This window comes from Aulonocara stuartgranti, assembly GCF_965226115.1.
Source record: "Aulonocara stuartgranti genome assembly, chromosome: 3".
NCBI classification, from domain to species: domain Eukaryota; kingdom Metazoa; phylum Chordata; class Actinopteri; order Cichliformes; family Cichlidae; genus Aulonocara; species Aulonocara stuartgranti.
This window is the reverse complement of record NC_138941.1, coordinates 37558619-37699103: the sequence shown is the minus strand read 5'-3', so window position 1 is coordinate 37699103 and position 140485 is coordinate 37558619. Positions and strand designations below refer to the sequence as shown.

Sequence of the window (140485 nt, the reverse complement as noted above, 5' to 3'; positions counted from 1 at the left end):
TGTCGTCTTTTAGTTGCGTCTGCCGGTCTTAAAGGATTAAGGGGTATCACCTTTGCTCAAGGAATAAATAGCACTAGACTCTCACTTGCGTAGGTGGGCCGTATATATATACTTGGAGTTACCTTTCCCAATTATTCTTAGCGCTCTCTGATGTGAGCTTTGTTCTCTCCTCCCAGCCAGTGTTTGTTTTGACTGTCCCAGGGGTAAAAAGAGACTGAGCTTTGACGAGCGACCAGTGTCCTATGTCACACTTTGGCACCAGCACAAGTTCACCTGATCTATATTCAGATCTATGCGTACGCACTTGGAGCATACAAATAGAAACAGGAGATTACTGTTATTCCGTGGGCAGGATGAGGAGATTGTTTTTGTTTCCCAGATAATCTGAGTAAAAGGAGAACAGCTGGGCCCTAAACAAGAGCACACTCTTCTATCCTGACACGCAGCCCGCATCGCTCGGCAGGGAGAATATTTCACGCCGTATTTGATTCGTCTTCTGAGGTTGACATGATGATAAACTGATGATAAGCTTTTTAAAGCCGCAGTCCTGGAGAGATGCTTGAGAGACCATGACAACCAAGTGTTTTATAATCCTAATATTGCTGTCCTTTCTCCCCCTCTCCCTCTCTCTGTCCATCTCGCTCTTTTTCTTTCATTTCAGGTGGCCTTTAGCGCCTAGAGCACCACATCTCTAAAGAAGCGAGAAAACCAGACACTGAGTGAAAGGAATGTTTTTTGCTCTCACCGAGAGCTGTTTTTCTCACTCTCCCTCACAATCTCTCATCCCATCTGTTGGAGCATTTATGCCAAGGCTGTTTCATAACCACAAATTCATGTCTTGTCTGCAGCGCTTTGAGTGACACTTTTTTTTCCCCGAGATAATTACTGTTCTGTTTGTTTAGAAAGGCAGCTTTGTAGCAGCCTGCACCTTTTTTTTTTCTTCCTGAAAATTCTCAAAGAGGGGTCTACAGCGCACCCCCCCCCACACACACACCCAAAAAACCAAACCAAACAATGATATGCTCTCTGTTTGATTTGTTAAACTAACAGCCAACAACTATGATTCACATGTGCATACGTAGTAGTCCCACTTAAAGCAAAGTTCAATTTTTTTTTGTTTCGCCTTGGCTGACTCCCTCAATCAAGCTGTACCAGCCTCATCCTACTCTAGTATGAGTTATGACAACTCTAAATCAATGCCTAGCAGCAGCAGTCGGGGGCGATTGGCAGGGGCCAACGGGAAAGACCCCGAAGCGGATTCACAGGGGTTAAATGTGCACGAAATCTGCAGCAGTGGTCAGCTTGGTGCCAGTGTCACCCACAAGGACCAGGAGAGCGGAGGGGGAGGAGGTTCATCCCCCAGCGACGGATCTCAGTCTGGAGGTTCGTCCAGAGATCAGAGGTGTCCGACTTCAGACGATATGGATGGAATCTCAAGCGGAAACGACTCCGGGGAGAGGGAGAGCGAGGGCGGGATGGAGAGGGAGAGCAGGTCTCGCGGACATCAGTCCGCACGCAGCTCCCACAGCTCTTCAAATGGCAAGGACTCTGGCATGATACTGGAGACTACAGAGAGCAACAAGAGGTAAGAGAAGTCACCCACAGCTCATTTTTTGTGTGTGTGTGTTCAGGGTGAAATCAGTATGATCTTAGTCAGATTACAATGAATGAAATGAGTGGCTGCACCAAGGCCAGGCCTAAAGAGTCTAAGAGTAAAAGCTGGAAATGAGTAGAGAAAGATTAAGATGGTAGATAGCTGGATGCTTTTATTATAAGACAGATGTCAGCATTAGTAATGCTGATGATTACTACTCTGGTTTAACTGAGCATGTACGGTGGCTGGCGAGGACCAACGTTGTGTGGCATGCAGAAAGGATGTTTCAGCTTTTATTGCACCTGTTTTCAATGTAAGTGCTTTAAAATCAGAAATGTAATTGTATTATTCATGTTTGCCATAAAAGTGCCACAACATTAAAACTGCCTGCCTAATATTGCTCAGGTGCCCCTTTCGAATAATGGCATGGACACAGGACCCCCGAGGGTGTCCTGTGGCGTCGGCTTGTGGCAGAGTGTGGGTTGCAGAGTCGAGCCTCGGAGGATCGAGCTTGTTCCGGGGCATCCCACTGTTGCCTTATTGGACTGCTGTCTGGGGAGTTTGGAGGCTGGGTGCACACTTTGGGCTCTTTGTTACGGTAGTCGAACTGGCTGTGAGCAATTTTTGCGGTGTTGCAGGGCGCATTGTCCTGCCGGGAGAGACGGCTGCCATTGGGAGTTTCGTTGCCATGGGGGGGTGCGCCCTGGAATAGGTGAAGTTGTCGAGAAACCTCTTCTCTGCTTATACCCATTTTCATCTGAAAAGCTTCTTCTAGCTGTCAGAGTGGACACCAGTAGCCGAAACTACCTATTTAAAATAGTTTCTTTGGATTTTTTTTAAATTTATTGACACTTATGTCTGCCTGGTCGGCAGCAGCAGTGTTCACGCACTCACCTCTCACTTTCTGAATAATCATTGTCTGAAACTGTCCTCCTTACCCAGCTCCAACTCCCAGAGCCTGTCACCTCCCAGCGGGTCCCTGGTCTACAGCCTGCCATCGTCCAGCTCGGAGCACGACCCCCCCTCCACCTCCGGTTGCAGCAGCAACCAGTCAGCCAGGGTCCAGACGCAGAAGGAGCTCATGAAGGCCATCAAAGAGCTCAAGCTCCGACTGCCAGCTGAGCGCAAGGCCAAGGGCCACTTCAGCACTCTGAATGCACTCAAATATGCTCTGCAGTGTGTCAAACAAGTCCGAGGTGAGGGTCTTTTTTTTTTTCTTTTCTAAGAAGGTGGCTGTTCTTATGTGGGAGGCAAAACACAGATGATGAATTTTAGGCCCATCTTAACTGAGAAATGTTCAATGTTTCCAGCTAACAAGGAGTACTATCACCAGTGGAGTGTGGAGGAGTGTCACGGCTGCAGTCTGGACTTGTCCGCCTTCACGATTGAGGAGCTGGATAATATCACCTCAGAGTACACCCTCAAAAACACTGTGAGTTTAAATTCGTATCCACTTCTTCCTGCATCTTAAAACTACTCTTAAAGGCTTTTAAAGGAGTGGGGCTAGTACACTATTACTGTTGTTAATGAGCCATGGGCATTATTGTTTTATGACTTTCGGTACCTCAGAGTTTAACACGTAACTCAGAGGAAAGGAGGGTTGCCTCCTGGTTACTGTCAGAGCATTTGATAAATCTACGCTATCCAGAAACTGAAGAAGCATCTGAATGTCCTTCAAGGCACACTACTGATTTTAAACTGAGATTTAGAGGTTCAGTCGACCCTCAATGAAACTACTACACAGGCGGTTTGGGGTACTGGGGCAGATGTTTAGATTTGTGCTGATGTTTGAGGACAACCAGTACATACAGGCATGAAATTTCACAGGATTAGTAGCCCAGAGCTAAATGAATTTGAAGATGGGTGTGGCCTTCAGCTTTGTGCTTGTGTTCAAAAATATCCATTTTCACAGTTTTTTTCCTGAAACAGGAATTGAAATGCGCCCCAATGAAAGATCCCAGATTGTTGGAGAAGATGGCTCATTAAATTCCTTCTGTTTTCTCCAGGACACATTCTCCATGGCAGTATCATTCTTGTCAGGGAAGGTTGTGTACATATCGCCCCAGGGCTCATCCGTGCTGCGTTGTAAGCCTGAGTGTCTCCAAGGAACCATATTCTCTGACCTTTTGGCTCCGCAAGATGTCAGCACCTTCTACAGCAGCACGGCACCCTGCCGCCTGCCCCAATGGGCCTCCTGCATCGGCTCTGGTGAGCACACGCTGACTGAAAGCGCGAGCAAGTTTAGCTATGTTTCCTTATGTTTCCTGTGCTGACTGACTCCGGTCTCCTCCAGCATCTCCTCCAGTTGACTGCACCCAGGAGAAGTCCATGTTCTGTCGGCTCAGTGCTGACCGGCCGCAGGGCGGCGAGATGCGCTACTACCCATTTCGCCTCACGCCCTACCAGCTCACCATCAGAGACTCGGATGCTGCTGAGCCACAGCCCTGCTGCCTGCTGATCGCAGAGAGGGTCCACTCTGGATATGAAGGTATTTGATACGATCCCCTGTTGTCTGTAATAAACAAGTGTTTGTGTATATATGAGTTAAAATTACACCATCATCAATTTGACACTGAGAGTCACACAAGCTAAAGAGATGTAACATAGCATTTTAATTATATCGACACTTTTTACACTGTTCTTTCCTTACTGTTTGGACTGATTATGTGAGGTGATGTATGAATATGATTCTTGTAACCAGGCAGGCCCCACCTGTTTGAGTAGAGTAGCAGAACGCAGGGCAGCTTTTGGTATCAGAGTCGCTTCAGGTCTGACATGTGACAGGTTACTAGTTTGGTTTCAGAGCGCGTGTTTGTTTTGGTGAGACAGGATGAGTGGGCGGTGCGTTGGTGTTAACTCTGTGGCAGGATGTTTCAGTGGAAAACAAAGCAAGCGAGCCTGGGGTTATCAGAAAAGAGCGAGAGAGTCTAGTTTGTGTAGTTGCACTCTAACAGGTGCAAAGTCTGCTTCCACTATAGCTCTGGAGGAAATATAATGAAAGAGACTGGAATACCATATTCCTTTGAATATGGATAATGTAGACAGTTGATACTGCATGACTGTCAGAACAGTGTCAGACACAAAGTCTGTTTCACCCTCCAAACATGCTCCTCATCTGTTCTGTTTGTGTCCTCTGTGCCCATCAGCTCCTCGCATCCCACCCGACAAGAGGATCTTCACCACCAGTCACACTCCCAGCTGCCTCTTCCAGGAAGTTGATGAAAGGTCAGTTATCTTTGCTCTGACCCCATGCTTACTGCTGTGTCGCCTTCTGGTAATCGGTGTTTTAAGCTTAAGGCGTGCGATCGACTCATCGTTTCACTGTGGATTTGGAGACGGTTGTTAAAAATAAACAGCTATAACATGTTTTGCGATTTCACTTCTCTGAATGTTAAGGTGTGTGTAAAATGATAACTCTCAGTGTGGAAATGTGATGTGTTTGCAGGGCAGTGCCACTGTTGGGTTACCTCCCTCAGGACTTGGTCGGGACACCGATCCTGCTCTGCATCCACCCTGAGGACAGGCCCATTATGGTGGCTATACATGAGAAGAGTAAGCCTATTTAAGCCTTTCTTCAAAATGTAATCACGACCAAATTCACACAGGGCTAATGTAAAAAACACACTTTAGCTCGAATAACAGGCTTGTTAGCAGAAGACTAATTAATTGGGAACCTGTGCAGTAGGAGAGAAACGTGGACGTTAATCTGCTGATGTAACGACAGCTGCTGTTAAAATGTATAAAACCTAAGCAACCAGGTTCTCTGTGCACTGTGTGTGTCAGAGCTGCAGGTGGTGTGCACATAGACACACAAAGGCAGCTACAGGGGACAGGGTGACGCCTACATTAATCCAGCAGAGGCAATAATGATCATTTATTATGTGATCTTTCTCTCTTCTTTTACTTCTGGAAAAAATAAGGGTCCTCATTTTGACGTTCTAGTTTTGTGGCTGTTGCCGCCTGTATCTGGGGATGTTTTTGGTAGGAGCTTATGTCACACAGAAGCGTAAGGGCTGTGTAAACCGTTCATGGCTTTCATATGTTTTATTTTGTTCTTTCACAACTCAGGAAACTCACATGTGTGCTTTGTCATCTCTCTTCAGTCTTTCAGTTTGCTGGGCAGCCGGTCGACTACTCGCCCCTGCGGATGTGCGCCCGCAGCGGGGAGTATGTCACCATGGACACCAGCTGGTCTTCCTTTGTTAACCCCTGGAGTAGAAAGGTGGCGTTCATCGTGGGGCGGCACAAAGTCAGAACGTAAGCGTTTTCTGTCTCACTTCACCAAAAGTTTTATGTAATTGTTCAAACTTTGTGCGTCGGTCATCTGTCCTTAAAGCTCATTAGATGCACGTTTAATACTGCCTTTAGTGACTAAACAAGGATCTTCTTAAAAAGTGGCACTTTTAGAAGACCTAAAAAAAACCACAGATAAAGAGTTTGTTTCTATTATAAACAAACTCTCCTTGTCTCCAGGAGCCCGCTGAATGAAGACGTGTTCACCGCGCCGCAGGACTGTGAGAATCGGGTCACCACGCCCGACATCGTCCACCTGAGCGAGCAGATCCACAGACTCCTGGTGCAGCCGGTGCACAGCAGCAGCTCTCAGGGCTACAGCTCTCTTGGGTCCAGCGGCTCACGGGGCTCCCACCGCTCCAACCAACAGCACCTCAGTGCCTCGGCCGCCTCGTCCAGCGACAGCAACAGTCCCGTTGTAGATGAGGCCGCAGGTGCATTCCACAAACCTGTGAGTCTGAGAAAGAAGTGCTTTTGTGTTGTTGTTTTTTTTAGTTATATAACCACAGTACAACCAGCTTTGCAATCAGTTGAGTTTAATCCTCTGATTGCAAAGAGGCACATCATAGACACACGAGAAGAGCCAGAGTATAAAATTCATTCATTCTAGCTCGTTACCTGATCCAGTCTGTCTGGCAGGTTTTTTTGGATAAAGGTTGCCTTGTGATTGAAAGTGGCTGCCGAGAGGTTGGTCACTGCAGCTGCTGAAACTGCAGTTGTCACCAGGCAACCACCAGTGTTTTGTTTCCTAGCTGCAAGGGGGTTGCTGTCCTTTTACTGTAGTGTGGCTAAATGATAAAATATCTGGATTCAGACATTAGATGACTAAAGGGGCTGCATAGAGGGTTAGACTAATAAGGATTCTTTTTAACTATGAATCATGTAAGGCTACTCAAACAAAAAAAGAAATCCATCTGAAAATGCGCACAACATGTCCCGCTTTGTGAAATGCTTTCTCACAAGATTGTTTATCCCCTTGTTTTTGATACAGCCGCATTTTCCTGGGTACTGTTGCATCACATTTAGACTGTAGTGTTACGCACGAACAATATGACAGGTTGGCAGAAGATTCAGTGCAGTGTCATTCTCTCGTTGGTTAGCTGTGATGTTTCTGGTCTTCATTTTTCTCTAGATGACGTTTCAGCAGATTTGCAAAGACGTCCATATGGTGAAAACAAACGGGCAGCAGGTTTTCATCGAGTCTCGTAACCGCCCACTTCCGAGGAAAAACACCAGCACGGGTAAGAGGCTGGAGTTGTATTTGAACTCAGAATGTCACGGGAGAGTAAATAGTTTGGTTTTTTTTAATAGTTTTAGTATTCCAGGAAAGAAAAAGGCATAAAAGAAAGTTTTTAATAATAACAATAATGTCCAAAAGCCTTCACAGAGGACGATTTTAATTTCTTGAACCTGTTTGTATCTGATCCAGTCACGGCGGCCGTCAGAGCGATCAACAGCGATCCAGTCAGAAGTTTGATAGCAGACATGACAAACCCATCCAAAAGTTTGGTCCCTGCACCGCTTGTACCCAAGGAACCATCTACGAGCTACTCCTACCAGCAGATCAACTGTCTGGACAGCGTCATTAGGTTTGTACACAAACCTGAAGTCGTTTCTGTGTCGACATTTGCCCTTTGACCTCCCACTTACCCAGCGATTTCTCACACAGGTACTTGGACAGCTGTAACATTCCCAATACAGTCAAAAGGAAGTGTGGTTCCTACTCCTGCACTGCCTCCTCAGCATCTGATGACGACAAACAGGAGCCCAACGGCAACAGCAAAGGTATTTCACTATGATCTGGAATTGATTAAGTTGTTAGGTAGGTAATGATGCAGCTAACTAGGTAGAAGACAACAAACCTGGTTGATGTTGTGTCTGTGCGACTAAATTTCTGACCGTATTGTCTCTCCAGGTGGTTCAGTTAACCTCGTAGGTGAACCACCTCCTCTGCCTCCTCTGACCATGGCCACAAAGGCAGAAAGTGTAGCCTCAGTTACGTCTCAGTGTAGCTTCAGCAGCACCATCGTCCATGTTGGAGACAAGAAGCCTCCCGAGTCAGGTGGGCCTCGTTAACACTCACGCTCTCCTTCCTGGAAGTTGCAGGACGAGTTCCTTGCACACCCTGAATGGAGTTCTTTTTTTTGTTTTTCATGTTTAACAGTGGCGTTCAAGTTGTGCTTTTTATGTGTTTGTTTTGCAATTAAACTCGCTTTTGTTGCAGGCATACTACCCGGAACATTTCTGGTTTGATGTGATGTGTTTCATTCTTCTCCTGTGCACACTGTTTTACATATTGTAATTGTTTTTTTTTCAGTGAATGTTAAACTTTAATGACACAACAGCTCTAGCAAACACGAGGCTTCAGCTAACAAACTCGTGTTTATCTGCAGCTGTAGATTGTATAAGATATATACGTGTATGTATGTATACCTGAATCTTTTGGTCCTACCTGCCTAATGACAGCACTGAATTGTGTCAGTTAATTGCAAAAAGAGTGATCTTTATTTCTTCTTTATATCGTTACATCCCGCCTTCTTGTCCTCTTCTCCTCTTCTTCTCTTCTCACAGACATCGTCATGGAGGAAGCTCCTACAACTCCCACACCGGCTGCACAGACTCCTCTCGACACCACCCCGACTCCTCCCGCAAGCAGCTTAGAGCTTCCCGCTAACATCGCGCCTCCTCCACCTCCTCCTCCGCCACCTCCTCCTCTCCCTCAAGCCAGCCAGCCTGATAGGGACAGCCGGAGAAGCGGAAGTGTAGGAGCCGGAGCAGCGGGAGGTGGAGGTAGCAGGCTGGGTCTTACCAAGGAGGTGCTGTCCGCCCACACTCAGCAGGAGGAGCAGGCCTTCCTCGACCGCTTCAAGGACCTCAGCAAGCTGCGCGTTGTCGATCAGACGGTGTCTTCAACTGTGCACTGCCACGCCGCAGCTGTCAACCCCCTGTCACGAGGTAGGAGCACACTGTCACAGTCTTAGAAATGGTTTTGTATTGAATAGCTGTTTTGCAAAGTGAAGAAGTATATTTGAACTTCATCTTTGGGAACCTGTATCACCTTCGATACACTAACGTCTGTGAAACTGTTGGTGTGAAAGCTTCAGAATATTTTATGTGAAGCACCAAACTGATTGTAGGGCGTCTTCTATCTTTTGCAGGGGTGCGTTGTTCCCGTGACTACCCAGCTGCAGGAGGTAGCAGTGGTCACAGACGCGGCCGTGGCGGTAAGAGACTCAAGCACCAGGAGTCTTCTGACCAGCACAGCTCTCTGGGCCTGAGCGGGGGTCGTCAGGACCTCAGAAGCAGCACTGCTCCCATGCCCCTCAACATGCCTCTCGGCCCTCCAACAACCTCATCCTCCTGGCCTTCTGTAGGTTCCCAGGCTAGCATGCCACCCGCTGCTTTTCCCCCTGGTATGCTTCCAATCTACCCCATCTACCCACCTCTTACTCAGCCCTTACCCGTCCCAGATCCATCACGTTTCCCCCCCACCCAGATGGTTCCTCCCATGATGGCCTTCGTTCTGCCCAACTACATGTTCCCGCAGATGGGAGTGCCCATGTGTCAGCCAGGCTCCACCCCTGGACCATTTTACAATCCCAACTTCGGTTACCAAGGGGTCCCCACAGCCGCTGTCCCCACAGCCGCTGTCCCCACAGCCGCTGTCCCCATTACAGTTTCCAACCCCATGCCCACACCAGGCACATGTGCCCTGTCTCGCAGCAGCACGCCACAGTCTTACACTCAGACGCCAGCTGATCGCGAAGGCGCGGAGTCACCCCTCTTCCAATCCCGATGCTCCTCCCCTCTCAACTTGCTTCAGCTGGAAGAGTCGCCGAGCAACCGGTTAGAGGTCGCCACGGCACTAGCAGCATCTCAGCAGGCATCGCCTTCGGTGCAGGGTGGGGCAGCCAGGGGGCAAAGTTCCACCAATCAGAGGAGCTCAGATGACACCTCCAAGGAAAATGAGAATGTAAGTGTTCAGGATAGGATGTCTGACCTAAAAATGTAGCAATTGCTCACAAAAGACTTAAAAAAAAATTAACATTAATGTTTTCCCCATTAGGGTGAAGCTAATGAGTCCAACAACGATGCCATGTCCACCTCCAGCGACCTGCTGGACTTGCTGCTCCAAGAAGACTCGCGCTCAGGCACCGGATCAGCTGCCTCTGGTTCAGGGTCTTCGGGAACAAGATCCTCGGGTTCGGGCTCCGGTTCCAACGGCTGCAGCTCCTCTGGCACCAGCGGCACCAGTCAGTAGATTTAAATCATTAGTGCCATTTAAAAAAAAAAATAAAAAAAACATCTTGTTCTCGGCTGTTGATGGAATTCTTTTTAGTTTAATGGTTTCTATCAGGGACGCAGAGTTCTGGGGCACTCTGACATTTAATTTAGTTGATCGTGATATGACTGTTATTAGTAAAGTGAGATGATACCAGATGAAATAAATCAGATGAACTCTAAAAGTTGCAGTAAAAAAAAAAATGTTTTGATTGAGATTGTCTCTAATTAACACTGTGATGGTCTTTAATTCTCAAGTACAGACTGAAAACTCTTCTAAACTTTTTGTGTTTTTCCCATCTAGTCAGCAGCCAGGGCAGCCACACCAGCAAGTACTTCGGCAGCATCGACTCATCGGAGAATGACCATTCCCGCAAACAGCCAGCAGGGGGCAGCAGCAGCGCGGGAGGAGACGGTGGAGAGGAGCAGTTCATCAAGTGTGTGCTGCAGGACCCCATCTGGCTGCTGATGGCCAACACAGACGACAAGGTCATGATGACCTATCAGCTGCCTGTCAGGTACAGCACTGGGAAAAATAACATACACGACTTTGATTCACTCATTCAGCTCTCAGATGACAAACTGGTTTAGCAAAAGTGAGGATTGTTTTGTTTCTCAAGACATGAAGTATAAGTGGGACCGATCTAGTCATACTGTAGAGAAATACAAGCAGCTGTTAGTCCAGAAAGGCAGCAGCTTAATACTTGTCCACTTTATTTGTCTTCGTCAACAGGGACTTGGAGACGGTTCTGCGAGAGGATCGTGAGTCCTTGAGGAACATGCAGAAACACCAGCCACGCTTCACAGAGGAGCAGAAGAGGGAGCTGAGCCAGGTCCATCCCTGGATCCGCACCGGACGCCTGCCGCGAGCCATCAACATCTCCGTGAGTACAACAGATCCACCCTGTACCATGTCAACGTGCGATGTACGATCTGTTTTGTGGCAGAAAATACAGGAAGTCGCTTCTCTCTGTGTTTTCAGGGCTGTACCGGCTGCAAGTCTCCCCCCGCTGTGCCCCCCGCCGCCCCATTCGACGTGGAGATCCACGACATGGAGCTGTGCAGCGTGCTCAAGGCCGAGGAGGAGAGCGCCGGCGAGGTGATGAAAAGCCTCACAGAGGCGGCTCACCCTGAGGACGAAGAAGAGGAGGAAGGAGTTGAAGATAAAGGAACAGAAAAACAGGACAGCAGCCAAGACATGGCGGCAGAGGAGGAGGGAGCGAGGTCAGACACTGTGGAAGGAAAAAGTGAGACTTAGCCACTGGAGTCTGACGGGACTCACCTCGCAGGTGGCCCAAAATGAAAAGCACTAGCGCCAATCATGAGCTTCATCATGAGACAATATGCGCCGTCCAGGACTTCCTGTGCTCAAAGCATCATTACAGAGGCTGTAATCCAATGAGCTTGCGCTGGGATGCTGAGGTGCGTACTGATGCAGACGACTGCCGTTTATTGTCGGACAGCAGGTCAGGCGGGACACGTTGATTCTTTGAGTCTGATTTCGATGTCAGCGGTCCAGGCACCCACTGGAACTGATAATTAAATGCCTTGGACACCACCGGACACGCACACTCAGTTTTAGAGAGTGAATTTGTCCTGTTTTCTTTCTTTTTGTCTATTTTTTTTTTATTTTATTTTAATTGTCCTTGTAGTTCATGTTATATTTATTTAAGTTGTAAAATAATCAAAGGAGACTAAGGTTAAAAAGTGCACCTTTACATAAAGATGGATGTGCTTCACTTGTGTTTTCATCTCTCCTGCCCAGAGTTCTCAATCCTCACTTTTTCTTCTTCTTCTTTTCTTCTTTTGTATGAATTGTGACCCCAAATAATTAAACTACTTTCACCTGATAGAGGAAAATGTACAGTGAGAACCAAGTAATTTTGTAAGCATTGTGTATATTTTTATAATTTGATGCACTGCAGATGGAGAACACCCAAAAGAGGGTGTGTACTGTAAAAAAAAAAACAACAAAAAATGTGTTTAAAAAGCTATTTGTTATACGATAGATCGCACTTTTTGGAAATGGAGACAGTGTTTGTGACTCGGCAGTCGAGTTGCTTTACTTGTGGACGAGCGTGGAAATCAGCGGGAGTCTGACCCACACCTTTTAAAAGGCTTCTCATCTGCCAGGCATTAGTTTGAGCACGACAACAGTGAACAAACACTACAGACAGCGTTTCCCAAATTATCAACCCCCCTACGGACCCTGCAGCGCTTCTGTGTTGCTCGTGGTGGTGAGAAGATTTGGAAAAAGGTGGATGTAACTCTTAAAAAGTCCTCCTCAGAGTTCGAAGAGTGTTTTACTATCTTCTCTATTCCACTCTGTCCCTTTTCCCTGTCTCTTCTCTGTGGCACTGTTCTGGTCATGTGATATCCTTTGCTTCATGGCGTCAGTGGTGTCTGCAACAGTTTAATATTTTTGAAGTTCTTTGTATAAAAAAAAAAGACAATAAAATGACTTTAAATGGGTTTAAATGCGAAGTCAGATTTTTCTTCTTTTCCACCTCATGATTACATCTCTTTGCAGTCTATTTTTGTTGTCAGTTGGCGTGGATACACAGAAGCGTCCAGAGCGAGCTGGAAGCAGAGAGTGGATCGGGGCAGCTGCTTTCTTACCCGACCGCAGTCTCCTGCTGTTCTGCTGTGGTTTCTACCCAAAGTGGTCACCGCAGCTTAAAAAAGACAAAAGGCACGTCCTCGTTCAGACAGGCTCAAAGTGGTGAAGCTGACTTCAGTGCATATTATGATTATAACAATGGCAGCAATGATTGTAATGTGCGTGGGTCTGCTGGCAGACCGGCTGGTATTAATAACACAGCTGAAGATGCTCCATCTTTTATTATGCAACAATAAAAATGAGTCTTACTGTTGTAATAAAACATTTTACTGTAGAGTTCAGCATAACTCACGTTTTTAATAATTGCTTTTACGAGCCCTGTATGATTTTTATTCTGGTTCCTGCAGTTTTTTAAGCTTTCCTGTGCTTACACTGGATCGTTTTGTGAGGCGAGGTTAATTCTGTGGAAAGAATTTAATCTTTTTAATGAACCGTCACCTAAATTGTGCTTGTGTGCCCATGATCTTTAAAAACAGCAGTCAGGATCCACGCTGGCAGCTGTGAGATCGCAGCAGTACAGAAGTAAATGCTAAATTTGCATGCTAATGTGTGAGCCAAAAGAGGGACTACCATTATATTGAGATTTAAACACCGCAATACAAGTGCTGTTACAAGAAATTTTATTATATGTGGGAAATAGAAACCAATTAATGATAACAAGAAGAAAAATCCACCAGTCCTGATAAGATTAAGCTAGCAAACAAGAGGACAGACAGAAGCTGCACCACAGTTTGGGCCATGATTAGAATTACCACTCCCCCTGACCAAGTGATCACACTCAAACATCAATACACTCAACTGCATTAAAGTTACCCCAAGGGTGCACACCGGCTGCCATCAGAAAATCCTGTGAAAGACACACCAAGAGAAAGCTACATCCTCCAAGCTCCTCCTTCTTATTCCTCTTTCGGCCGATCACCAACTATCTGCATATCCTCCCTCCTTCGCTACATCCATAAATCCTCTGTGGTCTTTTCCTCCTGCGTGGCACCTCCATCTTCAACATCTGCTTCACCCTGTCTGCAGTTTCCTCTTCACCTTTCCTTTGCACTGTCTATTGCGTTGTATGGTTAACCTTATGTATTCAAACTCGTCTACTTTTACTACATCTATTACTTGCATGTTCACCTTTCCACCTGTTTCCCTCTCATTCACACACATGTAATCTGCCTTGCTTCTCCAGTGCACACCTCCATCTCTCCAGGCTGTCCTCCACCTGCTTTCCACTCTTGCTACAGATCACAGAGTCATCTGCAAACATCACGGTCCTTTGCTAGTCCGCATTTCACGAGCTTGTACAACCAACTTTTCATTTCTTTATCAGTCTCTCACATGGTTATGGAGGAATTTTGGGAATCCTTTACAGCCCATTGAGGTTTATTCACAGTTGTTTTAAAGTCCCACCACAGCGTTTCGGTCGAGCTGAATTCTTGACTAAAAGTCCAACATGTAAACCTGATGGTTCCAGATGAAGATGGCGAACAAAAGCACGGCTTGTAGCCGGCAGCGCTGTGAAGTGGTCATTATACATGCTACAACACAGGCCCTCTGTAAGCACACGCCTACAGAAACTTACCTTCTGCATATACTTCATTAGTCTACCTGTTAATGAGCAACACAAGCACACTGTACAGATCCACTCTGGCTGTGAATCAGTGTAAACAACACTTTTTACTGCTAGTCACCTGCATTAACCAACTTCATTCACGCACCCTTGCCTTTCTTCGCCTTCCCTCCGTAACACCCCACCATCCAACCATCACTTCCCCTCCTCTCCCTGCCTCCCCTCCCCTTCCCAAAACCTTACCCCTCTCCACGCCTCTGCGCTGCTTCTCCCTCCTTCTTTCCCTTCTGCACTCTCGTCTTTCCCAATCCGGGAGGACAGCAGGATGGAGGACTGGGTGTGGACCCCCATGTGCCTTCTTGTCATTTTGTCCTTGGGATGGACTGATGCTCAGACTAATGACACTAACGCAAGGTAAGGTGTGCGCAGCAAAGTTATTCTGTATGTATGAGCTGTCAATGTGCCCTTTGTGAACCAATTTTCTTTTCAGTATGTGCACATGTGGCAAGCAATTTTCAAGCCCACATCAGTCTGGATTAACTACTGTGCATGTGTGAGACTGTTTCCTCTCCTGGTCGCAGTATTGTGATTACCGAAAGTTCGGTAGAAATAGAAGGGTGTAGCGTTAGAAAGATGTGGTCGGCATCCCATAAACACACAGACAGGCAGGCGGACACATAATGACAGCGTGCTGTAATTTATTGTGATTAAATCTGGGTAGATGTACCAGCAGCAGTGCTCTCGTGTCATATAGTTTGTTTTTCTTGTTGCAGCTGAGAAGTAAATCTTCCTGAAATTCTTTGTTTGTGCAGAGTTCCACACAAACAAGGTGTAAATTGAACATGAGAGACAAACAAATGCCTGTGGCCTGCTAAGCTCCTGAGGGTCAGAAGGGAGGGGACTCCAAAACTGGAATATTTTGGCCAAGTGTGGCCTTAGAGTACCACAAGAGACACACCATGCATGCCTGGAGAACTTGAGAGACAGAAAAACAGCTCTGTAATGTAAGGGATTGTAAATTTTGCCTCACTGGCTGCTATGGAGTAAAATTTAAACCTAATTTCCAGCTGCAGAGTTTCTGGAGGAAAACCAGATGCCAGATCAGCCAACATCTAAATTAACGAGTCTGGGCCTGGCCCGCACGGCAAAATTAAAAGTTGAAGCTGGCGCTGCTTTGATGTGTGTTTATCCGAGTGCGAAAGAGTGGGTGTGTGTGCCACCAAACCGTGTGTGATTGGGCTGCTGTGCGGCGGTGTTTGCAAAGCGAACGCGTACAGTTTTCTTGCGGTGCAGTCAGAGTGTGGCGATAACACATATACTGTGTATTAACAGTCCTGGCTTGGTTTGGCCAACTTCTATGAAAAAAAAAACATACCATGAGAGTTTACTGGGAACTTTCCCAGCCTTGGAGAACAGAGAAAGACTGTGTTTTTCACATCTAAACGTGTGTGTGTGTGCAGGTTTTTGCCTCAATGCTCTTCAGTATAGCTGCATAAGCAAAAGCAGCATTTCCTGAAGCCCACGGCACATGAAGTGAAGGGCAGGATTTCTTTTTCTCTTTCTCTTTCAGGCCAGTCTTCCACTGTGGAGGCCACCTGGTCATAGACTCCGGCATCGTGGCCAGTGAAGGTTTTCCCAGCTTGTACAAACCCAACAGCAAATGCACCTGGTACATCACTGTGAGTCACTGAAAGTAGCTGTGATGTTTCAGTCTGGGACACGGGGATAGCGAAACAGTGGTAGCACCTATGTAGATGACTAAATGTTTTGAACTGAAGCCAAATCATTGTAGTGCCAAAAGGATGTGATTGCTGTGTGGCACTAGAAAACTAAAGAAAATGTGATTTAGAAAAAAATAGAAAAACATTTAATGAAAGCAAGGTCAGGTTGACTACAGTGCTCTCAGATCAGTATACAATCTGTGCTGCCTCCTGAGCCACAGCCGCCCCAAAAATGATCAAACCACCAACAACAGGCTCATATTAAGTTGCCTTCATCATCCTACTATAAACCAGCTTGGCCCAAACTGGACCGTACCATCTCCTCATAGCTACAGGGGGAGCCAGACTGTTAGAAAGTGCTTCAACAGCACAGAAACAAGAAGCAAAACATTAATTTACAGTTCCTCTGTGAGTCCTGACAACTATTGGTTCATCCACATGTAAATAAACATGTTTCAAGAACTCCATTCCATTTACTGAAATTCAATTCAGCTTTATTTAAATGGCTCCAAGGCTCAAGGAGCTTTCTGTAGTAAAGTAAAGACAGCAGCACGGAGAAAACCCCAACGATCAGACGACCCCCTATGACAGCGGTGTCGATCTCCAGGCCTCGGGGCCGGTGTCCTGCAGGTTTCAGATGTGTCCTTGATCCAACACAGCTGATTTAAATGACTAAATTTCCTCCTCAACATGTCTTGAAGTTGTCCAGATGTCTGGTAATGAACTAATCATTTGATTCAGGTGTGCTGACCCTGGGTGTTATCTAAAACCTGCAGTTCGGCACCCCTGCCCTATGAGCAAGCATTTGGCAACAGTGGGAAGGAAAAACTCCCTTTAAACAGGAAAAAAAACCTCCAGCAGGACAAGGCTCAAGGAGGAGCAGCCATCTGCTGTGACTGGTTGGGGGTGAGGGGAGGAAACAGGAAATAGTGAAATGGGACTTTTTGGGGAGAAGAAAAAACAAACACTGCAGTGTTTCCTTTTGTGTTGATAATTCAAGTAACACCTGTGCTATTCCTTTTTTTTTTTTTGTCATTTTAACTGTGAAATATATTATTTATTTTTATTTAATCGGCAGGTCCCTCGAGGATAACATCTACTTTTCAGATCTGGCCAACAAGCCACATTATTACAATGTTACAAATTCAGATATAACATCAAACCACATGAAACAAAATAAAACAAGTCAGAGTCAAAATAATACAAATACGAGCTCGGGGTTGTGAATAACAGTTGCATAGATGATCATTTTCAATGAAAGGACATTTTCAAATCTGGTTATTTTATTTTGGTAATCTATTTTCTTCTGGATCTATTTCCTTCAAAAACACATCTGTAGTTTTTACTCATTATTGATATGCTTCACTTTCAGCATTTTCTTGCTGTTTTCAGAGTAACACAAGCAGTATCAATGTTGAAGAAATAATCTGCCTTACATAACAAAAAACCAGGTTGTTCCTGTGTGTGGGTCATACGGAGTCTGTTGTCCCCTCCAGGTCCCCGAGGATCATGTGGTCATGCTGTCTTTCCGCCTCTTTGACTTAGAGGCTGACCCCATCTGCCGCTATGACTACCTGGACGTCTACAACGGTCACTCCCGCCTAGTGCAGAAGTTAGGTCGATTCTGCGGGACCTTCAGGCCCGGTGCCCTCATCTCCACCTCCAACACCATGATGCTGGAGATGGTGACGGATGAAGCCACTGGTGGAAGAGGATTTCTGGCTTCTTTCAATGCAGGGAAGCCACATATGGAAGGTGAGGACAAGTAATCCTGCAAATATTTTACTGGGGCTCCAGGACACAGTTTTGTTATTCTCCTGCAAACACAGGGCAGCCTCATGCTTTTATTGTATCACCTGGCTTTTGTCTCACCTTAACATATTGTAGCACACTCTTATTTTTTAACTCCATCTTCTTTTTCATATTTCCACAGAGAACCAGTTCTGTGGAGGACGACTGACCAAATCACAGGGCTCCGTAAAGACGCCCAACTGGCCCAACTCCAATTACCCAGCAGGCATCAGCTGCTCGTGGCACATCTCCGTAGAGCCGAGCAATGTAAGCTGATCACACTACACTTCATACAGATTGAGAGCGGTTCACATCCGAATTTCTGTTATTATTATTATTAGATTCCTAATGATCGAGTAGCATTAAAGACCTGCTCGCTTATATTAAAGAAAGCTGAATTTATCATTTTATTTATTTATAGCATATCAGTGCCTTAATATTAGTTTATCTGTCAAATTATTGTGACATGTTTAAGTGAATATTTTTACCATTTTACCGTATTTTTTTCCCCGTTATTTATACAAAGAAATTAAACCGCAGATATCCAAATATTAAGTTATGTGTAATAATGAGAAATGACACAGAAAAAAATATCAAAAACGCTTACTGAAATGTATTTAATGCTTCATACAAAAGCCTTTGATGACACCTTCAAGACGCCTCCTTTATGGAGAAACTATAGTCACATGCATTGCTCAGGCATGATTTTGGCTCATTTTTCCACACAAACAGTCTTCAAATCCTGAAGACACCTTTATGAACTCTGAGCATCAGAGCTTTCCATAGATTTTCAGTTAGATTCAGGTCAGGTGGTTGGCTGGGTCATTCTACCAGCTTTATTTTAATCTGTGAAACCAGCTGAGTTTCCTTGGATGTGTTGGGCTCATCGTCTTGCTGAGATGTCAAACCCTCGTGTCGTCTTCATCATCCTGTTAGATTTTTATCAGGTATGTGAAGGGTTCCCGCGCCATACGCTGAAAAACAGCCCTACATCAGGATGTTGCCACCTCCAAACTTCACTGGAACCTTCAGTAGTTTAGAAATTCTTCTGTAACCAATGCCATCGGTATGTTTTGCATAATAAGGCTGCGACGGTCTTAAGAAAGCTCATTGATTTTACCCTTCATTAGATGTTTCTTGTTGACACCTTGGTAATGAGACACCTTTTTATTGGGACTGAACCACCTGATATTAATTTGCAATAAGTGGAAGGATTGCTTTCTGATTACTGAAGATTTCAGCTGGTGTCCTTACTTTTTGTACCTCCTTTTCTTCATGCGTTCAATACTTTTTCTCTTTGTCATTATTACACATAACTTAATTCATGGACTATGGTTTGATTTCTTTGCATGTGTGGATTTGATAGGTTGTTACCGACATCGGGTCAATTTCATGTCAATAGCACCTTTAGAATAATATTTACTTAGAAAACTGCTGATGTGTTCAATACTTATTTTACCCGCTGTACATATATCTAGAATGAAGCATCAACATGTTGAAAAAAAAAAGTCAGATATCTACTGTTCCCCATATGGCCCACATATCTCTTTTGGTTATGTCACCCTAATTAACATATTAATTTGAATTCTGACATTTTCTACAGCCATGCCTAAAAGTGGCATTCTTCACATTCATATGCATTTGAAAAGACTGTAAAATATGTTGATTTTTGTGGCTATTCTGAACTTGTAAGTTAAATACCACAAATTAGGCCGTCTACAGATAGTTATTGACAAGAACACAAATTAGAAAACGAAGTGACATAAGTGGAAAGTAACATCCAGCGGAAATAAGGACACATGTAGGACTGGTTCACTAGCTAGGCTAGCTAGCATAAATTTTCCCGGTGGAAAAATTTGACAGCATGATGTTGCACTGAGGAACAAATGCTAAGGAATATACGCTGTACATAGCCTTCCAACTAGCGTAAAAAAAGAGAGTAATTAATCCACCTTATAGGGTTTATTTTCCAAGGGTTAAAATGTTGTACCTGGCAGCTAAAAGCACCTAATTGTTAGCAAACACCAAACATGTATTACCTACTCACGCAGGAAAGTGCCCAGTCAAATAGTTTAGATTGAATGATTTATAAATACTCTAGTTTCTCAGTGGGTGCTTCAGTCAGTTTAATAATAAAATCCAAAGGTGTTTTCTGTATCTTCAACACTTTAAAATACTTTTATAGTTAACTCTATAAAAACGAATAATATAGCCAATATTTCCAATCAAAGAACAAATAGATTCTTGTGGATCTAATCTACATAACCAGTGAAGCTGACAATGCACCAGGAATGCAATAACCTCAAAACAAAAAAATTTGCACATGATTGTTAACAAGAACTGGGCTTAAATCTTTGTGAAATATACAATTAGAAAATATGCACGGGCGCTGAGGTATCATTTTAATTTGTATTTCTATAATTTACGTGCACCAAATATTAGTCAAAATCAAATTTCAATTGACTGCATGTGCAGTTGAGTATGTTAAATGCCTTGTGTTGGAAATAAATGGCAGTAAAGGGGCCCATCACAAGGAAATGTACTTTCCTTGTAGGATACTTAATGCAGTTATCGTGTATGAGTGTGACAGCGGCCTTGTGCCGAAGTTAAAATGAAAGACCTCTTTGAGTCCCTGCAGGCGTGATCATGTGTGCCAAGAGATTGAACTAAAAGAAGGAGGGAAGGAAGCAAGGGCAAGAGAGGGAGTAAATGCACCTCTGTGTTTCAGAACTCCACCACCACCTCCTGATGGCTGCACTGTACACGGCTCATGAAAATTAGTCAGAAGTAAACATGTGCTAGCGCCATGCCCTGCCAAGACTTTCATAGCTTTCTGTTTCCACCTATTTTCCAGGTGATTGAGGTACAGTTTGAGAAACTGGATCTGGAGCCTGACATGTATTGTCGTTATGACTATGTGGCCTTATTTAATGGGGGAGAAACGGATGACTCGAGGAGGATAGGGAAATTCTGCGGAGACAAGCCACCAGGGTGAGATACTGTTCAGATATAAGCTACTTTGAATTAAGCTAAATACATGTATACATACCTTACAGCAGAGCTTTGCTGACGTGTTTATACTGTCACGTCCCGTTTCTTCCACGTGTCTGTTGCTTTATCCTTTCTTTCTACTTTCCCTGTTCCTTTCATAGCACTATAGTGACAAATGGGAACGAGCTGCTTCTCCAGTTTGTGTCTGACCTCAGCGTGACCTCAGATGGATTCATGGCCCACTACTCCAGCGTGCCTCGTGGGTCCCGCACACCCACTGCAGGAGGAGACTTTATCCACAGACCTCAGATAACCTCCACGACAAAAATACCCACCAAACCAACCCCCAAACCAGTTCCCAAACTCAGACCAAGCCCCAAGCCCAAACCCACCCCCAAACCAGTTCCCAAACTCAGACCAAGCCCCAAGCCCAAACCCACCCCCAAACCAGTTCCCAAACTCAGACCAAGCCCCAAGCCCAAACCCACCCCCAAACCAGTTCCCAAACTCAGACCAAGCCCCAAGCCCAAACCCACCCCCAAACCACCCAAAAGGCAACCAGGAAGGCCACCGCTAGTAAAGAAACCTCCACTAAACAGACCCACTACTACTAACATCAAACCCACATCTAAACCTAAACCTACACCTAAGCCTAAACCTAAACCTGAAATTAAACCAACACTAAAGCCTAAACCTAAACCTGGAGTTAAAACTACACCAAAGCCCAAACCTACACCTAAACCCAAGGTCATTAAACCAACTCTTAAACCAAGAGTCAAGGTTAAACCCACACCTAAGCCCAGTATAAAACCCAAAGTGAAACCAGTGAAGCCAACCACTAAGGCAGGAGTTAAACCAACAGTCAAACCTAAGATGAAACCCACAGCATCATCTCAACCAGGAGTAACCAAAGCAGTGACCAAGAAACCCAATGTGAGCAAGAAACGTAAGTACAATAAAATGAGTGTTGAATTTTTAACCTGCTTTTTACCCCCATGTATGTATTTGTGTTTACTTGTACTAGAAAGTGTTTGTTGCCGCATGTTTTTCCTACAGCTTTACCACTGAACCCACTGTGTACACAACCCTGTAAGCGGACTGGAACCCTCCAAACCAGCTTCTGCCCTCATGACTTTGGTGAGCTACAAAACAAGCTGCAGTCTGGGCTTTGCATAACTCCTCTCCATCTATTTTCACACCTTTACACCTACAAAATGTCACTTGGTTCTACACATTTTCTCCCCATTGAAACATGCCTTTTTTGTGATTCTAGCCCACTCTACAACTAAGTGCTTTCTAACATTCAGACACATTTATACTCAGACGAATGCATCTGAGAGCAACTTATGGTTAGTGTCTTTCCCAGTCTTTGGCATGAAGACTGGGGCACCCAGAGGTCAAACCACCAATCTTCAAATTAGTAGCGACCACTTTAGGGTGGCTTTTTAGCAATGGATATTTCACTCATAAGCAGATTCCTCAGATAATCACTCAGAAAGTCTTAAATTTTTGACCAAAGTTTAAAGAAGTCTAAACACCTTGCAATGATAACTTTTAAAAAATCTTAAATTGTTTCCCTTAGTGACCACATCTTTCTTTTTTCTTTATTTTAGTGATTACGGGTAAGGTTACGTTTATAGATCCTGGTCCAAGGGGCTCAGCAACCATCGAGGTGTCACTGATCAAGGCGTATAAGACAGGAAGCCTCACCGTCACCAAATCAGGACCCGCCAAAACAGTCACACTGACTTCTACCTGCAAGAAATGCCCAGGACTAATCAAAGGTAAAAAATGAGACAGTTTTCTTGCTCTCCATCTTACAGAAATATTGCCACATAATACAGTTAGAGCAGGTTTTCAAACGTCTGTAAATACTGTGTACAAACTGGAATTTCTTAATGATGGCTTTCTATGTTTCGGGTACTACCAGTGCTAAAATCCAGTTCAATGTCAAACTGTATGCAGATGATATGATTTTGTATTTAACCAATAAAAGTCAGCGATTAAAGGCAATAATGTAGATAATAAAACCATATAGAGGTGTCATATTGCAGCATATATCATTGGTGCCTCTGGGATTATTGTAAATAAATAACCACTACATAAAGAATAGGAGTAAAACAGAGTTCTGGATTGGTATGTTATTTAACAGGAATTGTTCATTTTCAGTGTTGTTCCTTTAAATGTTTCCCTTTAAAAATCACAAGCTGCTCTGATGTAAATGATAACAACTTGCTCTGTATTTCTTCATTGTCTCTTGTCCAGGCCGTAACTACGTGTTGATGGGAAAAGTGGACACAGAGGGCAATGGCCATTTGAGCCCCTCCAGCTTCACCCTCCTCTTTAAGCCCGTTCATTCAAAAGCACTGGATGTCCTTTCTCGCAAATCATGCTGACATCGTGGCCTAAACCACCAATCAAACTGACAGCCTTGACTCTTTAGAAAATGTAACATTGCATAAAGAGTGAAAATATTATAAACAATATCCTGCAGAATTTTTTTCATATTACAATATGGTTGTGAGAAGGAGTTACATTTTAAACATACGATATTAACATATTACTTTTGTATTTTCTATGTAAATTATAAAGTTTCTGTGTTAAAAGATACATAATAAACACAGTTTGGGGGTAATTTTAGTCTCGACTATCCATTACTTTCCCTGGTACACTGAAGTGCTATACAACATAAAGATCTTAGAGACCATAAAACAAATATGACATTTATCACCAGCAGCAACATGACACATGATTGTGAGGGACTGTTGTCCTACATGATGACCTCCTGAAAAGCTTGCAATGGCCTTCATATATCAACCACGCTGTCACAGATGCCACTTTAGTGCGAAGGCAGCAAATCGAACAAAGTGCTGGTCTTCAGTGATTTTGGTCCATATTAACATCACACAGTTGCTGCAGCTTTTTCAGTTGCTCATTCATGATGAAATATTTTGTTCTATCACATCCTGAAGCTGTTTTATAGTAATGAGATCTGGTGATTGTGGAGGCCATTTGAATACAACAAACTCATTGTCATGTTCAAGAAACCGGTTTGAGATGATCCCATGAACTTTGCAAAACATGGTTTGTCATCCTGCTGAAAACAGTCATCAGAAGATGGGACCACTGTGACCATAAAGGGACATGATCAGCAACAACACTCAGGTAGGCTGTGGCTTTTAAATGATGCTCATTAGTACTAAGTGACCCAAATTGTGCCAATATCCCCCACATCATTAAACCACAACCACTAACATTAACTGTTAATATAAGGCAGGGTGTATCAGTGCTTTCATCTTGTTTATGTCAAATTTTGAACATATCTTCCAAATGTTGCAGCAGAAATCGCGACACATTAGACCATTTGACAATTCAATTTTGTAGCCTCAATTTTTGCTTCCACTGCTTCAAGGTTTGACATGTCGTGTGTTCAGAGATGCTCTTCTACATAGCGTGGTTGTTAACAAGCGGTTGTTTGAATTACTTCTGCCTTCCTATCAGCTCAAAGGAAGGCATTCTCCTGGCATAAACGAGTCATTTTCACCTAGAAAACTGCTGCTCACAGGATATTTTCTGTCCATCTGACCATAGAGATGTGTGAAAATCTCAGTAGATGAGCATTTAAAAAAAAAAGAAAAAAAAAAAGACTCAGACCAGTTGTCACGTTAATGGGTCTGTTGACCCAGCGTTTTAAGTTTTAGTTTATTTATGTTGATGTTTATGTTTAAGTTTTTTAGGTTAGCTAAGTTCATTTGTTTATCAGATTCCCTTTGTGTTTTTCTACCCCTAAATTTAAGTTTCCCTCACCCTTTATGTGTTTCATGTCTTATGTTGTCAAGTTCGTATTGCCATGTCTGCGTCTCATGTTTCCTGTTTTATTTTGAAGGTCTGTGTCCTGTGTCAGTGTAGTCGGCTTTGCTTCCTTCATCTCGTAATGTCAGCTTAGTGTTAGCAGTTTCCCCATGTGTTTCCACTTCCCCTAATCACCCTTGTGTGTATTTAGTCTGTGTGTTTCTTTTTGCTCATTGTCAGGTCGTCTGTTGTCCTTTCTGCTATGTTTCCAGGGTCCAGGTACCTTTGTGTCCATGTCGGGTTTCATGTTTTGATTTTTTTTAAGTTTATCTTTAGTTTCCACAGTTTAGATTATCGTTTAGCTTCATATTCATCAGTTTTGTTTTGTAATATTTTACCTGCCTTAATAAACGGCTCGCTTTATGTTAACATTCAAGTTTTATTCCACGTCCATTTGTGTCTGCATTTTGGGTCCTCTTCGTCACTCTATACACTCTGCCTGTGCCAGACTGTGACACCAGCCCATTTAGCAGTAAAAAGCATTCAAAGTCCCTTAAATTACTTTTCTTCTCCATTCTGATGCCAGATTTGAAATTCTGTAGATCAGCTTGACCACGACAACATGCTGAAATGCACAGAGTGGCTGAAGTGATCGAACGATTGCATATTTGTATTAATGAAAAGTTGAACATGTCTACCTAATAAACTGGTGATCAAAGTAGGAAAACCTGAGATACAGTGCCATCCATAATGTTTAGGACACCATTTTTGTAGTTTTGCCTCTGTACACCATCAAACAATCAATATTTGACTGAAGTACAGATTTTTAGCTTTAAGGGGTTTCACAAAAACTTTGTAGGATTTAGTTAAGAATTACAACCATTTCACATCCCCCATCTTCAGAGATTGTCACAGTGGGTTTTTTTAAATTGGGCTTCCACACTAGCTGTCTTACTGTGTAATATATTTTGTTATTAAGATTGGATTATGAGGTATTTCAGGGTATATTTTCTGTCAACATCTTTGAAAAACAATTTCACAACTCATTTTTGTACTTTTTGCTTCTTTATTCTCATATTTGCAAAAAGAGGATGAAGTGCTGGGATTTTCTGAGATAAAGTACGCAGGTCTAAAAAACTGAAAGCATTTTAGGTGATTCAGGAGTGGAAGTGAAAAAGCTACAGTTATGATGGACAGCCTCCTTAAGCTTCCCGTCATGATATATACAGAAAACATTTACATTAAACAAGTTTATTCAGCTTCTGCACCTTCTCTGGTAACTTTCCCTGGGCACATGTGAAACAGCCTGAACTTTATAAAACGAAAAGCCTGTTTTTGTTTTCCTCTCATTTTTAATGACTCTTCTCTGAGGTGTTTTTGTGTTTGTTTTAGCCGCATGAGATTTGAGTTTCTTCAAAATGCATAATTCCTGTTTTCAGTTCTCAGTCTGACGTGGTTGTGCTGATCCATGTTTCAGTGTAAAAATGTACTGGACAAAAAATAAAAAATACAGTAGGCTTTTTTCCACAATATTATTTTCTCATTATGAAACAGAACAAACCCACCATGGATTGGAAACTTCTAAATGAACACTGTTTCAGAGGGATTTCTTTAGAATACAATACTGTGCAAAAACTTAGAGCAACCCCTGATTTCTTTATATTTTGGAAATAGGTGGAGTGATTTTTAACTGTACAATCATATGATGGAAATGGTCAAAGGAGCTTGCAAAGAAAAGCGTCTGGACTTCTTTAAGTTGCTTGAAGACGTTTCACCTCTCATCCGAGAAGCTTCTTCAGTTCTAAGGTCAAATGGTGGAGAGTCCCAGATATAAACCTAGTGGGAGTTTCCCCCCACAGAGGGACAAAAGGACCCCCTGATGATCCTCTAATCGCCTGAGCCAAGGTGTGAAACTGGGTGTGGGTCCCAATCAGCCAGAGTTTCGGGTGAGTTCATTGTGAAACCTGGCCCCACCTTATCATGCAAATTTCTGAGGTCAGATGGCCCAGGATGTGAGTGGGCGTTAAGGCGTCTGGGAAGGGATCTCAAAACTGGATTATAGATGGCAGAGAGTTGGTGTCGTAAACCCCCGCCTCTGTTCAAAGATGGTCGCTCACAGTGGACATAGATGGCTTCTTTCACTCCTCTTTCAAACCATCCAGAGGAGTGAAAGAAGCCATCTATGTCCACTGTGAGCGACCATCTTTGAACAGAGGCGGGGGTTTACGACACCAACTCTGGTGTCGTAAACTGATTGGGACCCTGATTGGGATCCACACCCAGTTTCACACCTTGGCTCAGGCGATTAGAGGATCATCAGGGGGTCCTTTTGTCCCTTTGTGGGGGGTTACTCCCACTAGGTTTATATCTGGGACTCTCCACCATTTGACCTTAGAACTGAAGAAGCTTCTCGGATGAGAGGTGAAACATCTTCAAGTAACTTACACGAGTCCAGACGCTTTTCTTTGCAAACTCCTTTGACTACGATGACCTGGATGACTGAGAACCTTCAGACATATGATGGAAATGCAGTATATAAAGAAAAAAGTGTTTCTACAGTTACTAACAAGCTTGGAAGTCCATATTTGCTGTGACTGCGTTTAATCCTTAATCACAAATATGACAAACTTTCTTGTCATTTCTGTAAGAAATCTTCAGGAATAGATCTCCAGACATCTTGAAGGACATTCAAAGCTCTTCTTTGGATGTTTCTGCCTTCTGTTCTGTTCTCTGTCAAACTGATCTCACACTGCTTCAATAATGTTGAGATGTGTGCAGATGCACTCTCACCTGCCTGCTGCCACTCCTGAGCCGCCGCTGCACTGGTGGCACTGATCCCATAGCTGACGATCCTGGTGCTTGCTGGACTTTCTTGGGTGACCTGAAGCCTTTTTCACAACAATTAAACCTGTTTCCTAAAAGTTCTTGATGATCCGACAAAAGGTTAATTTAGGTGAAATCTCAGTTGCAACAACCTCCTTGCCTGTCAAACCCTTTTTATGCAACGCAATGATGAATAAGAAGAATGATTTCAAGAATCCCCTTTTAACACATCCAGTGTGCTATTCCAACTCAATCAGCATGACATAATGATCTCTAGCCTTGTGCTCATCAACCTTCTTTCCTGTGCTACCGAGAAGATTATTGAAGCGGTCTACTTTTATGCCAGCGATGAAATGCAGTGGAAGTGGGTTTTTTGGGATTAAGTTCATTTTCATGACAGAGATGAATTTTGCAATTCATCTAATCACTCTTCATAACATTCGAGAGTATATGCAAATTGCCATCATAAAAACTGAAGCAGCATTTGGCCACGACTCCACTGCTCAAGACCACTTTAAAAAAAAAAAAAAAACAAAAACAAAAAAAAACTCTGGTTGCTTGGAAGCCAAATATGAAGAAACGATGGGTGGCTAAAGACTTTTGCACATGAACATTCAGAAAGTAAACAAGCATTTTGATACACAACCAATTTACCCTCTGACTAAACAGCTCTATCCAATAAATATTCTGTTTTGAGCTATTTTAAATATTCTTGTTCATTATTTTGCCTAACATTATATATATTATTAAAAACATCCAGTCAAATGTTTAGATAACAGAAATCTGCCGTGAAAATAATAATAATAAAAAAAAGATTAAACATTTTCCACTAAACTTTGTATTTTACCTGTAAATTGTGACATTTCTCTGAAAAGAAAAAAGTGTGTTGTGTTATTAAAAGCTCTAAACATATATAAGACACATATCAAAGCCAAATTCCAACATGTTCAAAGCTTCATTTTTTATTTATTAGTTTTCTTTTCATCCACGCAGCAGACTCCGAGTGTTATCATCAGCCTCTCGTTGCTTACGACAGCAATAGGACAAGAGGAGCACACCTAACAGGATGTAGGTCAGGTTGGTGCTCCAAAATGCAAACAGGTAGAGCGTCTTGTTGCAGTATGGATCGGCTTTTGTTGTGTTTTTATTGTAGTTCGGTTCGTAAATGGAGTAGATCATCACATTACCTGGAGAAATATTAAACAAAAGAGACTCAAAGGTGCTTGCTCACTAAGAAAATAGTGCTGTAATGCATTAATTCTCATGCCACGAAAAAAATCAATTTGCTCCACAACATTAACAGCTTCTCAAATGTGCTAACTCATTATTTTTTGCTTTGGTGTTTAAAGCTGCACAAATCCATTTCTGGCCCCATGAGAGGGGCTGAAAACCCCTCTTTATTTCTCTGTTGTGAATGATCTATTTTAACTTTTAAATCAGTGAACCAGTTATTAAATGTCAGTCAACGGATCTGTGCAGAGCTGAAGTTTTCACGTACTTGAAATAAAATAAGGAAATAGCTCCTCTTTAAATTTCTTTTGAATAAGCATGTCTTACACTTCCAGTAAACAAAGGGAAACGATAATATAAGACTCAACAATTAATTTTTATTCTTTGTCAGAGACACGAGTCTAAAACCTCTATGTCACGTATCCATTCATGCAATCAATATGAGTACTACTGTACTATCATGGGGACATTCAGGACTTTCTGTTGATACCACATTTGTGTGGGTTGTGCTAACAGAGCACATGGACTTTGCAGCTTCCACATTTCATGGCCACAGCTGTCATGATTCTATTGCAGAAACTGTCTTTATCAGTTCAGTTTCAACTGTACTGAAATTACCTTCAATTTTTTTTTTTTTTTTTTTTAAATTTACATAACACGAAACATGAAAACAACACAGCCGCCACAAACATGTGGTCCTCTGATTACATCTCACAGAAAACAGACAACCAGGTTTTAGGAAATAAAAATTCAGAGCACACAAACCAGAGGGAGGCGCTCATTTCTGAAGGTATCATTAAAACTGAAACCATTCTTCAGCATATATGTGGTCACAGCATTGCTACCTCAGGCTACCTAAGATATGAATTTACTGGTTTAAGCAGATTCTTGAAGATTAGGCTCTCTAGAAAGCCTAAACTCTTTTAAACAGAATGCAACAAGGCTGCCTCGGTCTGTAAGACCACGGAAAGATCATTGATTTAACAGGCTGGTGTGCTGCAATATATCGTTACGTTACACCCTTCTGTGATCAAACAAGACCTGATGCATCACACGTCTAAAGATGATAAGGAACAAATAAATAATAATAAATTTAAAAAAAATGATGGAACATGTTTCTTTCAAACACAATACTTACATTACCTTCAAAAATCTAAATCTCAAAATATGTTTTTCTGGCTCTCAGGAGGTTAATCTTATTTTCCCCACATGCACTGATAGATGGTTCCTTAACAATCGTATTATTAGCTCTAGTTTTTATTTTAGATTTGCAACATCAGCTACTCTTTTGCTCTTTTGTTTTGCTACTCATCTAACTTGGTTGGGAAATAAACAAAAAAAACAAAATAAAATCTGCTTTGCTTGTGCAGGCTGTCTGTAATATTTCTAAAATCAGCTGACTTTTGCTGTTAAGAAACTGGATTCAGCTCTCAAAGCTCACCTGTGATGAACCAGCAAACATAGAAGATGATGGCCACAGAGCACAGAACGATGTTGCAACAGTTGTAGCACCAGCTCAGTGCCAACAAGATGGGTACGAGTATGAAAAAACACATATAGACGGGGATGAAGGGCTGCCTCGGACAGTCGGTGCTGTACACCAATCCTACAGGGCACAAGAATAAAGATGAGTGTCTTTATTAAACACCTTTGATTATTTGATTTTTCAAACTTTGTTTCCAGCATATAAATTAAATTCAAACATCAGTAGATTCATCTCTCACTTACCAACTACCCCTTGAGCAATGAATATGATATCGAAAATCACCAAGGTACAATCTGAAGGAAGGCAGTGATACTTTTAGTCATAAATGACACCATGCAGCAGCTGCAGATGTGCAAAAATGTTTAAAATTACTCTCTTACTTAATATTACTGCCCAAGGCCGGCAGATGTGTTGTGACCTGTTGCTGTCTGGCATTATGCCTGGAAAGAAATCAAACATACGAAGACACAAAGAGAGCCACATGATATTCCTCCACCAGTCGTCTCTATTTCTCAGTTACGTAGCAAAAGAAAAGATTTGTTGAAGGACCAGCTCACCAAAGAAAAGTTTCATTTAAAACTTATTTATCACTGCAAGATCTAAACGCGTGTCAGTATAGTCAGGGAATGAAACTTAAATTATGTGAAAGAATTAAAGTGAGATTTTTTTGCAGGCCTACCTGTTTGTGTGTCACCGGACTCCTTTGGAAACATGACAAGGACTGTTGTTAAAACTTGGTGACATTTAATGTGGCTATGTGGGCAAGAGCGTATTGTCAAACTTCCTTTTACAGCGTTTTCACGTTAGTGTATGCCTCTTTGTGTTCCCTTTCCATTATTGTTATATAAATTTCACAGATTTTAGAGTTATTGGGTTTTTTGGTGTATGGGTTTCCATAAGCTTCACGTTGGATAGAAGAGCTCACAGAAACATTTGCTTACATTATCACAAAGCTTCTGATAATTATTCCTTATTTATAGTTTTCCTTTTGCTGTGTGTTTCTCAGCAGAAATGAAATCGTTTGCTTTCCCAAATCGCACTTTCTGTTTTCAGTTCCCAGGCCGATGTTCTGTGTTTTTTTAAAATATTGGTTTAGTATGTGAAATAAAAATATTTTTCCCCGATGCAACAATTAACAGGAAGTGAAAAAGATGCAGTAAGCTATTAAACTGGACGTCTTTTTAAATCATCTATTTTGAAATGTAAAAAACAAACAAAGCCAAAACGCCACAGATATTGAAAAATTAACACACTAGAACAGGGGTCGGCAACTCCAGTGTCCCTGCAGGTTTTAGATGTGTCTTTGAACCAACACAGCTGATTTAAATGGCTAAATTAGCTCCTGCAGTTCTCCAGAGGCCTGGTAACGAACTAATCATGTGATTCCGGTGTATTGACCCAAGGTGAGATCTAAAACCTGCAGGACACCGGCCCTCAGGGCCTGGAAATGCCCACCCCTGCACTAGAACATGGAGTGTATGTAAATAGCCTTAATAGTAGTCTAAACTATAAAAAGATGGCAAACGGTAGTTTGTAAAATAATTCAGTTGAATATTTTATTGAACAATTAATTATTAAATCAGAATATGGTCATCTGTGTCAAGGTTTGACTGAACAGACTCAAACGCAGGACTCAGAAGTGCAAGTTTAGTTAGTTTACTTACAGTGAGGGGAACATTGTGCTATTATAAGTCTTTCAGCAGTTCTTAGGCAGCAATTTTGTTTTTCTGATCTTTAGCGTTTCCCAAAAAAAGACTCCTCTCTCCACTATGCAAAACACTCTCTCACAGGGGCTCACAGGGTGGGCCGTCTTAAACAGAGGAAAGGATACATTGGAAATCTTTGTCATGATAACAGGGAATGAGACTTACAGACAAGCGAGGCGAATACTACTGCAGTCAGACCACACTCAAATGAAGACTGAAGGTCAGGTCTCAGCTTAAATAGTAGTCTGCTGATTGCCAGATGATTCACAGGTGCTTGATTGCTTCAGGTGCCTCAGGGAGAGGGTGGACATCCCAGGAGGATCCTGGCCTTGCAAGGTAAGTGAACACATACACAGTAACCCCGCCTTAACAGGAGCCTCCCGGGGACCCTCCGGGTTTATGTGGATGACTATGATAGAAGTCCCAGAGCATGGTCTTATCCAGAACTACCGACTGAGGGATCCAGGAATGCTCTACTGGACATACACCTCTCAGTGCACCAGATACTGAAGAGCCCTCCCACAATGTCTGACATCCATGATGCGTCTCACCGAGTAGGATATGGGATATGGGACAAAAAGGCTTGGGCCACGGTTGGGGAATTGGTGATGCTAAAGGGCTTGACCAAGTACTCGAAGTGGCCCTGATGGGTGTTAAATCTTTCCACTGTCCCCCCCTCTCGTATCAGAACCAGGTGATAGGCGTCACGGAGATCCAGTTTTGTGAACACGGCTGCTACTTGTAGTAGCTCGAAAACAAAATTGTGAAAAGGCAAAGGGACTGGAGGACCATGGCGGTGTCCAAATTCAGGGGTTGTATCCTTTGAAGGCTGCAATTTCAGGCCGATTAAGTCACAGCAAAATGGCTAGGACTTTCCAAATTCTCTATATCAGTCATCCACCAAGGACATAGCTGCTACTGTTTTCGTTGCTAGACAACAGGACCCTTCAATTAAACAGTCGCACGTCCGGTCTTCACGGCCTTCGAAGGACTCGGTCTTACATTGTGTACTTAAATAGAAGTACAAAGACTACTGTTAAAAAAATACTCCAGTAGAAGTTGAAGTACTGTAAAGAGTAGCTCTTTGGAGGATGTTTCTATTTTTTGGTGAAAAGCTAACTGAACTTTGTGCTTTATCAACATAATGATAAATAATATCAGTAGATAGGAATAAAAACTTTAGTCTATTTTTTTTATTCTAATCTTCTCAGCTTGAATCTGATAAAGGGGATGAAGGAAAATTAAAAATATATTTGTATTTTCTGTTGCCTCCAGTTTAGAGGACTTTGCCTCTGAACAGAAAAATGTGTACAGTCAGGGGTTTGGTGGATTTAGCAGGTGGGGAAAACTGGTTTTAATCGATCAGTGTGGGGAAAAAAAAAATCATAACTCACATTAATTTGTACTGAGAGCTCGAGTAGATTTGCAGGCTGTGATCAGCTGACCTGCTGCTCTTTGAGGATGTAAACACCTGAATTATACCAGATGTTTCATGAGTTGTCCTGGCTGATTTCCATCCTCTACACTGCCAGTAAACTGTTTATGCCATCTTTTTTCTACATGGTATGAAGGTGGAATTCATTGAATGAATTCAAGGAACTTCAGCTAAAATTCAAAAGAATCTCTGCTGAATCTCAGTTGACGTGACTTCACTCTGAGCATGAAACCACAGCCACTATGTACCTGACACTTAAAAAACGTCACTCCCTTTATCCTCGCTCCTCCTCAGTAGGGTTAGCTAGATGCTTAAATACTGCAACTTACAGATACCAGCCGTCATTCCTTTGTGGTGGCAAAAACAAAACAAAACAAACAACAAAAACACGCAGTCCCACTTTTAACCCCTGACTTTGGTCTTCCATGTGTTTCTGTTCAGGCTCAAATTAAAGGCTCAAAGGCTTCAATTCCTCTTTCACTCCCTGATTTGTAGTTAGATACTAAGTTGTTCCCGCACAGAGCTCAGAGATCTGCAGAAAAGGTAAGACAGATATTTTATACTAACGAGCAGCTTGAAAGAGTCAGTAATCTTTGAACTCATGACACTTTGGTATAAGTGTTATCAGGAAGACGTGCAGCTGCAATGATGGATACATTATTAATATTATTATTATTATACTTCAACTGCAGTAACAAAATAAGCGGACTTAATGATGCATGTCACTTAGGCTGGATGCTAAATAAAAATATCCATCACCGTAGAAGTGACAGCTTACATCTGTTTTACTTTCTGTGTTTGAAACAGTGTTCTTCTGGTATTTAATATGTTATATAATTTTGATATAGCATTTTACATTTCTGGCTTCCTCAAAATGCTGTATCATTTTCAAAATGCTGCTTTCAGTTTGCGTGAGTTGTGTTTTTAAGCAAGTCACATCAGGCCTCTCCACGCCATCTTGTGGAGAGGCCTGAGGTTACTTCACCTGCTCTGCCTATTTCTGAAGTGATCGGCCATGAATTTGAATTTTGGCATCAAAGTTCAGACCTACGTGCACAATTACAGCAGGTTTTATTACTGCAAAATGCATTTTTAAATAGTCAAAAACTTCAATTTAGTTTTATTTATATACTGCAAAATCACAGTCACAGCTTTCTCAAAATGCTCATGTGGCCATTAAGTTCTGCATAGTGACGTATCTATTGTTCAGTTGTACTCTTAAAGTATAAAACACATACTAACATCTGTATTTCACTGGCAGCTCATTCAGTTATTATAAGGTTATAAGCACCACATAGACTTTATCAGACACCAGTTTTAAAGATGCAAAGAACACATGCATGGCCTTTATATATATATATATATATATATATATATATATATATATATATATATATATATATATGTACATTCTTAGTAGTTTCTTGCACAGTGAACTTTTTTTTTGTCTGTATTGCACATAAATAAAATGTGCCTCTGGTCTGAGGTCTTCATAGTGCTTTACATGAAGCTAAAGATCCTGTTATCTGTATCTGTATTTGTGATTTATCTCCTCCAGCCATGGCTGTCCGACAGCAGCCCACCCAGGTGATGACAACTGCCAGTGCTGGGCAGTGGACCACCGGCCTTTGTGAATGTTGTGTTGATATGGAGACCTGTAAGTCAACCGAGCTATTTCTGCAAACAGCAGCGATTAGTGCATCAACCGTCTCCTTAGACTTTGCTTCAGGCCTTCTTTGCAATCATTTAGCAGAGAGTCTAAAGTCAGCAAATATTCAAGAATTTCTAAAAGCATTGAGACTATCTCACCAGAATGTCCAGGTAGTAGTATTATAGAGCAACAAAGTTTAAGTTGCTTTAATGGGAACAGGAATTTAAATGTTAAAACTGACCTAATCTGGTCTCTTTGTGGTTTCACTCGGGGAAATCTGAAATAGCTCCCCCTGGAGGATGCCAAAAACATCACAATGGTACACCAGTGCAAAATTTAAAGTGGATCAAACTCAGTGGAGACCTTCATGTCACAGTGTCACACAGGGACATACGTAACTGTGCTCTTCAACATGTTTTTTTTAATGGATTATTATATCTCTGTATGTATGTTTTAAGATCTTCTTTCCTTTTTTACAATCAGGTAAAATGTTTGAAAAAAAAAAGAGCATTAAAAGATTTAAACAACATATCAATTTTTTCCCCCAAAGTGACTTTTTAAAATCAAAGACAATAAAACAAAAGATACAAGATTTTTCATTTGATGTGATCACATTCATGAGACATTAGAAAACTTCTTGTAAAATCTACTAGCGTTAACATTCATAATGCCACACACATAAATGCTGTGGTGGAGGTGTTTCTGCAGGTAGACAAGCAAAAGAAGAAATGCTGCCCTGCTTCCTTGGTACTCTCACAGAGGAGCATTAAAGGACAATTTGACTGACTGGAAACTGGAACAAAAGCATGCAGTCAAAATATGAAGAAATAGCCACTGAAACTTTCATAATGTACAATGAGCCATGCAAAACATGATGTAGACATGAGAAGAGGAAGATGGGCAACAAACAGACAAACTGACAGCACGGAGAAGGAGAAGTGCTAAACAATGAACTCTCCATGTCTTTATAAAACAGATTGAAATAGTAAAAATCTATGTTGTTTGCATTGTGATTTAAAACATAGTTATTATATATGAAACGTGGACATTTTATATATAATAACTCTGTACGTGTTTCTCGTCAAAGGTTGCTGTGGCTTTTGGTGTTTCCCCTGCATGCAGTGTGATGCAGCCAGTAAACATGGATGGTGCTGCGCACTGCCACTGCTGGATGTTTGTGGTGTGGTGTCCTGCTTACTCCGTGGGTCCATCAGAGAGCGCCACAACATTGTTGTAAGACTGCTTTCAGATGGAGGACACTGTTACAAACTACATTTAAAAGATAGATGAGGTCACTGGAGGAGGTGCAGTTTTAAGACTTCCTAAAAGTCCTGGAGGTTTCTGCTTGGAGTAATAAGTTATGATATTTTCAGAATATAGTAAAAGTCCTGAGATCGGTCTTTATTATTGAATGTGTGTATTTCAGATGTGGTTCTAAAACGAACTTCATTGCATAAAATGTGGGAAGGAACCTGCACATGTGGCTGCAACTCTCAGATATTTGGTTACCAGCTCCACACAGCATTTTTAAAGGACATGTTACTCTCAGTGCTGACGCCAGCCTGTTGTAACAGTTAGCTGTAGCAGGTTCCTGCCAGCATCAAAAAGCTGATAGTTAGTGAATATAGTGGAGCTTTTAGCAGATAAGGAGAAAGAGACTGCCGTCATTCATTTACGTCTTTATTGTTAGTAAAAACAGATGAATGTTGAATGTTGTGATGTGAAATTTACTGTCTGGAAATCACAGGAAAACCTCCTCTGCATGTTTCTGTTACTATTCATGTTGGTTTGAGTTCAGAATAATCAGTGCCGTATCTACACAGTGGCAACCACGACAGCACAATAATATTTGTTTTTATATAGCGCCAAATCACAACAGCAGTGGCCTGAAAGTGCTTTATATTGTAAGGTCAGGAAGCTGAAATACTGCAGAGACCCCGTAACTCCTGCTGCTTCATCCTCTCTTTCTGCTTCTTCTCCTCCATCCTGCAGGGCTCGTTCTGTGATGACTGCTGTAAAGTGTGCTGGTGTTACCCGTGCGTTTGGTGCCAGATGCATCGTGAGCTGAAGATCAGGCAGTAATAGCAGCCCGCCACCTCGTACTGCTGCCAGCACGTCTGTGGATGCAAACATTTCGGCTGTGTGTTGAGGGCCTATGTCACTGCTGAAGAAAAATGCTTTAAATTTGTTGTCATATTAATGTGTCGAATCCTATTTGACTTTTTCAGGCCAATAAAATCCTTTAATTTTATACAACATCATGTGTGAGATTAATTGTCCTAGTGTTCAGATATAAACTAGTCGTATTCACTAATATATGCAGATGAAGTAATTGTTTGTAATAGTGGAACCTGTCGGGCTGAAACTGTGTTTTTCTGTTGTGCTTAATTCATTATAACATTGCATCATATAATGCTGCTGTATTAGAGCATTACTACTTCATTTAGATTTATTTGACCTAAAACATTTGAAAGAAAATCCACTGCTTCTGTAACGGTACTTTATCACCTTATATTATTTTTCCCTTAGAAAATTTGTTAGAAAAATAAAAGTGCGCCATGCAAAATAAATAAAAATATCTAGCAATGAAACCAAGAGTACCCGAAATCATAAACATTTGAGTTCTTTGTCTAGTAAATCTTTGAGATTGGGTTCTTCTTATTCTGATGTGCCTAAAGCTTTGCAGCATATCGTTGCTTCCAGTTGCCTGAGGCCTCTCTTCTTGCTACACTGATGTAAGCAAACGGTGGACCAGTACACTGACACTGTAGATGTAGTCCCATTCGATACCTGATCTTTGTTTACTCTTGCTTCCTGGGTGAAAATGTGTAGCGAAGAATCGCTGCAATAGTACTTATTGGCCACTACATGCCCCCTTAATGCCTCTACATCACAGAACTCATGGCTAAACAACAAATCTGAGATTCATATTTTTTGACCAGATCATGCATGTACACAACAACGAAGCCTTGACTGCCTTAGTAAAGGTAAACACTGAAAGGTAAACACTCTTATTTTTGCCTACCTTATTTAATTACTAAATACTACAAACTGTTCTATTCACTTCATTTACACAAAGTTGTGTCCAAGGCGAAAATATGAAGAGTTCAAGAAGTTATTGGGTATCCAGATTTTTACAGACCCAAAATGGGACCTAAAATTCCCAAACTGTAAAACAATGCTTAACCTTTCACATGAGGCATACTGAGCGTCAGCTGAACAATATGAAACTGAGGCTACAATTTGATATTCTGGTGTGACGAGTCTCGATTTCTGCCAAAACATTCAGATGTTAGGTTCAGAGTTTGCTGTAAACATTATGAAAATATGGATCCATCAACAGTTCAGGCTGGTGATGGTGTGAAGATGCTGGTGATATTTTTTTTGGCACACTTTGGGTCCCTTAGTACTAACTAGCATGCTAGTAGTTAGGACTAGCATCATTTAAACACCAGAGCCTAACTGACCATTGTTATGAGATGTCAGAGGCTAACCTCCACTGAGGAAGTGTCGATAGAAATATAACACAGAATTCAACAACAAGTATAACTGTATTTGAATTTGCTGAAGCTAATCTTTGTAGGAGCAAAGATATATTTTATTCGATGTAACAAACATACATATTTTGTTCGATGTAGTGAATAAGCAGAAAAGTACAAAATGTGTTGATTCTGAATACTGAAGTGTCATCTGAGTTCTGAGTTAGGCAACCGGATGAGCCATGGGGCATCTGCAGGGTTAGGGGGGTTACTGTATTTATAAGTAAATATTAGGAGGTATTTCAGGGTTTAAAGCATGTGATTTCTTGGCCAGCATCATCTGCCTGATTCCAAGTACAAATTTCGTAAGTCATGCCATGTACGCAGTTTGCAGATTTCTTGCTTCCTCATTTTCATGTTGCCGATGTGCATGTTACACAGATGTTACAACAGACAGTTTCTCATCATATTGTGTATTAGAAACATTCAGGTTACTATAGACAAGTTTATTGAGCTTTTACCCTCTTTGATAATTATTCCTTACATTTTTGTGGTATTTTGTTGTTATGAATTCTGAACAAGTTAGTACATTTCAAACAGGCATTTGGGATCAAACATTTTTTAGAGATTCAGAACAGTTCCCTTTTTGAGGTTTGGTTTCTCTTTTTTTTGTTTTTCTCAGCATCTTAAGATCCTCTTTTCCAAAACTCAAACTCAAAAGAAACATAAATAATAAAACAGAATACAATTTTAGATTTTTTGTAGAGCAAGTCCAAGTGGAACTGATAAGGAGGATCGGCAGGCAGACTAACAATTCCAAGGAAATGATCTACTGGTGCGCAATTCCCATCCCTAGACAGGACTATTTATACACATCCAGTACCTCACTACAACACCTGCCTTACTTCACATAAAAAACTTCTAAAGTATGTAAGCAGATACAAGTGACCATAATATTTTTTACTGCAGTAATGCATTGCTCCTTTTATTAATGTTTTGGTGACGGTTCACAGAGAGGCAAAAACAAAATGGTCTTCTCTGATAAATGAACCATTCATGATGCCATGGTAGAAGCAGCAGACAGAGAGGTCTTCACTGACACATGTGCTTTCATCGCAGTTAACCTTTAATGATATGATTTACGTTCGTTTTGATTAGCTCAAAACTAGACGAAAACTATTTTTTTTGTTTGGGAGTTCTCCCTCTACATTTTTACATCTCTCTTGATCTATAAAGGCCTGACCGGAGGACAGGAGACAGTTGCCATGGTGAAGTGGGAAGAGTGGTCTTCTTATTACAGAGAGAAGTTTGTGCCATAAAGGGCGAAAGATAAACCAAGTGCAGTTCTATTATAATGCATAATAGAACTGTTTACTGCCTGGGTGTTGTGCTCTTTGTTCGTTTAGGTTTGCTAAATGAAGTAAGAGACACGGTGCTGTTAGTAACTCTCACCTTTAACTGTCTAATAAATTTTAAGAAACGTGTACTTTGAGTTTATGTTGTCTTCTCTCATAAAGAACCTGACAATACTTCAGATACTGTTATCTTCTGCCAAGACATCAGCTGCCTTGTCCTTCCATACCTGAGAATAGAAGCTAACTGTTGTGTTGAGCTTCTTCTTTAATCACTTACATGTAAAATCTACAAATGTGATGACTTGGTCCTCACGTTTCACTAGCTTTACACCAGATGTGTGCGCTGTGTGTACTCATTCCTGGAGCTGTCAGTAAAAATCGAACATGGTGACCTATTCTGAGTTTATACTTACACGGTTACACCGTGCAACAGATTGCAACTACCTGAGATTTCGTTAGTTTTATTGAGTTTTGGTCTCACCTTCTAATTCATTGTGATACCCGTGCAACCCATGCAGGACATACACTAGTTATGTACTTTACTGTCTGGGCCAAAAACATAAAAAACCAGCTTTGACAGCACGACACTGCCTGTGAAATCAACTAAAGACCCAAGCTAGCTCGTTAGCAGCTAAAAATGGCATCTTGTTAATTTAATTAAACTGACAACAACTGTCTTGTTTCTTCAGACTTTAATCATCTTCAATAAATATCCTTACAAATGTGACACTGTTTAAGGGGAACTAACAGCAATATTTATAACAGCAAGATTTATTCCCAGGAAGCATTTTTACGGCAAAGAAATAATCAACCAAACACAAATTTACTCATCTTCATGTAAATATCCAGCAGCTCCATTTAAAAAAGCAGACATCCCTCCAGCCATAACAGTAAATAAGTGAAATAAATTGTGGTAAAAATACAGATAAAAATACATTTGAGCTAAGTCATCTTGTTTCCTTTCCCAGAAGAATTTGACTCCTGAAATGTCAAGAGAAAAACCTGAGGTAGTGACCAGTTTATAAAATACTACATCATCTCTTGGACATTTACATTTTTTGGTTGATGGTGTAGTATTCAGTCCATAAGAATGCATTAATATGCAGGGTTGGTTCTTCTCCAATCTACATGTTACTATTATTATGATTATTATTATTAGCAGTCGTATTACACGTTGAAGTATCATCGGTGCACTTACTAAGCCTCAGGTTGCCCTAGGTGTGTCCATCAGAGTATGAGTGTGAATGTGGGACAAGGTGCAATGGAACAGTAAAAAGCAGTGTTTGGATGTGTTTATGTAGTAAAGAAACACTAAGTACTCAGAGTAGAAAAGCAATATATAGGTACCAGTCCATTTGGCTTTCAAATGTCAGTGTAAGTACTCTTAGACCTGCTGGTGACCAAATGTTTGGCTAAAGTACAGACTTTCTGCACTTAAGTACAAATAATACTGTTAAAAAATACTCCAGTAAAACTTGAACAACTGATTCAACTTCTTTACTCAAGTAAAAGTAAAAAAGTACAAGCTCTGAAATGTACTCAGAGTAAGAAAGTAAAAAGTATCCCTTTGGAGGAAGTTTCTATTTTGTGTGCAGAGCTAAGTGAACCTTGTGCTTTATTGCAACCGCCCCCCAAAAAACACACACAAAAAAACACAGTCCCACTTTTAACCCAGACTTTGGCACAGTCATCTCTTGTTATGCAACATCCTCGGGTCATTTATAAAAAAGCCTGTCATATGTTTCTGTTTAGGCTCAAATTAGTTCGATGTTTGGAGGCTCACAGTGACAGAACTGCGTTAAAGCAAAAGTAACTTTTTTACAAAATGTAAGGTGTAGAAAGTACAGATATATGTAGTAAAAAGTAATCACTAAAAAAACACTACTCAAGTACAGTACAGATACCTGGAGCACAGTAATAAAGTATTTGTACTTCCCACCTCTGGTGTCAAGTGTGTTTGGATTGACAGCAGAAGTACTGATGGATTCATAGAATAAGTCTTGTTGCTGCTCATCGGTTAAGCAGTGTGTTTTCCTTTCCCAGCACTGAAGCAGGGGCTCAGTGAATTCCTAAACATTCGTCATAGCAGTTACTGTGCATCATTACAGTGATTGGTGTGGACTTCCCATCAGGCTCAGCCCTCCGCGGCTCTTGAGTAATCCATGTGTGTGCGTACTCTCGGCACCTCCCCTTCCTGTTATTGGTCTGTGCTTAAATGCTGGTGTTTCCAAACTTTTTCTCTTGTTTTGAAAGCTCAGAGAACCAGAGAAGACAAAAGAAGGTAAGAAAAACATTTTACACTGATGAACAGCTTAAGAGAATCAGAAATCTTTGTAAAATCATGAATGTAATACGTGGTAACATTTTTCTGAGGAAGTCAGAGATAATAAATCTGTGCTTAAAACCGGTGTCAGCTCTTTTGTCTGGGCCGTACATAAATCATTTGTACAGCTGGCCAAAGGTATTTGTTGTCATTTATATGAACCAGGAATCATCCTGTTATAACATGTATCAAAACCAGTCTTTCACCTTTTTCATGTTGAATTTCTCTAACCAGATAACCACTACAGCATTTCAATCTGTGTCTGTGTTTCCTTCAGCATGGTGATTCCTACAGGCACGGCTGTCCACAAGCAGCCCACCCAGGTGGTGACAGTCGTCAGGACCGTTGAAAACTCTGGCCAATGGAGCACCGACCTCTGTGATTGCTGCTCTGATATGGAGAGCTGTAAGTAAACCCAGGAAACCCTACAAACAGCAGTGATTTCTGCATGAGCGATCTCCTCAGACTTTGTTTGCAACAAGCTAACCGAGTGTTTGAAGTCAGTAAAAAATCAAGAATGAATGAACTATCTGAGACTACATGATAGCAATGATCATTTAGTAGCATTATGGAGTTTTTCATTATTTTACATTTTTCACCAGAAAACCAAGTTTTCGCAATTGGAGTGGAAATGTCGCAATACGTTGTGAGATGTGATGATTCATGTGCTGAGGTGTCTGCTGAGGTGTCTGTCTGTCTGTAAAATAACTCTGTACCTGTTTCTCCCCAAAGGTTGCTGTGGCCTTTGCTGTTTCCCCTGCATGCAGTGTGATGCAGCCAATAAACATGGATGGTGCTGTGCAATGCCACTCCTGGACGTTTGTGGTGTGGTGTCCTGCTTACTCCGTGGATCCATCAGAGAGCGCCACAACATCGAAGTAAGGCTGGATTAGAGATGGAGGACACTGTTACAAACTACACTTAAAAGATAGATGAGGTCACTAGAGGAAGTGCACTTTTATAACTTCTGCACTGGCTTCACTTTTAAGCCCTGGAGGTTTCTGCGAGTTGAATGTGTGTCTTTGTGATGTGGTTCTAAAATTAACTGACGTAAAATCTAAATTTTATGAGATTCATATAAAATGCACACAAATTGTGCTTTGTGCAGATCCTTCTCACTCACCGTCACCTCTTCAATAGCTCCCAGATGTCTCTGTGTCCTCATTATTTGTTTATAAGTAACCACATCATGTAGTGCCACCATAAAAGTGACCTGGATAAAACTTGTGGTATTTTACAATCCGTGGAAATTATAAAGGAGTAGCTTGAGTTGAGAAAGAGGAACTGTAAAGTTCTTCAAATCTGAAATCTCTTGCCCTCATCGTGGGAAAAAAGTTGAGGTTGCTTGTTTTGACAAACTCTCAGATATTTGGTTACCCAGCTCTACACAGGGACACAGCTGCCGGATGAGGGGATGACAACACCCCACTAAACTTTTATGTCTGAGGGGTAACAACAGTAACTCCTGCTGCTTCATCCTCTGTCTATCTGCTTCTTCTTCTCCATCCTGCAGGGCTCGTTCACTGATGACTGCTGTAAAGTGTGCTTTTGTTACCCGTGTGTTTGGGGCCAGATGCATCGTGAGGTGAAGATCAGGGAAAACAAGTAGCCCACCACCTCGACTGTGATCAGCACGCAAGTTGTCTGTGGATACGATGCAAACATTTTGGCTGTGTGATGAGAGGCTATGACTTTTTCAGGCAAATAAAATCCTTTAATTTTATACATCATGTGTGAGATTAATTGTCCTCTTCTGCAAAACAGAGTTTAACCATTGTTCAGATATAAACTAGTCATATTCACTAATTGTGAACTTAGATAGGATAGTGAGAAAGACATTGTGAGATCACACTGTCCACTCACATAACTTTTCACAGTATTATAATATATGCAAATGAAATAATTGTGTATGATGGTGGAACCTGGCAGGGTGACGCTGATCCTTAACAACAAGGAAACAGACCACAGACACATAGACGTCTGAATGTCAGTAAGTGCATCTCTCACCAACATGAACATTGATCATAATGAAAAAGACCAGCATGGTACAGCCTGAAGAAAGCCAGACACCATGTGGCGCTTTTACAAATGACAGCTGCAGATGTGTGCAAAGAACTCTACGTGTGGGGAACAATAATGTGACTCAAAGCATCTGTTATGTGTATCTGCTGTCCAAGTAGGTTAAACAACATTAGCCAACATCAGAGTTAATAAGCTCATTTTAGCTCTGTGAGGCACTGGTCTGCTGCCATGTCGTTTCTAGACAAAAAGCTGACGTACTTTATTGTCATAGTTGATAAAGTTTCTTCATCAAGCTTTAACATTTACAGAACAGCTCAAGATCCAGATGAGAGCAAGTCAAATGGACATGTTATGGCCCGTCTAGGCGCGGCCAGACCACAACATAAAGGGTGATCCATCCCCGTCCAACCCCAAGCAGCACGTCACACACTTAATATTTTGTGACAGTGATTTATTTACAACAAGGTGCAGTTAAACAAAGGAAGGGAGCATCATAACTTCAGGGTGAACCCAAGGCCAAAACAACAAACAAAAGTAACCTATCTCAGGAATAAACGCAACTTAGGGGAGACCGGGGATAGTTCTAACGTGGGTCAGTTGTAACACTTCCAATTTCTCCAATCAGGGCTAAGTTTCAAATGATGTGACTCATCCTGTGCATGCCCAATTCAGTTCTGCTATCACATGTGAAAAATCAGCACATTTTGTCAAACACAGACAATTTAACACGAAAAAAAGTAATTTGTATGCCAAAAAGTAAGTTTTTCTACTTTATTTCAATTTGTAATAGCATTATCTGCTTTGCAGTTAAACTCATCAAACTTAAATTATGTTATTTGTATGTCTATGGGGATATATTCTGTGTAGGTCTTTAGTGCTAATGCTTTAGCCGTTGGCTGTAATGTTAGCTAGTTCATGGCTATAGGAGTCTGGGTTAGTTGTAACAATAATGCAGATGTTACAACTTACCACACTATTACTTTAACTTATATTAAACAAGTTGGGGCGACGACATCAGCAGAGAGAGGTTCACTGGTCGCATTTGTATATGCGGTTAATGCCATTGGCAACACAATTCCTCCACTGTTTGTGTTCCCACACATACATTATGCAGACCACTGTGTCAGAGATGGACCAGTAGGAAGTACTGGTAGTGGAACTAAATCAGGATGGGTGCAAGAAACAGATTTCCTCATCTTTCTGAAGCACTCTGAAAACCACACCAAGGTAAACCAGGATAAAAAGTAATGGAATTGCGATGTTGGTGAACAACTACATTTTTTCAGCTTCATTGTTATGTTTAAAATTGGTGCAAGAGTTGTAGGTTATAATGCCCACTGAGCCAATGAGGCCAAACTCAAGGAAGACCAACCAAAATTAATGAAATATTCAGTTGCAGAAAATTCCATAATTTGTCTTTTTTGGGGGGTTGGAATATGTTCAAAAGCTAGATTTCTGCATTCTGTCACACACACACACACACACACACACACACACACACACACACACACACACACACACACACACACACACACACACACACAGCTACATTAATGGCTCTAAGTGCATTCATGTGTTGAATAAACAAAGATTACATGTTAATATTTTGTTAGTACCCTTATTTCATTGTGTTACATTTCACCCCAGGATATGTTACAACTAACCCAGACTATGGGGTTAATTGTAACATTTCACTCTTTGTGTTTGAGGCCACACCATGCAATGGGTAATTGTGCTGCAGAGAAAATAGCTGCACTATTTAATAGCCGAGACATGTAAATACTTTCCATTACATTTTGAAACCACTACCTTAAAAGAGCTCCAATTTACAGACAGAAATGTCAAATGGACTTCCCATCAGGCTCAGCCCTCCGCGGCTCTTGAGTAATCCATGTGTGTGTGCGTATCTCGCCACCTCCCCTTCCTGTTATTGGTCTGTGCTTAAATGCTGGTGCTTCCAAACTTTTTCTCTTGTTTTGAAAGCTCAGAGAACCAGTGAAGACAAAAGAAGGTAAGAAAAACATTTTACACTGATGAACAGCTTAAGAGAATCAGAAATCTTTGTAAAATCATGAATGTAATATGTGGTAACATGTTTCTGAGGAAGTCAGAGATAATAAATCTGTGCATAAAAACGGTGTCAGCTCTTTTGTCTGGGCCATACATAAATCATTTGTACAGCTGGCCAAAGGTATTTGTTGTCATTTATATGAACCAGGAATCATCCTGTTATAACATGTATCAAAACCAGTCTTTTACCTTTTTCATGTTGAATTTCTCTAACCAGACAACCACTACAGCATTTCAATCTGTGTCTGTGTTTCCTTCAGCATGGTGATTCCTACAGGCACGGCTGTCCACAAGCAGCCCACCCAGGTGGTGACAGTCGTCAGGACCGTTGAAAACTCTGGCCAATGGAGCACCGACCTCTGTGATTGCTGCTCTGATATGGAGAGCTGTAAGTAAACCCAGGAAACCCTACAAACAGCAGTGATTTCTCCATGAGCGATCTCCTCAGACTTTGTTTGCAACAAGCTAACCGAGTGTTTGAAGTCAGTAAAAAATCAAGAATGAATGAACTATCTGAGACTACATGATAGCAATGATCATTTAGTAGCATTATGGAGTTTTTCATTATTTTACATTTTTCACCAGAAAACCAAGTTTTCGTAATTGGAGTGGAAATGTCGCAATACGTTGTGAGATGTGATGATTCATGTGCTGAGGTGTCTGCTGAGGTGTCTGCTGAGGTGTCTGTCTGTCTGTAAAATAACTCTGTACCTGTTTCTCCCCAAAGGTTGCTGTGTCCTTTGCTGTTTTCCCTGCATGCAGTGTGATGCAGCCAATAAAGATGGATGGTGCTGTGCAGTGCCACTCCTGGACGTTTGTGGTGTGGTGTCCTGCTTACTCCATCAGTCCATCAGAGAGCGCCACAACATTGAAGTAAGGCTGGATTAGAGATGGAGGACACTGTTACAAACTACACTTAAAAGATAGATGCGGTCACTAGAGGAAGTGCACTTTTATAACTTCTGCACTGGCTTCATTTTTAAGCCCTGGAGGTTTCTGCTAGGAGAATAGAGTTGAATGTGTGTCTTTGTGATGTGGTTGTAAAATGAACTGACGTAAAATCTAAATGTAAATTTTATGAGATTCATATAAAATGCACACAAATTGTGCTTTGTGCAGATCCTTCTCACTCACCGTCACCTCTTCAATAGCTCCCAGATGTCTCTGTGTCCTCATTATTTGTTTATAAGTAACCACATCATGTAGTGCCATCATAAACGTGACCTGGATAAAACTTGTGGTATTTTGCAATCCGTGGAAGTTATAAAGGAGCAGCTTGAGTTGAGAAAGAGGAAGAGTAAAGTTCTTCAAATCTGAAATCTCTTGCCCTCACTGTGTGCCAAGAGATTTACAGGGAGTGCAGAATTATTAGGCAAATGAGTATTTTGTCCACATCATCCTCTTCATGCATGTTGTCTTACTCCAAGCTGTATAGGCTCGAAAGCCTACTACCAATTAAGCATATTAGGTGATGTGCTTCTCTGTAATGAGAAGGGGTGTGGTCTAATGACATCAACACCCTATATCAGGTGTGCATAATTATTAGGCAACGTCCTTTGCTTTGGCAAAATGGGTCAAAAGAAGGACTTGACAGGCTCAGAAAAGTCAAAAATAGTGAGATATCTTGCAGAGGGATGCAGCAGTCTCAAAATTGCAAAGCTTCTGAAGCGTGATCATCGAACAATCAAGCGTTTCATTCAAAATAGTCAACAGGGTCGCAGGAAGCGTGTGGAAAAACCAAGGCGCAAAATAACTGCCCATGAACTGAGAAAAGTCAAGCGTGCAGCTGCCAAGATGCCACTTGCCACCAGTTTGGCCATATTTCAGAGCTGCAACATCACTGGAGTGCCCAAAAGCACAAGGTGTGCAATACTCAGAGACATGGCCAAGGTAAGAAAGGCTGAAAGACGACCACCACTGAACAAGACACACAAGCTGAAACGTCAAGACTGGGCCAAGAAATATCTCGAGACTGGTTTTTCTAAGGTTTTATGGACTGATGAAATGAGAGTGAGTCTTGATGGGCCAGATGGATGGGCCCGTGGCTGGATTGGTAAAGGGCAGAGAGCTCCAGTCCGACTCAGACCCCAGCAAGGTGGAGGTGGAGTACTGGTTTGGGCTGGTATCATCAAAGATGAGCTTGTGAGGCCTTTTCGGGTTGAGGATGGAGTCAAGCTCAACTCCCAGTCCTACTGCCAGTTTCTGGAAGACACCTTCTTCAAGCAGTGGTACAGGAAGAAGTCTGCATCCTTCAAGAAAAACATGATTTTCATGCAGGACAATGCTCCATCACACGCGTCCAAGTACTCCACAGCATGGCTGGCAAGAAAGGGTATAAAAGAAGAAAAACTAATGACATGGCCACCTTGTTCACCTGATCTGAACCCCATTGAGAACCTGTGGTCCATCGCCTCTGTCAGTGCGCCCCAGGGTGGCTGTGGCTACATTGTAGCTTGCCATCACCAGTGTGTGAATGTGTGTGTGAATGGGTGGATGACAGGTTGTGTAAAGCGCTTTGGGGTCCTTAGGGACTAGAAAAGCGCTATACAAATACAGGCCATTTACCATTACCAGGCCATCATCAAATGTGAGATTTAGAAGGAGGGAAAACAGTACACCTCTCTGAACAGTGTCTGGGAGGCTGTGGTTGCTGCTGCACGCAATGTTGATGGTGAACAGATCAAAACACTGACAGAATCCATGGATGGCAGGCTTTTGAGTGTCCTTGCAAAGACAGGTGGCTATATTGGTCGCTGATTTGTTTTTGTTTTGTTTTTGAATGTCAGAAATGTATATTTGTGAATGTGGAGATGTTATATTGGTTTCACTGGTAAAAATAAATAATTGAAATGGGTATATATTTGTTTTTTGTTAAGTTGCCTAATAATTATGCACAGTAATAGTCACCTGCACACATAGATATCCCCCTAAAATAGCTAAAACTAAAAACAAACTAAAAACTACTTCCAAAAACATTCAGCTTTGATATTAATGAGTTTTTTGGTTTCATTGAGAACATGGTTGTTGTTCAATAATAAAATTATCCCTCAAAAATACAACTTGCCTAATAATTCTGCACTCCCTGTATTCTAAATGACACTTCTTCAGCTGAGAGTCTAAGAGGAGAAAACACACAAACAGACGCTGCAGTTTTAACTTGCAAGGGCATTTCGCAGAGCGCCCACATCAGAGTGGGGGCCCTGTGAAATGCGCCCTCTGTTCTTGCAATTGTCTTTATTTATACACAAGAAAAATGAATACATTTGTTCAGTGACGTGAGCATGTGCGTATGTGATTGTGTGTGTGTGTGTGTGTGCGCGAGGTCAGAACTGCTTGTTTGACTTCTTACTGTCGCTGTGGGAAGATTCAGATACAAATATCAGAACATGTTTCATAAAGAACAATCAGTTCTAAGCAGCGAAAAGGTCATCATGCAGTATTCTATCACATGTAAACTTATATCATTAAAAGCTCATACTGACTACTAAGTACAATTTTCCCTTAACATTCCCTCCTGTTGTCAGTATAACCTTTAAGTGAGATATCAGTATGTAACATCTTGTTGTACATTGTCTGGTATGTAAGTGCAGCAGGCGTTGTTGAAGAGGACGCAAAGTCCCCCTTTCTCTGCTAGTATCATGTCCAAAGCTACTCGATGTTGCATCACTGCGATCTGTAATGCATTGATTTCCTGATTCTGCTGATCGTTGATCTTGCACGAAGCATTCAAGAAGAGTCCAAAGCGGTAGTCCAGAGTCTCGATCCTCAGCATGTTTTTTTCCGGTTCCCACCCAGGGGAACAATGTGTGGAGTACTTTCTGTCCGGTAGTCCACAGTTTGAATTCCTCGGTTACGTTGCTTCCCCATATTGGGTCATGTGGTTGAAGTTTGGGGAACGTAGATCTTCTATTCCGGCGTGCTGTAGAAGTGGTGTTTACTGCGGTCATCCTGAAAGTGTGGTCTGACAGGAATATAGGAGCACATGTTCCTGTCCAGCCTGGGGACAGTATGAAATATGGCCGTTGTCCACATAGCCAGGCCATTCCTTGCACCCAGTACATGCTGTTAGAAGGTCCACTCATATTCACAGGAGCGCCCTCTCCGTGGCCTGCAGTTTGGACACAGTTTGTCGTGTTTCCAACGGGTGTGTTACCTTTCTCTTGTTGATAACACATGGAGTGGTTCCTCCCTGGGAGTTGGTCCAGAAACACTGGGAAGTGGATGGATGTATTCCGGTTTGTCACGTTGAAATCGATCCAGAAGAGTTGATCACATGTTCCATTACTAAGTCCAACAGCGTGCGGGATTGTGTCGTTGGTGATGATTCGGCTGTGTTGGAATCCAATGCCAGCGAAGCTGGCTGCACACTTTGCTTGAGTGTTGTTCATATATTCACCATATAGTGTGGGGTGTGTTGATGTGCTGGGCATATGAGAACAGACATAACAGTCTGTATTTGCCGATTCCGCCTTGGTTCTGTCTTAGATATAACGGTACCAGGCATTGTTCATCCAAGGGTGTATGTGGTCTTGCGTCATGTCTCTTAGGTGGGAGTTGTCGTGCGTCCTGTCTGCCTCGTGGTTCAGCTGCTGTTGGCGTCAGCTGGGGTCCTGTAAGGGTGAGCGTCGTAGTCAAGGTAACCAAGAGGGTCCACCTTCCCATGGTTGCACACAGGTCCGTCACACCTCACACTTGGTTGCCCTAGAGTTGATCAGAGGCTGGAGGTTGAAGTGCGAGCTTACCCTACGGGGGCCCAATCAGCACTCCCCCCTCACGACTGAAGCAACCAAGTGTGGGCTAATGTGCTGTCTTGGGGGTGCCGGGGTTTCCTGGGACCTCAACCTTTTTGCAGTGGCTCTGATGTATCCAGGAGGGTCTCTCCGCAATTTTGCAGGCAGTTGGAGTGGTCAAAAGCACTTGGTATGGACCCTCCCACTGCGGCGAGCTCCAGTTTTTCCTTTGGAGTACTCGGACAAGGATCCAATCACCTGGCTTCAATCTGCGAGAAATAGGTGAAAAAGAGTCTTGCGGCAGTTTATTGTTCAAAACGACTTCTCTGTTTGTCAACAATTGAGTCATCCAATCTGCCAGAGTGGTTTCACAGATTGATTTATCTATTGGCTCGCTAATAACTGGCAATGGAAAAGGTCGCCCATGTATAATTTCAAATGGGGACAGTTTGTTATTTCCTTGTGTCATTCTCATCCACATTTTGACTAGGCCTACACATTCTGGCCAAGGTCTGCTAGTTTCTTCCATTGTTTTTCTGAGCCTTTGTTTTATAGTGCCATTTGTTCTCTCCACTAATCCTGCACTCTGTGGATGGTAGGTACAACGGTGTTTTAAACTGAAACCTAGTGCTTCAGATACTTTGCTGATCACGTCATTTACAAAATGGGTTCCATTATCTGATCTCATCAGAGTAGGAATTCCATATGTTGGAATGAAATGGTTGCATGGACACTTTGCAACTGAGATTGCGTCTGCTTTTTTAACTGGGTAGATTTCTGGCCATTTTGAGAAAACATCTATGATTACTAGAGCGTATTTTGAGCCCTCATTCAATTCAATGAAGTCCATGTGAATTGTATGAAATGGGTGAGGTGGTGTAGGAAAATGTCCTCTTTTTGGCCTTAAGTTACCTTGGGTATTGTGTTTTTGGCAGGTCATACATGTCCTCACATATTCTTTTGCTGAAGTTTCAAAATTTATAGTGTAAAGTTGTCGGGATTCCTCAGATTATCCTTCCTGATGAGCCATGGCTCAAAACTATGGCTCACTAGAGCGGCTGTTTTGTGTAACAATTTGGGAAGAATGGGTTTTCCTGTTATCTTCATTATGTCATCAGTGTCTAGTACTGCTCCGTGTATTAGCCATTGTTTTTGTTCTTTTGGTGGTGCTGCTTTTTGTTCATCCTGCAGTACAGACAGTGGAATAGTGTGAATTTCATGAGTTGTTAGTAAGACTGTGGTTGCTATAGCTGCTGCTTTTGCAGTTTTGTCAGCAAAATTGTTTCCCTTTGTAATTTCAGAGTCATCCTTCTGATGTGCTGCACATTTGCAAATTGCTAAATGTCACATCACATGAGGAGTTTCCTTCCATGTAAACAGATGTGTGCCATGATAAAACCTTCCTCCACACACTAGAAATAAGAAACTAATTTCAACCCTTGTTACATCTTATTCGCTTATTTTATAATCCATTCATTTTTCCAAATCTAGTATCAATTAACTAGTTTGCATATCAGCTTATAATGCGCTAAGTTGACAGGTCAACAGAAATGCATGTTCAAAATATTATCACAAAAAAGAATTTCCTTCATACAAAAAAAAGTTGAGGTTGCTTGTTTTGACAAACTCTCAGATATTTGGTTACCCAGCTCTACACAGGGACACAGCTGCCAGATGAGGGGATGACAACACCCCACTAAACTTTTATGTCTGAGGGGTAACAACAGTAACTCCTGCTGCTTCATCCTCTGTCTATCTGCTTCTTCTTCTCCATCCTGCAGGGCTCGTTCACTGATGACTGCTGTAAAGTGTGCTTTTGTTATCCGTGTGTTTGGGGCCAGATGCATCGTGAGCTGAAGATCAGGGAAAACAAGTAGCCCACCACCTCTACTGTGATCAGCACGCAAGTTGTCTGTGGATACGATGCAAACATTTTGGCTGTGTGATGAGAGGCTATGACTTTTTCAGGCAAATAAAATCGTTTAATTTTTTACATCATGTGTGAGATTAATTGTCCTCTTCTGCAAAACAGAGTTTAACCATTTTTCAGATATAAACTAGTCATATTCACTAATTGTGAACTTTGATAGGATAGTGAGAAAGACATTAGCTTTTCTGAGTTGGCCAGACATCTGAGCTATATTCTCAGCGGCATATTAAACATATCAGGTCCCCATAAGGAGAATCATGTGCTAACGGCTGTCTAAATGACTCGGGTAAAGTTTGTAGCATGCATGCTTGTTGTTTTTGTCTGATTCCACTTGTCTTTGCACTAGAATGATGTCGGCGTAAATGTCCAGTCATATTCATTTTGTTCCCACTAGTGCTGTCAGCGTTAATCTCGTTGAAATGACCTTAACGCCACAACACGGCAAATCTCCGTTGGTAGCAGATCCACTCAACACAGACAGCATCGTCAGAAGGAAAGTTGATAAAATAAATTAAAAATTTTGTATTGTTCGATACATATGCGTACCGAACCGAAAGCACTGTATCAAACGGTTCAATATCGATACGAGTATCGTTGCACCCCTAATATATATATATATATAAATGTGTGTGTGTATATATATATATATATATATATATATATATATATATATATATATATATATATATAAACACCCAGCACGCCCCTGCGGGCAGTTTATCCTTCAAGCTTGGGTCCTCTACCAGAGGCCTGGGAGCTTGAGGGTCCTGCGCAGTATCTTAGCTGTTCCCAGGACTGCGCTCTTCTGGACAGAGATCTCCGATGTTATTCCCGGGATCTGCTGGAGCCACTCGCCTAGCTTGGGAGTCACCTAGTGCTCCGATTACCACGGAGACCACCGTTACCTTCACCCTCCACATCCTCTCGAGCTCTTCTCTGAGCCCTCGGTATTTCTCCAGCTTCTCGTGTTCCTTCTTCCTGATATTGCTGTCATTCGGAACCGCTACATCGATCACTATATATATATATATATATATATATATATATATATATATATATATATATATATATATATATATATATATATATGCAACAATACTCGTACTTGGACGTACACAACAATAAAGCCTTGACTGTCTTTATAAGGGTAAACACTCATTTTTTGCCTTCTTCTTTTTGTCTGGTGAGTTGTTCAGACAAAATCAACCAACAAATGGTCAGAATTATAGATAATTGAGAAAACAGGAATTAAATACCCCCCCCCAAAAAAAATAAAAAACAACAACAAAAAAAACAAACTAAATAAAAATGTTTGAGGTTTAGTCTTCCTACTGTTCTATGCATTTGTAATAGGTAAGTAAGAAAAGTTTAAGAAGTTCTTGGGAATATTGTCTCCAGATTTTTACAGACCCAAAATGGGACCTAAAATTCCCAAACTGTAAAACAATGCTTAACCTTTCACATGAGGCATACTGAGTGTCAGCTAAGCAATGGAAACTGAGGCTACAATTTGATATTCTGGTGTGACGAGTCTCGATTTCTGCAAAAACATTCAGATGTTAGGGTCAGTGTTTGCTGTAAACATGAAAATATAGAAAATATCAACAGTTCAGGCTGGTGATGGTGCAATGATGCTGGTGATATTTTTTAGGCACACTTTGGGTCCCGTAATACTAACTAGCATGCTAGTATTTAGGACTAGCATCATTTAAACACCAGAGCCTAACTGACCATTGTTATGAGCATTGTTATCACCTCCACTGACTAAGTGACTAAGTGATGATAGAAATATAACACAGAGTTCAACAACAAGTATAGCTGTATGTGAATTTGCTGAAGCTAATCTTTGTAGGAGCAAAGATATATTTCATTCGATGTAACAAATATACATATTTTGTTTGATGTAGTGAATAAGCAGAAAAGTTTCAAATTAAAATGTGTTGATTCTGAATACTGAAGTGTCATCTGAGTTGCTGAGTTAGGCAACCGGATGTGTGAGCCATAGGGCATCTGCTCAAGAGAAGGACAGAGAGATGATAAAATCATGGAAAACTATATATAGTTGTGGTCGGACGTTTGTATCCACTCATCATTGGTCATTGGTCAAGGCCAAAATCACTCATTGGTGATTTTGGTCTTTTAATTATTTCATGCACTGTTCTTTTTCCAGCATAGAATAATTGCACAGCACACGTCTTTGATGACTTTGAAAACTAAAATTTGTGTGCATAAATTTTAATTTATTTTTCTACATGTCTTTTGACCTAACAAGATTGAGGCCTGTCAACTTCTTGTTGGTGATGATGATTGACTACAAGTGCAGCATAAAAGCATTTGGACTGACCAATACTTTGAAAAAAAGTAAAGCCCAAGAAAATCAGTGAAGATCTAAGAAGACAAGTTGTAGATTTGCACAAGTTGACTGTTCATATAAGAGGGCAAAATAAAGAAAGCGATTCTTCTCGTGTAGATTTTTTCTTCTTTTATGAGCCACAGCTCTCACTGCTGTTACTGACAGTTTCTCAACTAGTGTGTGATCAACATCTACATTTCTGAGTAAATATTAGGAGGTATTTCAGGGTTTAAAGCATGTGATTTCTTGGCCAGCATCATCTGCCTGATTCCAAGTACAAATTTCGTAAGTCATGCCATAAACGGAGTTTGCAGATTTCTTGCTTCCTCATTTTCATGTTGCCGATGTGCATGTTACACAGATGTTACAACAGACAGTTTCTCATCATATTGTGTATTAGAAACATTCAGGTTACTATAGACAAGTTTATTGAGCTTTTACCCTCTTTGATAATTATTTGTTACACTTTTGTGGTATATTCTTGTTATGAATTCTGAACAAGTTAGTACATTTCAAACAGGCATTTGGGATCAAACATTTTTTAGAGATTCAGAACAGTTCCCTTTTTGAGGATTGGTTTCTCTCTTTTCTTTGTTTTTCTCAGCGTCTTAAGATCCTCTTTTCCAAAACTCAAACTCAAAAGAAACATAAATAATAAAACAGAATACGATTTTTGATTTTTTGTAGAGCAAGTCCAAGTGGAACTGATAAGGAGGATCGATAGGCAGGCAGACTAACAATTCCAAGGAAATGATCTACTGGTGCGCAATTCCCATCCCTAGACAGGACTATTTATACACATCCAGTACGATTGATCACCTGTTGCAAAAATGGTAGAGTTTATTCTTACACGGTTACACCGTGCAACAGATTGCAACTACCTGCGATTTTATTGGTTTTATTGACTTTTGATCTCACCTTGTAATTCATTGTGATACTCGTGCAACCCATGCAAGACATACACTAGTTATGTACCATATTGTCTGAGCCAAAAACTTAAAGAAGCAGCTTTGACAGCACGGCACTGCCTGTGAAATCAACTAAAGACACAAGCTAGCTCATTAGCAGCTAAAAATGGCATCTTGTTTGTTTAATTAAAGTGCCAACATGTCTTGTTTCTTTAATCATTTAATCATCTTCAATAATTTTCCTTACAAATGTGACACTATTTAAGGGGAACTAACAGTAAAAAAGATTAATTCTCCATTAAAGAAAACAGACATTCCTCCAGTCATAACAAGTATCATCAGTGCACCTACTAAACTGTAGTGCAGCTGCATAGTCATATTCTAAAGATGTCGGACTCGGCTGAAGCGAGTGGCTGTTTTATGAAATGGACATATTCCCGTCTCTTCACTTTTGTGAAACAAGCAGACAAGAACATTACAGTAATATGTAAAAACTATCGGCTGCTGTTAATAGCGCGAGTAATCTACTGAAGCGCCTGACACGAGAGCATAGACAAACACTTCTGAGTGACCCTTGTTCATCATCCATGGATAACACCACGGCAACTCCTGCTAAGCAGGCAAAGCTTGATTTTACTTCAGCAGCACAGAAAGCGTCTGAAGGCGAGCTTAAAAAATGATTGCAGGCTACATTGTGGAAGAGCTGCTATCACTGCGTCTTTTAAAAAAAAAAATATTTTTTTTTTGTTTGTCCACTCAAGGTTTATAGGGATTTAAAAAAGTATTTAGTTAAATTACTTATTGAGTAATTAAGTTACTTTTCAGACACAGTAATTAGATAATATTGATTAAGTAATTAGTAATTAATTACTTTTTAAAAGTAACTTACTCAACACTGGTTACTTCCCACCTCTTGTGTCAAGACTGATAGAATAAGTCTTGTTGCTGCTCACTGGTTAAGCAGTGTTTCCATTTCACAGCACTGAAGCAGAGACCCAGTGAACTCTTGACCCTTCATCGTAGCAGTTACTGGAAAGTCATTAGAGGAACTGTGTGGAATTTCCTTCAGGCTCAGCCCTCTGCAGTTCACGAGCAACCGAAAAACATCTGACAATCCACCACTCACTACAATACTTGCCTTACTTGTGCTTTATTAACATAATGATAAAATAATATCAGTAGATGGGAATACAAACTTTAAAAAAAATCTAATTATACTCAGCTTGAAGCTGAAGAAAAGAAGGAAACTAAAAAGTATTTCTATTTACCGTTGTCCACATTGTAGAGGGTGACTTTTCCTCTAAACAGGAGAATGTGTCAGTCAGTCAGATGAGCAGTCCTTACCTTTAAATCTACCCTCTCTTCTTCCTCTCTCTGTTTGTGAGCTGATAGTAACACTGCATTTAAAATGACCTGACACTTAAAAAACGTCACTCCCTTTATGCTCGCTCCTCTTCAGTACCACAAGCTAGATGCTGAAGTACCACAACTTACAGACACCTGCAGTTGTTCCGGTGTTGTGCAAAAACAAAACAAACACAGTCCCACTTTTAACCCCAGACTTTGGCACAGTCATCTCTTTTTACGTGACATCCTCTGGCGGTTAATAAACAGCCTGCCATATGTTTCTGTTTAGGCTGAAATTAGTTTCATGTTTGGAGCCTTACAATGACAGAACTGCATTAAGCAAACGTAACAAGCCTTTTTACAAAATGTAAGGAGTACAAAGTACAGATATTTGTAGTACAAAATAGTCAGAAAAAAAAGCAACCCAAAAACATCTGCCAGTACAATACAAATTAGGAGTGTGTGTGCGTATCTCGGCACCTCCCCTTCCTGTTATTGGCCTGTGCTTAAATGCTGGTGTTTCCTAACGTTTTCTGTTGTTTTGAAAGCTCAGAGAACCAGCAAAAGTAACAAGCCTTTTTACACAATGGAGTAGAAAGTACAGATATTTGTAGTAAAAAGTAATCACTAAAAAAACACTACTTAAGTACAGTACAGATACCTGAAGTACAGTAATGAAGTATTTGTACTTTGTTACTTTCCACCTCTGGTGTCAAGTGTGTTTGGATTGACAGCAGAAGTACTGATGGATTCATAGAATAAGTCTTGTTGCTGATCATCGGTTAAGCAGTGTGTTTTCCTTTCACAGCACTGAAGCAGGGGCTCAGTGAATTCCGCGGCTCATAAGTAATCCCAAAACATCTGGCAATCCAGTAAAACTTAGATGTGTGCGTACTCTCGGCACCTCCCCTTCCTGTTATTGGTCTGTGCTTAAATGCTGGTGTTTCCAAACTTTTTCTCTTGTTTTGAAAGCTCAGAGAACCAGAGAAGACAAAAGAAGGTAAGAAAAACATTTTACACTGATGAACAGCTTAAGAGAATCAGAAATCTTTTTGAAATCATGAATGTAATACGTGGTAACATGTTTCTGAGGAAGTCAGAGATAATAAATCTGTGCATAAAAACGGTGTCAGCTCTTTTGTCTGGGCCGTACATAAATCATTTGTACAGCTGGCCCAAGATATTTGTTGTCATCCTGTTATACTTATAACATGTATCAAAATCAATCTTTTACCTTTTTCATAATCTAGCATTAAATTTCTCTTTTCACAAGATAACCACTACAGCGTTTCAATCTGTGTCTGTGTTTCCTACAGGCATGGCCGTCCACCAGCAGCCCACCCAGGTGGTGACAGTCATCAGGACCATTGAAAACTCTGGCCAATGGAGCACCGACCTCTGTGATTGCTGCTCTGATATGGAGACCTGTAAGTAAACTCAGGAAACCCTACAAACAGCAGTGATTTCTGCATGAACGATCTCCTCAGACTTTGTTTGCAATAAGCTAACCGAGTGTTTAAAGTCAGTAAAAAATCAAGAATAAATGAACTATCTGAGACTACATGATAGCAATGATCATTTAGTAGCATTATGGAGTTTTTCATTATTTTACATTTTTCACCAGAAAACTGACTTTTCATAATTGGAGTGGAAATGTCTCAAATGTTCAACTTAAACTTAATGACTCCTTTTATGATAGCATAGAAAATCAGACTTAGAGTGTCCCAAATATATTTTTTTACTATCAATAAATAACAACAACAACAACAACAACAATAATAATAATAATAATAATAATAATAATAATAATAATAATAATAATAATAATAATAATAATAATAAAATAGAAGTCCAGTCTCTCTGTGGTTGGATTCAGGGAAAGTTGAAATAGCAAAAATTCAAAGTTTTTTTGCTCCCCTGGAACATCCAGGTTGGTTGGTTTGTTGTAGTTAATAAAAAAATAGTAAATAATATATATACATAAATATTTATTTATATATGTATATATTTCTCCCCAAAGGTTGCTGTGGCCTTTGCTGTTTCCCCTGCATGCAGTGTGATGCAGCCAATAAACATGGATGGTGCTGTGCAATGCCACTCCTGGACGTTTGTGGTGTGGTGTCCTGCTTACTCCGTCAGTCTATCAGAGAGCGCCACAACATCTATGTAAGGCTGGGTTAGAGATGGAGGATATTGTTACAAACTACATTTAAAAGATAGATGCGGTCACTAGAGGAAGTGCACTTTTATAACTTCTGCACTGGCTTCATTTTTAAGCCCTGGAGGTTTCTGCTTGTAAAATGAACTAACATAACATCTAAATGTAAATTTTATGAGATTCAAAAAATGCACACAAATTGTGCTTTGTGCAGATCCTTCTCACTCACCCTCACCTCTCATGGTCAAACTGAGATAAAGTAACCACATCATGCAGTGCCATCATAAAAGTGACCTGGATAAAACTTGTGGTATTTTGCAATCCGTAGAGTTTATAATGGAGAAGCTTGAGTTGAGAAAGAGGAAGTGTAAAGTTCTTCAAATCTGAACTCTCTTGCCCTCACTGTGGGGGAAAAAGCTGCGGCTTCTTGTTTTGACAAACTCTCAGATATTTGGTTACCCAGCTCTACACAGGGACACAGCTGCCGGATGAGGGGATGACAACACCCCACTAAACTTTTATGTCTGAGGGGTAACAACAGTAACTCCTGCTGCTTCATCCTCTGTCTATCTGCTTCTTCTTCTCCATCCTGCAGGGCTCGTTCACTGATGACTGCTGTAAGGTGTGCTTTTGTTACCCGTGTGTTTGGTGCCAGATGCATCGTGAGCTGAAGCTCAGGCAATACCATTAGCCCGCCACCTCGACTGTGATCAGCACGCAAGTCGTCTGTGGATATGATGCAAACGTTTTGGCTGTGTGATGAGGGCTTATGTCACTGCTGAACCAAAGTGCTTTAAATCTGTTGTCATATAATATGTTGAACGCCTATGTGACTTTTTCAGGCCAATAAAATCCTGTAATTCTATGCAACATCATGTGTGAGATTAATTGTCCTCTTCTGCAGAGTTGAGTTTAACCAGTGTTCAGATAAAGACTTGTCATATTCATTAATTGTTAACTTTGATAGGATACAGAGAAGGACATTGTAAGGTCACACTGTCCATTCATATAACTTTTCACAGTATTATAATATTTGTAAATGAAATACAGTGGCTTGCAAAAGTATTCGGCCCCCTTGAACTTTCCACATTTTGTCACATTACAGCCACAAACATGAATCAATTTTATTGGAATTCCACGTGATAGACCAATACAAATTGGTGTACACGTGAAAAGTGGAAGGAAAATCATACATGATTCCAAACATTTTTTACAAATAAATAACTGAAAAGTGGGGTGTGCGTAATTATTCAGCCCCCTGAGTCAATACTTTGTAGAACCACCTTTTGCTGCAATTACAGCTGCCAGTCTTTTAGGGTATGTCTCTACCAGCTTTCCACATCTAGAGACTGAAATCCTTGCCCATTCTTCTTTGCAAAACAGCTCCGGCTCAGTCAGATTAGATGGACAGCGTTTGTGAACAGCAGTTGTCAGATCTTGCCACAGATTCTCGATTGAATCTCAGTCTTCACCTCCACCACAATCTGCCCTGCTACCTTTAGCTCAGTCTTCAGCCCCGTCAGCCACTCAGCCACTATCACAATCAGAATCACTACAACCTTTGTTACAGTCCATAACTCAGTCAGTACCTGAGTTAGTAGCGCAGTCATTAGCTTTGTCACCAGTTCAGACTCCAGTGTTGTCACTCATCCAGTCAGTCACTCATCTACACCTTTAGCCAGGGACCTCAACGCCTTCTGGCCATGCATCAGCTCCTGCTGGAAGCTCGAGTGAGCCAATCCAGCATTTCGTGGCTCCCACGCCGCTGTCTGTCTCAGCTGGCAGTTCAGGAGAACTGATTCAGCAGTCTGCCTCTGCGTCCAGTCGTCTTGTGTTTTAGTTGGGGGTTCAGGAGAACCCGGCCAGCATCAAGCCACGTCAGCTGGGGGTTCTGGAGAACCCGGGGCCATCTGCTGCACTGGTTGGGGTGAGGGGAGGAACACAGGAAAAAAGACATGCTGTGGAAGAGAGCCAGAGATTAAAAATAAGTAATGATTCAATTCATAGAGGTCTATTAAGGATATATAAAGTTGGGTTTCATCGGCTTTTGGTCTATATGAGTAACTTATCATGACCAAACATTTGATGATTGTCTTTGCATCATTCAAGCAAAACTTAAATTTTATTAAGGGTCACACACATCAACCATAACATGCCAGCTGATGTGAACCTGATCAGATGTTGTGGTTTTGAAAACACAGAAGCTCTTTTTGCTGTTACATGATGTTACTTATAAGTAACAGATTACACCAGTAAGTAGCAGACAGGTCTGGCCCGAATCTGGTGTCAAGCCGGCACTGCTGGCTGACTTGTGGCATGGTAAGTGGTATGTCATCCAGATACGGGCCAGGCCCGGCGTAGATGGCACTGTTTATGCGGTGGCATGCCACATCTGGCCCAATTGTGGTTTGGTTTATGTGGCCCAGGCTCATAGGAAACAGGTCTGAGTAACTGGTGTCATGGCAGGGTGTATGTCAACCAGATGTGGGCCAGTTCTGGCAATGATGCCCCTATTTATGTTCCTATTTTGCTACTTTAGTTTGAAGACCCAAATGCCATGTTGCAATCCAATACTGCTATGGTAGCCAATGCTTCAAATGCAGGTTTGTGAGTGTACACTTTATCCAAAACCTAGTGAGGGCTTACTCATGTGTACCACTGGTTGGCTGTAGCTCAGGAGGTAGAGCAGGTCACCTCCTGACTGGAAGATTTGTGGTTCGATCCCTGGCTTCTCTACTCTGCATGTCAAAAGTGTCAATGTAGTTAAGAAGTGTGCAATTTAGAGAAAGTGTGTGACTGATTGAATGTGGCTTGTTGTATAGATCACTTTGAGTAATCTGGGAGAGTAGAAAAGCACTATATAAGAATCAGTCCATTCATTTTCTGAACAGAGTTTTGTCGTGGTACTTTTGCACTATTATGTTCTGGCACATGTTGTTATTACATGGCTTGATTAAGGTACACATTAGGCTGACATCTTGGGCCAGAGCTGAAACTGTTCTGGGCCAGCACAGGGCCAGCAGTGTGTCTGCAACTGGCCTTGTGCTGGCCCATGTGTGGGCCACCTCTGGCAAACCAGATCTGGGCCACCAAAGGGCCGTCATTCTTTGCGGCATGTGGGCCATGTGTAAGCACATTGTGTGGACTAGATCCAGGCCATACCAATTTGGCTATGTGGGATGTAACAGCATTTTTGTGACCTACAACACTATTTCCACATGGATAAGTAAATATTTATCTATGTACATGTGCATTATTATCCAGTTAATCTCCTCTAGCAGCTCATTTAGTCATGGCTTCCAAGCATTCTTTTGTCTGTATGTCAGTAAATGTAGTGAAAGACTGACATATTGGGGCCAAATGTTTATGAATGTAACCAGTTTAGTTTGTTTGAGTGTGTGTGTTTGGAATGATCGCAGAAGTATTAACAGACTGGCACAAGGGGGTTTAAGATTTCACTCCTACCTCTATGTTCGCAAAATAAAAAAGTAGCCCAGCTACATCATGGCAGAATAGTAATATATTAAAAAACAGCATTTTCTATAGACTTTGTCTTCTTGACCATTTGTCTGTGAGGGTCTGGGCAGGCTGGGGCTGGTTCTGTTTTTAGTTTATGCTTGGTATGCTGTGGGCGGAGCTGCAGGGGCTGAGGTTTGTTCCACTCAGCTGTGTTTGAGCTCTGTCATTGGGGCGGCGTATTAAGAAGAAGCCAGAGTGGGAGTTATTATTGCAGCATTTGTGGTAACATTTAAACATTTAAGGCTCTCTGATGTTTGGCCCTGCTGCTGTAACTGCTGTAACAAGGTTACAACTGTAACAAGTTGTAACCTTGTTTGCTGTGATCTTTCACTCATCTGGCCGGATCACGCCACCATATTTGGATTCTCAGAGAAACTTAACCCTGCAAATATTAAGCTTCCTGGATTAAACTACAGTGTGACAAGTAAGCAGTATTCATTTGTTCCCATTTATTAATTTAGTTACAGCCAGATTTAGAGTTATTTATCTCTAACTTCTCTTTTCTCCCTCTTTCTTTTTTTTAAACCTGTCGTGTCAGGCACTTTTAGTAAAAACATGGTCTGAATGCTTTGTTGAGCCAAACACATTTGCTTTGCCAAGAGGAGCGCTGTAGACTCTGTATAGGCTCCTATTGGTACTCATTTCAGTTTATTTTATTATTCACATTATTATCAGACTGGTTATTATGCCAGGGCTGATAGGGGGTGAGGGCCAGGTTGGCAAAAGACAGAAGAAGAGATGATAATAAAGACAAGAAGGAGGAGGGATCGAAAAAGAAACGAAACAGAAAGAGAGAGAGAAAGAGAAAGAGGGGAGGGAATGGATGCCCATAGTCAAAAGGCAAGAGCCCCAGACAACCAGACGCAATGGGCAGTCCACCCTGGCAGAGGACAGTGGCCATGGCACGAGCCGAGGAAAAGTCAGATGGGGTGGCTGTGCGCTAAAGAGGTACAAAACATCCCAACTGCATCCCCTGAGGGCACAGGCCAGAAATCATGCCACAACACCTTGTCAGGTGCTCTGGAGCTACACGTCCAGTATTGGTCGTTGTAACAACGAGTGGGGAGCAGCAGGGAGGGGAACTCACCCTCCATAACAATGTCCCACAGGGAGAACCCCAGATCCAGGCATAGCAACACACACACACAACACACACACATCTGTGTAGTTTCTCCGCCTGTCAGGGTTCCTGGGTCGTTGACCCAGCATTTTCAGTTCATGTTCACTGTTTATTTTCCACATTTTTCATTTCCTGTTTCATTATGTTCAGCTGTGTACTCACCGGTCTCTCATTATCATCCTCATCAGTCCCTGTATTAAAACCCTCAGTTTCTCTCTGTTCTGGGTTGTGTCATTGTCGATGTGATGTTGTCGTTTCCGTGTGTGCTTTCAGTTCAGCCAGTCAGCGTTCGTTCACGTTCTGTTGATCTATTTTGTATAATAAACGCCATTCTCATCTTCAATCAAGCCACGAGTCCTTGTCCTCTCTTCCTCTCATCCACACACAAACCCCTGACACCGTCATCTAGGTCATGGTAATCTAACGAGGTTGGAATGAAAGCGACTGGACTTCTTTAAGTTTCTTAAAGATTTAACATCTTATCCATAAAACTTCTTCAGTTCTATGATCAAATAGTGGTGAGTCCCAGGTATTTAAATCCTAGCAGGAGTGTCCCTTAAGAGGGTCGATCACGTGCCTCATCACATGTGCCAAGGTGTGACAAAAGGCGTTGACTGAGTCTCATCTCTTCCATGTTGTGCCATGTGTTTACGAAGTGGCTCTTTGGTTTCTCCAATGTAGAAGTCTGAGCTCTCCTCGCTGCATTGCAGAGCAAATACCACATTGTTTAGTTGGTGTTTGGGAGTTTTGTCCTTGGGATGAACCAGTTTTTGTCTGTGTTTCTGGGTTTGAAGTTTGCTGGGATGCTGTGCTTGGAGAAGATTCTCTGATAAGCTTGCTACAGAAGGAATCACAATGTTGCTGACATGCCATGTTTGTATGAAAACTAGAGCACTATTAACACTGAGATGTGGCAGGAGCACATGACTGCTGCTCAGTAGTGCTCATCCACACCTTCCCCATCTCCCTCTTTAAGATGAGCACACGAAATCTGCACTCATCACCTCATTTAAGTTGCTATTTTCACTGTAAATAAAATCCTTTCACTGTTGTATGAGTCTGCTCTTTGGGTCCTGCTTTTGGCTCATCCTCATATTGTCTCCATTGTTCAAATCCTTATTTTATGTTTAGGTAATTAATAGTTCATTGGTTGTGGGGGGGCTAGAGCCTATTCCAGCTACTACAGGGCAGGCTACACCCACCAGTCTAACAAAAGGACTAACTTTATTGATATTTACATAAAAAAAAAGAAATTAAAAACTAATTTATAAATGAATTTATTAAGGCACACTTTATTGCACACTTAATTATTACATTTACATTTTGATGTCTGCGACTCTCCTGGTCCTCCTGTGTGTGTGTGTGTGTGTGTGTGTGTGTGTGTGTGTGTGTGTGTGTGTGTGTGTGTGTGTGTGTTCAGGATCTCTGTTACAATGTTACTGTTTTGGTTGTGCTGCATGAAAGACGTTGAGTGTGTATTAGGGAAGGTTAGTTACCGGAGCTGGAGAGTGAGTTATTCAGGCGAACTCTCAACAGCGTGTGTGTGCACGGAGCCCTTAACAGACTTGACCTCCACTTTCACTTCCTCTTTCTGATTTGTGGAAAGATGCTGAGTTTCCCAAACGTCTCATTCTGTTTTTTCTCAGAGAAAGAGAGAAGAAGAAGAAGGTAAGACATTCTTTCTTAAACTGATGAAGTGAATCATTGTGAACTCATGAATGTAATATTTGATGTAATTTTTCTCAGGAAGACATAGTTGCAATACATCAATGTAAATATAATGTAATTTGCATGGTGAACTCTTTCCTCTGTACTGTACACAAATCAGTGTTACAGCTGGTCCAAGGTATTTATAGATTTCCTTTGTCATATTTTCATATTCTAGCACTAAATGTCTTCATACACAAGAGCTATAACCACTAAAACATTTCAGTCTGCGTCTTCATTTCTGTCTTGTTTCCTACAGTCATGGCTACCATCCACCAGCAGACCACCGAGGTGGTGACAGTCACCAGGGCTTTTCAAAACTCTAGCCAATGGAGCACCGACCTCTGTGACTGCTGCTCTGATATGGACACCTGTAAGTGAACCCAGCAAACTCTACAAACAGCAGGGATTTCAACATGAGCGATTTCCTCAGCTTTGTTTCAGACTTTGTTTGCAGTAAGGTAGCAGAGAGTCTGATGTCAGTAAAAAATCAAGAAGATAAAATATCTGAGACTGTCTCATAACAATAACCATTTAGTAGCATTATGGAGTCAGAGTGCTCTAAGCGAACTGGGAAACTAGTCTCTGAACACTTTAATGTTTAGTTTAACCTTCTGAAATTTAATGAACGCCATAACATGACTGACCTAACATGTAATGACATTATCAACAGTGTGGAGGCATAAATGCTGTGGTGAAGGTGTTTCTGCAGGTAGAAGCAAATATCTTTTCATTGGTTGAGTAAGAAAGGCTGCGAGGATGAGGAGCCAAACACTGGACCTACAGGCAGGTTATTAAAAGGACTATTTTAATTTTAGCTGACTGGAAACTGGAGCAAACTCATGCCATCCACCAAAAAAAGTTAAAAAAAAATGGTAGCTGAAAACTTCAAATGAACCAATCAATGAGGTGACCAAACAGAACACATGCAGATCATGTGATGTGAAGAGGAAGCACGTGCACAGGGAACACACAAATTGAAAGCAAGAATGAGAAGTGTTTAAATACCCAGAGAACTAATTGAAACCTCACATGAAGGCAACATTCTCAGGGTTTGGCATTTCTTCTCTTTCTTCCTGTCTTTTGGTTTCTACCAAAGCTACCAAAAAACATGACAAGGGTGAACTAAAGCAGCAAAGTTGTCATGATCCTGGGTCGGTGACTCAGTGTTTTGTGTTTTGAATTATTTATAGTCTTTGCTTCATTATTGCCATGACAAAAGTATGTGTTTTAGTAAACACTGCTATTTGACACATTAAATATAATTTCATACAATTTCATAATTTATTTAGAGCAGCTCACCTGTAATGAAAGTGGTAGTTTTGTTGTGCATGTATGCCTGACATCATTGGCCTGCTCCCAGATCTGGACCAGGGCATCTCTGAGCTCCTGGATAGTCTGAGGTGCAACCTGGCACTGTCAGATGGACCGAAACATAATGTCCCAAAGGTACTTCACAGGATTAGGTCAGGTATGAACTTCAACATCCTGCATACTTTCGGTACGAGGCCAAGCATTGTCGTGGACCAAATGCACCAGCGTAAGGTCTAACAGTGAGTCCATGGTTTCATCCTAATGACAGTCAGGGTGTCGGGTCTGTGTGTCCCTCCATGGATATCCCTCCCCAGGCCATCACTGACCCACCAGCAAACCACTCATGCTGAAAGATGTTACACCAGCATAACGTTCTCCATGGCTTCACCAGATCCTTTCACATCTGTCACATAAGCTCACAGTGAACCTGCCCTCAGGGCACCCTCATGAAGTCTGTTTCTGATTGTTCAGTCAGAGACTTTTACACTAGCTGGTGGTCATTTATAGCTTTGGCAATGCTCATCCTGTTCCTCCTTGCATAAAGGAACAGATACGTGTCCTTCTGATGGATAAGCGGCCTTCTGTGGGGGTTGTCTCATTGTTGTTTCTCTTGTGCAGCTATTCTTAATTTCGTTAACATCAAAGTACCTGAAACTGATAACCAACCGTCTCTGCTGCTTAACTGACCACATCAATATCCAGGCGATTTAACTGAGTGGATGTGATAATCTGACTGAAAAGTGCTCCTTACATTTTTTGTTGTGCAGTTTAAATCTGTATATTTTTTTATCTGAAGGTTGCTGCGGCTTTTGGTGCTTCCCCTGCATGCAGTGCATGACAGTTAGTAAACATGGATGGTGCTGCTGCGCACCACTCCTGGATATTTGCGGCGTGGTGTCCTGCTTACTCCGCCAGTCCATCAGAGAGCAACACAACATCGAAGTAAGGCTGGGTTAGAGATGGAGGGGCTATGTTACAGACAAGATTTAAAAGATGGAGGTGGCCACTAGAGGAAGTGAAGTTTTGAGTCTTCCACATTGGCTTCACTTTTAAACCTTGGAGGTTGCTGCTTGATTTTCTTTCTAGTCACGTTGGTTTGGGTCCAGAATAATGAAAAATCTGTGTGTCTTAATTGACTGGATGCCAGCGCTGTTGCTTATTTTGTTCTTCTCCACCCTGCAGGGTTCTGGCTGTGAGGACTGGTGCACAGTACTTTTCTGTTACCCCTGTGCCTGGTGCCAGATGCATCGTGAGCAGAAGATCAGGGAGAACCAGCCCGCCAGCGCAACTGTGATCACCACACAGGTCATTCGTGGATATGGTACAACCAGTTTGGCTGTTGGCTAAGGGCTTATGTCACCGCTGAAGCCATATTTTTTTTACTTTTGCTGACTTATTAATGTGCTGAATGGTATATGAGGAAAGGTGTCTGGCCATAAAAATACTTTTTTACACAATATTGTGACTGTTATTGTAATAGTTTTCTTCTACAGAGCTGAGTTTAACCAGTGTTCAAATAAAAACTATTCAAATTCACTATTGTGATATGACAGTGATAAGGACATCGTAAGTAAGACCTTCCATACTTCTCTTTATATACTCATAGTAAATGTACTGTACAGTGGGTGATGGTCATTATCCATTGCTTGTTTTGATGCACTTCCCAATCACACAACACTTTAGAGCAGCGGTCTCCAACCTTTTTTGCGCCACGGACCGGTTTATGCCCGACAATATTTTCACGGACCGGCCTTTAAGGTGTCGTGGATAAATACAACAAAATAAAACTAGTACCGGTACCGAAAAAAGAAGATTTATTCATAACACGCGTGAAAAGACCCAGGAAAACCGAGTTAACGATAAAAACGGTAACAAAATAACGCTGAAAACCAATAAAAACCCTGAAAACTATACATTTCACACCTGAGCCTCAACTCTCGCGGCCCGGTACCAAACGATTCACGGACCGGTACCGGTCCGAGGCCCGGGGGTTGGGGACCGCTGTTTTAGAGTATTGGATGAAACTGCTTTGTGCTTATTCTTTGACAGCTTTTACATCTATCTTTGTGTTCCTGCCATCATCAGTATAAACAAGGTGACTTCCATCCACAAACTCATGATTGTAGTTAGTTTCAGCACTTCACTGTAACGTGCTTCCTTCTACTTTCTTTTTCTCATGATTGGTCCTGAATATAAAGTAATGAGGGCTGGGTCAAGACATCTGCACAGTACTGTATCTGTTTTATTTGAAAGTTGAAATTATTATCCATCCATCTTCATCCGCTTTATCCGAGGCCGGGTCACGGGGGCAGCAGCCTAAGCAAAGAGGCCCAGACCTCCCTCTCCCCAGCCACCTCCTCCAGCTTATCCGGGAGAATACCAAGGCGTTCCCAGGCCAGCCGAGAGATATAATCTCTCCAGCGTGTCCTGGGTCTGCCCGGGGCCTCCTCCCAGTGGGACATGCCTGGAACACCTAACCCAGGAGGCGCCCAGGGGGCATCCTTGTCAGATGCCCGAACCACCTCAGCTGGCTCCTTTCGATGTGGAGCAGCAGCTGCTCTACTCTGAGCCCCTCCCGGATGGCCGAACTTCTCACCCTATCTCTAAGGGAGAGGCCAGCCACCCTTCGGAGGAAGCTCATTTCTGCTGCTTGTATCCGCGATCTCTTTCTTTCGGTCACTACCCACAGCTCGTGGCCATAGGTGAGGGTAGGGACGTAGATCGACCGGTAAATTGAAATTATTAAACTGATTAAATGATTCAAAGTGCTTGAAGTGCTTTTACCTCCGGTTTCTTTAAACCAGCTTTCTGAGTGGCTGTCAATCGCAAACAGAACGTGAAGCTTTAAATATTTTCTACATTTGGCAAAATAATTATTAAATAAAATTGAAATGTATTAAGTGAGAGAATTAAACAGTTTGTTAGGGCTATCATTTAGTGTCTGACAGGACTTTAACTGTTAACGGTAAGAAGATTTGGTCACATGTAAATGCCTTCGTGAATCAGTCACAATTCAGTGATTAAATCATTTCTCTATGACAAATCTACCTTTACATCATTTGTTTGTCAGCTATATCACATAAAAAGTACAAAGTCAAATTACTGAGAAAGTGGAACATAAGAAATGTTTTACTTCTTTTAGAAATGTGAAACTATAGGATCTGGCAGAGAATGAACCGTCCACGTTTCTCTCTAGTACTGTCGTATGCAAAACTAGTGTGGCACCAGGGGTGGTAAGAGATTATTTTAGGGTGGTCCATGCCATCCGTGCAGATCCGCCCCTGTCTGCATCACACATGTTGGTTAGCAAGAGGAAATTCCTCTTTTATGAAACGGAATCACGGAAGGCTAATGACCGATCTTAGAGAAGTAAAAGCAGACCAGCATGCGCCTGACTCTGGTCTCCCCTCGGTTTACCATTAAAGACCATAGGTTTACCGAAAATGTGCATGCGCAAACCTCCAGAAACTAGTTACTGGCCACTCAGCTTGCTGTAAACAGGACACAGACGCCTTTAAACACAAGGTGGCAGTATTGTACAGCATGAACGCAAACAGGTGAGGAGCCTCATGACAGTGCGGTCTTTAAAGGAACTTTGCCTACTATAAGAAACCATTAAAATGCATATAAGCTTCTCACCAAAATGCACATGTAATTGTATTTAATAAGGTCTGTACTGTAAACTATGTATGCTTCAATGAGGTCATTTCACTCAAAGTTCTTAGTGAAGAAACATCACTTTGTCACCCTTATGAGTACTTTTAAATGTGTGACGCCAACTAGTAATCTCCTTCAAGCCAAGACCTTAATAAAATAAATGCGTGCATTAGAATTCACATACAGTCTATTCCACAGTGATTTCTAGGTACCTGATATGTTAATAGCAAAACTCAAGTGTTTGAGTCTCATTATCGTCATCAGAACAAAAAAAGAGATGCAGGTCTGTGACCAGGATGCAGGTCTAGTTGGTGTTTCAAAATGCAAACAGACAGAGCGTCTCGCTGCAGTAGACAGTGGCTTTGGTTGTGCTCTTGTTGCATTTGGGTTTAATATTGTAGTAGATACTTTAAGGCATTCATTTTCCAAATGTAATAAATAAATGTATATATACACAGTCTATATGTTGTTGGTTATTCTGGCAGTGCAGTCTGTAAATAATATTTTTAAAGCAGGTATCTACTGCTGTTGATATGTTTTTCTTTCTTCTTCTTCTTTTTTTTTTTTTTTTAGCAAGGAACCAGCAACAGCAGAACACAATCGGGATTGAGCAAAAGACAATGTTGCACCATTTGGCGCTGCAGTCTTGGAGCTGTGCACACGCTCAGTGCCATGAATGCAGACATGATTCAGTAACTGAGGATGCACATGGGAGTAAAGGACTCTTCTTGACATACATCAGTTTTGGAAGCTATCGGGAACAAGAACAAAAGAAAATAGTGTCACTGAATCGGCTTAAAGAAACAAGCATGCTAAAAATTCAATTTAAAAAACCCTGAAGACTTTATGCATGTGTCAAAATAGTAAGCAAATGAAAGTGTATTATGTGAAAGTTTTAAATAGATTGTAACAGACTGACCTGTTTGTGTGTCTGACCGGACACATTTGAAGATACAGAAAAGGACTGTCGCAAGAACATGAGCACAGAGATTGTGGCCGTGTGGTCATGATATTGTTTCAACTTCCTGTTACAGTGTTTCACGTTACTACTTGTTCTCTTTTTGCCTTACCTTCCCATTACAGTTATATCATTTGATCATTAGTAAGTACAGCCACTTACTCTTTTAAATAATTCTTTATTTGAAAAATTGCAAATATATTTTCCTTGCTTCAGTTTTTTAAGAAACTGTAAGCTGTTTTCTTCTAGTATTAGTTTAAGGTTTTAAACGTAGTTTAGGTTTCAGGTTCCTAAAGAACTGTTTGCGTCACAGATCAGTGCAAAAACGTGGCCAACCACCAACAATGTCTCTGTCAAGGAAAAACAGTAGGTCATGGTTCTTCTTTTCTCATAAATTTACTATCAGCAGAAGACGTTGCAGACACAACAGCTTCTGTAAATACAAACACACTTTTGACAGGCTTTTGTTTTAAGATAACAACACTTCCTCTCAATTGCCCTAACCCACTCGGACCTCTACCTCAAGAATTTAATGCCACGTGTTTCTCAGCAGCGCAAAGTTTGCTTTTATAAAATGCATCTCCTGCTTTTATTGTGAAAATTGTCATTTCATATTATTCAGGAAGCAGGCTGGAAAAGACGGCATCAGCCAATAAAAGGACAGGAAATATTGATATAATGTTTCATTCATTTTTATTTAAAGACAATAAATTAACATGTAGATACATTTTTAGTCTGTGCAAAAGACTTGAGCCACCCCTCATGTTTAAAAAACTTTTCCCAAGGAGCCAGACTTTTAATTGTAATTTTTAAGGTGGTCTTGAGAAATAGTTCTCCAGGTTTTCTGAAGGTCTTTCATTGGCTGCTTTTTCACTCATTTTCAGTGCAGTCCCTGTATCTGTCAGATAGGGTATCTGACAGAAAACCATGGTGATCATGATAATATGACAACAACACTGACCTATAAATCATCCAACCAACATCCAAAGAAGAGCTTGGAAATCAAGAAGCCTGGAGAACTATTCCTGAAGACTACTTGAAGAAATAATAAGAAAGTTTGACTGAGAGATTGCAGACTGACGAATGCTGACGAATAAAGATGATCACACCAAATATTGACTTTATACAGATTCTGTTTTTACCTTATATGCTGTATTTCTATGTATGTTTGCATGTCTTAATAAACATATTAATGCAAACAAAAAGGGGTGGCTCAAGACTCCTGCACAGCACGATATGTTAATGATAAAGAACACGGGGAGAAACTGTTTCATGACTTATTTGCAAACACAATGCTGCTCTTTCTGCACCAGGACAGTAAGTGGTTTGTGTCCAGCCACAGACACATCTTCCCGTTTCATAGAGTTGTGCTCAACTCTAAAACTTGCTTTATCCAAGGATATTTTTACATATTAAGAGAGTGTTGTGGAATGCACATGGTATATACCCTGACACACAGGAAAACTGTCTTTAAATGCACCATCTGCCATAATTGTTGTCTTGTTTTAATTATCTCTATTTAATTACAGCACAAGTCTTTGAGTGTCATTGTCACCATCGGGCTGTCGTTGTCTACAACAGCAGAAAGCTAAAAAGAGCAGTGCTAACAGGATGTAGGTCACAACGGTGAAACAAAACGCGAACAGGTAGAGCGTCGTGTTGCAGTAGACATCAGGCTGTGTCATATTCTTGTTGTAGTTGGGTTCATAAATAGAGTAGATGACTATATTACCTGGAAGAATATAAAAAATGATCTCAAATTAGAATGAGAGTGATGGACCTGCACGGCTTCTACATAAATGCAGAACTGGCTTCAAGATTTTTTCAAAATGCTGCTGTGATTAGTTTATTTTAAAAATGTAAAAAAAAAAAAATCCAAGGAACAATAAGAAAAATTTATTTCTGTTAAATTCAATTCAGTTTTATTAGCAAAAAATTACAACAGCACAACATTGTATATTCTCCTTATATATTCAAAAGGAGCTAGTACTGCGTGACGTATATGATCAGTTTAATTTACAAATAAATCGACTGATTTACTGATAAGACCTGTTCCCTTTGTTATTTCATGACAAATGAAGCAGACATAAAATTGTTATATTGTTTACGTTTTGTTATAGCTGTTCACTGTAATTTTAAATATGAGGGCAGATAAATCTTAGTGCAAGTGAGGGAGGTCATCGTTAGGTAGAATAATCAAAAATGCCAAAATGCCTAAAACTAAAGTGCACGATGACAGAAACTTCTAACCAAGTCAAGAAATTTTACATATGTGACCTTGTTATTTAAAAGGTCATGTTTTTGTCTCCCTGTACTCACAAGGAAAATGTCCAGGTCTTGTAGTGAAATTCTCAATTTTTTCAAACTAATCTTCTTATTATTTACTTTTCCTGCTCTGTTTACTTTGGTGTTAGAAAAATTTGAAGTTTACCCGCAAGTAACCAGCCACACAGGAAGATGATGGTCATGGACCAAAGGAAAGTGTTGCACCAGTTGTGCCATAAGCTCAGTGCCAGGAAGACCGGTATGATCCCATACAGGGACATGTAGAATGGGATAAAAGTCTGTCTGGGACAGTTATAGAGTCCTGAACCTATGGGGCACAAAAATAAATAAAACTAAAACACAGCATCTGAAATATTATTTAATTTTTCCATTATTTTTGTGACACGATGCATGGTCAGTCATCCAGGTAAAAAAAATCCCAAAAGGTTGATTCTGTTTATCTGGACGTAGTGTTTTCAGTGGGAGAAACGTTTCCTCACTCATCCAAGTGACTTCTTCATTCTCAGCTGACTGCAGGTTTCCCCAGCCTACAGGGTGGGCCATTTATATGGATACACCATAATAACATGGGAATGGTTGGTGATATTAAAGTCCTGTTTGTGGCACATTAGTATATGTGAGGGGGCAAACTCCTCAAGATGGGTGGTGACCATGGTGGCCATTTAGAAGTCGGCCATCTTGGATACAACTTTTGTTTTTTTCAATAGGAAGAGGGCCATGTGACACATCAAACTTATTGGTAATGTCACAAGAAAAACAATGGTGTGCTTGGTTTCAACGTAACTTTATTCTTTCATGACTTATTTACAAGTTTCTCTTTGTTCACAGCCATTAACATGTCGAAGAGGTTAACACGTGAGGAGCGGATTGAAATTGTGGTGATATCTGGTGAACGCAGTAACCGGGTCATTGCAGCAGATGTCAATGCAAGACTCTCTACGAGACCACCCATCTCCCATGTTACAGTTAGCAAACTGCTTGCTAAGTTTCGTGAAACTGGTTCAGTGTTGGATTTGCCAAAATGTGGACGCAAGAAAACTGTCACTAATGAAGAAACATCAGCGGCTGTCCTAGCTTCATTCAGCAAGAGCCCACAGCGTAGCACTCGCCGCATGTCACTGGAGAGTGGCATTAGTTGAACATCCCTTCGGCGGATATTAGCTACTCACAAATGGCACCCTTACAAACTCCAGCTACTGCAGCATCTCAACGAGGATGACCCAGATCGGCGCACAGAATTTGCAGAATGGGCAAAACAAAAACTGGAACAGGACCCTCAGTTCACGCAGAAGATTTTGTTCAGTGATGAGGCAAACTTTTATGTGAAGTTAACTAACACAACCACCGCTATTGGTCTGACACTAACCCACATTGGATGGGTCCCTCCAAGACTGTTGGAACAACAAAAGTGATGGTTTGGTGTGGTATATGGGGTACAACCATAGTGGGTCCATTCGTCATCAATGGAAACCTCAAGGCCACTGGATATTTGAAATTGCTACATGATGATGTGTTTCCCTCTTTATGCACTGAAGCTGGCACGTTCCCTGAGTTTTTCCAGCAAGATGGTGCACCACCACATTATGGGTGCCAGGTCCGAGCATTCCTAGATGAACAGTTTCCTGGAAAGTGGATTGGTCGTCGTGGGCCAGTTGAATGGCCCCCAAGGTTTCCCAATCTGACCCCCTTAGACTTTTATCTTTGGGGTCATCTGAAGGCAATTGTCTATGGTGTGAAGATACGAGATGTGCAGCACCTGAAACTACGGATACTGGATGCCTGTGCTGGCATTTCTCCTGCGGTGTTGCTATCAGTGTGTGAAGAGTGGGAGAAGAGGGTTGCATTGACAATCCAACACAATGGGCAGCACATTGAACACATTTTATAAGTGGTCAGAAACTTGTAAATAACTCATGACAGAATAAAGTTACGTTGAAACCAAGCACACCATTGTTTTTCTTGTGACATTACCAATAAGTTTGATGTGTCACATGGCCCTCTTCCTATTGAAAAAACAAAAGTTGTATCCAAGATGGCCGACTTCTAAATGGCCACCATGGTCACCACCCATCTTGAGGAGTTTGCCCCCTCACATATACTAATGTGCCACAAACAGGACTTTAATATCACCAACCATTCCCATGTTATTACGGTGTATCCATATAAATGGCCCACCCTGTACATTTGCATAATGACTGAAACTAGCACCACTGAATGAACTATGGGCTGGGAGCTCAGTTCCTTGCTCCATTGGGAACAACCTCTGGTGATGCGGATGGCACAACACAGAAGAGCTACCTCGTCAGGCCAGGACTCTGCAGTCTATTTACACCTACAGGCCAGTGGACACTCTTTCAATGATGAGGATGTACACATCCTGGACAGGGAGGAACGCTGGTTTGAGCGCAGAGTGAAGGAGGCCATTTACGTGAAAAGGGAAAGACCATCTCTGAATTGAGGAGGGGGCTTAAGGGTACATCTTTCGCCATCTTACAATGCTATGATTGCAGCCATCCCCCAACTCTCTGTGAATGGTACTCATGGCCATTGATCAGTGGGCTTTGGTCAATGATCATGATGTTAATGATCAAGGAACTGACCTCCCAGCCCATTGTTCCTTCAGTGGGCTGGTTTCAGTCATTATGCAAATGTACTGTTTATAAGATTGGGGAAACCTGCAGTCAGCTGAGACTGAAGAAGTCACTTGGATGAGTACGAAACGTTTCTCCAACTGAAAACGCTACGTCCAGATGAACAGAATCAACCTTTTGGGATTTTTGTGACACATAAAAATACATTCGCATGAATCTGATCTGAACATTGCAATAACAATATCTCTTACTTACCAAGTATTCCTTGAGCAACAAATGTGAAGGAGAAAATGATCAAGGTACATCCTGGAGGCAGATACAGCGCTTTGTCAGTCACAAATCGCAGTGTGCACCATCTACACATGTGCAAAGATTTTCAACTCTCTCACCTATTACTATGTTTCGAAGTCCACACACGGATTGTGGTCTCTGACTCCCTGGCATGATAACTATTAGTCGAACCTACAAAGACACAAAGATAGCCACGAGATAACCTCCAGCTGTTAATATTTGTCTGTCTGTCAATGTTTTTCCATCTTTTTAAACCAGGCACTGAATTTTATCGTTTACAATTTAAGGAAATGCCCATGAACTTCCTTTCCTGTGTTAAAATAATTAGCAAATTAAAAGTGTATTATGTTAAAGCATTAAATAGATTGTTACAGACCGACCTGTTTGTGTGTCTGACCGGACACATTTGAAGATACAGAAAAGGACTGTTGCAAGTACGTGGCCACATAAACAGCAATGTGCGCATGATATTGTTTCAACTTCCTCTTACACTGTCTCACTTTAACGCCTGTTCTCTTTTTGCCTGCCCATCCCATTACAGTTATATCATGTAATCATAAGTAAGTACAGCCATTTCCATGGTAATTAAACATGTGAATCACTTTTACATAAAGCAAATTAACAATGAAAAAATATCTGTTTTCTGTTTTCGTTTATTTTCTTGTTTGTTTTTGTATATTTAAGGAAATGTGGGGTAAAGCTCAGGGTTTGCAGAAAATTCACTGTATCCTTTTTCCAGTGTTAGTTTTCAGTTTTCCAAAGGTCTCTTTTGTGTTCACAGATCAGAGGACAAACGTAAACACCTCTGTTGAAGAAAACCCCAGACTCTTAGGTAGGCCATGGTTCTTCTTTTCTAACTGACAGTTTTACTCCCAGAAGAAGTTTCCATCAGCCTCCCCTCGTATTCGCATAAACATTGTTGTAGACAGAGTATAAGTGCACTTCCTGTGCCGGACGAGGTCTTTCTGCTTCTTGTGAAATACACGCCCTGTTCTCAGTTCCAACACCACTCTCTTTTATTTTTAATAATTTAATTTCACTGATGGTTGAGTGTAGAAAAAAAATCATGTCAAAAGGCAAAATAGGATATATATTAATAATGCAAAGAAAATGAATAATGTTGAGAAAATTTGTTATTCGAGATACAGTCATAACAATTATTTACTGCATGATGTAGAGGCATTAGGGGGACATCTAGTGGCCTCAAATATTACTGCAGGCGATTCCTTGCCCCACAGGGTAGAAGTGTGTTTTCTCATAGAGCATAGAGCAAAGCAAAAATAAAATAAAATAAAATAAAATAAAATAAAATAAAATAAAATAAAATAAAATAAAATAAAATAAAATAAAAAAGGGGTGTTTAGCATAATAAACAACTAGGAAATGTAATAGTGCTCTGGTGTTAACTTACAAACTAGCGGAGGTACAAGAGAAGTTTGAAGCAGCTTAAATCTACACCACACATCAATGATCAAAGCTGCTGTCTCAAAACAACAAGAACCAATCAACAACAGGTTGTCCTGTTGTCCTAACCCATTTTATTTATTTATTTACTTACAATTAAAAAGAAGAAGAAGAAAGAAACAGCATGGATATTGGAAAATAAATAAAATCACACATTTAATAAAACAAAATATATTCGTTTGTTAAACAGGGAAGATCATGATCATTTATTCTGCTATGATGAGTCATCTGTATGACTTGTTAATAGTAAGATTTCTCTAACAAAAGATCAAAAGCTGCATGTTGCTGTATTAACCAACATTAAATGTATTATGTTCTGTATATAAGCACACATGAAAATATTTGTATAATATTTGGTTTGTTGTTTGCTTGTGATTTTATTACAGCCAGCATCATTATTATTATTAGTATATGTCCATTATAGTTTGATATATTTGATATGATATATATTATTGTGAAACCATTTTAATCTGTTTCATCAGTATTGGTCCACTGGTCTAAGAGGAGGTGGGGAACACACAAACGTACACACATTCATATGATTAGCTCCACAGCAGTGGCCGATCCTCATCATCGTAAACCATCTGGTTGGTGCAGCGAGCAAAAAAATAAGTGAAAGCATAAACACCTGTCAGGACGTAGGTCAGGGTGATGCAATAAAATGCAGACAGGTAGAGTGTCTTGTTGCAGTAGTGATCGGTTTCTGTAGTGTTCTTGTTGTAGTCGGGTTCATAGATGGAGTAGACGATTATGCTACCTGGAAAAATGTAAATAAGATCTCAGAAAATAAGGTCTGATCATGCTTGGCAACAACAAACATTGCTGTAATGCATTTATTCTTGTTAGTTCTAGTTTAATTTTTAAAGAAATACATTTAATTTTTTTAAACCTCACAAAAAAAAAAATCCTGCTCATTCTGGTGTCTTTCTTTAATACCAACTTCCAGCTTTAGATTTTTATTCCACTGAAGTTGATTTACATCATTAAAACTTTTAAATAATGCTGATTCGTTTTATATTCTGCTTCTTGCAGCCTCTCAGTTCATCCTTTGTCTGTAACTAGAGGTTTTGATTCAAATTCAAATAACTTTATTAATCCCCAAACGGCAATTTGTTCACAGCTTACAAACACTCCCTACTCACATGGTCAAACTCACACAACCTATACTCTTTAAAGACCCATCACAAGACCTGTTACCGATAATAAATAATTAGAATAACAGGGTCACATGTATGTCTTTGGCTCCTCTTGTTCTAAGACAATTTCCTCTGATTGGCTACCTCTCATAAACTGACAGTTTGAACTGTAGGTGGCGTGTTTGTGCTGTACAGAGCCAACAGTAGAAAAAATCATAAAGTGAGCATTTAGAGCAGTTTGGAGGATGAAGTGTGTTAAATATCAACACTTCACCGAGTTCTTTTGATTCCTCAGAGGCAGCTGATGGAAGACAAAACACTGCTCAGCAGATCATTTAACACTTTAATTCTCTTTCACAATACTTCTAGAAGAGACAAGCTTCCTGCATGACACGTTGCCGTGGATCTCAAATTGGTGGTGTGCCCCTAACAGTTTTATTACCAGCTCTCTCACTTTAGTCTAAACAACAGTGTTTCAGTAACTTTCCAGTAGAGATGGTCCCCTGTTATCTACTTTTTCCCAGGCAAGCGTGAGCGAGAGTCTACACATAGTCTAATGCCTTTATTTTTCAGGGCTGTGTCCACTTAATACTACACTATATGACTTCATAACACTTATTAATAAAAAGCATAGCATTATTGCAAATTCTTTAATCCCAACAAGTGACAGGCTTACATTTTCAGCAAGCACGGGGCAATAATTGTATTTTTCAAAAATAATTTTGCTTTAAGTCTGGTTTTTGGTCTAATTTCAGTCATGAGAAGCTGCACTTGGCCTTTGAGAAATACAACATTTCTCACCACCATGTTGCTAATCACATCAGGTATGTACTGCAGTGCCTGGCTGTGTATTACAGCAGCAACCTTCACTGTTAAGAAGCTGAATATAACTTCAAGCTTACTGCCACAATCTGACGATACACACTTTGTGGAGTTATACTTGTGGACCCAAATGTAGAAGCGTGGAACAAAACTTGATTTTAACAGAAAGTGAGCTGTTTAATAAGGCTGCTCAAAACAAAGTTCCTCAAAATGCTGGGTCAAGTGATCCAGAACCAGGATACTTACCGATGATGAATATGGCAAAATCGAGGATAAAGAGCAGACAGTCGAAGAAAATATTGCACATGTTCAAAAACCGGCTCAATCCCCAGGAGACAGGTATGAATCCACAAATAACCATAAAGATGGGAATGGAGGGCGCCCTTGGACAGTCATTAAAGTAGACACATCCTACAGAGCACAAGCATGAAAATGAAGACAACTGTCAAGTCATTGTTGCATAGTTCTTGTTATTTGATTTTTCAAATTTTCCTTCCAACACATAAATGAATGTAGATGAATTCAGTCTGTATATAGAGCCACTCACACTTACCAACTATCGCTTGAACACTAAACAGGATGAAGAAAATCCCATAGATACACCCTGAAGGAAGGCAGACATGGCTTCAGTTACAAATGACACACAGCAGCTGCAGATGTGTGCAAAACTGTTCAAAATCACTTTCTTACTTATTACTCGAGGTATCCAAGTGTGTTGAGGTCTATCGCTCTCTGGCATCGTGACTAGTTAGAAATGAAACCTACAGAGACACAAAGGAAGCTGTGAGACGAGCTCAGGTTGTCTTTAACTGTCAGGCAAATGACAAATGAACAGAGAAACAAGGCAGATCACAAACAGTGTTCACAAGTCAGTGAAAGAGAAATAATATGTGCCAAACCCAGCATGTAATATCAAAAAAAAGAAGAAGAAAGATTTAAACTTTGTTTGTTTCATACTTTACAAATAAAACAGATGTATTATATGACAGCAATAAAAAGCGTGTTAGTTTAAATAGTTTGTTGCAGCCCTACCTGCCTGTGTGTCTTGTTTGAAGGGCAAGAAGAGAATGTTTGCACGAGAACTTGGCAACGTGGTCACACATGAATGTGTTGTTGTTGTCTGAACTTCCTGTTACAGAGTCTCATTGCGCTGAAAGGACTTGCCATGAGGATTCACAAGCCATTTACTCAGACAATCGTTTGTATAACAGTGATATTACCACGAATAAAAACTACAAAGCACTTTTTTAAAAAGTTCCCATTCTTTGACTTCACTCTGATGGCAGCCTCAGCTCCTCTTCATCACTGAATGATAGAAATGTTGAGCTATCCTGTAGAAGAGAGGTTCTACTGGGCACCAAGGTTCCCATAGTGGTTCCCAAGTAACCCAAGGTGTGTGTGTGTGTGTGTGTGTGTGTGTGTGTGTGTGTGTGTGTGTGTGTGTGTGTGTGTATTCACATGTATGCTTGCTTTCTTGCAAATGTACATGTGACAAACTCAGTTATTTACACTAATTGTTGTCTCTCCTATTAGTTTCGAATGATTGGATATTTTTGTCCAGCAAAGCCAAGAGTGTAGAAATGTTGAATAAAACACACAAAATTGTGTGCAGATTAATCAGATTTGTTTTTTGCATTGAAATCCTCTTTGTGGACAAATCGTAGGTCAGTCTGATCAAATTAGCTTAATTTTTCAAAGATAAAACTTTTAAATCGGCTTTCAGCCTCGACGACATGTCCGTGCCAGCGAGGCTGAAAGCTGACATCTTTTTGCAGAATCCGTGTACCTGATCTCATTTACTGTTTTAGCTGTTTGGTGGTTTTTGTGAGATTTAACCTGAGATTCTGACATTTCGGGGAAAATATTTTAAAATCGATCCAGGATTTTAATGAATCTATATTGTGTTATAGATTTTAATCCACAACTGGTCCTTTAATGAAATTGACAACCTCTTCTCGATGAGAAGCCTGGGCTTGGGAGAGCCCGATTGTTCTGAGGAGACATTTGCTATCGGATACTCGATGGTCGGCTGTGGCGTATGTTTGGTGACACTCTCAATGGAGGACATTGAACGACATCTACCAATTTGGAACCATGATAACAGAGTTCTGGCTGATTGGAGCTGGTTCGGACCTGGCTTCAAGCCAATAGCATACATCACCATCAAGTGCAGGATTTTTTGCAATTTGGTGCCAGGACTTGTAGCAGCATGTTAGGACATCCTGTCATCAAACTGTCAGTTACATATTGAAAAAAACATTCCCCAGCTGATTTAGCAACTAGTGTGCGTGTGTGCTGTTTCCATTTGCCACATCTTGTACATTGAATTCTTGTTTAGATGATCTACAGCAATGCAGTGCTACAGCATTCCTGTAAAGCAATAAATCACCACTGTCTTTGTGTTGATGGATTTGGTCGATATTTTTATCTTTTTATAACTTTCAGTAAAAAAATTTTTATAATTTAACCTTTGTAATGCAGGTTGTACCTTTGAGACTCAGTGTCTCAATGTTCCCAGTGATGATTTCACAAAAACCTTTGTACATCTTTTGAAGTCTGCAAGTGAAATCCACTGAGAGTTTCAAATCCTTTTGCAATTTACTCAGTGAACAAGGGCAGAAAATGAGAACACCTTCTTCCCAAGATCTGCACGAACTGATGGAGGGGTGAATGTAATGATGTCCTGACACAGTCAGTGACTAAACTGTGTAGTTTGTGTAACATGTACTCTGTTAAATAACAAGGCAGTAAACCAGTAATAGATTTATAGATAAAGTGATACCAATGAACCATCCTGTGTAAGGCCATTGAGGACAAGTCAACCAGAAAATATAGAGTACAGTGGTGTGTTAAAGGTTTACAGCCTGTTGTAAATCTTAATGCTCCATGATAGACAGAATCCAACAGATGAAGAGAGTGAGCAGAGGCATTCATGTAAATTATGTCACTGTAATCCAGGAGGGGTAAAGAGGTGGCAGCAACAAGACTTTTCCTCGTGGTGAAAGAGAGACATGATCCGTTTCTGAAAAAGAGTTTCTAAGTTAGTTTCTTTAATACTGGATCAATGTGTGGCTTAAAGGAAAGATTTTCTTCAATCACAATACCTAAGTATCTCTATGAGGCCACAGGGAAGCAGTTACAGTACTGTGCAGTTTCCTAAAACCAAATTGGAAAGGAGATAAAATGCTATTTTCATCCAGATAACTTTTAAACGATATGCTCATGTAAAGCTGTAAACCTGAGGAGCACGAGCCAAACAATTTCATTATGGATAAATGTGGATACACTGTTTATCCGTACATGACAATAAAATGTGAAATTTGAAACTTGAAAACTTGAAATTAATCATTAAAAAGTTTGTCATGAACCTTAGCTGAGATACAGAGTTTGGAAACTGGCCTGTAATCATTAACCATTGAAGAACCACCTTTCAGTAGGGGGAGAACAAAGGCACGCTTACACATCTCTGGTGTTCTGTTGTATAGAAAGATTAAAACTATAACACACTGGCTCAGTAATCAGATTCATGTGAGCTTTTAGTGAACATGAGAAAAGATGGACTCTGAATTCCATGAATTACACGAAATGAAATGAAAAGTCTTACATATCAAAAATAACAAAATAACATGAACACCAGCATATAAGACTTTAATATTACCGTTATTATGTCAGTTTGTACACATGAAATGAGCAAGAAAGCAAGCAAGTGGCTGAACCTTTGCACAGAGAGTAACTGAGCAGAAACCAAAACTCTGAATAAACCAGTATTACCAGTCAAACATATTTTTACTATCAAGATGTTTCTGCTGTTGTCCTCCAAGTTCTTCCCTTTCACTTTTCATGGAAAGTTCAGTGAATTATGACTAACCACATATGTATGACCTGTTTGATTGATAGACTCCTTTTTGACACAGTACACTGGGTGATGAATGCTGACATGAGCTAATTGTCCTCCTGCTAATGGAGACCACTTTGCACAAACTACACTGTGAAAAGTATTACCTCTCACTGTCCTTATCTTCTCTATACGTATACATTCCCAAACTGGGTGGAGAAACACAATAAATCATATTATTTACATATTTACAGCCTCTGCTTTGCTTTAACATTAGTGTAGTAATATTTCATGTCACAGATGAAGCTTTCTTCTGGAGAAATGTAGCATCCATAAAATCAATAAGTCATTATTGAGACAAAAACAATCACTCCATGATTAAACACAATGTGTCTGATAACTCTACAATACAAACTACCATGCTTCTGTCTCCCAGTAAAACACAAGCTTTGTTTTCTTTTTTCAAGAAATTGTTAACAAGGAAAGACTTTACAACCTGTAGTTTAGTCATTAGGTTATCAAAACTGCTGTAAGGTGAGACTTTCTTTCTCACAGCTCCCAAAGTCACATCTGCCCAGTCCTCCTATTCTCTCTTCACTAAAAGTTGTTGCAAAGAATGTATTTTCAGTTATATAGCTAGCTTAAACTTTATATTCCCCAGCACTGCATCCTCCAAGGAACAGATGCTGTGTTGTATTTGGGAAGATTTAACGATAGGAAATGTCGTCACACTGTCTTGACGTTCTGATGACAAAGGCAAAAAAACTCTGCTCTGCATAAGCAGGGTCTCTCGCATCCCCTGGGGCGGATGAGGTTTGCCCTGAGTTCTTGAAGGCTCTGGATGTTGTAGGGCTGTCTTGGTTGACACACCTCTGCAATGTTGTGTGGAGATCAGGGGTGGTACCTCTGGATTGGCAGACAGGATGGTCGTTCCCATGTTCAAGAAAGGGGACTGGAGGATGTGCTTTAACTATATGGGGTGCTTGGTCTATGTAGCTGTCAACAAGTTGGACTCGTTTCCGCTGGGTTTTGGACTCGGCCAGGCCTGCCCTTTGTCATCGATTCTGTTCAAATCCACTTGGGCAAAATAAGAATCTCATCTTAGCTTTTCTGCATATGATGTGGTTCTGTCGGCTTCACCAGGCCGTCACCTGATGTGTGAAAGGCGCTCGCCTTCGTTTTTATTCATAAAGTGTTTTACAAATAAACCCAAAGATTACAGCTAACAGCTGGATTTCCGGTTTGAGTGCAGCTAGCCAAACAGGAAATAGCCACTTACTGTTAAAGAGACTGATAGTGGACAGCATTACCTTGGTTTCTTAAGCCTTGGCAGCACAAAAGTGATCCCCTTAAACAGATTTTTTTAGCTTTAGTGTCCTTATGTTCCTCTGAGTTATCGATTCTGACACTTGTTAGCTAAGATAAATGTTATTCTATTAGCCCCAACCAACCACATGACATCATAGTCTATACTGACAGAAGTATGTTTTAAATCTTTAACTTTAAGCACTTATTTCTTAAATCCAACTTCACAGACAGAGTCACATCTAGGTCAGTATTTGAGAGCAGAGCTCTGTGATGTAAATTAGCCTGTATGTGTTAAGCGTTTCATGCACCCTTTAATAACAGTCCACATTATTATCAACAGCTACATTCACCCTGGGGGGAAAACTTGTGAAGGAGACCATCAGGACCAAGCTGGGTTTCCTGGGTTCAGATGTTATTTTATTTCAATTTCTTTCATTGCAGCTGTCCTGTGCCAGATGTTCTGTTGACACACTGACAGAGAGACATCATTTCAGAAACATCAGGAAGAGTAAAGGTCGTAACAGGGATCAAGCAGGACTCATAGTCTTCTTCAGACCTCCACTGTAGGATGAGAAGACAGGAAAAGATGGACAAACCTAGCACTTCATTAACAGTGTGATACGGATATTCAGAGAGTTCTGAGAGGCTGTGGACTGTTACACAATGATAATAGTCCTGTAGAAAGTTGTGTATTTAAAAATGTATTATCCTTTCTGGTTGCTCTGATATGAATGACTCTGAATTACTTTGTGGTAAATTACACACCATTGGAAAAACACAGTGTGAAAGAATTCCAGATTAAAGTTTTTAGTTCAGCCATCAAGTGACGACCTTTGACCTTCCATTAGGCTTTTTTTTTAATGCTGTCAGAGAAAATCGGAAGGTTGCTGGTTCAAGCCCCGGCTCGGACAGTCTCGGTCGTTGTGTCCTTGGGCAAGACACTTCACCTACTGGTGTTGGCCAGAGGGGCCGATGGCGCGATATGGCAGCCTCGCTTCTGTCAGTCTGCCCCAGGGCAGCTGTGGCTACAACTGTAGCTGCCTCCACCAGTGTGTGAATGTGAGAGTGAATGAATAGTGGTATTGTAATGTGCTTTGAGGGCCCCGAAAAGCACTATATAAATGCGATCCATTATTATTATTGTCACTGGGTGGTGCTGAGGTCTGAATCTGAGAGCAGGTCCTTTTAATATAGACCAGGCTAGCTCGTCTATTAAAACCCACCACCACCTATGGCTCAGAAGTAAAAGTTAACTTTACTTTGATTAAATTAAAAGATGGTCTCAGGATGAAAAAATGGATCAGTGGCTGCTTCAATCTTAACTTATATATTGATTGGTTATTATATAAGTTATTTATGTTGGGCTCAGTACTTCTCACCACAGTACAAATGCTTAGAAAAACACCAAGGTTGAGACCAACATCTGCATTTAAGCGTAACATTGCATGTAGGTAATCTCAGTCTGTCACTGAACCTGCTCCATGTGACTGGCCAGAACGTCACGGAGCGGGTGGGATGTATTGTCCAGTATTGTCCTTATCATGAACAACATCTGCCTCTCCCACATCACCTTAAGGGAGTCTGGCTCCATCCCCACAACATTAGTCGCCTTGCAGATCAGTTTATTCAGTCTGTTGGCATCTGCAACCCTCAACGTGCTGTCCCAGCATGCAACAGCATAGAGGATAGCACTGACTACAGCAGACTCCGGAGCATTGTGCTGTTGTCCAAACCCACTGAGCCTTTCCTGTCTGACATGTGTTTCTTTGAAGCACGAAATCTCTGCTCTTCCAAAATACTTCTCCTACTTTTTAGTTCCCACATTTGTTTCTGTTTAGTTCATTGTGAAAAAAAAAAAAATCAATTTATTCAATTTATTGTTGACAAAAAATTGCAGAAGATGTAACGGGGTAATAAAAAGGGCAGCCTTTTATTTATTTATTTATTTATGTATTTATTTTTGTTGACTTAAAATTAAACAAAAAAGAAACGGCATGAATGTTGGCAAATAAACAAAATCACACATTTCATTAACACAAAACTTATATATGTTTGTTAAACAGGGAAAATCATGATCATTTACTCTGCCATGATGGGTCATCAGTGTCTTAACCGAATTCTGTATCTCAATAAGTCATGTTCACTTCTTCCTTAAATGTATGATGTTCTAAATAAAGAACAGATTAAAATATTAATATAATATTTGGTCTGTTGTTTGCTTATGATTTTATTTCAGTCCGTGCCATTAGTATTATTATTATTAGTAGTAGTAGCATATGTTCATACAGTGTGATATATTTTATTGTGGCACCATTCTAATCTGTTTCATTAGTATTGGTCTACGTACACACTTTCATATGATTAGCTCCACAGCAGTGGCCGATCCTCATCATCGTAAACCATCTGGTTGGTGCAGAGAGCAAAAAAATAAGTGAAAACATAAACACCTGTCAGGACGTAGGTCAGGGTGATGCAACAAAATGCAGACAGGTAGAGCGTCTTGTTGCAGTAGTGATCGGTTTCTGTAGTGTTCTTGTTGTAGTCGGGTTCATAGATGGAGTAGATGATTATGCTACCTGGAAAAATGTAAATAAGATCTCAGAAAATAAGGTCTGATCATGCTTGGCAACAACAAATATTGCCGTAATGCATTTATTCTTGCATTAAAAAACTTTCATTTAGTAAACCTTAATATAAATGACTTTTCAGACAAGATGTTTGAACTCCAGGTTATCATTGATCTCTATTTGTGTTTAAAAGCTGCATGACTTAATTTAATCTCATTCTAGAGTGGCTAATTATTCATAATGATCTAGTTTAATTTTCAAACAGCCAACTTTCTTCTGATTGGCTACCTCTCATAAACTGACAGTTTGTGCTGTACAGAGCCAACAGTAGAAAAAATCATAAAGTGAGCATTGAGAGCAGTTTGGAGGCTGAAGTGGCAGGTTTGCATTTTCAGCAACCACAGGGCAATAATGGTATCATTTTTCCAAAAATAATTTAGCTTTAAGTTTTGTTTTTGGTCTAATTTCAGTCATGAGAAGCTGCACTTGGCCTTTGAAAAATACAGCATTTGTCACCACCATGTTGCTAATCACATCAGGTATGTACTGCAGTGCCTGGCTGTGTATTACAACAGCAACCTTCACTGTTAAGAAGCTGAATATAACTTCAAGCTTACTGCCACAAGCTGACGATACACACTTTGTGGAGTTATACTTGTGGACCCAAAAGTAGAAGCGTGGAACAAAACTTAATTTTATCAGAAAGTGAGCTGTTTAATAAGGCTGCTCAAAACAAAGTTCCTCAAAATGCTGGGTCAAGTGATCCAGAACCAGGATACTTACCGATGATGAACCAGGCAAAAAAGAGGTAGAGGAACAGACAGTCGAAGAAAATATTGCACCTGTTCAAAAACCGGCTCAATCCCCACAAGACAGGTATGAATCCACAAAAAACCAGAATGACGGGAATGGAGGGCGCCCTTGGACAGTCATTAAAGTACACAGATCCTACAGAGCACAAGCATGAAAATGAAGACAACTGTCAAGTCGTTGTTGCATAGTTCTTGTTATCTGATTTTTCAAATTTTCCTTCCAACACATAAATGAATGTAGATGAATTCAGTCTGTATATAGAGCCACTCACACTTACCAACAATCCCCTCAACAATAAACATGATGAGAAAAATCCCATAGATACACCCTGAAGGAAGGCAGACATGGCTTCAGTTACAAATGACACACAGCAGCTGCAGATGTGTGCAAAACTGTTCAAAATCACTTTCTTACTTATTACTCGAGGTATCCAAGTGTGTTGAGGTCTATCGCTCTCTGGCATCGTGACTAGTTAGAAATGAAACCTACAGAGACACAAAGGAAGCTGTGAGACGAGCTCAGGTTGCCTTTAACTGTCAGGCAAATGACAAATGAACAGAGAAACAAGGCAGATCACAAACAGTGTTCACAAGTCAGTGAAAGAGAAATCAGAAGATCGGTGGTTTGATCCCACGCTGCCTCCTGGCTGCATGCCAAATATCCTTGGGCAAGATACTTACCCCATGTTTACCTACTGGTGGTGGTCAGAGGGCCCGGTGGCGCCAGTGTCCGGCAGCCACGCGTCTGTCAGTGCGCCCAGGGCAGCTGTGGCTACAACGTATCTTGCCATTGCCAGTGTGTGAATGGGTGAATGACTGAATGTAGTGTAAAGCGCTTTGGGGTCCTTAGGGACTGAGTAAAGCGCTATACAAATGCAGGCCATTTACCAATACGTGCCAAAGCCAACATGTAATAGACAAAAAAGAAAGGTTTAAACTTTATGTGTGTTTCATGTAGTTAAAAACCCCCCAAACAGATGTATTATATGACAGCAATAAAAAGCGTGTTAGTTTAAATAGTTTGTTGCAGCCCTACCTGCCTGTGTGTCTTGTTTGAAGGACAAGAAAAGAATGTTTGCACGAGAACTTGGCAACGTGTTCACACATGAATGTGTTGTTGTCTGAACTTCCTGTTACAGAGTCTCATTGCGCTGGGAGAACTTGCCATGAGGATTCACAAGCCATTTACTCAGATAATCGTTTGTATAACAGTGATATTACCACGAATAAAAGCACTTTTTAAAAAAATGTTTCGGACATTTTAGCCTTTATGTTCAACAAAACAATAGAAAGCAGAGACCGTGACATGGTGGAAATCCCCCCACAGCTCTGTTTTTGATCAAAACTAAGATCCAAAATACGGATCGCAGTATGCAGAATGTTTCTGATTTAACCATGTCTTTGGTGTCTTTCTAGGTTACCTCCTTCCAGTTGCTGTGCTAAAACTGTTTCCCCTCCAGGTTGGTCAAACTTATCACTACGGTTTTGAGAGATTCTTGGGTACGGCACATTCTGCTGGTCCTGTGTTAATCCTGATGACATTTTAAGCTAAAAGCCAAACTTGATTCTCAGGTGGGAAAAGTTCCCTTTTTTTAAACTTAAATCTGACAGCAGCCTCAGCTCCTCTTCATCACTGAATTCTTCCTCATCAGTCATTTCTTGGTCAGATTATATTCTGTCAGTTTCCTGGCCTCTCTCCTCCTCACCAGTGTAGTGATCAAATACATAGAGTCTCACTTAAGGTGTATTGACCTGCTATGATGGTGCCACACAGTGACCTGTGAGCTATTCCTGTAGAAGAGAGGCTCTCCTGGGCACTAAGGTTCGCGTAGTGTTTCCCAAGTAACCCAAGGTGTCTGTATGTGTGTATGTGTGTGTGTTTATGCACATGTATAGGTGCTTGCTTGCAAGTGTACATGTGACAAATGTGCATGTACCTGTACTCAGTTATTTACGCTAATTGCCTCTCCCATTAATTTTTAATGACCGGCTTTTTTTGACCGGGAAAACCAAGAGTGTAGAAATGTTGAATAAAACACACAAAGTTGGATGCAGATGGATCTAATTTATATTTTGTGTTGAAATCCTCTTTGTGGACAAAGTCATGGAATCTTAGGTCAGTCTAATCAAATTAGGTACGTAAAACTTTTAAATCAGTCAAATTTGACACAACATGACAGTTAAAGGAATTAAAAACTAACATAGGTGGAGAGATTTAATTAAAAAGTGATGACGGCAAACAAAGACTGAAATATTTTTATTTTTCTCTTATGAAGGGAACCAGTTACAACGTGGTAGTTTATTGTTCCCATGATATAGTTCGTTGAAAGTTCACACTTCCTATCTTTGCATCTAGCACAGTGACATTAATATCTTTGATATCTGTTGATATTTTCTGCACTCAATTCATGGCACAGGGGGAGACTAATGTAAAGACAGAGCTCTACACATGCAAACAAGTCAAACCAATAAGAGGTTACTGAGCTTGTGCCCCCGACTGTTAAAATTCAGCCCATCCTAGCAGTATGTAAATGTGGGTCGCTGATCTCAAGTCTGCACCATAAAATATTTTGTGTATGTATTTTAATCTTCACCACACAGAGTCCACGGACAACAGGTACAGAAAAGCAAAAAGCCGAACAGGACGTAGGTCATGTTGGTGGTCCAGAAGGCAAACAGGTAGAGCGTCTTGTTGCAGTACACATCCCTGCTTACTGTCTTATTGTAGTTGGGCTCATAGACGGAGTAGATCCACACATTTCCTGAAAGACAAGAGCAAAAATAAAATGTTTAATATAGCAGTGAAGAGTTTCATGAGCAGTGTGCATTCATCTGATTCGTACTGAACCCACTTTTTTACTCAAGTATAAGTAAAAAAGTCCAGGCTCTGAAAGTAGGAAAGTAAGTAGTAGCTCTTTGAATCACAATTCTACTAATCATTTATATGCACAGGTAACAGGGCCTCCTGTTATATTAATATATTAATAGAATAATATTAGTAGATGAGAGTATAGTTGTTATTCAAATCTAAACTATAAGCAGTAAAAGAGGGGTGGGGGAGCACTAAGATCTGTTGTCGTGGCTCAAGGTGACACAAATATTCACAACTGACAATAATTTCTGATCAGCTTCAGTAGATTTTCTTAGCGTGCAGCCTGTGATCAGCTGACCTGCTGCTCTTTGTAGATTTACACAACTGAATTTAACAAGATGTCAGCAGATGTTTTATATTATTGTGAAGCACTTTGTGGTTTTCTATCCTGTGAAGAGTGCTCTATAAATCAATAAAGTTAAAGTAAAGATGCTTCACCCTACTGTACGTTGTCTTTATACTAGACAACATAAGGTTGGTAAAAAGGTTGATTTCAACCAATAAATCTAAGTGTCGTCATCTTAAATGTAAATTAATCTCTGCTACACTAACACAGCCACTGTGCACTGGTCCAACACAGTGATCTACTGTGAATGAACCACATTAACGGAAGCTAACCTGTTTATCCTGCACAAAACTGCTCAGTATCTTCATGCAACCTTTGAGTAACACAAAGCTAGTATAGCTTAGTTTACGCTGCAGGACGTTTCACAATATAAAGATACGTCATTTATCAAAACACATTATAATAAAAGTAAAAGGTTGTCAGAAAAATAAATACTCAAGTAAAGTATTAGTTCCCACCTCTGGAAATTATGTCCCAATAAAATTATGGTACACCTAATATATTTGTCTTTTTCAAAAGTGATGGAAAATGTTTTCTGCAGTTGCTTTATTTGAATAGTTATATATGTAGAAAATTAGGTCACTGAGATGTCCTAGAGTGAAACCAAACTTTAAAGCTACAGGTTATAACCAAAAACAAACAGGAGAACTGAAACATGGGTCGCTGTGAGTTCATCACCGATATCAGGAACTTTGATACATGAAAACAATGGTTTTTATACGTTTTTGAACAATCACACATTTCTTTGATAGTGAATTTAAAATGAAACTATCAAGATGTGACTGAAGTGCAGACTTTCAGTCTCAGACAACAAGCTCTTACTTCCTAATTAATCAAAATCCAATGTCAGTTTACTGTAACAACACACATACATAGTGTGGTCTGATGGAGATAACTAAGGAAACCAATAGAAGTAACATATGAGTAACAATAGCAGGAAGTAACTGTGTGAACACGTCTGAAGGTTTTACCTACGTGCTGACTCTGACATTTGCTTTCTGGAAAGCAAAAAAAGAAAAGCTGCTTTCTGCTCGTAGAAATTGGGTTTGCTTAGTTTGTCCACAGATTGGTCAGCCATCTGAATCTTTCAGCTTACCAGCAATGAACCAGCAGAAGAAGAAGAGTGAGACGAGGCAGGTCCAGGCGCCGCTGTGGCTGCCGAAGCCTGCGGAACACGGAAGGATGGAGAGCAGAGCCAGCAGCATGAAGACCACTCCCATCACCAGCAGGTAGATGGGAATGTAGGGCTGCCTGGGGCAGTCAAACTGGTACAACGCTCCTTTATGACAAATGAAACATTACTGAACTCTGCACTTCATAAATTCATAAAAAATGTGTACATCTTGGTAACAGTGAGTGCACCTGTGCTTACCAATGATGAACTGAGCAATGGGCATGACGCACAAAATCACCTGGAAACATCCTGACGCAAAAACAGAACACATGTTAAAGTCATCAGGAGCGTCTGCTCATGTGAGGTCAGTGTGGCACCAGTTCTTACCTACAACCACACATGGAGGTTTAGGTCTGCGGATGTGCCGAATCGTGTCAGTGTCAGGCATCGTCACCAATGATAACTTTAAAAGGAAAAGACACAGAAGCTCCAGCTCTGTTCACAACAATCACGACACTGCACACAGAAAGCTGTCAGGCGGGTGATATTTGAAAACAAGTGTTACAATTTTTTCATGATATATGAAATACCAACAAAGACATTGTAGTATAATTTTAGGTAAATTTCATGTTATTTTTTTTAACAACTACACTAGTGTAAACATGAACAGTCGCAGTAAATCTGACCAGATAACCAAGCAAACTTTAAACTGAGCCATTTTCACTGGGAAGACGTTTTCAGATGAGTTAGTCGTAAATAATGGTAAAAATGTCGTAAAGGTGATGCTGTACCTTCTTGAGTCCCTCTTCCTCCAACCTTGTCTATGAAAATTAGAAGAACATCTGGGGATTAAGAAGAGTTCACGTCATTTAAATACTGGTCTTGACTTCCGAATTGAGTGACTTTTTTTTTCCTGATTTCTCTTCTCGTTTTTAATCCTGTGCTCATTTGTATTTTCTCAGCAAAGATATAATTGACTTCCTATTTCATTTTGACTTCTGCTTATGAATGAACATTTTTACTTGCCCCTGATGCAAAAAAATGCGCCGGTGTGTATGGCTGGCCGTCTTCCTCCTTCCTGCTTTAGACTCCTTTTTCTCGACTTTTGCATAGTACTACTCATTCTTTTAAGATTATGTTCATCCGGTGGCAACGCACTAATTACCTATGACCGGCAGATGCTTTTGGACCTTCGTTTTTCTCAATCTCATGACTCGGACTCACGATGGACCTTTGGAGGCGCCAGCTTGATGCGCTCGGTCTCATTCACCAGCGTATCCTGCCTGCCGCAAGAAACGCTACAGGAAGCGGGGTAAACGGAGCGGCATTCGTGTCCGCCTTATGGCTTATTTTCGAGCTCAAGCTTTGGCTGATCCATATGCTACCATGGACCTTCTACCTACCTCTTCCTGCTCCCGGCACCGGCTTTCTACTCGATCACTCAGCTGTCGGTGGATTTGCTTCGCCGGGCAGCTAGACTACCCCGCCCTCCCAGAGGCATGCCTACCTATTCGGACCATTGACTGTAGAAAACATGGACGACGCGACAGCTCCCCAAAAATGAAGCCAAAACGTCTCTATCGCCCCCTGGTGTCTTGCTGCAGTATAGGTCATAAACCCCGCCTCCTCCATGTTAGCGGATGGGACTGGGGTCAGACTAAAACAAATTAATTCTCCTTAGATAATTTTTTTTCCCAAAGATTCTTTCTTTTGTTTTCAATAGTTCTCATCACGCTGATTGATGTCCAAGGGGTCTCCTCTCCCATAAGTTTGATTCTAATTCCTACCGCGGTGATGTTAAATTGGGGTGAAACGTCATCATAAGAGCTTTGACTGACAACTGCAGTCACGGAGAAACTTGCGTATCTCTGTTCGGGAATAGCAGATAGAGCGTAGGCTCTGAGAGCACGCCCAGCGTTTACAGTACGAAAACACGACCGAGTGTTTTAACCTGACAGCCTGAGGTGTTCTTCAGTAAACTGGACTACCCGACAGAAGGACCCGAGGCCCCGCTGCACTTTTTCGGTAAGTTAAACGTGTTTTTTTTTTTTTTTTTTTTTTTTTGTTTGTTTTTTTCTTTTATTAGTAATATAAACATACAAACAAAATGCACCATATATTACAGATTCAGAGAATAAACATTTCTTACATATTAGCAACTTTCATATATAGTGAAAATAAAATATAAAGATGGGGTCACATAAATTAACAGATTATTAACTCACTAAATCAAAATCTTCTACAAAGGAAACAAAAAAAGCAGCCTTTTTCTTTTTAACTAAAGTCAAAGATTTAACCAACAGGTTTAGGTCGTTTTTCCAGTGAGCCAGTGTTGGTTTAATCTTAAAAAAGCGACATTTATGTATAAAATACTTACACAAGATTAATAACACATTAACACCATAATTAGCTTTCTTTTCTTTCAAAAACACTCCAAACATTATCATATTTAAGGTAAATGGGGTAATTTGAATCCCACTGGAATAAAGCCAGGTATGAAAATCCAACCAAAATATTTGTATAAAATTGCAGTTAAACGTGTTTGTAAGCTAATCCGTAACTACCGTCCTTAGCTAGCTCCTGAGACCTAGCTAGCTAAGATGAGCACTCGGCTGTCAGGGTTCGTTTAGCTGTGCAGGTGAATGAATTTACTAAAGAAATCAAGAGAAACGCTCCGGGCTGCTCAGTCACTATTTACTGTTACTGTACTTTTATTACAAGTATTATACTGTAAAAGCAACAGGCTGCACCCTGCTTCAGCTCCTGTGCAGAGCTGAATGTTAAATATGTGCAAACAACAGCATGTTTTCAGTCTCTTGCCACATCTGTAAAGACAGTAACTTTTTTTTTTAAAAGCTTGTACTTCAGTAACTCCTTACTTATGATTAAGTAAGTGAATCCTAATGTCCTAAAGTGCTCTCAGTTCAATACAACCCTGTAACAGCAAGTTGAGACAACAACACATTCCTATAGGCCCACGTTATATCGAGATATGTGTTGACAAGTTCTCGTGCAAACATTCTTTTCTCGCCCTTCAAACAAGACACACAGGCAGGTAGGGCTGCAACAAACTATTTAAACTAACACTCTTTTTATTGCTGTCATATAATACATCTGTTTTATTTGTAAAGTATGAAACAAACAAAGTTTAAATCTTTCCTTTTTTTGATATTACATGTTGGCTTTGGCACATATTATTTCTCGTTCACTGACTTGTGAACACTGTTTGTGATCTGTCTTGTTTCTCTGTTCAAATAAAATAAAACTAACTAAGTACACTTTTAAAACTTTTTTTTAAATTCATTTTTATTTGAATTCAATTCAATTTTATTTATATAGCGCCTAATCACAACAACAGTTGCCTCAAGGCGCTTTCTATTGTAAGGTAGACCCTACAATAGTACAGAACCCAACAATCATATGACCCCCTGTGAGCAAGCACTTTGGCGACAGTGGGAAGGAAAAACTCCCTTTTAACAGGAAGAAACCTCCAGCAGAACCAGGCTCAGGGAGGGGCGGCCATCTGCTGCGACCGGTTGGGGTGAGAGAAGGAAGACGGGATAAAGGACAGAAAAATGTTATAATGTAATGTGGTGAAATTATTATCAACCAGGTGGTTCATGAGACAATTATTTTAAAGTAGTCTGGTTTTAACATTAACAATGAAGAATTATAATAAAAATGTAATGCATCTAGGCTACGTCCACATGTACCCAGGTATTTTTGAAAACGCAGCTTTTTAGATGCAGGTGTCAGGTAAACTTTAACGTGCTTGTGAGAAAACCCTAGAGAAGAAATTAGGTCTCTTCAATGGGGCATTTCTTTTGAAACTTTTGACAATCACGTTTTCAATATTGTCTTGGCCATTAAACATTAACTCCAGGACAGTGTTTGGATTTTTCCACTTTTGCCGGAGTTCATTGTACACTTTCACACTGACTTCTTCAGTGTTCTCTAAGGACATTTTAAGCTTTTGGGACAAAATTTTAGCCCAAATCCTGTGGGTAAACCTGTTCATGATGGCTTTATCTGCACCTGGAGGCAATTTCCCTGCCTCATTTGCGTTGCTTATAGCGTGCAGAACCAAATCTTTAGTGAAGCTTTCAACAACTTTTACGTACTCTTCTCGGTTTTTATATATAGTGAGTACTCTTTTTGGTAAGGCCAACAGGTGTTTTGTAAATGTTGGGACAGTAATATCGTCAAGCCGTTCGCTCAGATATAAAATCAAATACTTCTCCCTGCAGTTATGTGCTTTGCAAAGATTGGTGAAAATGTCCTTGTTGATATTGGTCAGCCTTTTTGGAGATAGATCCAAATCCCTCTCGTCAATCTGAGGCCAGATTTTTTCAAGCAGACGATCGCTGATAGAGTCGGAGTTGTGGCACCGTGTGAAGTCCTTGTATTTAGACGAGGCTTTGCCTGCGGCCTCTGAAACTACCAACTGAATAACTTTGTAAACACACATCTTTTCTTCAGACAGGTAATCAGATGCCAGAGTGACATCATAAGAACCAAAATCTGAATCAGACTTACGGACTGACCTATGTAGTGTTTTCTTCACAGGCTTTTCCAGGGGGGAAGCTTCTATGTTGTCCAAGTCTTTTGTATCAGCTGAGTAGTTTTTCTTCGGTTCTACTGTGGCTGCGGTGAGGGTTTGAGGAGGAAACCTCTGGGATGACACAGACGCTTCTTCCTCAGATGACTCACAGCTGAAACCTATTAAAATATCTGGATATATGCAAGGTGGTGCAGGTACACGATGCAGTGTTAGAATTTCTCTGTTTTCACTGTCATCTGTGGATGTTTCATCAAGACTGCTCTCCTCTGCAGTCAAATGCAGCTTGAGGTTTTTTGAGTCTGAAGAGTCCTCCAGTCCTGGAGTTTCTGTTTCTTCATTATCACCGTGGTCATCTACAGAAATTTCTTTCAGGATGCTGTCCTTTGCTCCTGTTTCTTCTGTTTTCTCAGGGGACTCTGTGTGCACTGAGTGAAGAGAAGGCTCATTATTCTGCGTGGACACTGCATCTCCCTTCTCCACGGTTGTGTCCATTGCATCCACTAACATGGAACAAAGTTTCAACATGTCTTTCAGCAAAGTGGAAGGCAGCTCAGTGTTGCAGTACTCTGGGTTGAACTGCAGAGATTGCCACTGTGGTACAATTGTACCAAAAAAGTGGTCACTTAAGGACTTCCATGTTTCCACTGAGGTGTTACTGTGTGGAGTTGTCATGTTTAAGTTTGTATTACTATTTCTCTGACTCTGAAATGTAGAAGAGGAAATAAATTGTTGGCTGGTTGGAGTTGGACTAGGCATGTGTGCTCTTTGTAAACCAAATGCTTGGGAGTCTGGACGGCCCCTTTATATAGGTTTAAGCCCCGCCCACGTTCGGCTGCAGCCACTGTGACGTCATCCACTTTCCTTTGAAGTTGAACCTTCAAAGGTTTGGGGGCGGGGTTTAAGCTAATCTCTGACACAGCTGCATGACATTTAAATGGCATAAACTATTAATTTAAATTACCCATTGTAAATGTTGTTCTTAAAGCAGACTGGTTAATAATAATTTCACCACATGATATTTTCAAATTATTTTGTATTTGCTTAAATAAATGCATAATTCAAAGACTGTAATTTTTCATTGTATATCAAATTACAGTTGGACATTTTAGGTGTTCCCTAAATTTTAATGTAGGTGTAACCCAGTGTTAATTTGGTTATCTGATATTGTGTGATATTCAGTATATATGTATATATCTATATTGAGTGTTATAAAATGTTCTTCAATGATTTTGAGTTGTTTTTTTTTTTTAATTGCTATTGGAAAACCCTAAAAAAGTTCAACCAGTGGCTGCAAAGGGACTTGTCTTTGAAAGGTAGAGTGTTAATTACTAAAGCAGAAGGGATATCCCGATTAACATATGCTGCTCTCTCCTTACATCTGGATAAGAAAATTAGTAAAGATATTGACCGTATGCTCTTTAATTTTATATGGAAAAACCGTACGCATTATATTAGAAAAACTGTTGTGATGAATAAGTACGGATCAGGTGGGCTTAACGTCTTAGACTTTTCTACTTTAAATAACACTTTCAAAATTAATTGGGCTAAACATTTTCTTAAAAACCCTACCTCTATCTGGAACTTTATACCATATTATATTTTCTCTTGTTTTGGTGGCTTTAATTTTGTTTTAAATTGTAATTACAATGTTGAGAAACTCCCTGTAAAGCTTTCATCCTTCCATAAGCAGGTCCTCTTAGCGTGGACCCTCATTTATAAACACAACTTCTCACCTCACAAATACCTTATCTGGAACAACAGAGATATTTTATATAAAAATAAATCACTTTTCCTGGAAACTTGGATCCAAAATGGGATCCTATTGGTGGCTCAGCTGGTTAATAAAGAGGGACAACTACTTACTTACAACGACTTTATTGTACTATATAATTTTCCAATCAGTGTTCAGGAATTCTCAATGGTGCTTGGTGCCATACCCTCAGGGACTTTAATGTTATATAAAAACACTGACAGCTCGATCTCTACCTCAGTCACTCTCTCTGATCCAGCTGAGTCACCAATAGGAAAAATCTGCTTTTCACAGGAACTTGGTAATAGCAATAAAAGAATACGTAGTTTATTCCAAGAAGATATCGTCTCTCTCCCATATATAATATCTTATTGGAACCGATTTGTTCCAGATATCAAGTGGAAGACAGTCTGGATGGTCCCCCATAAATATTTGATTGTAAATAAGGTAAAAGAAGTCTCATTTAAAATTCTACATAAATGTTATCCAGCCAGTCACTACATGGTAAAATTTAAAAGGGACATAAATACTAATTGTACTTTCTGTGGGGATCATCCAGAAACTGTGACACATCTTTTTTGGTACTGTTCTTTTACACAGAGATTCTGGAAGGAATTTAGCAGGTTTGTTATTGTCCATATTTTAAGGGAGTTTTCTTTACGATGGGAAGGTCCAGAGAAGGTCCACTGCCAGTTCAGATAGAGGGGGAGGAGGTGGAGGTGGTCAACAAGTACAAGTACCTCGGGCTGTGGGTGGACAATAAACTGGACTGGTCATGCAACACAGAGCACCTGTATAAAAAAGCCCAAAGCCGACTGTACTTCCTCAGGAGGCTGAGGTCTTTTAACATCTGCAGGAAGCTCCTGAGGATGTTTTACCAGTCGGTGGTTGCTGGAGTACTTTTCTATGCTGTGGTGTGCTGGGGGAGCAGCACAGCAAAGAGGGACTCATCCAGGCTGGAGAAACTGATCAGGAGGGCTAGCTCTGTGGTCGGCATGAAACTGGACACTCTGGTGACAGTGGCAGAGAAAAGGACATTAAAGAAACTGATGGACATTATGGACAATGCCAGGCATCCTCTGCACACGGCCATAAACAATCAGAAGAGTCTGTTCAGTGACAGGTTGCTTCTCCCCAAGACAAGAACTAACAGACTTAAAAACTCCTTTGTCCCACACGCCATCAGACTGTTTAACTCCTCTCTGGAGGGGAGAGGGAGGGGAAACAGGAGGACAAAGGAGGGGGGAACAACTAAGCTGTAGTGCCTCTGCACCTCACTGTACAATACCTTTTGTGCAATACTTTTTGTAAATAGTCAACAGTGCAATAGACTCAATACTTGAAATGTGCAATTCACTTGTATTTTTATTTTTTATTCCTATTTATTCTATTTATCCCCTTTGTATATTTTATTTATATTTGTCTCTGTATTTATATATGTGTGTGTGTGTGTGTGTATATATATATATATAACAGTTCTGTAACTGTAACTTCGGTCGTTGCTGTGCTTTTTTTGGAAGTCGAATTTCCCAGAGGAACCCACCCGAGGGATTAATAAAGTTCTATCTTATCTTATCTTATCTTATCTTATTTGTCATTTGCCTGACAGTTAAAGACAACCTGAGCTCGTTTCACAGCTTCCTTTGTGTCTCTGTAGGTTTCATTTCTAAGTAGCCACGATGCCAGAGAGCGATAGACCTCAATACACTTGGATGTCTCTTTTATTAAGTAAGAAAGTGATTTTGGACTGTTTTGCACACATCTGCAGCTGCTGCATGGTGTCATTTGTAACTGCAACCATATCGGCCTTTTTCAGGCTGTATCTCTGTGAGCTTCTTCATCATGTTTATTGTTCAGGGGATAATTGGTAAGTAGGAGTTGTCCTTTACTCAGACTGAATTCATTTACATTCATTTATGTGTTGGAAGGAAAATTTGAAAAATCAAATAACATGAACTGTGTAACAACAACTTGACGGTCGTCTTCGTTTTCATACTTGTGCTCTGTAGGATGCATATACATTCATGACTGTCCAGCGGATCCCTTCATTCCTATCGCAATGGTTATTTCTGGATTCATTTCTTTCTTCTGGGCATTGAGCTGGTGTAAGAATGGATGCAGAATTTTCTGCTACTGTATCATCTCCATTCTCTTTTTTATCTGGTTCGTAGGTAAGTTTATATTTAGTTATATTTAGCTTGTTAACCGTGAAGGTTGCTGTTGTAATACACACAATATATAATACAATAAAAAATATAGAGCTGGAAGTGAACTTTATAGGTTCTCACTAATGAATGATATCAGAAAAAGAAAGATTTTATTTTTGTGAGGTTTAATAAATTGAAATGTATTTGTTTAAAAACTAAACAAGATCAGGTTTGTTGAAAATGATTAGCCACTCTAGAATTTGTTTTCTCAACAAATAATCAACTTGCTGTTTTCTTCTGCTTTCAAGTTCCTGAAATTCAGTTGTGCAGCTTTTAAACACAATAGAAATTAAAAAAAAAAAATAACCTGGCTGTGAGTTCAGTCATCATGTCTCAAAAGTTATTTATATTGAGGTTTACTAAATTATTGATGAATATTTTTAGCAGAGCTTAGGGTGACTGTAGCGCAGGTGGTAGAGCAGGTCACCTACTAACCGGAAGGTTGGTGGTGTGATCCTAGTCTGCATGCCAAATATCCTTGGGCAAGATACTAACCCCAGGTTGCTCTCCGATGGGTCCATCGGAATGTGAATGTGTGTATGAATGTTAGCTGGCTAGCACTAAAATCTTTGAAATGTGATTGGGTAACAGAGCAAGTTGTGTAAGGCGCTTTGAGTGCTCAGAGTAGAAAAGTGCTATATAAGAACCAGTCCATTTACCAAAGCTTTTCGTAGTTTAAGAATTACTGCGTTACAGTAATGTTGTGTGTATCCAAGCATGATAAAACCTTATTTCCTGAGCCCTCATTTATATTTTTCCAGGTACTGTACATGTCTACTGCAACTACATCCTGAACCATACTCCAGAAACCGATCTCAAATGCAACATGTATTTCCACCTGTTTGCATTTTGGTGCAGTAACGTGACCTACATCCTGATAGCCATTCATATTTCCTGTTATATTACTGCTTGCTGCAACAACCGGATGGAGGCTTACGAGATTTCTGATGAGGCTCGGCCACTGCTGTGGCGCTAATCATATCACGTACGTACGTACGTATGTATGTATGTTTCCCATCTCCCCTTAGACAAGTGGACCAATACTGATGAGAAAGATTAGAATGGGGTCACAATAAAATATATCACACAGTAATAAACATATACTACTACAAATAATAATAATAATGACACTGACTAAAATAAAATCATAAGCAAACAACAGGAAAAATATACTAATATTTTCATGTGTGCTTTATTTAGAACATCATATATTTAATGTTGGTTAATCTAGCAACATGTAGTTTTTGATCTTTTGTTAGAGAAATCTTATGATTAACAATTCATGTTTAATCTTTAGAGGTAGAGATTTGATAGGGTGTTCTTGTCTAATATTTTCATGTGTGTGCGCATGCACGGGTATGTTGGTATGGGTATATATATATATATATATATATATATATATATATATATAATTGTAGGTTGTGTATCCTTGAGGTGTTAATGGGGTTATTGAAAATGTGTATATGTGCGTATGTGTGTATATACGTATGTATGGATAGATAGAAACATATATGTGTATATATTTAAAAAAATTACACATAACATATAATGTAATTGCAAGGAGGTATTTCTGTAGTCTATTGATACTAGATAGTGGAAAAGGGGTGGGATTAAATAAGCTTATGCTTCTTCCTGCTCCTTTTTGAACATGGACGTTATTTGGAGTTGTGGTTGCTCGTTTTCCTTTTGTTTGCTTTGTTCATTTGTCTCTTTTAATTCTATTTTTTTTATACTTTTTCAACATGTTCAAAATAAAGATTCAATCAATCAATCAATCTTTTATTATCATTTATTAGCTCCATGTACTTTGAAACTTTATGACTACAAACAAAGATGTACATATTGTAAACCATATTTAATTTAATAAGAAGAGATCACTATTACATTTGTCTGGAAGAAGTGAACATGATTTATTGAGACACAGAATTCAGTTAAGCTAAGACACCGATCACTAGGGTTGCCAACTGTCCCTTAAAAAACGGAATCGTCCCGTATTTAGAAACAAAAGTACACGTCCCGTATTGAGCTAATAAGGGACGCACTTTGTCCCGTAATACAGTGAGAATCAAAAGTAGTCTATAAATGTTAATGGAATTAACGCTTTGTTTGAAAACATAATTCCCAGCCCCTCTCCTGCTTTGTGACCAATGAGCTGACAGCACACTTATGACAATTCGAGTATGACAAGTCAGATTACCGCTCATCTCATTGGTCGAGGAAAGGTCGCTTACAGAGAAAATGCCGGAAGACAACAGATGACCACAACAAGAAGCATGGCCAACAGGGGAACAAACGCCGTCACTGCGGTGCAAGTCTCGGACGACAGTACACCTAAAGCTGGGCAAACACTGTGCGATTTTTTCAGTCTCCTGCTCAAACTGCACGATTGACTCGCAGGGTTAGAAGTTGGTAGGTCACGATGCAGGGTCTCACACTATACCGCCCGATGCTCTGATGCGACCTGAGTGCTCACACTGTGCCTCCATAAAATGAAGGTTATAACAGAAAATCTGTCGCTCTCTCTCTCTGTCTTTCACTCACACAGACACACACACCACCATCAACCTTGTTAAATTGCTAATGAAAAACATGATCAGGCAGCTGTGATTGAGCAGCAGTGTAAATCCACCTATTTTCACGGTTGTTGTGGTCGTGATAATTTTGTGATGCCACATCGAAAAGGCTCGGATGAGCTTTCCAAAGTTCTACAAGTTGTGCCTCCATGGCTTGTGTCCAGATCACACGCTGCACAGCCGAGCTGCTCAGTCTTTTTCACCGACGTTTACCTGTTTGCGCGTGAGCAGTGTGAGCGGCTGCGGTGACACCCTCACGAGCGATTGATGATCGGGAGCTGGTCGTGAGGTGTTAATCGTGTCTCGTTACCCCACGTATACTACACGACGCACGATGAAGGCCAAAATCGGGCCGATCACCAAATCGGTCGCACGACTCATAAATCGGCTCAAAATGGGCCAAAAATCGCACAGTGTGAGCCCAGCATTAGAGCAGCAATGTTTGTTCCCCTCAGAGAAAGAAAAAAAGGCTGCAAAAGCACAGGGAGGAATGGGAAAAGGAAAACACCTGGCTGGAAAAGTGCACGATAACACCTATAAAGCGCACTGCACTGTGTGCCGGAGCACTTTTTCCATAGGCATGCTTCTAGTGGTGGGCACCAGAAGAACATGAGGGGCGTGAAAGCTCGGGGAACCCTTAACCATTTTTTTGTCCACCAGGCCACGGCAGAAGCAGATATGGTATGTAAACACTGGTTTGTTTTTTTAAACCCTCTGGTTAAGGTTAATATGGACATGTGCAGTGAATATCAGCGCTATGTGGCCAGAAGTGTGATAATATAATTTATTTTGTGTAATAAACAACTGCAAGGATAGATGATTACAACAAATAGATCACTAATACATAAAAGTACTGCATAGATTAATAATGATGATGAGTTAAGATGCGTAATCATGGGAACAAGCGGGTTTACAAACAGGAGCAGCTGATTAGCGTTAGAAAAGCTGAAATAATACCTCAACTGAAGCCAATTGTACTAAATGCACCATATGTGCACAGTTACAAGAATGATTTTGTTCTATTGTTTTCTATTAATTTATATAATTTTAAGTTAAGCAGGACAGAGTTCTTTTAAAGAAAGATTTACTTATATTCTCAAAAGTTAAGCATGACAGGCTTCTGTTTAAGAAAGAGACCTGTTTTACTGTGTTAATGTTGTCATTTTGAGCTAAAAATAAATGGCTAAATGATCATTTGTTTCCCATATGGTCATATCACAAAGAATATGCATCTGCTTAAATCAAATTCAAGTCAAATGCTTAAAAATAATTTCACATACAAAAAAAGAGCTACCACACCGGGAAGGGTGAAGACAACTGGGTTGCCCGGCCCTGGCCACGAGGTGTCCCTTATTTATTTTTCAGGGAGTTGGCAACCCTACCGATCACCCATCATAGCAGAATAAATGACCATGATCTTCCCTATTTAACAATCATATAAGCTTCCTGTTAATGACGTGTGAGTTTGTGTATTTACAAATATCCATGCTGTTTCTTTTTTATTTAATTGTAAGTAAACAAAATAAATACATACATACATACATACAAGGTTGCCTTTTTTATCCCAAAAAGTTGATTCTGTTCATCTAGACGTAGTGTTTTCTGAAAACACTTCGTACTGCTCATTTCAAAATCCATTTCACTTTCCTGTTCGCTCAGGGATTAACATTTGGATTAGCAGATGAATTAGCAACTTCATTTTAGAAATCCTGCTGCAATGCAAATTGGTCATACCGTGAGATGTAAGGAGCGCTCTGATTGGTTGGACAGACACAGGCTGGCTGCCTGGATTTTTCTAGCTCATAGCTTTGCCCTGCTAAGAAGCGTGTGTGCTTGTATAAAGGCCTCGGGATTTACACTCGGCTCAGATATGTGACGAATGAAGGGACCCTGCAGTGAAACGGAGAGCTGAACCTCTGACTGTGTGGCTGTTTACTCAGTCTGACCACCTGTTGAAGGTAACATGCTAACATGGCTAACGCTAGCATCATTGCACGTAGCCCTGTTAAGGTCATCTTAGCTAATGAAAATTTTACGTCACAGCTGTACAAGCTAGCTTTGTGTTTTATAAGCTACGGTGCTCTTCACAAATAAAGCTTGAAGTAGCTCAGACTATTAGACCAGCACTGAGGCCATAGCTCAATGGCTGCAACCTACAGCCTTTAAACTAGTGATTAAAATGCTGACAGTAAACTCGTCAGTCCAGATGTTACCACATTACCTTATGATACTTAGAGTTAAAACAACTGAGACAAGCTGAATAAAATAACAGCTGTCAGTTCTGTCATACCTTATATCAGTGGTTCCCGAACTTTTTTTGCTAGGCCCCCCTTTGTTATTATCAGAGGTGGCAAAAGTACAAACATTTCATACTCAAGTACTGTATTAGTATATACTTGCATTAAAAATACTCCTGCAAAAGTTGATGTTTAAGAATTTGTGGCTAAGAAATAATACGTGTCTACACAGCAAGTTAAAAGTCTAATTTGGAAAAGCCAACATGTAATAGAAAAAAGAAAGAAAGATGTAAACTTTATGTGTGTTTTATGCAGTTAACAAATAAAAAACAGATGCATTATATGACAGCAATAAAAAGCGTGTTAGTTTAAATAGTTTGTTGTTGCCCTACCTGCCTACGTGTGTTCTTTGAAGGGCGAGAAAAGAATGTTTGCACGAGAACTTGGAAACACCTTCTTACATGCCCCATGTTCAGGGTTGGACTGGGACAAAAAATCGGCCCGGGCATTTTGACTAGAGACCAGGTATTATAGAAAAACCATAAATCCTTTAAATGAAAACAAATGCTGTTGTCACAGTGATGTACACTGTCTTGTTGGTATATATGTATCAGTCTAATAAACTTAAACCTACACCATCCTCCCTATTCTGGTATTCTAAACAGTACTTAGCCGAAACCCAGATACTGCTTGGTGAAAACCTGAAATTAAGACAGAGAAGACTAGAGGTGAGACATGATCATTACTGATTACTGATGACAGATTTAGATATATTTTCATAAACCATTCATTTGCCACATCAATAAACAGCATGACAGGGCAAAATATTTTACCTTTAAAAAGTGAAAGGAGAAAGACAGGTGAGAAAGAATAAAACTTCATTTACTTTTTGATGACATTTTACACACAGTACTGGTACAGTATCTAGAAAATGTGGGAAAATACTGGAATCATATACAGTACTTAGCTACTTCTGAAGAAATTATGATGGGACCCTAAAAAAATTACTATGCACAATAATGGATTTCTATACATTTTACATCAGATGAAAACGTTTGTTGTAAGATTCAGATAATTATTTGTTAAAAGCGAGACATTTTAAATGAGAAAAAGAAAGAAAAGTATTTCTTTTGTGCCCCCCTTTCCGTTAATGCCCTACCTGCCCCCCTGGCAACACTTTGCTAGACCCGCACCTGCACAGTTACCAGCTGTCAGCTACTTAGAAAAGGATCCTGGTGTTATTTGTCTCTCAGAAACAGCTCATAACTTCCCTTCAACTCATTCATGTCACCTAAAAGCTAAACCTGTTTCACCATCACCTGTTCAGCTCTGATGATTCAGTAAGGACATCTCCTGGTTTCATCTTCATGTTTCCCTCTCACCAGATATACAAACCGACATCATGACCAGCAGCTTTACAGCTGTGGCTCCAGCAAACATCAGCTGATACTAGAAATTAATATTAAATAAATTCTAACAACAGCTGATCAAGCTTAAACGTGCTGCTGTTGTTTAGCGCGACATCCACTGGTTTACAAAGTGGGAGATAAACAAACAAGAGAGAAAAGCCGATCAGCTGATCATTGATCAGTTTCATGATTGAAGTAGAAACAGGGGAGGGAGGGGGAGAAAATGAGAGAAGAAGAGGCAGCTGTGCAGCAAAGACAGAATAAATCCAGCTTTGTGTCTTTTTCATTGTAGCTGAAGTCCGGGACAAACTGCGTTCCTTTTCACCTCAATACAAAACGCGTAATATTTTCTCTGAATACGAGACGATTCCGTTTTTTACAGGACGGCTGGAAACTCTAATAACTAACCTTATAAATAAAATAAGATAAAACAAGTTCAACATCAATAATATCATAGCACCCGCCCAGCAGTATATAAACTCCGTCATGCTAGCTAGTACGCAGTACGAGTTATTGTCACTGACTGTAAAAAGTCAGCATAACGAAAATAAAATCCACCTAAACTTGGTTTATATCTGACCCAGATAGACTGCAGGTCATAACTTCTTACCTTCTCACCGCCTCGGGTCTCTGCTCCTCCTGCCTTTCCATCATCCACCTGCCAGCGTGTTGCATCTACTGGCCTCCACCACTTGCTAATGTTACTGAATCTGTGGAAGCTCCGCAATAGCCACCACCAAACAACAGTTATTTTTACACATCTCCCAGCATCTGGCCAATCCACCACCTTTCAGTGTTTATCAGTGTCCAAGATAAAGACAATGTTGGATAACACCTCCCACCCACTCCATGACATGCTGTTCAGTCACAGGAGCACGTTCAGTGAGAGACTGAGATTACCGAAAAGCACCACTGAACGACACAGGAAATCATTCCTGCCTGTGGCCATCTCCCTGTACAACGCATCCACTTAACACACTGTTTGCTGCTACAACTACACATGTTTCTTTTCCAGCTATTTATTAATGAGTGACTTATATATATTTATGTATATATTGTACTATTCTTAGTTAGCGTATTGTCTGTCTTGTCTTAATGTTGGTTTATGTTGGTTTATAATGGAGCACTGTAACAAAAAAAATAATTCCCCCCAGGGATCAATAAAGTATTCTGATTCTGATTATACCGTCACGGGAAAAAAAACGGAAAAAAACAAACAAAACAAAACCCATCGGTCCATAAAAACGAAAAATCACCATCCTGGTGGGCCGATCAAGCTATGCTCACTCCTCTTCTGTAGCGCTGTCTAGAAGCTGAATACAACATCTGACTTAAATGATTGCAACAGCACAGACCTAAAAAGTGTGAGGGCGGTGGCCATGGGCAGTGATGATCCTAGTGATTGACTGGGATGTCTCTCTCCACGTTGTAATGTGTTTATTAAACCCACTTCAAAATGCTCACTGGGTGTGTTGCAAGGTATTGTTAAAATTTCCACAACAGTGTCTACATCTTTCTAACAATGAGTGCATCTGTGCTTACCAATGATGAACTGAGCAATGGGCATGGCACATAAAATAACCTGGGAAGATAGTAAGGCAAAAAGAACAAACATTAAAGTTATCCGAAAATTTCACAAACAGAAAACAAAAACATTTTCCCAAACACTTACATTTATTTAAATTTACTTGAGTAGGGTTGGGGTTGCCACTTTAGCTTGCAGTCATGTTCTATAGTCTTGCTAGTGACCTACTAATTTTATTCAGGTGTGTTGCAACAGGGACACATGGAAACGTTTCAGGACACCGACCCTCGGAGACTGCAGTTTGAGACCCTTGCTGCAAAGTGAAAGGGACCAACACATTTATGATCATATTTAAGTGCATAGTGACATGTTTATATTGTTATTTATTAGAGCTAATATTCCTGTGTCTTTATATTGAATTTGTCTGCAATTTTTGTAAGAATAATAAAATAAAAATACAATAAGTTTTTAAAAAAAGCTTTACAAAAAACACCAAATATTTTAGACAGCTGAAGACTTAGGGAAGCTTCTGCCCCCCTAAAATAGGCCTAACAACGCCACTGCCTACAACCACAGATGGAGATTTAGGAGGTCTGCAGGTGTGCAGACATGTGTCAGTGTCAGGTATCGTCTCCGATGATAACTTCAAAAGGAGAAGACACAGAAGCTTCGGTAAGCTCCAATATTACCGTAGCAGCTAGACTTTTGTGAACATGAAGAGTAGCAGTAAGTCTGACTAGATAACAAAGCAAACTTTAAACTGAGCTTTTTTCACTGAAAATAAAGTACACCCTTTAAATGTTAGTCATAAATAATGGTAAAAATGTAAAAGGTGGTGCTGTACCTCCTCGAGTCCGTCTTCCTTGAATGTTATCTATGAAAATTAGAAAAACATCTGGAGATTAAGAGAGTTCACGTAATTTCAATCCTGGTCTTAACTTTGGAATTCAGTGACTTTTTTTCTCTTCTTATTTTTAAGTTTATTTTAAAATGTTATTACCTGGTTTTTAATATTATATTAAACAGAAACAAGCAATTTTGCATTTCGCAGCTCTGTTTCCTGCTTATTACACAGAAACTACCATAGGTAATTGAGTGGTAATAACTTATGAATTACCACATTATTATGTTCTTCTTTCTTCCTTGTTACCATACTACTACCACTTTATTACGGAGCTGTATTTCAATATTATTTCCCCCATTACTTGGGCTCTTGTTATCCTATTACATAAATTTCAGGGTAATATTACTCAGTTGTAACCACTGTTGATATCTTCATATTATTTGGATATTACATGGTGATTACTTAGGTAATTGCATAGTAATAAAGTAGGAATTACCACATTATTGCCCTCTTGTTTCCCTCTTGTTACTTTACTATTACCCCTTTATTAGCGAGCTGTAATAGAAAGTCCTACCTGTTTCTGTGATGAACTTAATATAGACCAGGTTAGCTCGTCTTTTAAAACCCACCACCACCTATGGCTCAGATGTAAAAGTGAACTTCACTTTGATTAAATTAAAAGACTGACTTCAGGATGAAAAATTGAATCAGTGGCTGCTTCAGTTAAATATGGTATGATTGGTCATTATATAAGTTATTAATAACGCTGGGCTCAGTACTTACTCACCACAGTACAAATGGTTAAAACACCAAGGTTGAGAGCAACATCTGCATTTAAGCATAAAATTGCATGTAGGCAATCTCAGTCTGTCACTGAACCTGCTCCTGTGACTGGCCAGCACGTCATGGAGTGGGTGGGAGGTATTGTCCAGTATTGTCCTTGGGATATTGTCATGGACAACATTCGCCTCTCTCACACAACCTTAAGGGAGTCCAGCTCCATCCCCACAACATTACTGGGCTTGCAGATCAGGTTAGTGAGTCTGTTGCATCTTGAGGGTTGCTTCTGCAACCCTCAACCTGCTGCCCCAGCATGCAACAGCATAGAGGATGATACTGACTACAACATACTCACAAAAAATACTGAGCATGGTCCTGTTGTCCAAACCCACTGAGCCTTTCCTGTCTGACATGGGTTTCTTTGAAGCACGAAATCTCTGCTCTTCCAAAATTCTTCTCCTGTTTTTAGTTCCCACATTTGTTTCTGTTTAGTTGTGAAAATTTTATCAAATTTATCAAACTGTTGACAAAAATTACAGACGATGTAACAGGGTAATAAAAAGGGCAGCCTTCTATTTATTTATTTAGTTTGTTTACAATTAAACAAAAAAGAAACAGCATGGATATTGGCAAATAAACAAAATCACACATTTCATATACGTTTGTTAAACAGGAAAGATCATGATCATTTACTCTGCTGTGATGGGTCATCAGTGTCTTAACTGAATTCTGTGTCTCAATAAATCATGTCCACTTCTTCCAGATGAATGTAATAATGATCTTGATCTTATTGAACTACATATGATTTACATAATAAACATCTTTGTTTGTATTCATAAAGCTTCAAAGTACATGGAGTTTAATAAATTATGATAAAATATTAAACATGAATTGTTAATTGTAAGATTTCTCTAACAAAAGATCAACAACTACATGTTGCTGTATTAACCAACATTAAATGTATGAAGTTCTGTATATACATAAAGCACACATTAAAATATTAATATAATATTTAGTCTGTTGTTTGCTTATAATTATATTTCAGTCAGCGTCATTATTATTAGTAGTAGTATATGTCCATTACAGTGTGATATATTTGATATGACATTTTTTATTGGTCCACTTGGCTCAGAGGAGGTGGGGAACACACAAACATATATGCATTCATATGATTAGCGCCACAGCAGTGGCCGAGCCTCATCATCGTAAACCTCCATCTGGTTGGTGCAGCGAGCAAAAAAAAATGTAAAAACAAGAACACCTATGAGGATGTAGGTCAGGGTGATGCAACAAAATCCAAACAGGTAGAGCGTCTTGTTGCAGTAACGATTGCTGTCTGTAGTGTTCATGCCGTAGTCGAGTTCATAATTGGAGTAGATGAGAAAACTACCTAGAAAAATATGAGTAAGATCTCAGAAAATAAGGTCTGATCATGCTTGTCAACAGCAAATATTGCTGTAATACATTAATTCTTGTGTTAAAAAAACCCTATCATTTAGTAAACTTTAGTATGAATGACTTTTCAGATATAATGTTTGAACTCACAACCAGGTTATTATTTATTTGTATTTGTGTTTAAAAGCTGCATGACTGAAGTGAATTTAATTCTAGAGTGGCTAATTATTTATAATATTCTGGTTTCATTTTCAAACAAATACATTTAATTTTTTAAAGCCCTGCAAAAACGAAATCCTGCTCATTTTGTTGTCTTTCTTTAATGCTCACTTTCAGCTCTAGATTTTTATTCTTGGACTCCACTGAAGTTGATTTACATCATTAACACTTTTAAATAATGCTGATTCGTTTTATATTCTGCTTCTTGCAGCCTCTCAGTTCATCCTTTGTCTGCAACTAGAGGTTTTGATTCAAATTCAAATAACTTTATTAATCCCAAAAGGGCAATTTGTTCACAGCTTACAAACACTCCCTACTCACATGGTCAAACTCATGCAACCTATACTCTTTAAAGACCAATCACAAGCACTGTTACATTCAAGGCAGATATCACATAACAGACAATGAGGTCCAGGAAAAAAATAAATGAATACAATAATAAAAACAAATAAGTAGAATACAAGGTCAGATGTATGTCTTTGGCTCCTCTTCCTTTAAGCCAACTTCCTTCTGATTGGCTACCTCTCATAAACTGACAGTTTGAACAGTAGGTGGCATGTTTGTGCTCACAGCCAGAGCTGTACAGAGCCAACAGTAGAAAAAGTCATAAACTGAGCATTAAGAGCAGTCTGGAGGCTGAAATTACAGGCTTGCATTTTCAGCAAGCACGGGGCAATAATTGTATCATTTTTCAAAAATTACTTTACTTTAAGTTTTGTTTTTGGTCTAATTTTTATCATGAGAAGCTTGTCTTGGTCTTTGAGAAATATTCAAATGTCAGGTATGTACTGCTGTGCCAGGCTGTCTATTCAAAAAACAACCTTCACTGTTAAGAAGCTGAACATAACATTAAGCTTACTGCCACAATCTGACGCTACAAACTGTGGAGTTAAAGGTGTGGATCCAAAAGCAGAAGCATGGAACAAAACTCGATTTAAACAGAAAGCGAGCTGTTTAATAAGGCTGGTGAAACAGTTCAAAACAAAAGGCCAGAGCAAACCAAGGTGAAACTAAACAATAACCTAAACTGGGTAAACAAAAACTAGGCATGAAAACCTGGACTAGAGAGCCACGAATACCTGGAACATGATACGTGGTTAACAGACCACCCAACAAAAAATGAAAGAAAACTCACACACTAAATGCACACAGCGGTGGTGAGGGCAGTGGACACACATGGGAACACAGCTGGGACAGACATATTGACGCAGAGGGAAGCAAAATTGAACACACTGAGCACATCGCAAGACGCATGACCGAGAGGGAGGAACGCACAAGAGTACAGGATTGACTGGAGACACAAAGGAAGGCGACACAAAGAGGGAAAATGGAAATAGTCAAGGGAGAAAGAAAGAGCGCGAGTGAGGGACAGGGAAGAACAGGGAGAACATAAATGAATACAAATGAACACAAAGAGGGGAGACAAGGAGTGACACACAAGGAGGGAATATGTAAGCCAAGGGGAGACAAAATGCAAAGGCATGACTGAGACCCAGGAAATGAGGAGGCGAGCGACATGGAAGGAGACAGAGTTGAACACAGATGACACAACAGACACATACTGGCAACACAGAGGAGAGACAAGAGGAACCTAACAGACAAGAAACTAGACAGAAAATACAGAAACTCAAAACAGAATAAACTCACAACTAACTAAAGAACCTTAAACCATAAACATGATACATAATAATTACTAAACCTCAAGAAATTCAAAATGCTGAGTCAAATAATCCAGAAACATGATACTTACCGAAGATAAACCAGGCCAAGCAGAAGATGAGGAACAGACAGTTGCAGAAAATACTGCACCTGCTCTTGCAATGGCTCAGTCCCCAGAAGACAGGTATGAATCCACAAATAACCATAAAGACAGGAATGGAGGGCGCCCTTGGACAGTCATAAATGTACACGCATCCTACAAAGCACAAGCATGTAAATGAAGATGACTGTTGTTGCATAGTTCTTGTTATTTGATTTTTCAAATTTAATTTCCAACACATAAACTGAATCTAAATGAATTCAGTCTGAATATTGAGCCACTCACACTTACCAACTATCGCCTGAACAATAAACATGATGAAGAAAATGACAGAGACACACCCTGAAGGAAGACACGATATAGTTTCAGTTACAAATGACATCATGCAGCAGCTGCAGATGTGTGCAAAACTGTTCAAAATCACTTTCTTACTTATGATTCGAGGTATGCAAGTGTGTTGAGGTCTATCGCTCTCTGGCATCATGACTAGAGACAAAGAAAGCTGTGAGACAAGCTCAAGATGTCTTTAACTGTCTGAATAAGAGAAATGATACATGCCCACACAGCAAGGTAAAAATCTAATGTGGAAAAAGAAAGATCTAAACTTTTTGTGTATTTCATGTTGTTAACAAATAATAAAACAGATGTATTATATGACAGCAATAAAAAGTGTGTTAGTTTAAATCGTTTATTGTAGCCGTATCTGCCTGCATGTCTTCTTTTAAGGGCGAGAAAAGAACGTCGTGGCGAGTCTTGGCAAAGTGTTCACAACATGTCTCGAAGTGTTGTGGGCATACATGAATGTGCTGTTGTTGTCTGAACTTCCTGTTACAGGGTCTCATTGCACTGAGAGCATTTGCGATGAGGATTCATGGGCCATTTACTCAGATAATCAGTCGGGAACTGATTGAAGCAGGATTTGATGTCAACAGTCCAGGGTACGGCTCATTTTGTACGTCCTGTGGTCCTTCCTGATGACATTTTCAGCTAAAAGCCTAACATGATTCTCATTTGGGGAGAAGTTCCCATTCTTTGACTTAAATCTGACGGCTGCCTCAGCTCCTTTTCATCATTGAATTCCTCCTCATCATTCATTTCTTGGTCTGGATTATATTCTGTCAGTTTCCTTGCTCCTCTCCTCCTCACCACTGCAGTGATCAAATATGTAGAGCCTCACTTAGGGTGCATCAACTGTAAGTGCTAAAATTATACTGTTACTCAAACCATCCAGTCATTCTCTAAAATTGAACATTAACTTTCTTAAAAGTGCTTTAAAAGTCCAAATACCCACAGCTACAAACATCTGGCTGGCAGTACCCCTTCAAGGTATCCTTGCAAAGGATTCTCATCGCATCATTATATGCAGCATGCAGCTTCTGCATGCTACGTTGTTTATAGGATGACCACAAGGGGGCAGTATATAGCGGTGTGCAATACGCTTTAAACAAAGCCACTTTAACTGGAAGTGAACAAATGCTGAATTTGCGTGCAATAGTTTTTGCCTGCACATAGAGCTTACATCGTTGTCTGTATATGTCATCATCATCATCATTCATTTGCTCAGTAATAAAGTGACTGAGGTATTTCACCTTTTTATGAACTTCAAGAGTTTTTTGGGCCAGTTTAAACAAAGGGAAATTTAGCTGTTTATCCTGCTTGGTTCTGCATATCAAAACAGCACTTTTAATAGCATTGTACTTTATATCATATTGCACACCATATTCAGTACAGACATTAAGAAGCTCCTGTAACCCAGCACTGCTTGGACTAAAAACAACCAGGTCATCTGCATACATGAGATGATTTATCAATGTTTTACCTATAATATACACCCAGTGTTACAGGCTCTCAGCATATAGATTAAATGTTTGTCAACATTTAAGCTATATGTTGACAAATCATCAACATATAGATTAAATAAAATTGGAGACAAAATCCCACCCTGTCTGACACCATTGCTGACACCAAAGGGGGCAGAAATACTGCTTCCCCATTTAACCTGCGTGCTCTGATGAGCGTACCAGTAAGAGAGAATCCTCACGATGTATTGAGGAACTCCCCGTCTCTTCAGTTTATCAAAAAGTTTTCTGTGGCTCACTTGATGCCTTAGGCATCAATGAAACACATGAGGACAGATGAATTTTTAGCCCTATACAAACTGACTATTTCCTTGAGTGCATATATGCACATGTCAGTGCTGTCCTTTGGTTTGAAGCCAAACTGATTATTCAGAGACGAGATGAACACACTAAAAACAAGATTCTTTTTAACACCTTAGATAAAATACTGGCTAGTGTAATCGGCCTGTAATTATCCAAACAGCTCACTTTTGCGGCTTTGTCCTTCATAACTGGTACCAATAAAATACACAGCATTGAGTCTGGTAATATGCCACGAATCATAAACCTAGTGAAACAGAGCGCTAGTAGAGGAGCCTTAAACTAGCATGTTTTAAATGTTCTGCAGTGATGTGATCCAAATCAGAGGATTTATTATCAGATAACCTATGAATGGCTTCATATACTTCATGTGTCCTTACACTTATTGTGTCATTACTCATGTCAAGATTGTCCTCATATGGATCACTTTTTATACAGTTAAACGACGCACTGTAATGCTGTCTCCATAATGCTATCAATGTTATCTGCCCCAGAAACACCTTCAACAGTTGATGGTAGAGATGGTTTACAGTTATTAAGAGCTTTCACCTCTTTCCAAAAATCTGCCATATTATTACACAGCATTTTCCTGGCCAAAGAATCTGCTCTCACCATTTGCTCATTTTTAGTTATAAAGCGAACAGCGTACTTATATCTGGCATTCGCACATTTTTCTGTTCAAATTCTGGGCCTTGTTTAGGTCTTCCAGCCATGGCCCAACATTTATAAGCTATGGGAGCTTCATCATGGTACATGGATACATGTTCTTTCCAGCCAGGTCTGATGTTAGGTCTCTTATGCTTATATTGTTTATCAAGCAGTGTACCACTTTCATACAGAGCAGTCACTATATCATCATACATGCAGCAGAGTAAATGTTTATGCACAGCATTCTTACAGTTGACACCCTTGCACAAAATAGCTTCTTTGGGCAAAGAAATGTTGTTCAGATGTATATCGGTATTACTATGATAAGCTAAGAAATCATCTTCGCTACATGCTGACCAGTCTAATTTTACACTGGTAATATTATTTCCAGTTGTTGCTGGCATTTGTTCCACATTCACAGTAAAACCAAAAGGTATATGATCTGACACAGTTACCTCATACCCAATGTTCCCTCTAATTTTTCATGTGTCTGAGCAAACACACAAACTCCCTGAGCGATCCCGTGGACCACTGTGAGCAACAGCAGACGTGTGCACTGTGGTCACGCCAGCATCGAATCCATCCAAGTTACATGGTTTATTAAAATAATCAAATTACAGCATTTACATTTACGTTAGACTACTTTTAATTAACTGCTTTAGCCCACTTACAATGAAAACTTTAATAAATCTTGTTCATGACCTGTGTAGTATGGTTAACACTACTGGAAGTAAAAATAACTTGAACTCCAATTTTGAAAACACAACTTTCTTTCTTTCTTTTTTAATAAAGCTCTGACTTGTACTATGAGTCTGTGATCTGGGAGAGAGTCCTGTAACTCTCTCTGCAAAATATAGTATATGATGACCAATGTTGGGCAATTAATTATATAGTTACTTCTTCAAAAAAGTAACTGAGTTTTGCAAACAAAGTTTTTTGCAGCTGTTTAACCTAAAAATGCAACCAAGACATTTTTTTAAACAAACATTTCAAATTATTTACAGAACAATCAGCTGTTCTGCATCAAATCTGATGTCACACAAATTATTTGTACCACTCCAAAAAATAATTTCTGTCCACTATGAGATAAAGGAGAACATCACAAGCCTGATACCTGCAGGCCTGACAACAGGAGATGTATCACTCCTGTAACACCTGTAACATTCAGCAGTCACCTCAATGTTCTGACACACACAACAAAACTATTGACTACACTACACACTAACCACACAAGATTTGCGCTAAATGTCGTAAATCACTCCTAAAACTTCCCCCCTCCCTAATCAACTAAGTACCATGTTTTGATTGGTCGACATGGTATATTTTTTGACCAATAGGAAATGGTGGGGGTGTTTTGTTTTTGTTTGTTGCTCACAGGCGGAGAGCGCTTTCGAGCGTTTTCCTTATAAAACGCCGTTTTTACTGTTTCTTCCCGCAGTAAATATAAACAACGACAGTAGACAGCTTCCGGTGTAAAAATATGTCCCCCGCACACCCCCATTCCCGGGCTTAAAAACCTGGCACGCGCACATGCACGCGCATTCACTCAGCCGGAAAAGGGGCACTTCCGGGCCAAGCGGTTCCACTGTGCACGCTCTGTCTTCTCCTAGTTAGGTTCATCAGTCGCTGTGGGCATTTTGGCTTTTCATGGTAAATTTATAAAAGCAGGAATTACTGGAACTATTAGTGTCAGGATACTTTTTTAGAAAGACTTTTGTTGTTAGACAGTCGAGCTGAAAGGGCCAATTGTGTGTGTGTGTGTGTGTGTGTGTGTGTGTGTGTGTGTGTGTGTGTGTGTGTGTGTGTGTGTGTGTGTGTGTGTGTGTTGGATTCTCACATTGTTTTTAACAACTGCGCTTTGTTGACTGTTTCAGACTTTCAGACGCCGTGTATCTCAAGAAATGGGGAGATGAACTGCTTTTTGTCTGTTTTTGAGGGTGGGGGAAAAAAGATAAAGGTTGATAAGGGCCAGCGAACTCCTTCCTTGAGCCTGACACCCGCACGTTAGTTTGTGTATTTGACCGTCTAAATTTCAAATTGTTTAGACAAAATACGCATTGACTTTTGATGCCATCTTCAAAACATAGATGTGCAATACATTATTTTAATCTTGTTTATCAACCGCTGTATGCATTTTGATTTTCAGTGTGAATTTGTACAAACAGGAGTTACTTTTGTAAATGCAGGATCACATATTTTCAATGGTGCTTTTTAGACACTGATTTGAAAGATAAATGTTTGTGTTAGAAGCAGCTTTGCGGGATTTGTTTTTAATTTGGTGAAACATAGTGTGAAACTTTTTTTTCCCCTTAATTCAGTATTTTTTACAGGTTTTAACTGTGTGGTCTTTCTGGAAAATGTAGGCCAACTTGTGAAATAAGAGCGTGCACTGTGCTCTTCAGAACTGTCAGCTTTGCTCGTTTCATGGGTCCTCTGTTGATAAAACTGTTTTGTTGTTGTTGTTGTTGTTGTTGTTGTTGTTGTTTATGGATCCCAATGTTTAGAGACAATAGCGAAAGCACCGTGTGTCTCTTTAAACTGTAGATGTAAATTCTAAGGCTACATATTATTTATCTCGCACTGAGTCTGCTTGGCATATGCTGTGTATAAAGGCTCTGGACATTTCCGAAATGATGTAGAGGCGGCTTTAGCGTGATTAATTTATTACAGTTTCAGTTTCTTGGAGGTTTTCAGTTTTCCCTCCTGTGTCTATGGACAGTATGGCTGGTGCAAGTTTTTTTTTTTTTGTTTGTTTATTTGTGAAACTGAGCGTGTGGACAATTCCGACTGCGCTGTTTGATTTGATTTTCGTGTTGGATCACTTTCTTTAATTGTTAATTCTCAGCGAGCGGTCAAGAAGCATAGGACTCACAAGTTTTGCCGTGCCCCAGTGGAGATGCAGATCCCAGCATGAAAGCTGAGGGACCAGCCAGCCGGCAGAAAGGCCAGTTGATGCCGGGACATGCGTTGGAGCCGACTTTGCTACAGAGCGTTTATGACAGGCGTGCGTTGCTTATGCATAAGAGAAAAGCAACAATACAGCATGTTTCTCTGCTCCAAGACATCCGCGGTCCTTTCACACGGTAAATATGTCTGTTATAGCCTGCGCTTCATAAATGTCCCTGTCTGTCAGTGCTGATTATTCAAACCCTGTTTAAAACGCCACTCATTTGTTGTCCAAAAACATTTCCTTTAAATTTGCAAAGTTACTGATTTAAATATATATATATTCGATTTTTAGCTGGATGTCACACATATGATACTCTTGAGCATATTTATATAGAAAAATTCACAGTGGTATAACCATGTTAAATAAAAGATGCCCAAGTGTGCACCAATGCACTCTAATGCAAGCCTTTAAACTGTATGTTGATAAGTACATGAAGCGTATCTCTATAAGATTTCAACATTTCAATATGAATGAAGGCTGAAAACTGATTAATCTGATTAGATTATCAGAGGAGAAAACAAACTCCGTGTAGTTTAAAAACTTTAATTTAAGCAAACTGAAATGTTGCTGAACTCTGATGGATGTGTCTTTTAATCTTGTCAACAAAATCCGTAATCATCTAAATCTGCCATTTATCATCTAGTAAAATGTTCCCTCTGCTTCTGTTGCACATCTCCCCTGACACTCTCTGCTTCACCTGTCCTGTGCAGCTGGTCCGACCCTTGCTTGCCTCCTTAAACTGGTGTGTTTAAATCTCTTTACATCTGTTGTGAACTTCACACAAAGTTTGTGGTAACAAAATCAAACTGATGAAGATCTCCTTTGAAAAACACACACTCACGAGACAAAATAAAACCAGACTGCTCAAAGTAAAAGCAGAGCCCTCACAGCTGGTAGTACAAAACATAGTGACAACATGCGTATTAGATACCCTCAGTCCTAAAAGCATGAATATTTTTTAAAAAAAAAGAATCCCCAAGAATTTCATCCTAAAAAAATGGTACTGATGGGGGTGTTACAGTGAAAAAAGAGGGCAAATTTTCATCTGAAAATGTTGAATTTTAGTAAAAACAGTACTCCGTAGTTTGATACTGTCGTTACAGACAAAGTGGATGTTTAAAGCATTTGGATGCGCATTTGAAATGCAGTAAGTCTCCTTATCAGCTGGAAATATTAAAGCCATAAAATGACTTTTGAGAGTGGATAAAAATTATTGAACAACAGCAATGTTGAGCCTGTTCCAAAATTTGAATGTACATGTGTTGAAGGTGTGGGTCTTGTTGAATTGTTAAACATATTTTTTCTTTAATCTGAAGAGCAAAATAAATAAATAAATAAAAACTTTTAATTTTCTTCGCCTAGGATATCTTTACTTATCATTGCTGAGTCACTAAACACTAAATTAACACTAAAAGATGCAGACAGTGAAAGTCTGGTTTATTTCATGAATACAGTGAAACATTTTACAGTTTACAAAGGAAAGCAACATATATGATAAATAGATACACATAACACGGACAGTGAGAAGTAAAACTCATCGTCTTACCAGATGTTATATTCTGTAAACCTAAAAAATAAACCCCTGAAATTAGAGTTTAGTGTTTTAAGTCTTCTATTAAAAAACATGAGTCAACATTACTGAAGTGACACTTTAACAGTGCTTCATATGACAGTCTTTACGATGAAAAACATGTTCTCTCGTTAGTCACTTGTCATGAAAATGTCCAGAGTTAGATGATGATCATTATTAGAGCCCGCAAGAGATTTTTCACATTATCCCCATAAACAACATGCTCTTATATAGAAGTCATTGTGACAGAAAGATTTATATTCTTGTTTCACAATGTGCATGAACTCAAAATCTTTAGTTTCATACTTATAAAGTATAGAAAAGAATACATTTATTCCAATGTATGAAATACACTTTTTGTAAAAGAAAAAAGGTTGTTTCGAAATGCATTGAAAAAGAAGCTCCTGCCATGGTCTGCCTTCTGCGAGCGCACACACACACACACACACACACACACACACACACACACACAAACTCACATAGTAGCACACGCAGCATTACACACACACACACAGAGCGCAAGAGAGAGAGAGAGAGAGATCATTAACGCAAAGGATTGCAGCAGCTTTTGGATTTTCACTCTTTAATATGAACATAAAATTCATTCCAATTTTTGTCTTAGCTTCAATTAAGATGTGTCTTTAACCTTTCTTGTTGAAAATGTTTACTGACATAGTAAAGAAGTATTTAGGGAACTCAGTAATTATGAGCAGAAATTGCTTAGGGACACTTTCTCAAATAAAGAGGATTTCATCATCTGCAGTTTGTGAAAAAAGTGCCACATTAAAAAACAAACCAGCAGATCCACAAAGTATGGATAGAGACTCTTTTCTAGCTATAGAGATATGCTTCATGTACTTATCAACATACAGTTTAAAGGCTTGCATTAGAGTGCATTGGTGCATACTTGGGCATCTTTTATTTAACATGGTTATACCACTGTGAATTTTTCTATATAAATATGCTCAAGAGTATCATATGTGTGACATCCAGCTAAAAATCGAATATATATATATTTAAATCAGTAACTTTGCAAATTTAAAGGAAATGTTTTTGGACAACAAATGAGTGGCGTTTTAAACAGGGTTTGAATAATCAGCACTGACAGACAGGGACATTTATGAAGCGCAGGCTATAACAGACATATTTACCGTGTGAAAGGACCGCGGATGTCTTGGAGCAGAGAAACATGCTGTATTGTTGCTTTTCTCTTATGCATAAGCAACGCACGCCTGTCATAAACGCTCAAAGTCGGCTCCAAAGCATGTCCTGCCATCTGGCCTTTCTGCCGGCTGGCTGGTCCCTCAGCTTTCATGCTGGGATCTGCATCTCCACTGGGCAAAAACAGACAAAAAGCAGTTCGTCTCCCCATTTCTTGAGATACACGGCGTCTTAAAGTCTGAAACAGTCAACAAAGTTGTTAAAAACAATGTGAGAATCCAACACACACACAAACACACACACACACAATTTGCCCTTTCAGCTCGACTGTCTAACAATAAAAGTCTTTCTATAGTGTCAGGATAAAAAGACAAAGTAATTCCTGTTTTTATAAATTTACCATGAAAAGCCAAAATGCCCACAGCGACTGATGAACCTAACTAGGAGAAGACAGAGCGCGCACAGTGGAACCTGCTTGGCCCGGAAGTGCCCCTTTTCTCGGCTGAGTGAATGCGCGTGCACTAGAGTGCATGTGCGCGTGCTCGTACGTGCGAAAGGTGCCAGTTTTTTAAGCTCGGGAATGAGGGTACCCCCCCCCTCCCTCACAAAGGTGCCATCTATATTCTTCTGAGGATAGTGAACATGAACTTGTTTACAGTTTAACTGCAGGATTTGTTCTGTAGTTTTTCCTCCTAGGGGACTTCACGCTCCTCCTGAGCGCTATGCGCCACCTAGTGGTATTTTTAAGTAATGCCATGGAAGATGTGAAGTGTAGTGGGATCAGCAATTAAACACATAACAAACACAAAGAAGATATACTGGGGTGTTCCCTTTTTCCCTTCTTTTCTTGTATGAAGAAATAATCTGAACTAAAATCCCCATAAGTCTTTTTATCTCTTAACCTTTTAACAATTAGTTTAATCCAAATTTATTAAACACACATTTTAACCTTTTACACTCTCCCCTATTTTTTTCATGTCTCCTGACATTTTTCATGTTAAGGGAAATATGTGTCTAGTTACTGTGGTTGAGTGTAACAGTTGTCCAGGTATGGATGTGGGTCTGTGTAGTATGGGAGTGGAAGAGTACTGGGAATACCCTGGAGAGGGTATATGGGCAGAAGAGAGTTCACCCCTGCATTCAACTGCTGGTGTGATGGTTGTCCCAGGGTGTTATAGGTGAACCTCTCTCTTAGCCTGCCAGTTTGCTGCGATCTCCTCGCAATCTCTGTTTCTTCTTGTTGTTTATTCCCATCAGCTGTTGGGTTAGCTGGTGGCTTGCTATGCAAGTCTGGCTCAGTGTGATGTTCGTCATCCAGTGCAACATCCTCAAAAGCTCTGTAGTGGGCCTGAGTTACATTCTCACTCTGATCTGGGATGTTAGTTTCCTCCACGACAGTCGGGTGGAATTCATGAGCTGGTGCTCAGCCTGAGGATGGTGCACTGTATGTGGATGTTCTTCCTGTTGAGATCTCAGCCTGTAACATGGAATCTTTTGGTAAGAGTATTCTTCATCAGAACTGGCTGTGTTTTGGTCATGTGTGTCAACAACTGCCGTTTTTTTTGTTTTGTTACCTTCTATTGTCTCTGGTCAAACAATATGGAAAACCTGGGAGTATCTGAGCCAAAAGCACAATAACATCAAGCAGGTACAGCCCGTTTAACAACAGGATTAAAAAGAACAATGTTTCATAAAATAGACATATAGTCAGAGAACACTGCATCCTCGATGAGTACGTTATGGACAGATAAACTATGTGACAAAACCAAGTCCAGTGTGTGACCACGTTCTCGAGTGGCACCTTTAACAGAACAAAATTACAAGAGTTCACTAAGTCCAGAAAGTCTCCCTGGCTAAAGACTTACAAAATCTATAATTTTAATATACAGCAGACGTATTTATTAAAATCACAGAGCAGAAGGATCTGGTTATACCATGATGCACAATCAGCAAGAAACTCTGAGAACTCGGATAAAAACTCCTTATTATATTTATTATATTGTTTGATAAACAATCGCCCACAACAGCGAAGACGAGTGGCCCAGTTCGCACAAACAGAGTTCAAAACTGGTGTGGCGTGTCGATGGGGATAGCTGCTTAAAGTCAAGATGTGCCTTAAAAACAACAGCTAGCACTCTCCCACAGCCAGAAACTCTCGGGGCACTATTGCAGCCAGCCAGCAATAATTCAGAAAAATAGTTGGAATGATGGAATCCAAGTTTCAGTCAAACAAAGAAAATCCAGCGATGGGAAGAGAAAAATTCCTTCAAAATGAAGGTCTTATTTGCCACCGATCTGGCATTAATTAAACCAGAGGAAAACAAGAAATCCGGAATCTCAGCTTGATGAGGCAAACAGGTAGAGTGTTTTGTTGCAGTACACATCCCTGCTTACTGTCTTATTGTAGTTGGGTTCATAGACGGAGTAGATCCACACATTTCCTGAAAGACAAGAGCAAAAATAAAATGTTTAATATAGCAGTGAAGAGTTTCATGAGCAGTGTGCATTCATCTGATTCATAAACATAATGCTGACAACTTATCAGAAGTGGCAAAAGTAAAGACATTTCATACTTAAGTAAAGTGTTAGCTCGTATATTTTTGCGTTAAAAAAATACTAAAAGTTGAAGTACTAAAGTAACTTTTTTACTCAAGTATAAGTAAAAAAAGTACAGGCTCTGAAATATACTCAAAGTAGGAAAGTAAGTAGTAGCTCTTTGAAGGACAATTCTACTAATCATTTATATGCACAGGTAACAGGGCCTCCTGTTATATCATTATAATAATACAATAATGTTAATACATGAGAATACAATTGTTATTCAGTTCTAATTAAACGGCAAAAGAGGGGTGGGGGAGCACTAAGATCTGTTGTCGTGGCTCAAGGTGACGCAAATATTCACAACTGACAATAATTTCTGATCAGCTTCAGTAGATTTTCTTAGCGTGCAGCCTGTGATCAGCTGACCTGCTGCTCTTTGTAGATTTACACAACTGAATTTAACAAGATGTCAGCAGATGTTTCACAGTTTTTCCATTTCCTACACTACACTATACTGTATGTTGTTTTTATACTAGACAGCATAAGGTTGGTAAAAAAAAAAAGTTGATTTCAATCAATAAATCTAAGTGTCATCAGCTTAACTGCAAATTAATCTCTGCTACACTTAATGTAATCTAACACTGTTCACCACAGCCACTGAGGCAAAAACAGAACACATGTTAAAGTCATCAGGAGCGTCTGCTCATGTGAGGTCAGTGTGGCACCAGTTCTTACCTACAACCACACATGGAGGTTTAGGTCTGCGGATGTGCCGAATCGTGTCAGTGTCAGTGTCAGGCATCGTCTCCAATGATAACTTTAAAAGGAAAAGACACAGAAGCTCCAGCTCTGTTCACAACAATCACAACACTGCACACAGAAAGCTGTCAGGCGGGTGATATTTGAAAACAAGTGTTACAATTTTTTCATGATATATGAAATACCAACAAAGACATTGTAGTATAATTTTAGGTAAATTTCATGTTATTTTTTTTAACAACTACACTAGTGTAAACATGAACAGTCGCAGTAAATCTGACCAGATAACCAAGCAAACTTTAAACTGAGCCATTTTCACTGGGAAGACGTTTTGAGATGAGTTAGTCGTAAATAATGTTAAAAATGTCGTAAAGGTGATGCTGTACCTTCCTGAGTCCCTCTTCCTCCAACCTTGTCTATGAAAATTAGAAGAACATCTGGGGATTAAGAAGAGTTCACGTCATTTAAATACTGGTCTTAACTTTGGAATTCAGTGACTTTTTTTTCCTGATTTCTCTTCTCGTTTTTAATCCTGTGCTCATTTGTATTTTCTCAGCAAAGATATAATTGACTTCCTATTTCATTTTGACTTCTGCTTATGCATGAACATTTTTACTTGCTCCTGATGCAGGTTCTCTATATTATATTTAATAATTTTCAGTAGGAGTGAAAAAGGGATCGAATTAATCAAATCAAAACAATCTGACTGAACCCAGATGTGAAGGCGTAAATGCAACATTCAGACTGTTGGAGGTCAAATCAAGTTTACCTGAGGAAATTTAAAGTCAAAGCGTCAAAGCGCTAAGTCTGCTGTTCACTAGTGGGGAGACGAGAGAGTGACAGGCGGATTGTGGTAGCTGCAGTAGTGATACGGTCGCTGTACAGGTCCTTTATGTTAAAGAGAGCTGAGTAAAGGAGCAAAGCTGTCAATTTACTGGTCGACCTACAACCTCACCTGTGGTCATAAGTTTTGGGCAGTTACTAAAAGAATTAAAGCGGTGGAAATGATCTTTGTCTGAAGGATGGATATCCTCTTACTTAGAGACAGAGGAATAATTTCAGTAATTTTGGAGGGGCTCAAAGTAGAGCCACTGCTGCTCCACATTGAAAGGAGCCATCAGTTCAGGATTTGTAGAAATCCAGAGTCAAGAAACAATCAGGCAACATCACTGCAGACCCAGAACCAGCACTCTGGTCACAACCTGTTCCAACTCGTCCTTCCTGGCAGGCGCTGCAGAGCACTGTACAACAAAACCAGCAGACATCTGTTTCTTTCCACAGGCTGTCACTCTAATAAAAGGCTTGGGACACTCGCATATTGAAACATGCACCACAGCATCAGAGCATGCTGCATATGCTGTTTTGTTCTGTTATACTGTATACATTTAAACAAAACAAATTTTGCACCTGAGGCAGCCGCTGGTCTGATGTCAGGTGAACTGAACTTCAGGTAAGAAGTTAAGACCTGCAGTCTATCTGGGTCAGATATAAACCAAGTTTAGGTGCAGTTTATTTTCGTTGTGCTGACTTTTTACAGTCAGTTACAATAACTCGTACTGCGTACTAGCTAGCATGACGGTGTTTACACACTGCTGAGTGGGTGCTATGATGTTACTGATAGTGAATTTTATTTTATTCCTAAGCTTAGTTATTAGAGTTGCCAAACATCCCATAAAAAACGGTATTCAGAGAAAATATTACGCGTTTTGTATTGTTCCAAAAAGGAACAGTTTGTCCCGGACTTTAGCTACAGTGAAAAAGACACAAAGCTGGAGTTATTCCGCGTCTTTACGCTGCAGCTGCCTCTTCTTCTCTCATTCTCTCCCCCTCCCTCTCCTGTTGCTACTTCAATCATGAAACTGATCAGTGATCAGCTGATCAGCTTTTCTGGCGCAAGTCCTGTCTCTTGTTTGTTTATCGTTTACTTTTTGCCAGAAGGAAGAAACCAGCGGAGGTCGCGTTAAACAACAGCGGCACGTTTAAGCTTTATCAGATGTTTGTTTAAAGTATTAACAAATTCCTTTTACAAGGAGTGTTTAATAAGTACCAAAGCATTTGCATTATATACAGTTTATTTTTATGAGTATCAAGTTTTATTGTGAAGAGTTCATGAATGTAAGAGGAAGTGAGTGTGGTTGTGATCGATAGCTGGACTGAGAGAAGTACAAGTGTATGAACTGGACTATGTGTTCAACAGTCTGTGTCGATGCCACATTTTGCAAACTAACTGTGAGAAGCTGGGCACATTTCTGCAACAAATCCACCGTGTAGGTGTTCGCTTTTGTTTTAGGAGAAGTCTGCTGGTCGCTCTGCTTTCCTTCACATGTAACTGTTTCTGTACAGAAAACATGTCCTCCACCCTCTGGAAACATGGGACTCTTTCTGCAATGATCCAGTAAAATAACTGGTCAAAGGTTTTATTTACAATAGAAAATGTTTTCCATTTCATTAAAGGTAAAGCAATTCAGTTATAACATCAACATAATTACAGTATAATATACAGTAGAATTACTTTCCAAATTTAATATTTGAACTCACAGCCAGCTTAATATTTATTCTTACTCAGTTTGAAGCTCCATTTTAGGGACTTGGAAGCAAAAACACTGGGAAATTTCTGTTTGTGAAAATTCTGCTTCTGCATTTCTCTATAATGAATCTCTAAGCTATAAGTTTCTTGAATAGCTTTAACAAAACACTGACCACATACATAGTGAACATTTGTGCACTCTGCTTAAATATCAGGGCTGTATCAGAGAACCAAACATGTTAAATGAAGGAAGTAAAAAGAACAGAAATCATTAAAACCACCAGAGTGCCACAACAAATGGTATACTGAAAAATAATGAGCTACATTTCTTATTGTGACAAGTCGAAGGTTGGCTCTTGTTGGGGACTGCAGCAATCTGCTTGCATCCAAAGGAAACACAAGGTTTTTGGTCCAGCACGGTTTCATCTAGCAACTGCCCCCAACCTCTCGCAACCAACTGCCTGGAGGTTTCCAGGGGTCATCAACAAGTCTCTAGACCTTTTGCTTCTCAAGTCTCAGTCAAAAGATTTAGAGACTTCTTGTTAATTCTGCTGTGTTCAATTTTGCGTTTGCATCTAAAAATAAAAAATAAAAAATTCATTGGAGTCTTTCTCAATTTATGTTATTTCAGTGTTTTGTAGTTTTCTTACTGTCCTTTTGAACTTGCTGGTTGATGGTGGAACAGTGTTTATGAAAGAAGAAAATCAAATTAGACCTGACTCCATCATTATAAGATCACATGGGCCTTTGCTATGCAGTGTTTGTTGTTGTTATTACAAATGGTAGGACAGTCCCTATTACATTTTACATGATGTAGTCTAATATAAATTGTATATATAGTGTAAGAGTGTAAGAGCACAATTAAATAGTTAAATTCTCATGATGCACATTCAGGGTCACAGGAGGACTGGAGCCTATCCCAGCTGTCATAGGGCGAGAGGCAGGACGCACAACAATATATTTCATAATAAAAATGTAAAAAAAAAAGGATTCTTCCCACCTCTAAAATACCTGGAAATTACCAACTACTTAAATTTCTTTTATTTAATTTAATTTCTAGTATAATTACTTTTTCCTCCAAAGCCTTGAATTATTCTTCCCCTGATCTGCTGTTTCTAATGCTAAGTTTTTGTTGGTAAATATATTTCAACTTTAAGTTCAAGCGAAATACACAGGAATTTGGTCAAATACAATACAGTAGTAATTACCTGGTATCAACAGTGGTTATACATAAGTAACATTACATGGATGTATTTAAAAACAGCACAGAAACTGGTAATAATGTAGAAACAAACATTTTTCTACAAGGCAAAACCAATTAAGAAGCATATAGTAATAGTTTTGTTGCAATATGATAACCTGAATTTTTAAAAGTGCATACATTAGACTATACGGTGAACCATAGGATCCTAGTGTGGTAATGCTGGACGAGTATTTGAGCCTCGTCATCGCCTTCAGGCTCTTGTCGTTTACAACACCAAAAAGTGATGAACAGCAGCCCCAACAGGCCGTAGGTCAGGTTGGTGCTCCAAAATGCAAACAGGTAGAAAGTCTTGTTGCAGTAGATAATGCCTGTGGTTACGCTCTTATTGAAGTTGGGTTTCACATCCGAGTACATGAACACATTAACTGTAAAAATATTTAAAATACTGCTGTAGTGCATTGTTAAAAACAACAACAGTAATTCATTCATTGAAGATCAATATAAACTAAAAACCTGTTGTTTTTTTTATTACTATTCAGAGTATAACTTGCCTGTACTTTTTCTCTTTTACTTAAGTAAAGAAATTATATGAGTACTTCAACATTTACTGGAGCTTTTCAAAACACAGGTATCTGTACTTCTACATAATTAAAAATGTCTGTACCAGTAGGGACACTGACGCTCCCCAAATGAAAAAATTTACTAAGAATCAGCCACAAAAGATGAGAAGGGAAAAATTAAAAACCAAAAATGAAACCAATTATTTTGAGAAAAACTATAACACCAAACCAGATTAAAACTGATTAGCAACGCCCCATTCTGCTTAACTAACCAGATCAGAGCTGCTTATTTCCAGAAGCTTAATCGACTTGATGCTACACTCTGATTAAAAAGTGTTTCTTTTTGAGCAGCGTTTATGACAGGAAAAACAGAAAAAACAACTCATGATTTAAGCAATTTCAACAGCAGCTCTGCGTTTTCTTTTGTTTTGTTTTTGGTCACCATGTAATTTGATTTTTCTCAGTTGTTGCTTATTCCATCTTTCAATATTTCTTAAAACAGGTGTGTGCTGCTGTTAGAACATTTTTAAAGCTTACCACCAAGGTAAAAGAAACAGACGACGAGGAGGGGCACAGAGCAACAGCCTATGTTGCACCACTTGCACCGCCCTCGGTGCAGCAGGTACAGCAACTGCTTTCTTGGTGTAATTGGAAACTGCTGCATTCTTTTCGCTGTGCACATGCTCAGTGCCAGAAATACAGATATGAATCCATAATTGTAGATGCATATGGGGATGTAGAACTCTCCTTTGCATTCATCAGTTGCTAAAGCTGTGGTGTACGGGGATAAAACAGAAACAAATGTCAAAATAAAATTCTGATGAATTTAAACTGATCATTACAATAACAGTGACTGTCACTTACCAGCTATCACTTGAGCAATGAACAGGATGCAGGAAATCACCAGGATACACCCTGAAGAAGAGCAGATACAGTGAGTCCCATATAGCACTACGCACCGTCTGCACATGTGTGGAAGAATTTCCACATCAGCCTCTCACCTAATATTGTTGTTCGAGGTTCGGAGGTGCATCGTGGTCGATCACTCTCCGGCATTATTACTAGTTTTATATCTGTCCTAAAAAGACACAAAGGAAACGATCAGCTATTTGTGCTGTTTTTCCATCTGTTAAATGGCAAATAAAAACATCTAGACTGAAAAAAGACACTGAATTTTACTTTTTTTTAAATTCTTTTTATAGTGTAAGTCTACCAGAAGGATGTGTAACTAGTTTTGAATCAAACCTATAACAAAACAAAGAAAGCCACAAGATATTCTCCACTTTATATTTCTGTTATTCTGTTAAGTGATAAATGAAAAGGTACCATGATATAACACTTGAATAAAATTACAATATATGATTTAAAATGAAGGAAAAAACTGATAATGGAAAAGCATGTTACCTACTTTTTACTGATTGTCTTTTGCAGTGTACAGAAGAATTTAAGTCACAAATAAAGAGAAAAGAGAAAATTATTAATGCTAACTGCTAAATTCTTAGAGATTAACCAAAACAGTTCAACAAAAAGACAATTCTACAAGAAATCCACTTTAGAAAGCTTGTAAACCTCATGCATATGTCAAAATAGTTAGCAAATTAAAGTGTGAAAGTGTTATGTAGGCTGTTGCAGACCAACCTGTTTGTGTGTCTGGCAGGACTTCCTAGAAAAGGACTGTTGCAGGAACATGGCCACATATAACATGGGCATGTCAGCATGTTGTTTCAACTTCCTTTTACAGCGTCTTTCACTTTGTTTTTTTGTTTAAGTTTTCTTTTTTCATCCAGCCATTTACTGAGGTGATTTTGTATTGTAATCACTTGTTTGTATGTCAGCAACATTACATAAAAACTACAAAATCTTTGTATTTGTTTTTCTTTTCCTAAGGAGCTCTTTTGCATTCACAGACAAGAGGAAAAGACATAACTGACAATGTGTCTGTCACAGCAAAACCTCATGAGAGGAACACTTCCTCTCATTTGTCCTAACCCACTAAGACCTCGCTACATAAACATCTTTATGTCGTATTTCTCCACAGGACGAGGTTTGCCTGCTTTTCTAAAATACATTCCCTGTTTCCATTCCCACAGTGACATTTTTACAATTGATTGTTGAGTGCGAAAAATACTATGACAGTGTCATTCTTCCAACAGGTGCCCAGGATTAGAAAAGATGGTGTCAGATACGGACAGGAATTTTTAAAAAATAATTTTTTATTCATGTTAATTTTAGGACAGCATGCATTTTGTAACATTAACATAGACTTAATGCATTCAATGACAACAAATAATTCAGCACTGTATTAAAGTCTTCAGCCATGCCTCATTTCTTTTTCCAAGCAGTCAGAATTTGTTGTAATTTGCTAATGCTGTCTTGAGCTCTCTTTCGATATCGGCTTCTTTTTCATTTATTTTCATTCCTTTTACATTTAGAGATGATTTTGTTTTGTTTATTGAGCTACTTAACACTGGCCTGTGAGTCATTCAAGCTTGAAAAATGCTGCGTCGTGTCTACACCAGACTGATTACTTTTTTCGTTTCGTTACCAGCGTTTAAAGCTTGGAAGTACTGACATTACTATGAGTTTGAGTCTGCAAAAATTTACAAAAACATTAGTGTCCGCTGTACACTCTGCATGGGAAGAAAACTTCTTTCTACAGCGAAAAATTAAACTTTAAATCTGAGCAAGCACCTAGCAAGCCAAAACGGGAATGTGAAATTCACAGAGAAACATCCAGATCCCCCCACTGACATGGCCCCTGCGGCACCGGGCAAACCTCCACCAGCCCCCACTCCTGCTAAACAGGTGAACAACAGGACTTAGTGCTGCTGAATCTTTGATTTCATTTTTTTTTACTGTGTTTTACTTCCATCTATTTGAAAGTGTAAGTGTAAACACAAATAAATATTTTATTTTATATTCTGCAATATGCAGAAAATAGGTTTAAATGTTAAAGATTGTTGCATATAATTTAATTTTTGCTTGATGCATTGTGCATGAAGTTAAAAGATTAAAACTCATGAAACAAATTTTAAAAAGAGACTTTTTTCCATTTGATTCAGTTTTATATGATGGATTATACAGAAAAAATAGAATTGGGCTGAAAGGTCTATTGCTTTATTACGCATTTAGGTTGTGTATTATATTTTTAAAAGGTAATTTATTAATAAAGTAACAAATTACTTTTGAAAAAACATAATAGGTAAAGTAACGGGATTGCTTTTTTGGAGAAGTAATCAGTAATTAATAACTAATTGCTATTTTCAACTAACTTGACCAACACTGGTCTACACATAACAATAAACTCGACAGAGAACAATCTTTATGCACTTTTGTTTTACTAGGAGCCAGCCACACAAACACATGAATGATTTCAATTTTTTTAAGATGAATCTAATAAAAATACCAAGGACACAACAGTTTGACAGATATAAAATGGTATTTTTGCACCAATGACATGTGTTACTTATGATTAATAATCATTACATTTAAGACTGTGCATTCTCTGACTGTTGAGATTGATCAAAAAATATATTTTCTAAAGGTATTTTTGCATCAACAAGGGGGATACAATCATCTTGACAGAAAAAAAGAACAAAGGGCAGCTTTGAATGTCCTTGAAGAAGCCTGGAGAACTATTCCTGAAGACTACTTAAAGAAATGTCAAGAAAACTGCTGGAGAGAGCTCAGCCCATGTTGAAGAATAAAGGTGATCATATCAAATATTGACCTTCAAGCTCGTTAGGACTATAAAAACTTTTTTGCTTTGGATACTGTCTGTTTCCTTGTATGTTTGTACATTTTAATAAATGCCTTCACCTATTTCTGATCTTCCTGGAGAAATGTGAAGGCATATAAATGGCTGAAGACTCAAGATGCCTAGTACAGTACACTTTACACTGACATTTTTATGTACATGTATTACTTATGATTAATGATCATTTCACTCAAAACTCCGGGCTTTCTCTGATTTTGTTACTGGATCAAAAAATATATTCTCTAAGTGTTTCTATGATGTTTCCTCAGTATTCAGCCTCACACATTTGGTATTTCTGCGCTCACAAGCTTATAAAATTGACCTATTAGAGAATCAATGGGATGAAAAAAAGGATATTATTCATATCTAAGGATGTCATTACGTAACAGAGTACTGCTGCAAAAGTATTTAAAAAGAGTACCCCCCAAGTTTAATTACTTAGAATATAAATTTTTGCATTTCTCTGATAAAAGATCAAACATGTACATTGCTCATTAGAACATTTGATTATATCTACATAAGACAAACAGGAAAACTGCCTTTAAATGCACCATTTGCCCGCATTTACCTTACAGTGTATGTTTATCTTTTTAATTAAGTTTGCTTCGTCTCTATTTATTACCGCACAAGTGTTTGAGTCTCATTATCACTATCGGCCTCTCGTTGTCTACAACAGCAACACGATAAAAAGAGCAGTGCTAACAGCATGTAGGTCACGTTGGTGAGCCAAAATGCACACAGGTAGAAAGCCTTGTTGCAGTAGAGATCAGGCTGCGCTGTAGTCTTGTCGTAGTTGGGTTCATAAATGGAGTAGATGACAATACTACCTGTAAAAATAAATAAATAAAGATTCATTGTCTCAGATAATAAATTTAGTGTTGCAGACCTGCACGTCCTCTTCATAAATACAGAACTGGATTTAAGCTTTTTTTTTTTTTCAAAATTGCTGAAATACATTTATTTAAAAAAAAAAAAACAACTCAAAAGAAAAGCATAAAAGACCTTTAAAGTCAAGACTTTTTTGGGGGGGGGGGGGGGGGGGCGCATCTGTGCTAACAGTCACATCTGTGTGCCTGAGATGACCCTTTTAAGGGTATCCCAAATCTCATACATACACGGTGGGCCATTTTTATGGATACACCGTAATAAAATGGGAATGGTTGGTGATATTAAAGTCCTGTTTGTGGCACATTAGTATACGTGAGGAGGTAAACTCCTCAAGATGGGTGGTGACCATGGTGGCCATATAGAAGTCGGCCATCTTGGATACAACTTTTGTTTTTCCAATAGGAAGAGGGCCATGTGACACATCAAACTTATTGGTAATGTCACAAGAAAAACAATGGTGTGCTTGGTTTCAACGTAACTTTATTCTTTCATGAGTTATTTACAAGTTTCTCTTTGTTGAAATTGAAATTGTGGTGATATCTGGTGAACGCAGTAACCGGGTCATTGCAGCAGATATCAATGCAAGACACCCTACGAGACCACCCATCTCCATGCTACAGTCAGCAAACTGCTTGCTAAGTTTCATGAAAATCGTTCAGTGTTAGATTTGCCAAAATGTGGACGCAAGAAAACTGTCACTAATGAAGAAACATCAGCGGCTGTCCTAGCTTCATTCAGCAAGAGCCCACAGCGTAGCACTCGCCGCATGTCACTGGAGAGTGGCATTAGTTGAACATCCCTTCGGCGGATATTAGCTACTCACGAATGGCACCCTTACAAACTCCAGCTACTGCAGCATCTCAACGAGGATGACCCAGATCGGCGCACAGAATTTGCAGAATGGGCACCACCACATTATGGGTGCCAGGTCCGAGCATTCCTAGATGAACAGTTTCCTGGAAAGTGGATTGGTCGTCGTGGGCCAGTTGAATGGCCCCCAAGGTCTCCCGATCGGACCCCCTTAGACTTTTATCTTTGGGGTCATCTGAAGGCAATTGTCTATGGTGTGAAGATACGAGATGTGCAGCACCTGAAACTACGGATACTGGATGCCTGTGCTGGCATTTCTCCTGCAGTGTTGCTATCAGTGTGTGAAGAGTGGGAGAAGAGGGTTGCATTGACAATCCAACACAATGGGCAGCACATTGAACACATTTTATAAGTGGTGAGAAACTTGTAAATAACTCATGAAAGAATAAAGTTATGTTGAAACCAAGCACACCACTGTTTTTCTTGTGACATTACCAATAAGTTTGATGTGTCACATGGCCCTCTTCCTATTGGAAAAACAAAAGTTGTATCCAAGATGGCCGACTTCTAAATGGCCACCATGGTCACCACCCATCTTGAGGAGTTCGCCCCCTCACATATACTAATGTGCCACAAACAGGACTTTAATATCACCAACCATTCCCATGTTATTACGGTGTATCCATATAAATGGCCCACCCTGTACAATTGAAAAAAAAATGCATTAGAATCTGTAGTTTATGTTGTTTATGTTTTCTCTAAACTCATGGGGGAAATCAATAAAACATGTTAAATTTGGGGGGTTTTGGAGTAAGAAACCATCTTGTTCTCACTCCAGCCAAGACTGTGAGCTAATAATTTGCAAAAATTGACACTTTTTTTTTAAAGCTTACCAGCAATTAACCAGCAACAGAAGAAGATGGTGGTTACAGACCAACAGACACTGTTGCACCAGTTACACCATAAGCTCAGTGCCAAGAAGACCGGTATGATCCCATACAGGGACATGTAGAGGGAGATAAAAGGCTGTCTGGGACATTGAAACACACCTGAACCTGTGGGGTGCAAAGATAAAGATTTGATTTTTTTCAAACATTGTCTGGCTCATAAAAATAAATTCACATAAATTCAATCTCCGAATGGGAATATGAGCATCTCTTGCTTACCAATCGCCCCTTGGCCAATGAATATTAAGTAAAAAAGAAACAAAATAAGCCCTGAAGGAGGCAAATACAGCATGTTTTCAGTCCCAAATCAGTATCCACCAACTTTAAATGTCTGCAAAAACTTAACACATCACTCTCTCACCTATTGTTATGCATCTCAGTCCACAGATGAATTGTGGTCTCTGACTCCCCTGCATTGTAACTAGTTTTGAATCTAACCTATAAAGACACAAAGTGAGCCACAAGATAGCCTCCTAATGTTTCCATTCCTGTTATTCTGATTAGGTTATAAATGAAAATGATTTACAAAGAAAAATAAGAAAATGTAAAGGTAGAAAGTTATTTACTTTTTACTTACTCTTTAGAGTGCAAGGCTATCAGAAAATTTTTTAATCATAGATATTAGTTTGTAAAAGAGAAATTATGAATGCTTTCTTACCGGATAACAAAAGCAGCTCAACAAACAGATGTTTCTACAAGAAATTAGCATGTTAAAAAACAACTTCATGTGTATTTCAAAATAGTTACAAATTAAAATCCATTATGTGAAAGCATTAAGCAGATAGTTGCAGACCTACCTGTTTGTGTGTCTGTCTGGACTTCTTTAAGCATAGAGAACATGGCCACATGTAACATGGGCATGTGAGCACGTTTCAACTTCCTTTTACAGCGTCTTTCACTAGTGCTTGCTCTCAATCTTCCCTTTCCACTAATGTTATTTGGGTGAGGAGTACAGTGATTCACTGGGATAATTATATTTTTACTCATGTGTATGTCAGCAACATTACATAAAAACTAAAAGGTTAAATTAATAACAAGAAGGGAAAAAAAACATTGTTTTATTGTTCATTTGTTTGTCTTTTTGTGTCAGAAATATGAAGCGTACAGCGTTTTCAGACTATATATCTGAATTTTCTTGTAGTATTACTTGAGGAATTCAGGTTTTGGACTTCAAACAGCTCTTTGTATGGTTCATATTGAGCTACCAGTGTTAAGTAGCTCAATTTGTATGGTCCCTGAATCGCCTCTGTTACTTAAATGATCAGATTAGTAGCCAAGAAGTTTAACTGACTTGATGCTATGCTCTTCCTTTATTTTTTATCAGTATACTTTGATTAAGAAAGTTTAATTTGAAGATGATGAGTTGAATCAGTGCTCAGTGTTAGATACCAAATATGTAGAGGACATCTAAACTGCCATAGAGGGGGTTTTTTCTCGTCCAGCTTGGCTTCCTTTTTAAGAAGCCAGTGGTTTGAGGATGAGGATCCTTCCCCAACACTACGTCTCATCCTCCTCTGCTGGTCCCCAGTTCCTCTGTCTCAGCCACTGGCCTCCCAGCGGGCCTCCAGATTTCCTCCATCTGCATTGCTAAGGCCCCGGCAAGCTTACTTCACCACCAGACCTGCACACTCAGTTCAGTCTTGCCCCATAGACAGACAAACTCTTGGTATCAACTCTGAATCAGTATAGATACTTTGCAAACAGGCTGTGTGGGTTTTCATCCCAGATCATGGTAGTCTGAGAAGCTTGGACAGAAAGTTTAAGTTTCACAAAAAGAAGTCCAGTCACTTTCTTTCAAAGCTCCCTATACATTTCAAGCAGACCAAACTTCTAGGATAAAATTACTTTGAGAAGTGAATTTACGAGCACTTCCCCTTATTTGGTCTAAACCACTGAGTCTTCCCTGTCTGAGGTTTTTTTCACTGGTTTTGAGGCAGCACGAGATTTGTCTGCTTTTCCAAAATACTTTCCCTGTTTTCAGTTTCCATATTGACACATTTTTTGGTTCAGTTAAAAAAATATTATGCCAATTAATTAAATTGACAAAGAATAAAGAAGCTACAGCACTGTACTAAACTATGAAATAAAAAATAGGACGATTACATGAATTTTTGTTTTTTATTTAATTTATTTTTTCAGATAAACAAAAAGTTAATAGCTGGGATATTCCCAAATTAAGAAGCTCACATATGGATTTCATTAAGCTATGATTTATATCACACAACATTTTTGTTTACATTCAGAAAACTTTAAACGAAAGGAGGGAAAGTTCCGATTATTTATTCTCAACAACAAAATGCCGGCACTGTATTCGCAATAATCCTCTGAAATCACTGAGAACATGGTCAAAGAAGTCAAACATAAAAAGTAGTTTCCTCTTAATGTAACATAACCGTTTAATGAACATTTTGACTGAAGACTTCTTGCTTTGTCTGCATGACTTCATCAAATTAATATTCTCTATATGTTGTTTTCTAGTTTCTGACAGTTCAGCCTGACATACTCATACTTTTGGGAAACTCCAGGAGCTCTAAGTTTGTAACAACTTAAACAATAATGGAAAAACACAGCAACCACCAAGCCTGACAAACAATAAAAATAATATTTATAATACCCGATGATGTTTGAGAATCATTTGAGGAGATTAAATGTAAAAACATTAATTGCTAAACCTCACTGTGATATTTCTCTAAAAGATCAACAGATCAAACGCATGTTCCTGTAATATGTTTGCTAAAAGTACATAAGACACAAATCCATTGAACTTGAGTGGAACAACAGAATTCATTGTTTTGAATGGGTGAGTGAACACTTTTGACAATATACCGTACATGGAACACGCATGGAAAAACACTCGCTACAGTTTTTCTCCATCACTTCGGCACAAAGGAAAGTCATTCTCAGCACTCTTTATGCACTTCTGAGTTTCATAACACAGAGTCACTAAAACAAATAAAACCTTTTTCAAATATGTCAAAACATGAAGAGTCAGTGAATCACTTCAACTCTGTGATGAATGAATAAAAACTTTTTACTATTTCTGTACTTGTAAGTGTGTGTAGAAACAATCAGATTAGGCATTAAGCTATCATGTGTGGGGGAAATGTATTACAAATTTGAGAAGTGCATTAAGAGTAGTGAAAATAACATTTCTGGTTTGATTTTGCACCAAAGTGATCAGTAAAAATCATAATACCACCAAACATGCCATCTTTATTCTTTTCTTTTTATCTCCGCAGCAGAGCCTCATTATCATCAGCCGGTTTTTCCTTACAGCAGCAACAAATGTAAACGAGTGCAGCAAACAGCACGTAGGTCAGGATGGTGCTCCAAAATGCAAACAGGTAGAGCGATTTGTTGCAGTACGAATCAG

At 40.0% G+C, this 140485-nt stretch overlaps 11 protein-coding genes, 4 long non-coding RNA genes and 1 pseudogene across 29 annotated transcripts in view; 7 read left to right on the top strand and 9 right to left on the bottom strand.

Annotated features, from left to right (window-relative positions):
- Positions 1–12646, top strand: part of per1b (period circadian clock 1b) — a 20871-nt gene extending 8225 nt beyond the window's left edge. For 2 of the 3 annotated variants that reach the window (XM_082526230.1, XM_082526231.1), the window contains exons 2-20: positions 662–1585; positions 2537–2790; positions 2905–3026; positions 3601–3802; positions 3888–4082; positions 4741–4819; positions 5040–5146; positions 5698–5851; positions 6068–6338; positions 7020–7128; positions 7317–7476; positions 7557–7672; positions 7803–7949; positions 8459–8842; positions 9046–9860; positions 9954–10140; positions 10473–10686; positions 10902–11052; positions 11151–12646. In XM_082526230.1, the coding sequence (XP_082382356.1) occupies positions 1173–1585; positions 2537–2790; positions 2905–3026; positions 3601–3802; positions 3888–4082; positions 4741–4819; positions 5040–5146; positions 5698–5851; positions 6068–6338; positions 7020–7128; positions 7317–7476; positions 7557–7672; positions 7803–7949; positions 8459–8842; positions 9046–9860; positions 9954–10140; positions 10473–10686; positions 10902–11052; positions 11151–11426 (4356 nt within the window). In that variant the 5' untranslated portion in view covers positions 662–1172 and the 3' untranslated portion in view covers positions 11427–12646. Of the gene's footprint in view, positions 1–661; positions 1908–1999; positions 2307–2536; positions 2791–2904; positions 3027–3600; positions 3803–3887; positions 4083–4740; positions 4820–5039; positions 5147–5697; positions 5852–6067; positions 6339–7019; positions 7129–7316; positions 7477–7556; positions 7673–7802; positions 7950–8458; positions 8843–9045; positions 9861–9953; positions 10141–10472; positions 10687–10901; positions 11053–11150 lie in introns of those variants that run through there. The other variant, XM_082526232.1, reaches the window with a different exon arrangement.
- Positions 12647–14638: 1992 nt separating this feature from the next.
- On the top strand, positions 14639–23479 carry pcolceb (procollagen C-endopeptidase enhancer b). The gene is made up of 9 exons (XM_082528757.1): positions 14639–14766; positions 15923–16031; positions 17570–17828; positions 18007–18131; positions 20719–20855; positions 21017–21801; positions 21912–21992; positions 22469–22639; positions 23121–23479. The coding sequence occupies exons 1-9, from the start codon at positions 14678–14680 to the stop codon at positions 23249–23251; spliced, it is 1887 nt and encodes a 628-aa protein (XP_082384883.1). The 5' UTR covers positions 14639–14677; the 3' UTR covers positions 23252–23479.
- A 4937-nt stretch (positions 23480–28416) lies between these two features.
- On the bottom strand, positions 28417–32151 carry LOC309698036 (transmembrane protein 272-like). Its single transcript, XM_082520313.1, has 5 exons — positions 32058–32151; positions 30567–30626; positions 30429–30479; positions 30142–30306; positions 28417–28657 (listed from the first exon to the last, which is right to left on the bottom strand). Exons 2-5 carry the CDS (start codon positions 30619–30621, stop codon positions 28452–28454), a joined length of 477 nt encoding a protein of 158 aa, XP_082376439.1. The 5' UTR covers positions 30622–30626; positions 32058–32151; the 3' UTR covers positions 28417–28451.
- On the top strand, positions 32137–37236 carry LOC309698048 (cornifelin homolog B-like; annotated as a pseudogene). The gene is made up of 4 exons (XR_014280812.1): positions 32137–32228; positions 34886–34984; positions 36066–36211; positions 36971–37236. The product of XR_014280812.1 is annotated as a cornifelin homolog B-like (transcript).
- Positions 37237–41816: 4580 nt separating this feature from the next.
- Positions 41817–43858, top strand: LOC309701922 (cornifelin homolog B-like). Its single transcript, XM_082526245.1, has 4 exons — positions 41817–42093; positions 42413–42540; positions 42868–43013; positions 43649–43858. Exons 1-4 carry the CDS (start codon positions 41975–41977, stop codon positions 43742–43744), a joined length of 489 nt encoding a protein of 162 aa, XP_082382371.1. The 5' UTR covers positions 41817–41974; the 3' UTR covers positions 43745–43858.
- A 2122-nt stretch (positions 43859–45980) lies between these two features.
- LOC309701919 (PLAC8-like protein 1) lies at positions 45981–60523 on the top strand. The gene is made up of 5 exons (XM_082526241.1): positions 45981–46168; positions 46488–46615; positions 58812–58922; positions 59516–59661; positions 60249–60523. Exons 1-5 carry the CDS (start codon positions 45996–45998, stop codon positions 60342–60344), a joined length of 654 nt encoding a protein of 217 aa, XP_082382367.1. The 5' UTR covers positions 45981–45995; the 3' UTR covers positions 60345–60523.
- Positions 60524–63343: 2820 nt separating this feature from the next.
- On the top strand, positions 63344–72532 carry LOC309701917 (cornifelin homolog B-like). 3 transcript variants are annotated; one of them, XM_082526238.1, is made up of 6 exons: positions 63344–63596; positions 65939–65960; positions 66259–66372; positions 68110–68255; positions 68496–68634; positions 71544–72532. In XM_082526238.1, the coding sequence occupies exons 3-6, from the start codon at positions 66261–66263 to the stop codon at positions 71807–71809; spliced, it is 663 nt and encodes a 220-aa protein (XP_082382364.1). In that variant the 5' UTR covers positions 63344–63596; positions 65939–65960; positions 66259–66260; the 3' UTR covers positions 71810–72532. The 3 variants fall into 3 exon arrangements, with proteins under 3 accessions (XP_082382364.1, XP_082382363.1, XP_082382365.1); XM_082526237.1 differs by lacking the exons at positions 63344–63596; positions 65939–65960 and adding an exon at positions 65989–66138; XM_082526239.1 differs by lacking the exons at positions 63344–63596; positions 65939–65960; positions 71544–72532 and adding an exon at positions 65995–66138 and having other exon boundaries at positions 68496–71535.
- Positions 72533–72604: 72 nt separating this feature from the next.
- LOC309701923 (transmembrane protein 272-like) lies at positions 72605–77591 on the bottom strand. The gene is made up of 5 exons (XM_082526246.1): positions 77477–77591; positions 77195–77267; positions 77061–77111; positions 74360–74521; positions 72605–73660 (listed from the first exon to the last, which is right to left on the bottom strand). Exons 2-5 carry the CDS (start codon positions 77247–77249, stop codon positions 73452–73454), a joined length of 477 nt encoding a protein of 158 aa, XP_082382372.1. The 5' UTR covers positions 77250–77267; positions 77477–77591; the 3' UTR covers positions 72605–73451.
- A 142-nt stretch (positions 77592–77733) lies between these two features.
- On the bottom strand, positions 77734–81647 carry LOC309702895 (uncharacterized protein). Its single transcript, XM_082527529.1, has 5 exons — positions 81551–81647; positions 81209–81279; positions 81072–81122; positions 80765–80929; positions 77734–79317 (listed from the first exon to the last, which is right to left on the bottom strand). The coding sequence occupies exons 2-5, from the start codon at positions 81255–81257 to the stop codon at positions 79103–79105; spliced, it is 480 nt and encodes a 159-aa protein (XP_082383655.1). The 5' UTR covers positions 81258–81279; positions 81551–81647; the 3' UTR covers positions 77734–79102.
- A 5917-nt stretch (positions 81648–87564) lies between these two features.
- Positions 87565–89708, bottom strand: LOC309702896 (transmembrane protein 272-like). The gene is made up of 4 exons (XM_082527530.1): positions 89456–89708; positions 89319–89369; positions 89012–89176; positions 87565–88237 (listed from the first exon to the last, which is right to left on the bottom strand). The coding sequence occupies exons 1-4, from the start codon at positions 89502–89504 to the stop codon at positions 88023–88025; spliced, it is 480 nt and encodes a 159-aa protein (XP_082383656.1). The 5' UTR covers positions 89505–89708; the 3' UTR covers positions 87565–88022.
- Positions 89709–91281: 1573 nt separating this feature from the next.
- Positions 91282–94946, bottom strand: LOC309703300 (transmembrane protein 272-like). Of its 10 annotated transcripts, none has more exons than XM_082528079.1 (6): positions 94880–94946; positions 94164–94214; positions 93760–93902; positions 93631–93681; positions 93355–93537; positions 91282–91802 (listed from the first exon to the last, which is right to left on the bottom strand). In XM_082528079.1, exons 3-6 carry the CDS (start codon positions 93818–93820, stop codon positions 91624–91626), a joined length of 474 nt encoding a protein of 157 aa, XP_082384205.1. In that variant the 5' UTR covers positions 93821–93902; positions 94164–94214; positions 94880–94946; the 3' UTR covers positions 91282–91623. The 10 variants fall into 10 exon arrangements, with proteins under 10 accessions (XP_082384205.1, XP_082384210.1, XP_082384209.1 ...); XM_082528084.1 differs by having other exon boundaries at positions 93760–93835; positions 94880–94945; XM_082528083.1 differs by having other exon boundaries at positions 94399–94914.
- LOC309703301 lies at positions 94929–103658 on the top strand. The gene is made up of 5 exons (XR_014275845.1): positions 94929–95397; positions 101341–101411; positions 101500–101550; positions 101693–101854; positions 102652–103658. It is a non-coding gene; the product is annotated as an uncharacterized lncRNA (long non-coding RNA).
- An 8718-nt stretch (positions 103659–112376) lies between these two features.
- Positions 112377–114962, bottom strand: LOC309703780. Its single transcript, XR_014276032.1, has 3 exons — positions 114923–114962; positions 114623–114787; positions 112377–112648 (listed from the first exon to the last, which is right to left on the bottom strand). It is a non-coding gene; the product is annotated as an uncharacterized lncRNA (long non-coding RNA).
- A 7912-nt stretch (positions 114963–122874) lies between these two features.
- Positions 122875–123708, bottom strand: LOC309701937. The gene is made up of 2 exons (XR_014275312.1): positions 123520–123708; positions 122875–123292 (listed from the first exon to the last, which is right to left on the bottom strand). It is a non-coding gene; the product is annotated as an uncharacterized lncRNA (long non-coding RNA).
- Positions 123709–127864: 4156 nt separating this feature from the next.
- On the bottom strand, positions 127865–132500 carry LOC309703325 (uncharacterized protein). Its single transcript, XM_082528115.1, has 6 exons — positions 132349–132500; positions 132119–132132; positions 131712–131788; positions 131575–131625; positions 131248–131481; positions 127865–130575 (listed from the first exon to the last, which is right to left on the bottom strand). Exons 1-6 carry the CDS (start codon positions 132418–132420, stop codon positions 130334–130336), a joined length of 690 nt encoding a protein of 229 aa, XP_082384241.1. The 5' UTR covers positions 132421–132500; the 3' UTR covers positions 127865–130333.
- Positions 132501–133978: 1478 nt separating this feature from the next.
- Positions 133979–137965, bottom strand: LOC309703768. The gene is made up of 6 exons (XR_014276026.1): positions 137910–137965; positions 137771–137804; positions 137474–137550; positions 137332–137382; positions 137059–137220; positions 133979–135294 (listed from the first exon to the last, which is right to left on the bottom strand). It is a non-coding gene; the product is annotated as an uncharacterized lncRNA (long non-coding RNA).
- Between the last annotated feature and the right edge of the window lie 2520 nt (positions 137966–140485).

Bases quoted from the DNA above. Each gene is read 5' to 3' on its own strand.
- pcolceb (XM_082528757.1), top strand. From the start codon at position 14,678: ATGGAGGACTGGGTGTGGACCCCCATGTGCCTTCTTGTCATTTTGTCC. The intron at 14,767-15,922 runs GTAAGGTGTGCG...TTTCTCTTTCAG, and splicing joins ACTAATGACACTAACGCAAG to GCCAGTCTTCCACTGTGGAG. The intron at 17,829-18,006 runs GTGAGGACAAGT...ATATTTCCACAG, and splicing joins AGGGAAGCCACATATGGAAG to AGAACCAGTTCTGTGGAGGA.
- LOC309698036 (XM_082520313.1), bottom strand. From the start codon at position 30,621: ATGCCAGACAGCAACAGGTCACAACACATCTGCCGGCCTTGGGCAGTA. The intron at 30,480-30,566 runs GTAAGAGAGTAA...GCCTTCCTTCAG, and splicing joins GCCTTGGGCAGTAATATTAA to ATTGTACCTTGGTGATTTTC. The intron at 30,307-30,428 runs GTAAGTGAGAGA...TGTGCCCTGTAG, and splicing joins CATTGCTCAAGGGGTAGTTG to GATTGGTGTACAGCACCGAC.
- LOC309701922 (XM_082526245.1), top strand. From the start codon at position 41,975: ATGTGTGTGCGTACTCTCGGCACCTCCCCTTCCTGTTATTGGTCTGTG. The intron at 42,541-42,867 runs GTAAGTAAACCC...TTCTCCCCAAAG, and splicing joins CTGCTCTGATATGGAGAGCT to GTTGCTGTGGCCTTTGCTGT. The intron at 43,014-43,648 runs GTAAGGCTGGAT...TCCATCCTGCAG, and splicing joins GAGAGCGCCACAACATCGAA to GGCTCGTTCACTGATGACTG.
- LOC309701919 (XM_082526241.1), top strand. From the start codon at position 45,996: ATGTCAAATGGACTTCCCATCAGGCTCAGCCCTCCGCGGCTCTTGAGT. The intron at 46,616-58,811 runs GTAAGTAAACCC...TGTTTCCTACAG, and splicing joins CTGCTCTGATATGGAGAGCT to GCATGGCCGTCCACCAGCAG. The intron at 59,662-60,248 runs GTAAGGCTGGGT...TCCATCCTGCAG, and splicing joins GAGAGCGCCACAACATCTAT to GGCTCGTTCACTGATGACTG.
- LOC309701917 (XM_082526237.1), top strand. From the start codon at position 66,084: ATGGTGAACTCTTTCCTCTGTACTGTACACAAATCAGTGTTACAGCTG. The intron at 66,139-66,258 runs GTATTTATAGAT...TGTTTCCTACAG, and splicing joins AGTGTTACAGCTGGTCCAAG to TCATGGCTACCATCCACCAG. The intron at 68,635-71,543 runs GTACAACCAGTT...TTTTTTTTTTAG, and splicing joins ACAGGTCATTCGTGGATATG to CAAGGAACCAGCAACAGCAG.
- LOC309701923 (XM_082526246.1), bottom strand. From the start codon at position 77,249: ATGCCAGGGAGTCAGAGACCACAATCCGTGTGTGGACTTCGAAACATA. The intron at 77,112-77,194 runs GTGAGAGAGTTG...ATCTGCCTCCAG, and splicing joins ACTTCGAAACATAGTAATAG to GATGTACCTTGATCATTTTC. The intron at 73,661-74,359 runs GTAAACTTCAAA...ATATTCTTCCAG, and splicing joins GTGTGGCTGGTTACTTGCGG to GTAATATAGTCATCTACTCT.
- LOC309702895 (XM_082527529.1), bottom strand. From the start codon at position 81,257: ATGCCAGAGAGCGATAGACCTCAACACACTTGGATACCTCGAGTAATA. The intron at 80,930-81,071 runs GTAAGTGTGAGT...TGTGCTCTGTAG, and splicing joins TAGTGTTCAAGCGATAGTTG to GATGTGTCTACTTTAATGAC. The intron at 79,318-80,764 runs GTAAGTATCCTG...ACATTTTTCCAG, and splicing joins TTTTGCCATATTCATCATCG to GTAGCATAATCGTCTACTCC.
- LOC309702896 (XM_082527530.1), bottom strand. From the start codon at position 89,504: ATGCCAGAGAGCGATAGACCTCAACACACTTGGATACCTCGAGTAATA. The intron at 89,370-89,455 runs GTAAGAAAGTGA...GCCTTCCTTCAG, and splicing joins TTGGATACCTCGAGTAATAA to GGTGTATCTATGGGATTTTT. The intron at 88,238-89,011 runs GTAAGTATCCTG...ACATTTTTCCAG, and splicing joins TTTTGCCTGGTTCATCATCG to GTAGCATAATCATCTACTCC.
- LOC309703300 (XM_082528079.1), bottom strand. From the start codon at position 93,820: ATGCCTGACACTGACACGATTCGGCACATCCGCAGACCTAAACCTCCA. The intron at 93,682-93,759 runs GTAAGAACTGGT...TTTTTGCGTCAG, and splicing joins ACCTCCATGTGTGGTTGTAG to GATGTTTCCAGGTGATTTTG. The intron at 91,803-93,354 runs GTAAGCTGAAAG...CTTGTCTTTCAG, and splicing joins CTTCTGCTGGTTCATTGCTG to GAAATGTGTGGATCTACTCC.
- LOC309703325 (XM_082528115.1), bottom strand. From the start codon at position 132,420: ATGCCCATGTTATATGTGGCCATGTTCCTGCAACAGTCCTTTTCTAGG. The intron at 131,626-131,711 runs GTGAGAGGCTGA...GCTCTTCTTCAG, and splicing joins ACCTCGAACAACAATATTAG to GGTGTATCCTGGTGATTTCC. The intron at 130,576-131,247 runs GTAAGCTTTAAA...ATATTTTTACAG, and splicing joins CTGTTTCTTTTACCTTGGTG to TTAATGTGTTCATGTACTCG.